We start from the raw sequence: 138,729 nt of genomic DNA on the forward strand, positions 1-138,729 counted from the left end.
ATCGGACACACAAATGCTGGGCCCTATAAATTTGTCCCATTTACCCCCCTTTACAGCACCCCAGTGCACAGGTATGTTCGCGAATTCTGAGACTACGATAGTTCGGTTCAGGTGAACGTTAATGTCAGTAATGAAGGATATAGGTGGAAGAAAACTGTCACAACCAGCTGTTATTTACATTGGTTGGTTGTCCCCCAGAGGATGAAAATCACTGAGCAGAAGTAGGGATGTAAAAACAAGAGGGGGGGGGGGGGGGGTGAGCTCCCACCTCCAACAAATTGCACCCTGCCTATAGCAACCATGTTAGCATGAATGTCCTTGGGGGCTAACCCCTTTTTCTGCAGACATTTGATAAGACCACGGATGGTTCACAAAATGTCTCTAGTTGTACTTTTCTAAGTCCTAAGTTATTTATCCAAGGTGGGTTTATCTGGAAAGAAACCATGCAGTTAGTATCAATGAAAGTTGAATTTAACGTATGCTAAGTTTGAGTGCTGTGGAATAACTCCTTAGTCGGCCTATGAACTTTTCACCCCCCCCCCCCCCCCCTCATATTTTTGACAGCCACATTAGTAAAACCTCTGTCTTCGCCATGTTCATTATTGACTTTGTTCTTCTTAAAAAAAATCTTACTCTTCGTGATTTTCAGCCAGTATGTTAATTAAGAGCGGTGCCCTCTGGTGGATTGATTGAGAAATGCTCATTCTAAGGCACTGGATGCATGGAAGTATGAAGACAGTGACACTTGACAACATTAGAAACATACTTAAAGCGAACATCAATGAGCCTTAAAACTCTTATTATGTATCTTCACTTGCTGTGTATTATTTCTTCTGCTTAACATTTCACAGTGATTCAACCAGGTACTATGTTTTTAGTCTTTTTAATGAGTCCATTCATGGCGATGCTTTTAATATCCACAGAATCGACCCCTCGGTGGACTTCCAGCTCATGTTTTACCTCGTGGCTCAATGAGCAGCGAGCGCAGCCCTTGGTGGTAATGTAGAGCTGGTGTAATGCATTGTGCTTGGCTGCCTCTTCTGAAACATTTCACTAATGGCATTAATGTTCTGAGCGCTCGGGTCCTTTCGCCGTGCCCACTGAGAGGAGGGGAGTCGGGGAGGCAGCAAGGGGAGAAGTTGAGCAGGAGTTGAATCTAAGCAGATGGCACTTGTTTTACTTTCTGCCTGGCCATCTGGAGTTTACTTAAACTGATGACTTCATCATCAAACACTGGCCCACCAGCCAACTATGGCACTCAACACACACATGAACACACACACACACACACACACACACACGGAGTGGCTTACACTGAAACACTTGACAAGGCGACATATGTGTGCGGTTGTGTAGCGGTTCTCCATGTTTCTTGTGTGTTTGGCATGAGTCGCCCTGCAAATACACAAATGTGTTTCTAAGTACCAGGCCTGTAAAAATGTCATCCCTCTGTCTCTTCAGCTCTCATTTAGAGTGACATAATACTGGCCCCGAGGATGCCATCATTAATCTAAATGTCCCTTGGCGTTTTCAAACTCTGTCAACTACATAAAAACTTTAATCATGCAGTCACGGAGGACTGATCCCCGTCCCAGCACCGCAGTCTCCAGGAGAAAGTCAAGAGCAATCAGTTGACTTCATTTACTTGGAAAAGCCTGTTTGTGACACCTGCTCTGAGAGACGTAAGCACTTTAAATGTAGGAAAGCAGTGCTAAACCACCCATAAAGATTTTCCCTAACAAGTTAATAAAACCTGAGTGATGTTAAGAATAACTACCTCAAGTAGGTGAAGTATTTTTTTCCACAACATCGACCGTGTTTGACAATGTCTACCAGCAGTAATCCTTTAACTCAACAGCCGTGCATATCTAGACTTTAGACCAGTGGTTCCCAACCTTTTTTGGCTTGTGACCCCACACTTTCAAAGCGCAGACTTTTTTTTTTTTTGCTAAAATGAAATTTTTTTTTGATCATGTAATAGTTTGCTTTACTATGTTGCAAATAATTGTTAATTCTAGACGACATTTAGTCTATCGCATGTATATTATCATGGACGGAGAAGAGTAAAGCCAGGTGTAGATTACTGCACAAAGTGAGAATTTTATGGATATGTACAGTCAGTCCAGCATGGATTTACAAGATGGGTAAATTAATACTCAATAAACAAGAACTTAAACTATGAATTATGAAGCTGCAGCATCTCAAACTGACCACAATGAACATTTGACAGATCAACAGAACCACAGTGCTTCAGTTTCAATTTGTCATGTCTTTTATGGATTGGGATTGTCTCTCCCAACTCTCCATATATTTTTTTGTTAGGTAGTTAGTTAGTATGTATTTTTAAGTCAGTTACTGTAAATTTCAGGTGACCCCATTTGAATTCCAGGCGACCCCACATGGGGTCCCGACCCTGAGGTTGAAAAACACTGGTTTAGACTGTTGTAGCCTCTGACAAACAAATAAACAACGGTTTTGACACATTTAGATTAACCTTCCACTATCGGGGTGAGCATATTATGCACACTTTGCACTTCATGTTATAAAAAGTCATATTTTTTCACAGTTTGTTTTAGGTCAGAATTCAAAAGTTGTACATTTTTGCATGATTTTTTTTAAACTTCTGGCCAAGCCACTAAAAACTGAACATTACTACACTTACACCCTTCTCTGAAACGAGTAAAAATGCACATTGACACATTTTAGCATTTAACCTAGCACAAAAAACCCCCCCAGTATATATTAACCAGTGTTGTTAATCATTAACATGTTAGGATGAAAAAAGTGTTTTTATGTAGTATATTGAGAAAAAAAAAAAAAAGACATGTTTTTTCCTTAAAAAAAAAAAAAAAAAAAAAAGTTTACATTGTAACCATCGCATTTAAAGGACTAAAAAATATGCCAGTTATTGAGGATTTGGCATTTGTTTTTCAACCAAGCTCAAGATGATGAAATACAAAACAAAAAGTAAACAACTACATGAAAACCATATTCATGTTACTACAGCGCTGTGCAGATAACATGCTTTTGGTGGCTGAAGGGCCTCTGTGGGCGGAATACCAAAGGGTTAAACCCTGGCTTTGACCTTTAACGGCACGAAACTCCTACGATGGTAGCATGCAACTCATGGATCTTTTTGATCACTTTGTCCATTAATGTTGGTTTACTCACTCAGAAAACATCTACTCGTATAATTTAGTCAGTGTAAGCAAACATGGAATGAGTTGGACAAAACCGCTGTCTGACAACGGCCACTTCCCATAACGAGGCGGGGAACAAAGAGCATAAAAAAGCAGGACATGTAGATTCCTCTGGTCTTTCTTTACTGGTGTTTTATAGAGAAGCTGCAGGGTTACCTCCAACCCAAGCATAGAGGAATCTGTTTGTTGTGGTCAAGGCCTTTTCACGTTAAAAAGACATGACTTTTTTTTTTTGCATATTTTCCATTACACTCCTGTTTTATATTTGTTTGTTTTTTATCTCTATATTTTGCAGAGCTGTTATTACGAGTCCAGAAATGAAACATAAGTGGAATTTTGATGGACTGAAATTAGAAATGTAGTATGTCTTATGCAGGGTGAGTCTTAGTTTAAGAGGAAAAAGTATATGTATTGTTACGTTTCCGCCAAAATCAAAGTCTAACAACTCATGGACAGGGGTCACAAATGGGAAAGCAACCAGACAAACTGCATAATAACCATGAAAGGGGGTAAAACCATGAAAGGGCTCTTTTAGGAGTTTGAAACGGTAACTAAAAATAAAAATGAGCAGTTTTTTTTCCCCTATCAAAACACTTTGGGGTCATAACTTCTTTGAGTTTTAGTGTCAATACCCCACTCAAAAACTGTAAAGTACACTACTTTTTTTGTTAAATATGGATTCAAGTCTGCTGTTGCAATCTAAATCAAAGTCTCAAATGAATTGTTGGTTTGACTTGATACAAAGTTCCTCCTTCTTCATATGTTCTTAAGAAGGCTAATTGCATCTTCATCTGCTCAAACTTAATTTGCTCTGTCTTCAGTTTCATCTCAAGGCATTTTAACCATTTACATCTGCAGCAAATTCAGTATCATCATCATCATCAGCAAGTATGTTTCTCCAACTACAACGTATTTAACTGTAACTTTTCTACTTCCTGCTGTAAATGTAATACTAAACTGGTCAGCAATTTGTAGTAGGTTTGCTTATCTACATGGGGTCAGGGCCTCCCAGGTGGGAATCTTAATAAATGACTCCAAATTAAATTCCATGAGAAGTGCAGGGATTCACAACTATTCAATAAATTAAAAAAAACAACCGTCAAACACAAAACACCTGCACAATGACAGGTGTATTGCATTCAGATCCCGGACGAGCCCCCAATTCTTATGCTTGCCCCAGATTAAAAACTTTTTAGAGGGATAACAAACTGGGAAAACAAAAACTGCACAGTAACTATGACCAAAGGGGTAAAACCATTATGGGTTTGAAAACGTGACTGAAAATACAAATGTCCCCATTGAGTCAATCGCAAGGACAGATAAATGAAAAATTAGACAAACAGTTTTTAAATGGGGGTCAGGATAGGAATGGGGAAAAGCAGTGAACTGAAAGCTATGCAGGGATGTGGAGACTTGGACAGAACACAGTCTACTGAGCTGGAAGATCAGCCTCCTTTTAAAGACTAGCACTGACCAATCACAGCCAGGGGAGGAGGAACATGGCAGGTGAACCCAATAAACACTAACGACCTGTGGACAAGATCCAAGCAAGACAGAAAACACCTGTGGAGGATCTGGACCCGGAACAATCTGCCAAAATAAGACTTTCTTTAATCAAGTAGAAGTTTAATCATACTGAACTGTTCTTAAAATATAAAACTAACATTTAGACAGTACTTGGAACATGACATTTCCTTCGCTCCATGTTTCAGTTTAGTCTTTTTACAATTTTTTATGTCCTCTTGTTTTATCTCTTACATGTTTTTTTAAATCTCATTATTTATTTTGGGTTGGTTTACTCTTACTTGTTTTCTGTGTCGGTTGTCTAATTTCACAGCTTCGTGTCTTTTACTTCATTTATTCCTGAATTTGTCCTTTTCTATCTTGGTCTTTTTTTTTTCATTGTGTGTAATAGATATTTATCTGTAGTTTGTGAAAGCTGTTTTTTGTGTGTTGATTAGTTGTCACTTAGACTTCCTCTCGGAAAAGGATCATAGTTTACGCCGTTTTCTTCTTCTTATATTTACTTATGTTCTAAGCACCAATGGACACAGTAAAAGATCGTCTTCTTTGTTGGTGGTTCATACATTTACATTTAAATCTAACTTGTTCTCCTTCAGTGCACTGAAACTGAAGTACTGAGCCTGACTTGAAAATGCAAGCAGTAGAACATATAGATAATTGCACTAAAATGTAGAGAAAACGTCCAGATATCTGATGTGTTTGTTTAAATAGGTCAGTACTTTGTTTTGTTCATATCTATTGTGCCTGTTGTCTGGTATTTGATTTTTGGTTTGTATTTTTGGTGTCTTATAAGTCCATGAAAGGACTGGGCGTGTTTTTTATGCAAGACACAATAGTAAAAATATTCCTTCATTCTTTCATTCATATCTGAAAACTACAGTACAAGTACTGTGCATATTTGAGCTCAGTTTCTTGTAACATCTGCCTATTTTGATGTTGTTTAAATAATTGCCTTTGTGTATCTTCACAACACATCATACCTCATTTTTCATCTGAACATGTTAACCTTACAGCTGTATTTGTCAAATTGAAAACATTTAATAACATACATAAAATGTAGTTTAACCCATAAAAACCCAAACAGCCACTGGTGACTAAAACCATCTACTGATCTAAACTGTTTAATACCTGTTGATCCACTAATCCTATCAATACATGGAAATTATTGGTGTAAAATACAGTTATTCATCTTTTCATGGTCATCAGATATGACCCATTTGGACGTTCAGAGGCTCCATAGTTACCGTAGAAACACTGTCATCTTCTGCAACATTGATTCACCAGTAAAACCCCTGGAATTGGATCAATGACAGTAGATGGACACACTTGATTTGTTAAATTAATGATATATTTTGTTGAAAAAGTCACTTTTTTCAGTTTTCTTTTATCTGATATAGTAACAGTTGAATCTGAAGGCTTTGGGGTGCCTCAGGGCTCTATTCTGGATCCTAGGGATGCACCGATTACGATACGAGTATTGGGCATCGGCTCCAATACTTAGTGCGTGTACTCGTATTCGTACTCGTAAAAGTAATCCGATACAAATGCACTGATACCACTTAGGGCCGTGTGACATTAACAGTTCAGTGCAGCAGGTACGTGGCGGTGGAATAATGTGTGGGAAGTGTGAAGAGTGTGGAGATTTAACCAAATAAATGACGGTGATAAAAGTAACGCTGACTGCAAGTAACGTTAAAGACACAGACAGATACGGACGCAGCGTTCTGTCCGTCCTCTGCATACATTCCATCCATTTTCCAGGTGCTGGCGGATGCGTACCCAGATGGAGAACACCAGCGGAACCGTGGAGGTAGAGGATCTGTTCAAAGAGCCACTGTGTGAGTTAAAGAAAAACTACTGACAGATTTATGACAACTACCCAGGGCTGGACCGGTTTACATCCAACTTGTAGTACTATGGGGGTACAGAGCAGTGCAGACTGCTGCCAGTGGAAGTGAAAACGAAACTTATCACTCATTTCTCTTTCCTCTACCTGCTGAAGCTAAGCTTTTAACCCTTACCAGAGAAAACGTTGCAATATTAGTATCACATTAGTGTTACCTCTGTTGTCTCCATGTTTGTTATTGCTGACTTCTTCTTCTTCTTCTTCTTCTTCTTCTTCTTCTTCTCAAAAAACGTTCCTCTTCTTCGTGGTATTTGTCCAGTATGGTTAATTCAGAGCGGCGCCCCCTGGTGGATTAATTGACAAACGCTCATTCCAACACATTAAATGTCAGTAGCAGCACTTTGTTCCAGTCAGACTAATGACAACGACAATAAAGCACATTTACAAAAGGAACTAAGAACTGGAATGGGATTATTAAGTACTCGTATCAGTACTCGGTATCGGCAAGTACTCAAATATAAGTACTTGTACTCAGTCTGGAAAAAAGTGGTATCGGTGCATCCCTACTGGATCCTGTTTTCTTTGTATATGCTGCCCCTGGGTTCCATATTTAGAAATCACAACCTCCAGTTTCATTGTTTTGCAGATGATGTGCAAATCTACTTGCCCCTTAAAGTCAATAATAAAGCCTCTGTGCAGGTCCTATTGGACTATCTGATGGATGTCATCTGTCATCTTCTACAACATTGATTCACCAGTAAAGTTGGATCAATGACAGTGGATGGACACACTGGGTTTAAGGTCAGTTAATGATAGATTTTGGTGAAAAAGTCCCCTTTCTTCACTTTTCACAATTTCTGATACAATAACCCTCAACTTCAGTCTGTGCTTTTATGAACATCTACATCATCAGTGAATTAAATATTGGAAAATACATTATTTACATTGAAAAAAACACAAAACAAAGATGATAATATTACAATAAATAGTGGTAAGTCACTTAAGAAAGGTTAAATATAGAGAAAAATTCATTTGGGAACTGACATAAAAGTAACACTGGGTCTTTATGGGTTAAATATCTAATAAACACTTTTCCAAAGCAGAGTTTAATTTTAAAATATGTTAAAACTGTTGGATGGACCTTGTAGAGCAGCTGTTTAAAGGCCGTAGTGTGCTTTTCCCTCCGTCCTGGGCTGAGGTTGTTGTTTGCCAAAGCCATGTTCACACTTTTCCTGCCACATTAGGATCCGTGGGCTGAGCTCCGGGGTCGGCGGGGACGGGACAGGCGTGGGCTCCTGGTGCTGGATGCCCTCAGAGCAGTCAGACCGTGGAGGAAAAGTACACAGCCAAGTTGATTATGGGCTGGTTGGCAGCTACGTCTGCAGCTGCAGCGTCGAGGAGAGGTGGCTGTGCAGACCTGAGAACCAGAACTGGACAGATACTTGAGCTTAGTCCAGGATGTGGGTATTATTAACGTTATTACCAGAATTTGCAGAATTTAATGGTTCACTTGGAAGATTTGCGCTCGCTTCCATGAAATTTGAAGACTGTGTTTTGATGGGAAACAGTCATTTTCTGAATTTCTAGTATTAACTAATAACAGTAGTTGGTGTTTAACAGTTTTGCAGTCGTACAGAAACAAAACAGTTACTGAAAAAGTCACAAGGAAGCAGAAGGATCATCAAAACTGAGTGTAGCTTGGTAAAGAAGGAAGCTAATGTAAAGTACAGGTACAGGAGAACAGACTTTATACACATATAAGACTAATATTTAGACTTAGGTCCAATCCCTCCCCCTCCATTTTGCACGTTCGCATGAAGTAGTAGGGGTGTCATCAGATATGACCCATTTAGATGTTCAAAGGCTCTGTAGTTACCGTGGAAACACTGTCATCTTCTACAACATTGATTCACCAGTAAAACCCATGGAGTTGGATCAGTGACAGTGGATGGACACACTGGGTTTATGTTCAGTTAATGAGAGAATTTGTTGAAAAAGTCACTTTTTCTTCAGTTTTCTCTGTTTCTGATATAACACCAGTTGAATTCGAAGGCTTTGGGGTGCCTCAGGGTTCTATTCTGGATCCTGTTTTCTTTGTATATGCTGCCCCTGGGTTCCATTTTTAGAAATCAGATAATGTGTTACTCTACTTGCCCCTTAAAGGAAATAATAAAGCCTCTGTGCAGGTCCTATTGGACTATCTGCAGGATGTCATCTGTCATCTTCTACAACATTGATTCACCAGTAAAACCCATGGAGTTGGAGCAATGACAGTGGATGGACACACTGGGTTCATGTTCAGTTATTGATGGATTTATTGAAAAAGTTACTTTTACTTCAGTTTTCTCCATTTTTGATCAAATAACCTTTGAATTTACTCTGAGCTTTAATGAACATCTACATGATCAGTGAATTGAATAAAGGAAAATACACAATTTAAACTGAAAAAACTCAAACTAAAGAGGATAACATTACAATAAATGGTGATAAATCACTTAAGAAAGGATCACTATAGAGTTAAACACAGAGTCTTTATGGGCTAATGTGAAATAAAATGCATATATTTTACTGGAAATATATTTCAACAGGATTAATAATAAACCTGTTGGTGAACACATACTGTACGGCAGGGTTATTATCGTTAACGAAAACTAACGAAATGATATAACTTAGAATTGAAAAAACATTTTCGTTTACTGAAATTAATAAAAAACTATAATTGAAAGAAAAAACAATAACTAACTGAAGCTGTATTGTGTGTTTACAAAACTAACTAAAACGTCTGAAAAATATGGATAAAATTCCCTTTGTTTTCATCTTCGTCAGTGTCGGATTGATATGAAATTTATTTATTTTGCTCTAGCAATTTTAATCTGGCGGCACCATACAACACTTTACAGTCCGTCATTTCTTGTCACTTGTCGTCCTGTCTGGGATTTATGTGAATATGATGGAGAAGAAGAGAAAAGATACGACAAAACTAAAACTAAGCGTTTAGAAAAAAAAATAATTAAAACTAGCAAACCTGCTCTACAAATGAATTAAAACTAACTGAATTAGAGAAAAAAAAAGTCAAAACTAAATAAAACTAAACTATAATGAAAAATCCAAAACTATTAGAACCTTGCTGTACGGGTTATATTTGTTTTGATTTTCTTATCGAACTGCGCTCCATCTATAGGTTTGTTCTTCGATGCATTTTCCTCCGAACCTCATATATTCTCCCCCAGTGTGTTTCTGCAGGGAGGGGTTGAGGTCACTCCAGCAAAGAAAGTGAAAAAGCTTTCAAAAGCATTTCTGTTGGCCCACTCGCCCCTGAACAAAGCCTGCTGTCAACTGGTCAAGGTTTCACTTCCTAATTACCTTCTCCTGGGGCACAATGGCCAGGCCGGTGCCTAACCCGGGCCACTCTAGACCCCTAGCATTCTTTCCCAGACAGCTGGCCCCTCCACCGTGGACCTGAGGAAGTGCCAGACACATACCTAAACATGGACGTCTGGACCTCTGCATGCACTTACACATCTCATATGGTGGTGGTGGGTGGGGGGGGGGTCGGGTACACTTGTCGATGTTTTTTTTTTTTTTTTTTTTTTTTTTAATGCAGTTTGTGTCATTGATCGTTTGTGTGTTTTATTGTAAGAAAATAGCACTTTGTCTGGTGATAATCTGACCCAAATATGATTCTTTTTTATAATTCTTCAAATCGGATTTGTATTAGATCACATTCTTGGTGCCGTTTTCAGGCTCTTTTCAGCGCTAAGCTCATTCCTTGATTCGTGCACAACAAGACTTTTTAAGGCTGTATTACCCGGGTTAGAGGTTGTCAAAAGTTCACCCCAGCTCTGAGCTCATTCAGTCCGCTTCTCTGTTTTGCCTTCTCAGCTCAACGGTGGATATAGGCCATGAGATTTTGTGAAGACGTTGTGTCCACCGCTGTCGTTTTTGTTTTCTTCATCTTGGTCTTCATCAGCAAATTCTTCAAACATTTTCCCCGAAACTACTGGTTGGACTGATTTCAAATTTTAGATGTATCTTCCTTTGGACAATGTCTTCAAAGTTTTAGATTTAAAGAAAATTTAAAGTGTTTTTTACTATTGTTCTTAATTTTTTTTTAAGGTTGTGGATACTGCTGGAACCTGTAAATTTCCCTATGAACAAAGAATATCTATCTATCTATCTATCTATCTATCTATCTATCTATCTATCTATCTATCTATCTATCTATCTATCTATCTATCTATCTATCTATCTATCTATCTATCTATCTATCTATCTATCTATCTATCTATCTATCTATCTATGTCAGATTCATTCTAAATGTTTTATGTATTTTCCTTGGTTCAGTGTCTACAAAGTTTGTTCACAGTTTTCAGAAATTTAGATTTTTTACTAATTTTTGAAATATCAAAAATGTGCTTTTCCTTCTAATGCTCCATATTTTGATGGTTTATAACATGTAAATGGTTACAGATATCAATATAGTTCCTACTGATCACTGATAGAAGTCATATATGGACATTAATTTGGATCCATGACCTTTGACCTTGAGTGACCTTGAAGGGTCAAACCCAAGGTCATCAATGTCTGCATTTCACCAGTGTTCTCCAAAACTACTCGGATGCATTTCAAATCTTATATGTACCTTCCTTGGGACAATGTCTGCAAATTTTGATTTTGATTTTTTTTTTTTTTTTTTTTTTTTACAAATTTTTGAAATATTACAAATGTTCTTTTCCTTCTAATGGTCCATATTTTTTGGGTTTATAACATGTAAATGGTTCCAGATATCAGTCTAGTTCCTATTGATCACTGATAGAAGTCATATATGGACTTTGATTGGATGAGTTCAGTTCTCCTCCAGTGAAAGTCCCGCCCACTTCTATTGTTAGATTGATGTGCATCCAGACCACAGGACTGGAACATAGAACAGAACCTGACGACCTCACACAGTCAACTGGTATTGATTCACATAGAATATGACGCTGACGTACAGGGACACTGAAAACCTTCCAGCAGCAAATGACAAAAATAGTTCCAAGCAAAAAAATAAAAAGGGAAATCAAAAATGAAGAGTGGAAAAAGAAAACATGGAATAAGCAGAATAAGGTCACGTTCAGACTGCACTGGGTCTTTTTGAGTTAATTTCTCTTTTGTGGGATCAATAAAATTGATGTTACATAATTTGTTGCTGTTTTTGACACATAATTATACTTCGCATTATTATCATCTTCATTATCAGTCACTTGTTAGTTTTTAAAAATACTATCAGGCTCCGTTCAGACAGCAGGTAAATTTGGCCCAAATCCGATTTTTTCACCCATATGTGACCTGTATCCGATTGTTAAAGACAGTTTGAACAGCACTAATCTGACCCAGACCACTTTCATGTGTGGTCCTAAATCTGATACGGATCTGATATTTTCCAATGCGACTTCAGTCTGAACAGCCAGGTCGCATTTATCTGACTTTTACATCATTGAAATGCTACAAACGTCACAATTCTGCGTCCCAGGAGGAGGAGCAGAGGGAAAAACTTTTCTTTTTTTTCTATAAACTCAGTGTGCGTTTGCCTGGTCACGTATTCCATCAGGACCTCTTTAGTGCATGTGGGTCACTTCAGGGTCACATTCAGTTCAGACTCAAAACTGATAGAAGTCGCATTTAATGTGGAATATGAACGAGTGTAACAGAGTTAATGCATGTAGTGTGTGATTCCACTCGCCATCTCACACTGTTTTATTGTATTAATTACAATTTTATTTTATCGCCATTGAATGCAACACCCCTGCGGACTAGGGTCGTGCACCCCAGGGACATAGCAACAGTTGAACTGCGCTGTCTACCTGGTAAGTACTGTCATTATTTACATTTTTTATTTTAATTTCATATCTAAGTGATTGTATTACACCATTATATTTGTATAATGCTTAGCTCCCTATCGGTTGAGTATAGTCTTGAATGAAAATGACAGTATTCTTAATTATATGTTCATAGCTTGATTAACATGTGGTGTGTTAGCTAACTTTGATTTTTTTTTTTTTTAGCTTAGCAGCGTGAGAACAAGGCTCAGGTGTTACTAATGAGACTGACTGTATACTTTTCTGCCAGGAATAAACGGCAAGGGTCCAAAGAAGTTCAGTTTTTGTCATATCTAATATAACCGCTACACGAGCACACAAAAAAAATTGGATTTCACTCAAAAATCCAAATTGTGCATTAATGCTGTGTTCCAGTCCACCCGTAACTCGTGTTTTTCCAACCTTCTGCTGGTGAATTTGCACTGGAATGTCAGTCAAACCTGTGACTTCCCACCTGTGAACTTGTACCAGATCAATGTACTCCCAGTTCCGAGTTCTGACGTCACGTAGCAATGGCAGCCCCCATGGATAAGGTGTTTATGCAAATTGTTTATTAAAACAAGGTATTGCTCTGACATTATTTATCTGCAAATATTCTGCATAATCAGCAGCTACTCTAGCGTTAGCTAGTTTTCAGTCCATTGAGTGTAAGAATAAATTAATACCAAATACATATCCAAATGTACAAATAACAGAACATAGAAGGTAGAACAGCTTCTCTTGCCTTATGCACCGTTTTTCCTCCTCTGTTTCCCTCAAATAAGCGAAGAACAAACACCTTTGGCGATATTAAATGATTGTAAATGAGCATAATGTACGGTCCACCATGCTGGTTTGTTTACATCTAGCTCCCACAATTCCTTGCGCTCCGGCAGTTTGGTGTGACTTGCCTGGAACGTTACAAAGTCGTGAGTCGTGGTTTGAAGTCGTGACTTACGGGCTCAAAGAACAGCCTCGAATGCAGCATAAGACCTGCCGTCTGAACGTAGTCTATGAGCGACATGAGACCAGGTTTTTTCTTATTGAGTGGTTTTCAGTGACGCTGCTCTGCCACCCAGGTCACTCACAAGAACACCCAGACGGGAATTCCACCCAGGCTTATCTCACCGGCCCATCGACCGCCATCACCATGAGGAGGAGGGGGAGGAGCCAGGGGGTTTGGACAGAGCCAAGGGTCAAAAGGGTAAGAGGGGAGTCTCTTCTGCGGCCTGGATTAGAGGTTAGAGGAAACCTGTTGTTGGGGGAAGCACTTCACTGGTGTTTACCAACAGTTGCAGTGGGAGATAACGTCAGCGGGGAAACCTGGGCCCAGGGGAAGCCGACGAGCAACAGGTTGGCGGAGATACAAGGGGATTAGACTCAAGTCCGATCCCTCTCCGCGTAGTCGATGGATCTGGGCTGGGGGCTACGGGACGGTGATGGGGTTAGAAGCAGTGTGAACTAATGCTTCATTAGGTCTTTACAACTATAAGCCAATGTTTTTCCAGTTGAGGAGCCACTTACTCAGCGCTAACATCCGCTAAGCCCCGTACGACTTCAGGGCCAAAACGATGAAGTTTTCTCTGTCGCTATTAACCCTGTAAAGCCTGAACCATTAAATCACTGACAGAAAATTCCAGTTCCTTAAAAACTGGAGTTTTTTTTGGTCCCTCTGAACAACCATGTCTTTTAAACATGCAGACCCAATCCTTACGCATCTCAACCTATCTTTCTCAAAACGATCAGCTGTGAAATAATCTGTCACTCTTAATTTTACACCAAAATTTCTCCTCTTTTCATTCTCAAACCTTCCGGGGCCTTTTTATATGTCCAGATATACAGGGTGTTCACTCTGTATCCAAATTAAAATTCCAGACTTTTTCAAAGCTTGTATTTTTTTCCCCAAAACCTTGACTTTATGTACTTTTCTATGTACTTTGTACCTGTTGTGTATAGTAGAAAAGTTCCTTTTAATTCATAACCCTGTAAAGCCTGAACCATTAAATCATTGAAAGAAAATTCTACTTCTTTGAAACTGGAGCCTTTATTGGCCCCTCTGAACAACCAAATAATTTTTTTTTTTAAATAACAATTTCCATATAAGTTTTAATCTATTATTGTATTTAATTCTTTTATTTAGGCTCTATCTATTCTTCTGTATTTTTTATTTATTTATTTGTCTTTAATTTTTACATTTTTTATTTTATCTTTATAGTTGTTCTGTGTCTTTAAATCTAATCTTTTATTTTACTCTGTTATTTTGGTTTTTATTTATTTTTCTGTACAGCACTTTGCTCCACTGTTATTTTAAAGTGCTTTACAAATAAAGTTGGATAGGATTGGAATGGATGTATGAGTTTCAATTTTGTATCATATTTGATACATCGGGTCTCAATACTCAAATATTATTACTGTTGAACTAACAAAAACATAATATAACACAAACATGTCTAACAAATTGTTAATTCCTTTTCTAAATGGTCCCAGTTCTGCCTCCTTCCTCATTAATGACAGTCTTATAGTGTCACTGGAAAGGCCTCTGGTGAATGAATACCTCCCCCTGGTGGATTATCTGTGTATTGCATGTATCTAATTGTATACATCAGGTTTTTTAAGACAAAAAATGTCACACTGATCATGTAGAAGGCTTCAAAACTCATGTATCAAATGTGATATGTTCAGCGTTATAGGGTTAAAAGCTTGACTCGTGCAGATAATTGGACATCAAACATATTCTATAACAAAATACATACAATTTAAGGATGAACATACTGACTTATCTCTCCGGTCATATATTCCCCCCATAGACAGCTGTGTTTTAATGTGTTAGCAGGCGTTTTATATTAGAATTTATTCTGTTTTCACTCCACATTTCCCAGTTCCAGCTTTTCTCTGGCTTTGTTTTGGTCTCCGCCCTCTCCTTAAGGAAATATCAGTGTGTTTAATCTACTGATGCTGCACTATGCACTGCAGATACTGCACACTACACATATATACTAGATACCACTTGTTATTACTGTGCCATCTGTGTCTGAGTCCAGTGATACTAACTGAAATCCATGGTGTCCAACAGAAACTGTGGTTTATCTCAACATTTGTACTGGTTTATAGTTGCTTGTCGATCTAATACGTGCAGAGATATTTCACGAAATGCTGTCGTGTAACCAAAATGTATTTTTACCACCTACATACTCCATCTGAGTCATCTAGTGTTGGGAAAAAAAAAAAAAAAATCACAAAAACTGATGACAACAGCAGTCGCCTTTCCATTGATCCTCACATTGCGCAAATATAACTTGTGCATGAAAATTTACCTAATGGAAAAATGACAATTTTTCAATTAAAAGTTTTTGCACTGGCAAGAGGTGGTTTTTTGGGCGTAGCACAATTGGTATATCACACAAAACTGCAATGAAAAGACCGTTTTCCGCAACTAGAATAATGTAGATTAAAAAAAAACAAAAACAAAAACGGATGCTGACGGACGTTACAACAAGCAAAGAAGAGTTTTAAAAGAAACATGGTGCGGTATTATGTGTGGACACACCAGGAAACTGAGGGATTTTTTTAATTTAGTACGGGATAGAGGGGTAATATATAATAATAATGACTATATCTATAAATCAACACTATATTTACATTTGTCACCATGTTTATGGAATGACTTCTCATGTTATCTTGCGATAATAAATAAACAAATCATCGCATTTTTTATTTAATGGAAGAGCCGACATTACACACTTCTGTTTTTTCAACAATTAGAAAAATCGGTGAAGTTTGCGCATATATCCAATGGAAAAGTGACTAGTAAGACTAAAAACGAATTTTACAGTCATAGGACCTGAACCAGTGACAATGCATCAAATAAAAATTCAGTGTAATAAAGATAGATGTTTACATGTGACATACATTTATTTAAAGCGTAGTTTTAATGTTTGGCCGTTCACAATGTTTGAGAAATCTGTAGCATAAAAAAATCACATTGTAAAATAATGAATCTAATTCTGTTGTATTGGAAAATGTGTCTGGAAACTTGAATATTTCTTCCCTGGTCGTCTGTCTGTCCACCTGCTGTTTTCTTTCTACTGACGGTGTTTTTCCATCCTCTTCCTCCTACAGATATGTCTTCATCCGTCTACATAACCATAAACATGTGTCTCCATTCAGACTCCTGTGCTTGCAATTATCATTTATCTCTTTATTCACCTCTGTCATTCTTTGGACAGATTCTGTTCATATTCTTTTGTTTTTTTAAGGGTGTAATTCTTCTAAAAATCGGACATTTTAAGGTACATCCTACATCAGACTGTGTTATTCTGTTCAAACAAAATGAATATGAAACAACTATTCTGCTTCTGCGCCAAAGGTTTTCACAGGCCCTTAAAAAAAGGAGTGAAATGGAAAATAATCTGTCATTTCAGCTGCTGTGAAAACACAACGAACGCTGGCATCGGTAGAGTTGGACAGTCAGGTGAATGAGTGGAGAATTACAATTCAGACAAAGAATAAAACTAGAAGCACTCGGAGAGCGCAAACCTCTGCCAAGGGTGATCAGTGGCCCCCCCCCCGTGGGCCCCCCCACGCCAAGGAGGTTATGTTTTTGCCAGGGTTTGTTTGTCTGTCTGTCTGTCTGTCTGTCTGTCCGTTAGTGTGCAACATAACTCAAAAAGTTATGGACAGATTTTGATGAAATTTTCTGGTCTGCGCCCCCCCCCCCCCCCCGTGGGCCCCCCCACCCCCGATCACCACCAAAATTTAATCATTTCTTCCTTATCCCATTTCCAACAAACCCTGAAAATTTCATCAAAATCTGTCCATAACTTTTTGAGTTATGTTGCACACTAACGGACAGACAAACAGACAGACAGACAAACAAACCCTGGCAAAAACATAACCTCCTTGGCGGAGGTAATAAGTCCAAAGGGATGTAAATCTGAGGTTTTAAGGCTGAGACTAAGGCCCAATCCCAACTCTCATTTTCACACTCCAAAAAAAGAATATCTAACATAGACAAACTGACTGGAATGTGGAATATTTATCTTAAAAGATCTTTTTTTTTTTTTTACATTTATTTACTGATTGAGACTTAATCTTGTTCAGATTATTCGACTTGTTCAAAGAATTTTCATCTTGTTCTACCCCACTGAGACATTACAACTAATTTAAAGGAATATTTATAATAAAACCAGCTCTACTGTTGGAGGATGATCTATCTATCTGTCTGTCTGTCTGTCTGTCTATACTGTCACAGAAAAAAATATTAGACCATCAAAAACAATGGTTATGCAATCCAGTCCTAACTCCTGTGTATCAAATGACTAAAACAGACAGAAAAGAAAACATGGAATGTCTAAAAACACTATTTTTGTCAGTACAATGCCATAGATACTGATGGAAGAACTGAAGTAATTTTGGTTTTTATCAAGAAAACATGTTAAATGGATAGATATCAGCTGTGAAATGAAAACTATTATGAGCTACTTTTGTTGTTATCATTATATTTGTCCAAACAAATGGACCTTTAGTTGGACCAGGCATTAAAATGAACAAACTATGCTATGAAGACTATGAAGACTTGAAAAAGGTATATTCAGCTTAACATATTAATTTAATCATTCTATAATCCTTAGATTATATTTTCTTATTTCAAGAAAACTTGGTAAGTATAATTTTCTTCCTGCACTGGCAGATAATTTGACTTGAAGTAAGACATTTTAACCCAATATTGACTTTAATTTTCTTATTTTTGAACAGGCCTTCGTTGCAGTGCACCCCTCCCCCTCGCCTTTACCCCTCCCCTTATCCTTACCCCTACCCCTTGGCCCTTACACTTGACGCTAGTTGTAAGGGGTAGTGGTTGAAAAATTCCCCTATGAAATGAGACAACCTTTCCACACCTGTTATGTCATCAGCAGTCATTGATGCTGCTAGTGCTTTTCTAGTTTATATATGTATATATATATATATATATATATATATATATATATATATATATATATAAGTCTTGGTTATTTGTTATTTTTTATTTTTTTGCCACTTACAGGCAAGGAACCAAATATGGTAACATCACTGACCTTGGTTTTCGACATGACAATAAAACATTTTTAAAAATTTCACAAAAATAAAGTCTTATTTTCTCCAATAACACACTAAGGTTGAAATTTTGAATTTTAGAGTATGTCTATGAGTGAACTATAAAGGGTTAAACAGTTGTTTATGAAGAAAATACATACGTTTGTGTGTTTCTTTCGTCACACTGCTGCATTTTTTTTTTTGCTGCGTTTACCTCCATCTTGCTGATGATTGGAACAGAATTATGGGAAATTTCTCCTACCCTTCCATTTGTAGTGTGGTCATGAAAAATCTCTGTTTGGAGGGTCCAAGGTTATTATCATTAACGAAAACTAACGAAATGACAAAAACTAGAATTGAAATAACATTTTCGTTAACTGAAATAAATAAAAACTATGAAAAGAAAAAAACGATAACTAACTTAAACTGTATTGTGTGCTTATAAAACTAACTAAATCATATAAAAATTATGGATAAAATTCCCTTCATTTTTGTCTTTGTCAATGTCGGACTGATATGAAACTGATTTATTTCACTAAAGCAATTTTAGCTAGCAGCATTTCACGGTCCGTCAGATCTCGTCTCTTGTCGTTGTTACCCGGCAACATGGAGACTAAAGTTGGGAGAAAGCAGCAGAGTCCTGTGTTGGATTTATTTGAATACGACGGCGAAGACAATAAAAGATACGACAAAACTAAAACTAAGCATTTAGAAAAAAACAAAAACTAATAAGAACTAGCAAACCTGCTCTAAAAACTAATTAAAACTAACTGAATTAGAGAAAAAAAAAAGTCAAAATTCAATAAAACTAAACTATAATGAAAAATCCAAAACTATTAGAACCTTGGGAGGGTCAAACAGCCCCTCCCCCTTAGCCCCTCCCCTCCGACTCATCAACAATCGGGACACCCCTACCCCTGCACGTGAACGCACAAAATGGAGGGGGAGGGGCCAAGGAGTGAATTGGGATTGGGCCTCCGTGTGTGGTGTCATTTAGCATCTACACTCCCACACTTCTGTTCCTGTTTCTGTCCTTCTTCTCTCATTCGGACTAATTTAGACTTCTACATATTGTCACTCGTCAGTCGCCCATTATGAAGCCACTATGTAAAGCCTCCTACGGTTTCAGAGGGCCTCATTTCCCCAAATTTCACTGTGTTTGGAGCGTTGAAAGACACCGACCCAACCACAACCGAGGGCAGGCCCGATGTTTTTTCTTCCCAGTCTGTTAAATACACAGATTCTGACTGTATATTATGAGATATGTGTAGTTTATTATTGTGTTTTGTGAGAATCTATTGAGGAATACTCAGAGGAATACAGAGCTCTGATGTGTAATGTTGGAATAAAAGACGCCTTAAAAGGAAATGGGAGCAGTTCAACCTTAAAATAACTATTAAGCCTTAATTTAAGCAGCTTTGAGTAGAAAGAAACCATCAGATATCCATTTTATCTGATTTCTCTGGAAAAACATTGATTTAAGCAGATGTTTAAAGCATTCTGGACTAATCAGGCATTAACCTTTATAGACCTGAACATCCGCCAGTGACTAAACCCATCTACTCATCTAAACTGTTAAATACCTGTGGATCCACTAATCCTATCAATACATGTAAATAATTGGTGTAAAATACAGTTCTTCATCTTTTCATGGTCATCAGATATGACCCATTTGGATGTTCAGAGGCTCCGTAGTTACCGCGGAAACGCCGTCATCTTCTACAACATTGATTCACCAGTAAAACCCATGGGGTTGGATCAATGACAGTGGATGGACACACTGGGTTTATGTTCAGTTAATGAGAGATTTGACTGAAAAAGTCACTTTCTTCAGTTTTCTCTGTTCTGATATAAAAACAGTTGAATTTCAAGGTTCAAGGTTACTTTATTTGTACTCATGGGTAGATTTTTTTTGCAGACATTGCTTTTGGCATTACAGCAAGATGTACACATTTAACCTGTTCGGCAGGTACTTGATCGAGCTTCCAGACGGGACAAAAAGACCGGACAAAACGTGCTCAGTGTTCCACCACTCATCAGTATAGCAACATGGATAAGTAAAAGAATAAAATAAATAAATAACATCAAATAAGTAAAAACAAGATGCAATGAAACACAATAAAAATGCAGAGAAAATAAAAACAGTCTGAGATAAAAACCAGGATAAGAGCATAACATTTAAAAATTGGAAGGCTTTGGGGTGCCTCAGGGCTCTATTCTGGATCCTGTTTTCTTTATATATGCTGCTCCTCAGTTTTCTCTGTTTCTGATATAATAACCCTCAAGTTTAATCTAAGATTCTATGAACAGCTACATGATCAGTAAATTAAATACAGAAAAATACATTATTTGCATTGAAAAAACACAAAATACAGAGGATAATATAATAAATGGTGATAAATCATTTAAGAAAGGTGAAATCTAAAGAAACATTTATTTGAGAACTGCCACAAAAGTAACATTGGGTCTTTATCCCTATAACACCGAACGTATCATATTTGATACATGAGTTTTGAAGCCCTCTACATGATCAGTGTGGTATTTAGTTTCTTGAAAAACCTGATGTATACAATTAGATACATGCAATACACAGATAATCCACCAGGGGGAGGAGTTCATTCACCAGAGGCCTTTGCAGTGACACTACAAGACTGGCATTAATGAGGAAGGAGGCAGAACTGGGACCATTTAGAAAAGGAATTAACAATTTGTTAGACATGTTTGTGTTATATTATGTTTTTGTTTGTTCAACAGTAATAATATTTGAACACTGAGACCTAATGTATCAAATATGATCCTGGATCCTGTTTTCTTTGTATATGCTGCCCCTGGGTTTCATTGTTAGAAATCACAACATTTAATTTCATAGTTTTGCAGATGATGTGCTAATCTACTTGCCCCTTAAAGTAAATAATAAAGCCTCTGTGCAGGTTCTATTGGACTATCTGCAGGATGTCATCTTCTACAACGTTGATTCACCAGTAAAATCCATAGAGTTTAATAAATGACACTAGTTTTTATATTCAGTTAATGATATCTTGTTGAAAAATTCACTCTTTCTTCAGTTTCCTCTGTTCTGATATGACAGACTGATTTCATGAAATCATGTTCCAGTTCTTATGGCATTTGGCGTGCTATACGTACGCATTTTCATCCTTTTGCGTGTTATTCAATGCCATTTGATCGCGTCTCAATGTATACCAAAATCTCTGGTTTAGATATATGTAACTGCTAACCCTAAGCATAACCCTAGCCGATAATCGGACTAACAGCTAATCTCGCTAATTGCTAACCCTAACTGCTAATTGTGCTAACAGCTAATTGTGTTATTTTACGCAGTGTGAACATACATGTGGAAAGCTTATAATACGTACAGATAACATGCCAATTAAAAGTTATCTGTACGCAATTCATGATATCCCGTTGGACATAAAAACATTTGAATTTACCCTTAGATTTTAAGAACATCTAAATAATCAGTGAATTAAATAAAAGAAAATATGTGATTTACGCTAATAAAATGGAAAATGCAGAGGAAAATATCATAACAGCTGATAATAAATCACTTAGGAAAAGATAAATGTAGATACTTTTATTTAGAAGTCACCTCAGAAACAGGTCTTTAATGGTTAAAGTCATATTAATGTCTTCTTCTGATTCTATTATCTGAACACCTTCATAAAACACTGGTGTCTTTAGGGGTCCTTCATCCTAACCCTCATTCCTTTCTGGTTCTGGTACACGGGGTCGTGACTTCCACTGAAGGAACCATGAGGGTTTACCGTGTGTTGGCCTGTGCACACATTTCACAGTGGGAAGTTGACGGTGAGTGTTTCTGACTTGATAACTGATTTGCCCCTGCATTCACCTTTAATCTGTGATGGGCCCGGCCAGCGAAGGGGTCACGGAGTGGTACTGCAGGATTTAACCCAAAACGACTCAATGACTCGTCTAAATCCTGTAGGAGATGGTGTCAGTCACTTCCTGCAATTTTTCATTAGTTTTTATATTCTTTTATTGATGATTGATGGGAAAAATGGAAACTAATTGTGTTTTATGTTGATTTTTATGCATGGAAAATCATTATATGGCCTTTTTAAGATTCAAAAATGAGCTCAGAGGGTTGGTTTTGTTTACACATAATGCAGCTTTAGTGTTTTCTCCTACTTTTCCCCACAGTTAACCTTCTGGTATCTGGGTGAGCGTATTATGCACACCTTGTACTTCATGTTATAGAAGGTCATTTCAATTTATCCCCAATTTGTTTTAGGTCAGAATTCAAAAGTTCATTTTTGCATGATTTTTAAAATTCTGACCCATCCACTAAAATTAGCACATTGAAAACAATGTTAAATTACTACCCTAACACCCTTCTACCATGTGAGTACAAAAAGAGGGTTCTTACAGGTTTCTACAGGTTAAATTTAAGACTTTTAAGGCTACTTGGAACAGAATTTAATACCTATTTCATGGCCATACTGGCAAAAATGAGTGGCTCCTAGAATTTAAGAAAATGTATTTATTTACTCCAGCACTACTGAAACCAGCACAGTGTAAACGATGCTAAATTCATACACCAACACACTTTTTCCAAGTGAGTAAAAAATGCACATTGACACTTTTTAGTGTTTAACATTTGATCTAGCACAAAATATAATAATAATAATAATAATAATGCATATTAACCATTCATTCATTTTCTGAACCTGCTTTATCCTCACTAGGGTCACAGGGGTCACTGGAGCCTATCCCAGCTATTTATGGACGAAGGTGGGGTTCACCCTGGACATGTCACCAGTTTATGACAGGGCTGAACATATAGAGACAATCACTCTTACATTCACACCAATGGGCATATTAACCAATGTTGGTATTGAGTGATTGATTGAGACAGTGCATATTAATATACATGTAAATGTAAATATGCCAGAATTAGCTTAATGCCGCGTTTCCACTACGTGGTACAGGCTCGACTCAACTCAACTAAACTCAGCCTTTTTGCATTTCCATTACGAAAAAGGACCTGGAATCTGGTACCCGCTACTAGTTTTTTGGTATCACCTCCGCCGAGGTTCCAAGACTGGGGACCAGATACTAAAACATGACTTATAAACACTGCAGACCACTGATTGGTCAGAGAGTCATCTCTGTGACCCACTATTTTACATAAAACAGATGTGGAAGTTTCCGGTAAAAATAGCAGTAGGTTAATCCACATGATAACAGCCCACAAAACTACACCATGGTTTGTCGAGGAGGTTCAGACGTAAAAATTCAGCATGAGCTTGATGAGACAACACACAACGAGTGAGTTTATCAGCAACTCTGAGTAGACGACACGGAAGTAACGCGCTGCATCGCTATGATGTCCAGGTACTGTAAAGTCAGTAGTATCCTGTAATGAAAACGGTCTCCAGGAATAGGACCTGGTACCAGAATTGAGTTGAGTTGGGCTGAGCTGGTTCCATGCAGTGGAAACGCGGCATTAGTCTACTTTCCATCTGCAGTACCTGGCAGGTCAGAAGAAATAACATTATAATGGCAAAAATTACAAATAACAAATACAAAACATTTAAAAAGTAGAAAAGCACTCGGAGAGAGCAGACCTCCACCAAGGCAGATCTGCCCCCCCCCCAGTCACCACCAAAATTTAATCATTTGTTCCTTGTGCCAGTATCAACATTTCCTGAAAATTTAATAAAAATCTGTCCATAACTTTTTGAGTTATTTTGCTAACAGACAAACAAACAAACCCTGGCAAAAGCATAACCTCCTTGGCGGAGGTAATAAACAATACAATAGAAGAACTGGACAAGTGTCACATACCAATGACGGTAACGAAAAACACTGAGAAGAAACAGAGAAGCATAAAATTAGTGCTGACAGATCTGGTTTCATTCATTTAATTTAATCATTGACATATGCCAGGATAAGTAATCCAATTTTTATGTAGTTTATTAATGTTTTTTGCATCAACAAATATAGTTTGTTTACATTAAAAACTTGGTATTTAAAGGATTTAAAAATTCATTCATTCATTCATTCAGTTTCTGAACCTTTATCCTCACTAGGGTCACGGGGGTCTCTGGAGCCTATCCCAGCTACTTATGGGCGAAGGCGGGGTTCACCCTGGACATGTGACCAGTTCATCACAGGGCTGATGGATTAAAAATATGCAACCTAATTTTTATGTAATATATTGAAGAAAAAAAGTTTTTTGCATCAAAAAATACGATTTGTTTACATTACAAACATGGCATTTAAAGGGTTAAAAAATATGACAATCATTGAGTATTTGTTATTTTTGTTTATGGCTCAAGTTGAAGGAATAAAAAAAAAATTATTAAAGTTCAAAACAAACTGAATAAAAATGTTTTGACATTACTACAGCACTGTGCAGATTCCATGCTTTTATAAGTTATGGTTTACCTCTGTGGGCGGACACCACAGGGTTAATGAAATGATAATATTCCAGTGAGAAAACTTCCTTTGCTTCCTCTCTGTTGGTTTGTGTCATATAATAAGGCCAATGGCATAAAAGCTCTGAGTCACTATCAGCAAAAAGAGAAGTTGGTCAATGTGTTGACAAGATGGATGTGGAGCGAAGATGCCAAAAACAGCAGAGGAACAACCAACTTGGCGTCTCCTCTTTTCCCTGATCAAAACCATACCATTCCAACCCGAGGTGGCTTCACTTCTGGCTGGTGAGAACATTTCAAATCTAATTAATCTTCATCGTCTTTGACTTTAAAAACGCTTTCATTTGTTTGACTTCCTATCGAGAGTGGGCTATTGTAGCCGGAGCCAAAAAAGAAATGTGTTCTTCATCCTCGTCGCCTCCCGTCCATGTTCCTCCCCACGTTTCTTCCGATTGGATCTTCCTCAAAGATTACAAGGATGTTTGGTTCTGCTTCATGTTACAATCTGCTGCCGGTGCGATAGCCACGCTACACCGCTGCTGACAGTGGTCGGGTCTAGTGTGTTCGCCGCACAAGATGTTGGAGTTTAACGGCTTCTCCGTCTTAGATGGTGGGCCGTTTATGTCGGATTCCTAATTTCGTGTGAGTCCGACCCACTGGCCAGCATTATTCTCCAGGTGGTTGTAAGTTACAGGCATTACAAATGAAAAAGAGTCCAATCCTGAGTTTCACAACAGACAGGAGAGTGTATTTGAACAGCTGTTTTATTTGCTTCTCAGCAGAATATTGATTGTTATTATGGGATACGTGGCCAGTTGCGTTATATACAGGGTTCATGAAAGTCTTAAAAAGTATGGAATTTAGAAACACTGTTTTCCAGACCTTGAAAAGTCTGGAATTTAGTATGAAAGTCTTAAAAAAGTATGGAAAAAAAGGGTCTCATAGTCGAGTTTTAGAGTATGTACAAAGGCACATAATCTTGTAAGATAAGAAATACATGAGGAACACATATCATTGCTGTCAAGCAGAAACCTCTTATGTCCAAAATGGTTATTTTTTAGGAAACTGGAAAAACGACGTATGTTCTAAATAAATGAATGGAGTTGAGAGATGTAGTCACAGGCTGTTTTCAACACTTTTCATTGGTTAAATATTTCTGAGACCATCAGGCCAATGTGAAAACTGACCAGAAAAAGACCAAAAATGGACTTATGAGGTTTCTGCTCTACAGTGACGACATAAAAACCTTGATATGATTTCACTAACCGTGGGACCAACCGCTGGAATGATTCAAGTGAAACTTTTTTGTGTGATATCCATACACTTTTGCAATTTTCATATGTTTTGAAAATGTTTCTGTCAGTAAAACATAATTAACTGCAAATTATGCATTCATTCATTCATTCAATCATTTATTCATTAACCCATAAAGACCCAAACAGCCACTGGTGACCAACTGGACCACTAATCCTGTCAATACATGTAAATAATTGGTGTAAAATAGTTATTCATCTTTTCATGGTCATCATTTATGACCCATTTGGACCAGTGGCGGCTGCTCGTCTTTCAGACAGGGGAAGCTCATTGTCGGCTTAAATAAAAACAAATGTCAAGTTATTTAAACATAAATTCGGCCCTCTGTTACTTTTTAAGAAAATGGTCAGTGACCTTATTGTACCAAGTAAACCAGAAAATGTTGAAATTATGTTAAATTGAAACAAGGAAGTACAGTGAGTGTGTTTTATTTACAGTGCAAGAAATGAACAAGTCATTTCGTAGCTGAGCTCCGCCCACAGCTCCATTCACCCCCAGAGATGCCGAGCGTCCGGGGGCGGGACAACATTGTGGCATTTATCCAATTACTGTCCAGTTTTGAGGCAATGAAAAAAACTGTTCCACTCAGTCCCATTGAAGTGCATGGACGCTGAGCGTCTACGGGCAAATGCACTGAGCAGAGATCGAATGAGAAAACAGCGCAACGGGAATGTATGAGAAGTGAACAACATCGAGTCCGTTGATTTGTGATAAAACTGATTCTGAACGAACTTGTCTGTGAAATGAACATGTTCTAACACATTTGTAGTCGATGACATGTCAACACAACCGTACACATTTAACCATTTAATTTTCATAATTTTAGGGGAAGCCGAGCTTCCCTTGCAGTCTGTGAGAAATCGCCTCTGATTTGGACATTCAGAGGCTGGGTAGTTACCGTGGAAACATGGAGTTGGATCAATGACAGCGGATGAAGACATTTGTTTTTATGTTCACTTAATGATATCGTTGCTGAAAGAGTCACTTTTTCTTTAGTTTTGACTGGTTTGATATAATAACGGTTGAATTTGAAGGCTTTGGCATCCCTCAGGGTTCTGTTCTGGATCCTGTTTCCTTTATATATGCTGCTCCTCAGTTTTCTCTCTCTGATATAATAACTCTCAAATTTAATCTAAGATTCTATGAACATCTACATGTTCGGTAAATACAGGAAGATACACTATTTGCATTGAAAAAACAAAATACAGAGAATAATATTATAATAATGGTAAATCATTTAAGAAAGGTAAAATCTAAAGAAAAATTTCTTTGGGAACTGTCACAAAAGTAAAACTGGGTCTTTATCCCTATAATGCTGAATGTGTCATATTTGATACATGAGTTTTGAAGCTCTTTACATGATCAGTATGGTATTTATTTTCTTGAAAAACCTGATGTATACAATTAGATACATGTAATACACAGATGATCCACCAGGGGGAGGAGTTCATTCACCAGAGGCCTTTCCAGTGACGCTACAAGACTGTCATTAATGAGGAAGAAGGAAGAACTGGGACCATTTAGAAAAGAAATTTGTTAGACATGTTTGTGTTGCATTATATTTTAGTTTGTTCAAAAATAATAATATTTGAGCATTGAGACCCAATGTATCAAATATGATACAAAAATGGAAATTGATATTTGAAAAAAAAAAAAAGAACTGGAATTTTCTGTCAGTGATTTAATGGCTCAGGCTTTACAGGTTTATGGGTTAAAATGAACTTTTCTACTCCACTCAACAGTACATACAAAAGTACACAAAGTGAATGTTTTGGGGAAAATAATTGTAGTTTTGAAGTCTGAAGTCTGAAATTTTGATTTGGATACAGAGCAAGCACCCTGTATATAAAAAGGTTTGAGAATGAAGAGATGAGAAATATTGGTGTAAAATTAAGAATGACAGATTATTTTACAGCTGATCGTTTCGGGAAAGATAGGTTGGGATGCGTAAGGATTGGGTGTATACACAGATCTGCATGTTTAAAAGACAAGTACCATTAGGGCGCTGGCGCAGAAGTGGCAGCTCTCGGAGAAGCCCTAATGGCCGACGCCGGCTTTCATGTGAATAATGCTGTTTATATTAGGACTCAGCTCCTACATTAGTGTCCTTCAAACGTCTACACCCTCACAGCCCTTTTGGCGTTTTGACATACTCCACAGGCCTCCTATGTGGAGTCTATTATCAGGTCTGCGCACCAGTGGAAAGTGCTGCTGCATGTGTGTGACTGTGTTTAAGTGCCGGAGCGCAGGAGTCATTGAAGGGCTTCATTAAAGAATGGAAAGTATGTGGCCATCTCTGCAGGCTGCTCTGTACGCTCACCTGCACCGTGTACGCCTGCTTACAGCCAGGGTCAAACAAACACTGCCCCCTACAGGTCTGTTTCTGCAGCACACTCTAAACCAGGGGGGTCAAGCTGTTTTTTTTTTCCTGTATTCAGCCCGATTTGATCTCAAGTAGGTCAGAGCAGTAAAATTATAGCATAATAACCTATAAATAATGACAAATCCACCTGAAAAAACACACATTTCTATGCAGTTTTTACAATATTATGGCTCAAGTTCAGATCTGCAAAGGCACAAAACATTTAATAACAGGCAGAATATTGTTAAAATCGCACTTAACTTTCTTTAGATATTTCATTTTGTTCATATTCGTTCAAGTTATTCAAATTTTGTTGTTAAGAATAGCTTCTTAAAGAGCTCATATTTGTTTAAACCCACTTTTCTTAGTCTGTGGTTCATCTCTTTGTGTATTTGGACCCTAATAGTTCATACCATTTGAATTGGAACCCTCCAGCTGCTGCAAAAATATCTTTAGATTCATTTGGGCAAAAATCCAGTGGATTTCTACAACCTGTTTGAATTCAAAGTGATCATACATCACATTTAAAAAATTTTTTGGAGGGGAGTCCTGCTGAGCTGGAGCGAAGCCAAACGTTGTTTACGAAGGCATTCCCTCATTTGTTGAATAAGTGCAGGCAGAATATTGTTAAAATGGCACTTAACTTTCTTTAGACATTTCAATTTGTTCATATTTGTTCAAGTTATTCAAATTTTGTTGTTAAAGAATAGCTTCTTAATGTAAATATGATAATTTAATGTTGGGTTTTTTGCACTAAAACAGAAATTTGGAGTTGTCATTATTTGCAGACATAATCTAATGATATTTTTTTCACATTAATGAAGAATATTTGGAGTCATATTTGTCTAAACCCACTTTTCTTAGTCTGTGGTTTATTTCTTTGTGTATTTGGACCCTAATAGTTCATACAGTTTGAATTTGAACCCTCCAGCTGCTGCAAAACTATCTTTATATTCATTTGGGCAAAAAACAAGTGGATTTCTACAACCTGTTTGAATTCCTGCATAAATTGTTATGTTTTATAACTAGTTCCATCCCAACATTTGCACATATCAGGTCCAGACTTCAGATGAACATTTCTCCAGTATTTCTCCATAATTGTTTGTCAGCAGCAGCAATTTTTTGTCGATTTCTGTTCAGTTTTGCTCATTTTTTGTCATTATTTTGCTCGATTTTTGTTTGTTTTCTTCCATTTGAATTCCTTCTTAATTAGTTGCATCTATAACTAGTTCCGTCTCCACATTTGCACATATCAGTTCCAGACTTCAGACCAACATTTCTCCAGTATTTCTCCATAACTGTTTGTCAGCAGCAGCAGTTGTAGTCCAGACTGAAAATATGTCCAAACTTGGAGCCCATTACCTCAAATGTTCAGTGGTTGGTTGAACAGGACAGAGCAGCACAGCCAACAACCTGGAGGGGGCGGGGCCTGAAGTGTCTCATGTGCATTTAAAGGGCCAGCGCTCCAAACCACCTTTCTGGTGTCATTACTCAGAAATAGGGTTGAAGATGGACCTGTGGAGTTGAATGAATGAAGAATTCAGAGCCAAGCAGAGCATTTACAGTTTATGGAGACCACAGGGAAATGTTGGAAAATGAAGAATTCCATTTAAAAAAAGTAAAATATCACTCCTTTGATTTAAATATTATAATTTAATGTTGTTTTTTTGCACTAAAACAGAGAAAAATTTGGAGTTATTATTTATTTAGTCATTATTTATAGGCATGATATAATGGTATTCTTTCCACATTAAACCTAGAAGAATATTTGGAGTCATTATTTATTGGTTATTATGCTGTTATTTCACTTGATTTCATTTTAATCAGTGTGTGGAACCTGAACTAAAACCAGTCTGACACCCTTGACTGTTAATATCTTCAGTTTACTTCTTGCACGGGCCGGATTAGAACCTTTGGCGAGCCGGTTTTGGTCCATGGGCCGCATGTTTGGCACCCCTGGTCTAAGGAAAAGCAATAATCATACATCACATTTAAATTTTTTTCCAGAGGGGACTCCTGCTGAACTGGAGCGAAGCCACCGTCGTTTACGAAGACATTCCCTCATTTGTTGAACACGTCCAGAATCAGAGCAAACCGAGGGCACTTGTGCGTTTCCCTACAAACAGATATGAGTCCCTGGTTTGCACTTTGTTAGCCTCCCTCCCACAAATCTGTTTCCTTTTCATTCAGCGTTCCCAGTTTGCTCTAACTGTTTTCAGACAGAACAATCAGTTTTCACAGGGTCGAACACACAGGAGTCAGGCAGCCCTCCATCATGGCCGCCTTCCCAGAGTTTCTGATCACCAGATAGAGTGTGTGTGCGTGTCATCAGTCCCGACTTTATAAATGTTTTACACGCAAGCCAAAGCTGACGGATCTCCACATGCAGATGTATTCATTCACAGTCATGTTCCTAATATCCAATTGCCTCTTCTCGTGTTTTCACATCCGCCAACACGGGTCCTAATCTGTAAACGAAGCGTGGGAGGAAAGGGGAGCTCAGCGGTGAAAGAATCATTTAGGAACAAAGCGTGAAATACATGAGCAGGCGAATCGGATCAGGCTTTGGATTGACAAACTCACATTAGAGCAGGGGTCTCAAACTCATTTTCTTGCAGGTTCCATATTCAACCCGATTTGATCTCCAGTGGGCCGGACCAGTAAAATAATTGTATAATAATCTATAAATAATGACAACTCCAAATTTTTGTCTTTGTCTTAGGGCAAAAAACCCCATTAAATTATGAAAATACTTACTTTTATAAACTATCCAAATAAAAAAGATGTGAATAACCTGAAAAAAAATATAATTTCTTAAGAAAAATAAGTGCAATTTTAACAATATTATGCCTCAACTTATCATTTATACATGTGCGTTATGGATCGGATCTACAAAGACACTAAACACTTAAAATTGTTCCTAACTTTCTTTAGACATTTCAGGTTGTTCATATTTGTTCAGGTTATTCACATTTTATTGTTACGGGATAGTTTGTAAATATAAATATTTTCATAATTTAATGTTATTTTTTACACTAAAACAAAGACAAAAATATGAAGTTGTCATTATTTCTAGACATAATGTAATATTTTTTTCACATCAAACCGAGAAGAACATTTGGAGTCATTATTTCTTGCAGGTTATTCTACTGTTATTATTTGACTGTAGATCATATTGGTCTGTATGTGGAACCGGAACTAAAATGGGTTCCACAGCCTTGACTGTGGAATTTTTGCACTTTGCAAATTCATCCCAGGGGCCAGATTGGAACCTTTGGTGGGCCTCATTTGGTCCCCGGGCCGCATGTTTGAGACCCCTGCATTAGAGGAAAAAGTCTAGATCAGGGGTGTCAAACTCATTTTAGTTCAGAGGCCACATACAGCCTAATAGGATATAAAGTGGGCTGGACCAGTAAAATGATGTAAATAATAGGATAAGAACTTATTAATAATGTCAACTCCAAAGTTTTTTTCTCTGTTTTTGACTGGAAAAAAAATCCAATTCCATAATGAAAATGTTTACATTTACTTGAACATAACATGAACAAATATGAACCTGAAAATTCTTAAGAAAAATAAATGCAATTTAAACAATATTACGCCTTAGTTTATCATTTATACATATGCACCACAACTTACAGATCACAGTGGATCTACAAATACACACAACATTTTGTAAGGGGCAGAATATTGGTACAATTCCACATACTTCTCTTCAGAAATTTCAGGTTATTCACATTTGTTATAAAAGGCTAGTCTGTAAATGTAAAGATTTTTGTCTAATTTTACTTTATTTTACATTTATGCATTTGGCAGATGCTTTTTTCCAAAGTGACTTACAGGGGAAAACCAATCCAATCAATCAATCAATCAATCAATCAATCAATCAATCAATCAATCAATCAATCAATCAATCCATCAAATTTTATTTATATAACGCCAGATCACTACAAAAGTTATCTCATGATACTTTATATATAGAGTTGGTCAAAACCAGACTCTAAGCCAATTTACAGAAACCCAACAGAATTTTACACAACAACAAAGAGAAAAAATTGTAGTTTTCATTATTTATAGGTTATTATAATAGTATTTTACTGGTTCTGACCCACTTGAGATTGAACTGACCTAAAATGATTCTAAAATCCTTGATTGTTAATATCGTCAGTGTAATTTCGCCATATCACAAATTCATCCCAGGGGCCAGATCGGACCCTTTGGTGGGCCGGTTTTGGCCCCCGGGCCGCACGTTTGACACCTGTGGTCCAGAAGCTGCAGAAGCACAGGCCAGAACCACCACCACGCTGAAGACGGATGACGGGGCGAAGACGGTGGCGGGACAACACGTGCACGGCGTAAAAAAAAAAAAAAAAAAAAGCCCATCACAGTCAATCAGGCGTCAGCCGCGAGTCAAGGAGGAAAAGAGAGGAAACTTTACCCCAGCTCTGGCCCTCCTGAGTTGGCCTGGCCGTGTGCAGCGCAGGGGAAATCCACTGGATGTCACATACATCTTGATTTTTATGAATGCTTTGATAGCTCCCCTAAAGGCACTCCCATGACCAGGTGGAGGGTATTTATACAAGCGTGTCAGAAAAGCAAAAACCAAGGGAAAGGATATTTGCTGATCCCTTTTTGCTCACAGAGAAAAAAAAATCTTGCGGTTTTTCTAATTGCAACTGGAAATAATTATCTGGCCATGGACTCTGGGAAGCGGGTCACTTGAACGCACCATGCCCTGTTCACCAGGTGTGAAGGGCGGATGGTTGTGACTGACGCATGGCTGTCCAATGGGAGGAGGAGACCAGCATTCCTGTTGGGAAATGTGTGTTCAAGTGTGTAAGAGGTGTGTGTGTGTGTGTGTGTGTGTGTGTGTGGTATACGTGGGGGCTTCAAAAAGTTCATAGTCAAAGTTGGACAGTTGGAAAAAAAAGGGTTTAAGTTATGATGGTTATTTTTTAACATATCGTCACTGTCGGATGGAAACCTTGTAACTCCATTATTGGTCGTTTTCTTTTTTTTGTCATAAAACGATTCTTTTGGTCAGTCTTCACGTTGGACACATATCTGATGACCATGAAAAGATGAATAACTGTATTTTACACCAATTATTTACATGTATCGATAAGAATAATGGTTCAGTTGGATCAGTCGATGGTTTTGGTCGACAGTTGCTGTTTGGGTCTTTATGGGTGGAAAAAAATGAATGAATGAATGAATGAATGAATGCATAATTTGCAGCTAATTATGTTTTACTGATAGAAACATTTTCAAAACATATGAAGATCACAAAAGTGCATGGATATCACACAAAAAAGTTTCACTAGTATCATTCCAGTACTGACGGTTAATGAAGTCATATCAAGTTTTTTATACCGTCACTGTCAGATGTAAACCTTGTAAGTCCATTTTTGTCTTTTCCGGTCAGTCTTCTGATCCAAGCTGGACTGACTGTACATATCCTGACCAAGGAAAATAGAATTCTCCCTTTGTGCAGTAATCTACACCTGGCTTTACTGCCTCCATAATAATATACATTATATAGACTAAATGTGTCTAAAATTAACATTTATTTGGAACCTAGACTGCAAAACAAATCTACCTACGGGTATAAATAAAGTAACCTTGACCTTGATGGTATAGCAAACTATTACATGATCAAAAACAAATGAATTTTGGCAAAAAAAATGTCTCCGTTATGAATTTCTGGGGTCACCAGAAATTTGTGATGTTGAAATGGGGTCATGAGCCAAAAAAGGTACTGATTTAAAGGGTATCTGTAGTGAATATTCATTGCTCTCAAAAGATCACGTATAATCGTAGCGGTTCCGTCAGGTAACTTCCGTCATAGACCGTTGTCAAGTACTAAGGCTCCGTTCAGACTGCAGGTAAATGTGGTCCAAATGTGATTTTTTGTCGGTGACTCTAGTTGCGCATAAAGGTCTTTCCATTGCAGTTTTGTGTGATAAACCAATCTCGCTACACCTGAAAAACCACCTCTTACAAACACAAACACTTTTCATCAAAAAATGAGAGTTTTGGCAAAATTGTCATTTTTCCATTAGGCAAATTTTTATGCACAAGTTATATTTGTGCAATTTGAGGGTCAATGATAAAGCGACTCGTGTTACTGAAACCAACCAACCAAAGGCAGTAAAATTAGAATAATACTCATCCTCCTGCTGTGAACTGTGACTCCCTGGGTCTGTAACCGGTCTTACATACACACTCTTTATGTAAAATACATAAGTGTACGTGCGGAGTGACGGAAAACAGCTGCCAGTCTAAGAGTTTACAAGAAAAAATTTCAAATACGCCTTGAATCAAATCAAAAACGCACAACTATGCAAGCCAGTTCCCATTAGTGCAGTAAGACCCAAGGCCTTATTGGTTCCAACACTGCAAACGAATTCCACGCATTGTAGTGGTCAGTGATAATTAGGATCTGTCGAACACCTTGGGTTCTCACTCAGCTCTTGCATATTCAGTGTCAGTGCACGATAAATGCCTTCAGTTCTTTAATGGTCTCTAATGGAAACAGGAAGAGAGAAGCTGGAGGAAGTTATAAACTGTACCAACGCTGTCTGATGTGACTCAAACCACTCACCACGTATAATATTCACTGAAATTAACACCACAGTTTAGATCAGAAACTGCAAAACTTATGCATCTGTTAGTGTACGTTAAGCTTCAGAGACTTTCTTTTGAGTTTGTTTTAATGTAAGAACTCTGTTGCATTGACAGCGTGCGGTTTTATCTGCGAGGTGAAGGCGAAGTGGAGGCTGAAAAGCAATAAAAAAGATCTCATGAAATCTGAACTTTTTCTTTCTTCATCCTCAGTGAAATAACATGGGCACAAACTGCACCATTAATACTTTATTTTGTTTCGAACAGCTCACGGGAGAGCAGTAAAAACCCGCCTTTTACATCTCAGCTGTGAATGCGACGTGCACGCTCGCATTTCCATGCACAATGTGTTTGTTTATATAAAATTCCCCGCTCCGTTTTCTTTTTTTTTTTTCCCCTGCTCTTTCCGGGTTCATGTTCATCCACAGGGCAGCTCTATGTTAGTATTTCTCTGCTCCCTGCTTTTGCAACATGGTAATTGTGCAGAGCAAGTACCAATGTGCCAGGTCTCAGTTTAATGAATCCCACCTGTAACACATTTGCACATTCATTCCTCTCCAAGGAGAAATCCTGTTGCCAAAGCAAAGCCTGAGTGGAGTGGAAGTGTGCAGCATCGACCGACGTACAAACCCCGACTGTGTCCCCAAGATGGCTGCCGATTTTTATCAACCCATTTGGATCGTGCCGAAGTGAGAGGGCCCATGTATAAAACCTCTGTTTATGTACTTTCACCGGTTTGTATTCAGCAAACAGGCCAGGGCCAACGACGAGAGGCCGATGGAATGTCAGAGTGGGTTGCGGTCCTAAAACCCTCTGGCATGTGAAAGGGATTTCACAAACAAACGACATCAAATGATTAATTCAACGGCTAATCTCTACACAAACTGTATACATACCAATATCTTAAAAGATTACTACACCATTCATCTGGGGCTTTTATAAGAGCCCAGAATAGCCCCGAATAGTCTGGTAACCGCACGGCAACGGAGAAGGGTTTTTCTTTTGTTTCTCTTTTATCATTGTCAGACGTTTCAGGACAGTTGGTTCATTAAAATGGAACGTAATCTGCAATCCAGTGTCCGGTACCTTCCAGTCCAAGCACCTTTTATATAATAATATTATTACTACACTGCAAAAAATAAACACCTGTTACAAAAATAAGAAAATTAAACTCATTATTGGGTTAAATGTTTTATTTCAAGTAAAATTACCTACCAGTGCAGTAAGAAAATATGCACTTATCAAGTTTTCTTAACCTCCTAAGACCCAGGAAATGTCAGCAAAGTACAAGCTTTTTTGTTTTTTATTAAATAAGTGCCTATATTGGAAACATCATGATTTAACAGTTTTTTCAGATGCAGTTTTAAAAATTTTTATGGAATGTCCTTTGTGGTGGACAGTTTTCTTTCTTTTTTTTTTTGGATAAAGTTGTGAAACTCTTGTCCACAAATGTGGACAGAAAACCCATAGCTGGGTCTGAGGAGGTTGTTGTTGTTGTTGTTGTTGTTACTACACTGCAAAAAAACACCTGTACAAAAACAAGAAAATTGAACTCATTATTGGGTTAAAATATCTTATTTCAAGTAAAATTATCTGCTAGTGCAGTAAGGAAATATGGACTTATCAAGTTTTCTTAAAATAAAAAATAATATACAAGGATTATAGATTACAAAATTCTTATTTTAAGCAGAATATACTTGTTTCAAGTCTTCATAGTAAGACTTTTTAAAATTAACCTATGAGATATATATATATGCATTGTTACGACCAGCTCAGAATCGCAACACAATGAGGAATGCGACACCAGATTGAATGCAAAAAAAAAAAAGAGCTGTTCGTGGAAAAATAAAATGATGAGAAAAAAAAAACTACCACCAAAAGCTGTGATGCTGTGGTCTGGCAAACACAGTGACACATAACTATATATATATAAATAAATATATAAATATATAAATATATAAATAAATAATAAATAAATATATATATATATATATATATATATATATATATATATATATATATATATATATATATGTATATATATATATATATGGGTCAAAACACGGTATTCCAAATCTCTCCTCTGGGACATTTTAGAGACAATTTGACAGATTAGTTGTTGCTAAATGACCCACATTTTTACTTTTGAATTCATTTTTGCTTTAGTTGGACCATAAGGGATTATCCAAAAAAAGGAGCTGCTTTATATTGAAATAAATGTTGGAATGGCAATCAATTAAAGTTCACTCTCTGATGGGACATTACTGTGTTTTGACCCATACATATATGTATATACAACCAATCAGTCTCACATTCACACCTATGGCCAATTTTAGACTAACCAATTAACCTATCAGTGCATGTGTTTAGATGGTGGGGGGACAGAACCCACGTAAACTCCACACATAAAGGTACCTGGTTGGAATCGAACCCAGGACCTTCTTCTTATTGTGTCGCCCCATTTTGACAAAACAGTGGCACAAAATTTACACTGTAATATTTAGAAAATGAAATAAAGTGGAAAAAAAAAAGGCTGCAGTCTGATTTTTACCTGATGTAAAACACATGGATGTCACTCGTATACGTATCCAGATGTGATCTACGTTGAATATTTATAGCATGTATTGGATTTGGACTGAAGCCAGTATTCTACAGCTGAAGGAAACGGATCATCAACTCAGACCTGAGGGATCAGTAAATGAAAATCTAACAGGAAAAACCACAAAGAGCCACGCATCACTGAATATTAACCCACAGACAGACCCAGAGCTACTTTTATGGCAGTTCCCAAATTCATAGTTCTCGCTATTTAACTGATTTATCACCATTTATCATAATATTGTCATCTGTATTTTGCATTTTTTCAGTGTAAATCATGTGTTTTCCTATATTCAATTCATTGATCACGTAGATGCTCATAAAAACTCAGATTAAAGTTCAGGGTTATTATATCGGAAACAGAGAAAACTGAAGAAAAATTGACTATTCTCTGCAAAATCTCTCATTATGTGAACATAAACCCAGTGTGTCCATCCACTGTCATTGATCCAACTCCATGGGTTTGACTGGTGAATCAATGTTTACATGTTTTATTCATTTTGTTCATTTTATTGCTTATTTTCTCCATGTTATTTCTTATTTTGCACATTTTTTAATTCAGTTTTGTTCATTTTGTTTTATTTATTATTTTACTTGTTTTGGTTCATATTTTTTACTTATTTTTTTCTTCAATTTAGTTCAGTTTGTGGCTAATTTTGCTACTGTTATTTATTATTTTGTTGATTTGTTTTAAAATTTTGCTCATTTTATTAATTACTTTGGCGCTTTTAGTTCATTTTGTTCATTTATTTTTCACATTATTTATGATTTTGTAGGATTTTTATTATTCATTTTCATTCATTTTATTCACTGATCCAACACCATGGGTTTTACTGGTGAATCACGGTTGTAGAAGATGACGGTGTTTCCACTGCACAGAGGCTTTATTATTTACTTTAAGGGGAAAGTAGATTTGCACATCATCCGCAAAACAATGAAATTGAATGTTGTTCTTTCTAAAAATAGAACCCAGGGGCAGCATATACAAAAAAAAAAAAAAAAAAAAAAGAAAACAGGATCCAGAATAGAACCCTGAGGCATTCCAAAGCCTTCAAATTCAACTGTTATTATATCAGAACCGAGAAAACTGAAGAGAAAGAGACTTTTTCGGTCAAGTCTATCAATAACTGAACATAAACCCAGTGTGTCCTTCCACTGTCATTGATCCAACTCCATGGGTTTTACTGGTGAATCAATGTTGTAGAAGATGACGGTGTTTCCATGGTAACTACAGAGCCTCTGAACGTCCAAATGGGTCATATCTGATGAGCATGAAAAGACGAATAACTGAATTTTACACCAATTATTTCCATGTATTGATAGGATTAGTGGATCAACAGATATTAAACAGTTCAGATCAGTAGCTGTTTGGGTCTTTGTGGGTTAAAGTGTTTACATTTTAGAATAATAGTGTAAATTGGAGTAAAGTTAAAGCCCACATTCCTTACGATCTACATTTATTACTGGTTCCGTTCCTTTGGTTGCAGTTTCAGTTGAATCGCTGGTTGCCGGTGCAGCTCAGAGCTGTTGTTGCTCATTTTAATAATGTTGCTCCCAGCCGGTGGTCCCACTGATGGTCGGTGGGGGGGGTGGGCGGACCCCATTGAATGGCTGCCAGAGATCTTTAGCTGCGCTCCTCCAGGGCCTTTTTCATTTAGTCACCCTGAGCTCATAATTGTGTGACTAAAGCAATTGTTCTCTTAATTGAAGCCATTCAGGGGGTTTTCCCACTCCCCCAGGTGGAGCTCAGGTGATCAGTCAAAACCTCAGATGGACTCAGGTCATCACTCAGAAGAATTAGATTAACTTTTATAAATGGGAATAGAACATATACAGTAAGACTACAAGGGATTGCATCAGCCTTTAGACCTTCAGACCGGTTCCACATTCAGTCCAATATGATGTGAAATGGACCAGAACAGGAACATAAGAACAGTGGAAAAAGTACAAATATATAAGGAAAATATTTATATCTATATTGTTTCCTTAAAAATCTGAACAACCTGGAAGAAAATAAGTGTAATTTTAACAATCATCTTCCTCCGTTTATCATTTCCACATGTACATTATAACTTACAGATCACAGTGGATCTACAGATACACAAAACATTTAATAACAGGCAGAATATTGGTCCAATGACACTTCATTTTCAGACCGTTCATATTTGTTCAGGTTAGTGTTGTGTTTTTTTTTTTTTTTTTGACACTTATTTTTTATTAGTTGTTTTATGTTTTTTTTTCTCCATATAACAGAGACAGATCAGAAACAAAACAAACAGCAATCGGCAATAAGTATTAGTCACTGTTCAAAAAACAAAATTAACAATTGGCAACGGCATGCAGCATCTTCTAAGCCATACATATCAAATTTGAGCAGTAGTCCTCTCTATATGTCAGATCTCACATTAACTTAAAGTCAGTCCATTTACTCCACCTTCTCCTGTAGAGTTCTGCTTGCAGCCCCAGGTTATTGTTGTTAAAGGATAGTTAGTAAATGTAAACATTTTCATGGAATTTTTCTTTTTTTACACTAAAACAAAGATAAAAAAATTTGCAGCTGTCTTTATTTATAGATCATTATGATATTATTGTTTTGGTCTGACCCACTTGAGATCGAATTGCTTTGTATGTGAACCAAAATGACTTTAATATCATCAGTTACGACTGAAATGTTGGGTCAAATTTCCCCATGATGGGATAAATACAGTCATATCTTATCTTAATGTTTTATTTCCATTTGGTTCATTGAACTGATAAAGTAACATTAGCTATGATACTGATGATTAGAGTCAATGAACTGAATTTTTTGTGCAAAAAAATGTGACATATTGTACCTTTAATGTCTTTGATATTGGCTGTAATTTGTGAAAAAGATCAATCCACCTTCAGTCCACAACACGTGTGATGCACTTGTGTCTGCAGACGCCATTTCAGCTTTAATTCCTCATTCTGAATAATTCACAGGCCCAAAGAGGGTGGGGGGGTGGGGGCCAAAGTGGAGCATATGTGTCAGAACAGTTGACATTGACGCACACAAAGAGAAGTCGCCCCCAAAACTTGCAAATGGAAAAAAAAGAATCTGCTGGGGCCACGGTTTGTTTTCACCTGAAGCAGTCATTTATCTTGGCCGGAGCCCAACACTAAACCACTGTGTATGTTTCTATGGTCTCAGTGGGTTTGTGTGTGCACCACAGCCACTTAAAGTGGTGGGGGGGAACTGCAGATTTCAGTCCTAATCTAGGAATTGTGAAACCGCACCATTTCCTTGCACTTGAGAAGTGCTTGGCATCTCATTCAGCTGCTGAGGACCTGTGTTCATCAGGTTAGGAGGTGTGTTTGTTTTCCTTCACCGTGCAGAAGAACATTATCCATACTTTCATCCAGTTTATTAGCATTAGCACGCGTTAGCATTAGGGGTGTAAGAAAATATCAGTTCTGCAATATATCGCAATATTTCATTTCACAATACTGTATCGATATTAAAAACTACTGTATCAATATTTTTAGGTATTTATTCAAATGCAGATATTGTGGAGGTTCATTTTGTTTTTTTGTTTTTCTTTTTTGTTATATTTTATTTATTATTAAACACTGTTTTATTATATAATGTTAGTTCCTTTGTTGGGATTGCAGAAAAGTAATGTTATGATATTAGTTATGGACTAATAGAATATGAACATTTGAACAGGATCTTAAACTGTAATGTCTGTAAAACAGAATTTAAGTTTTAACCCCTTTAGCCCTATCGGCCCCCCCGCGGGCCTAAAAAAATTATATTAATATTCATCTACTATAAAAATATAATAAATCAGGACAATGGATGTTTTTTTCAACTTTTGCTCAAAGTTTACACCCTAATGTTAATAAAAGTACATCAAAAGTGTATTTTAGTGCAAACTTTAATGTTCAAACATGATTTTTAATCTTTGTTGGGTGAAAAATATGCTATTAAAAATCTCCGACACAAATTTATGCATTAATTTATGCATATCGTCGTCAATCCAGCCGAAAAAAAATAGGCAAGGATAAAAAATTTTAATTTCTCTTTTAGTTTGTTACAGTTTACTCAGGCATAGTAATAGACAATATTTTAGACAATGGGAATAGATTCTGTGAGGTCTCTAAATGTCCATAGACACCAAGAACATCCATATGAACCTTATTATTGTGACGTAATTCTTCATTTACTTTGGGTGTGTCTTTTTAGGCGTTTTTCCCCTGAAAATATGGTCAGGGTTAAACAGGTTAACACAGGAACATTTTGTGATATAGCATTAGATCCTGTTCTAATCCAATAAAAATGTGTTTAGTATTTGTGCATATTTCTGGTGTAATTCAATTCTTCAAGGAAATAATCCTTAAAACAAAAACAAAAAAATCCCTTTTTAACAGTAACATGATATATCGTGATATAGCATATCGTGATCCTAGTATTGTGATTTGTATCGTATCCCCAGGTTCTTGCCGATACACACCCCTAGTTAGCATCAAGCTCATGTTGACCTGCTCACATTATGTCATGGACTTAAAGATGCAGAAGATCTGAGGACGTTGAGGTTTGTTGTAACTTTTTTAACTTTTTCAACATATAATACATTTTTCTACAGTTCTACAAAAGCATCTAAATATTTTTGCACTTTATTCTTTCACCAGTTTTATCATCTTTCATCTTTCCAAATGCAGGTGTCTGATCTTCACCAGATTAAATTATTAACAAACAGAATATTTAGCAGTTTTTGAACCAAATGTTTTTGCTGCACTGCCCCGCAGTGGTGAAAAGGTCAGGTATAGTAGGTTTAACCCTTTATCGGGCAAGTGACTATTTTTGGTAATTTCCTCCAACATCAAATATGGTTTGTTGCTGTTGGTTTTTCTACATTTCGACAGTGATTCAGACAGATTTCATAGAGATTTTGAAGCTGTAAATAGTGAATATGAGTGATTTTTGTCAGTTTATGACCTTATAACAGTTGCATGTGTTTACTTTTTAGCAAGTGCTGTTCGGATGTTTTTACGGTAAGAGGAGGGGGACTGTTGTCACGGCAACTGACGAGGAGATAGATGATGATGTCCAATAACACACTAAGGTTGAGATTTTGAATTTCAGAGTATTTCAGTGAGTGACCTATAAAGGGTTAATGGCCCATTCTGTATCTCATTCAGGGATGAAACTTATGCTGCCTTCATGTGCTGTGGAAATTATAGTAAATACTAGCTACAAACTCAAAAATTGTACATGAACGCCCCCTCGTCTTGTATTTTCCGCTGGGGAACTGGGAAAAAAAAATTGATACACAAGTTGCCGAGATAAAAATAATGTTTCACTTTTTCGATGAGGGATTAACGAGTGAGAAACACTGCTTTTATTAATGTTCTGCTGCTGTTAGATGATGGTTTTGAACATTTTTAGTATACACAATGTGCAAAAAAATTAAAATTGCTATACACTCTGTTTTTTGTTCTTTTTTTTTTTACACACCCTGTTTTTTTGTTTGTTTGTTTTACACACCAGTTTTTTTTTTTTACATACCCTGTTTTGTTTGTTTGTTTGTTTTTACACACCCTGTTTTTTTTTTTTGGGGGGGGGTTGTTTTTTAACACACTGTTTTTTGTGGGTTTTTTTTTTTTTTTTTTTTTCTTAACACACCCTGTTTTTTTGTTTGTTTGTTTTTACACACCAGTTTGTTTTTTTTAACATACCCTGTTTTTTTTTGTTTGTTTTTTTACACACCCTGTTTTTTTTGGGGGGGGGGGGTTGTTTTTTTTTTTTTTTTTTTTTTTTTTTTACACACTGTTTTTTGTGTTGTTTTTTTTTTAAACACCCGTTGTTTTTTTTTTTGTTTTTTTTTTTACACACCCTGTTCCTCCATTTCTGCCTCATACACTAATAAGCATTTCACTGGTGCAGGTGAAAAAGACTTTTGTGGAGATTCGTTTTCACCTGCAGATGATGCATTTGGTGTTTTCTGTCAGTATCTACAGCAGCAGAAGGATCCATGCAAACAAATAAATGTGTGGAATTGAATGTGTGTATGTGCTTCACAGACACTAATTGCAACCATCCATCCTCTCCTCTCAATTTCCAAACCTCTCAACAGACAATGACCCACTGTGTGAAGTTAGATTAGCTGAAATTTCCTAACAAGAAGTTACACAATATCAGCAAAACAAAGTCCTAAACCAGGGGATTTACCGCCTCCTTCCAGTCAACAGGTCCCATGGGGGCTTCCTGAATAAATCCCAGACTGCTCCGTCGCTGGGCTATCTCACTGACCTGCTCCTCCACCACCACCTCCTCCGACCTGTAGCCGACACACTCACTATACAACCACATCCTGGCAGTAAATCTCTGGACAGCGTGAACTTCCCTGGAATGTCTGTTGAGTTGCCAAATGATTGTTTGTAATTCCAAGCAAGGTTCAATTCTTATCAGTGTTCGACACATCTCTGCGTTATCGGAGATGAAGCTCAGATAAAACCGATATTTTTAGCCTCGGTCCGATTCTTCTTCCGTGTACATCGGCTGAAGTGGCCTTGATCAGAGTGGGTGTAATCTGTGATCTGTACCTGCAGGTGAACTGGCTCAGGTGGATAGAAAACCATCTGCTTCCATATAAACACACAGATTTACTGCTCATCTGGTGGCATCAGTATAATCTTTGCTATATTTAACTTATAAAGACCCAAACATCCACCGTTAATGAAAACCATCTACTGATCTAAACTGTTTAATACCTGTTGATCTGCTAATTCTATCAATGCATGTAAATAATTGGTGTAAAATACAGTTCTTCATCTTTTCATGGTCATCAGATATGACCCATTTGGATGCTCAGAGGCTCCGTAGTTACTGTGGAAACACCGTCATCTTCTACAACATTGATTCACCAGTAAAACCCATGGAGTTGGATCAATGACGGTGGATGGACACACTGGGTTTATGTTCAGTTAAGGAGAGATTTTACTGAAAAAGTCACTTTTTCTTCATTTTTCTCTGTTCTGATATAGTAACAGTTGAATTTGAAGGCTTTGGGGTGCCACAGGGTTCTATTCTGGATCCTGTTTTCTTTGTAAATGCTGTCCCTGGGTTCCATTTTTAGAAATCCCAACATCCAATTTCATTGTTTTGTGGATTGATTTGTGGATGATGTGCAAATCTACTTTCCCCTTAAAGTAAATAATGAAACCTCTGTGCAGTGGAAATACAGTCATCTTATACAACATTGATTCACCAGTAAAACCAGTGCAGTTGGATCAATGACAGTGGATAAAAAGGTTGAGAAACCCTGTGATATAATAACAGTTGAATTTGAAGGCTTTGGGGTGCCTCAAGGTTCTATTATGGATCCCGTTTTCTTTGTATATTTTTAGAAATCACAACATCTAATTTCGCAGTTTTGCGGATTTAAACTGTTCAATACCCGTTGATCCACTAATCCTATCAACACATGTAAATAATTGGTGTAAAATACAGTTCTTCATCTTTCCATGGTCATTAGATATGACCCATTTGAACGTTCAGAGGCTCCGTAGTTACCGTGGAAACACCGTCATCTTCTACAACATTGATCAAACACCATGGGTTTTACTGGTAAATCAATGACAGTGGATGGACACACTTGGTTTATGTGTTATATTTATATGTTTATTTGCTGAAAAAGTCTTTACAGCGAAGTTTTTCTTCAGTTTTCTCTGTTTGTGATATAATAACCCTTAACTTTAATCTAAGCTTTAATGAACATCTACACGATCAGTGAATTAAATACAGGAAAACACATGATTTTCACTGAAATAATACAAAATACAGAAGACAATATTAGAATAAATGTAATAAATCCCTTAAGAAAGATTAAATATAGAGAAATATTAATTTGGGAGCTGCCACCAAAGTTGCTCTGGGTCTTTATGGGTTCATGTTTTTTTTTTACCAGGTGTTCAGGGTGGAGGATTTTTAAAAGACAAAATAAAAAAAAAAAACAACCTCCAACACAATTTCTGACTTCACCAAAACAGAATGAACCCAAAGCATCTTTCATGAAGCACTGTTTCAGCTCCAATCAGTGATGAAGTCTGAATCCTGGAGTATATTTTGACATGCAAATGTGGCCTGGAGCAGCTTTAGGTTGACCCCTTCAGAGACTTGGGTGGGCTCCTGGAATCCCTCCCTTAATTTGACCTGATTTGGAGGATTTCAGTGTTATTACTCCTCTTGGACGTGTGGACTCACATGCGAGGCATGAGGTTGAGGGAGGTCTTCCCGGAGCTGTTATGAGAGCTGATGTGAGACAACAGAGGACCGTGCCTGGAGCTGAAGAAAGGGAGGGATCGGACTCATGGAGGATGAGTGACAGGAAGGGGGGGTGTCGGTTGAGAGAGAAGCCCAGCGTTGAACGTGGCTCCGATCTGTGCTCCGGCCTTGTCCAGAGGTGTCGTTCACATAACTAACATCCACTAGGTTTCCTCTCCGTCTTTCTCGGACCCTCCCAAGCCATCTCACTATTGTTGTGTTGGAAGTCGCAGAGTTTTGACAGCTGTGCTCGGAGTGCAGTGACAGCAGTCTGGAGGGAAGGGTGTGTATGTCTGATAGTTTGTAGTGGATGTGGACATTTAGCCGTGCAGTGTGTTGGTATGCAAATACTAGTGTGTGTGTGTGTGTGTGTGTGTGTCTCTGGAGGTCGAGCCTTCAGGGTGAGTACATGTGTGTGTAATGATAGTAAAAATAATAAATTTGATTTATATAGCGCCTTGTGGACCTGCGGTGCAGCTTAGTGTGCTTTATACGCAGCAGTTTGACACGTAATGTTATTATGCATGCAGGAGTGAACAAAAGAGCTGAGCAAAGAAGTAAAAAGGAGCGTCTTTGTGTCAAATATGGAAGCGTTACTTATTTACCCATATAGTAGTGATAGTGTTTATTATGTAGTTCCATAGATGGTAGAGATTTATAGTATTGGGACAGTTACTGTAGTAGTATACAGGGTGGGGAAGCAAAATTTACAATGAACATTTAGTTGTTTTTTCTCAGCAGGCACTACGTCAACTGTTTTGAAACCAAACATATATTGATGTCATAATCATACCTAACACTATTATCCATACCTTTTCAGAAACTTTTGCCCATATGAGTAATCAGGAAAGCAAACGTCAAAGAGTGTGTGATTTGCTGAATGCACTCGTCACACCAAAGGAGATTTCAAAAATAGTTGGAGTGTCCATAAAGACTGTTTATAATGGAAAGAAGAGAATGACTATGAGCAAAACTATTACGAGAAAGTCTGGAAGTGGAGGAAGCAACAAAAAACGTACCAAAGCTTTTATTAAAGCTCTCAAATCCAAAGTCCTAAAGGATCCAACCAAATCCATGAGAAAAATGGCAATTGAACTTGAGGTAGACAACAAGACCATTAGAAATGCAGTAAAATATGATTTGAAGTTAAAATCTTACACAAGAACACCAAAACACTTGTTGACAACAGCAACAAATCCAACTTTAGCAATTTTTGGGAATCATGTTTATGGCCGCCTTCTAGCCCAGATCTAAACCCTCTGGATTCTGCTATTTGGGGCATTTTAGAACATGCTACCAATAGAACATCACACAGCAATGTCGACTTTCTTAAAGATACTATTAAAGAAGAATGGGAGAAGTTGTCACCCGAATATTTGAGGAACACTTGCGCAAGTTTCAGGAAGCGTGTGAAGGCAGTTATTGAGAAAGAAGGAGGACACATAGAATAAAAACATTTTCTATTATGTCAATTTTCTTGTGGCAAATAAATTCTCATGACTTTCAATAAATTAATTGGTCATACACTGTCTTTCAATCCCTGTCTCAAAATATTGTAAATTTTGCTTCCCCACCCTGTATCCACTGGTAGTACTTGTATTTGCAGTAGTAGTATGAACAATTATGGACATTTGTTCAAGTTATTGGTAATTATATTAGTGACAGCTGTTTTAGTTTAAAAAAAGGGGGGGGGGAGATATTATTATTATTATTATTATTATTATTATTATTATTATTATTATTATTATTAATAATAATAATAATAATGATGGTTTTGATTTCTACAGCACTTTTCAAGGCATTTTTCAAGCACTTCACATTATTGATCCATTATTCATTCACTTTCACATTCCAGGGTTTCTGCACTCACAAGCAAATCCAAATGAATGCTTTTTCATGCCTTTTTAAACAAATTTAATGCCCATGTCCAACTGCAGATACAGTTTTATATATAGTTTTACGACAGTTTACAGTCGACAGGCTTTAACGAGGTGCTAAATACTTTCTACTCTAATCACTTCTGCTGAAACTTGCATTTTCCCATTTTTTCCCACATTTGCTAAAATTCCCTCTGCTTTTTCACCACAGTACGTGCACGCTCACAGCATGTTCCATTCCAAGCATCCAGTGTTGTGACTTCGTGCACCGGCCATAAACAATAGACAATCAAAGGGTTCCACCTGTCAATCATCACTATACTTCCAATCAAAATTATTCAATGTTTATATGATGACAAACAATCATGAATAACAACGCTAATTTTCTATCAAATGTATTTAATTGTTTAATGCCTCTGGACATTGAATTTTATGCTTTTTAACGCCATTTAAGGCCTTAATTTTCAAAAAAAATCTATTAAATGGCTTTTAAATGACCCACATAAACCCTGTATTCACACTAATGGAAGCGTGGCTGCCAATTCGCACCAAATGGCCCCTCCCACCTTCACCGAACATTCACACGCATTCATACACCAGTGTGAGTGACAAGGTGGCACAAGTGTCTTGCCCAAGGACACAACGGCACATGACTAGAAGACAGACCAGGATTGGAACCACCAACCCTTTAGTTAATAGAGGACCTGCTCTACCTCCATGCAGTGGAGATGTTTCAAGATGCTGCTGTTCAGTCATTTGTGTTGTGGTTTTTTAACAGTTGTAGTGTAGTTTACTGTGCATTCATGTGCCGTGCCCCCCCACTCCCAGTATCATGGCCTACTCCCAGTTTCTACTTGTTAAAGGTACTTTTTCCTTCCATTGTCACCAAGTGTTTGCTGCTGGAGGACTCTGTTGGGTTTCTGTAAAAATTGGCTTAAAGGGCTCATATTTATCTAAACCCACTTTTATTAGTCTCCCATATTCAGCCCAATTTGATCTCAAGTGGGTCAGAGCAGTAAAATTATAGCATAATAACCTATAAATAATCACAACTCCACCTGAAAAAACAGACAGTTCTGTGCAATTTTTTTTTTACAATGTTATAGCTCAACTTCAGATCTACAAAAGCACAAAACATTTAATAACAGGCAGAATATTGTTAAAATTGCACTCAATTTTCTTTAGACGTTTCATTTTGTTCATATTTGTTCAAGTTATTCAAATTTTGTTGTTAAAGAATAGCTTCTTAAAGGTCTCATATGGGTCTAAACCCACTTTTCTTAGTCTGTGGTTCATTTCTTTGTGTATTTGGACCCTAATAGTTCATACAGTTTGAATCTGAACCCTCCAGCTGCTGCAAAACTATCTTTATATTCATTTGGGCAAAAATCCAGTGGATTCTACAACCTGTTTTAATTCCTTCTTAATTTGTTACATTTTATAACTAGTTTCGTCTCCACATTTGCTCATATCAGGTCCAGACTTCAGACCAACATTTCTCCAGTATTTCTCCATAATTGTTTGTCAGCAGCAGCAGTTGTAGTCCAGACTGAAAATATGTCCAAACTTGGAGCCCATTACCTCAAATGTTCGGTTGTTGGTTGAACAGGACAGAGCAGCACAGCCGACAACCTGGAGGGGGCGGGGCCTGAAGTGTCTCATGTGCATTTAAAGGGCCAGCGCTCCAAACCACCTTTCTGGTGTCATTACTCAGAAATAGGGTTGAAGATGGACCTGTGGAGATGAATGAATGAAGAATTCAGACCCAAACAGCATTTACAGTTTATGGAGACCACAGGGAAATGTTTAAAATGAAGAATTCCATTTAAAAAAGACAAATATCACTGCTTTAATGTAAATATTATAATTTAATGTTGTTTTTTTGCACTAAAACAGAGAAAAATTTGGAGTTGTCATTATTTATAGGCATAATATAACGGTATTTTTTCACCTTAAAACCAAGAAGAATATTTGGAGTCACTATTTATAGGTTATTATGCTGTTATTTTACTGGATTTCATTGGTCAGTGTGTGGAACCTGAACTAAAACCGGTCTGACACCCTTAACTGTTCATATCTTTAGTGTAATTCTTGCTCGGGCTGGATTGGAACATTTGGTGAGCCTGTTTTTGCCCATGGGCCGCATGTTTAACTCTCCTGGTCTAAGGAAAAGTAATGATCATACATCACTATCACTCCTTTAAGAGTCTGGTTTAGACTCTAATTGTAAAGTGTCATGAGATAACTTTTGTTATGATGTGACACTGTATAAATAAAATCTGACAGGTTGATTGATTGATGTGCACATAAAGGTTTGTACCATGGTCTGATGTTTGCGCATGCATGAACGGCACTACACTAAATATCGCTAACCTTTTTGAAACGGTGCTTTAATAAACCCGTCATGGATCCCATTCACCTAATGATGTCACAGCTGGTATAAATTTGGTCCTGACCGGTGTAGTTGAGGGAGGCGAGCATGGGAATAAAGCAGGAATGTGTGGTGGGTGCTCGGCAGCTGGTGGCTGAGCCCCACTAGGTCGCAGGGAGCAAGGCCAGGCCAGCCACATGAGCCTCAGCTGATTCACACATCCAGCGCCACGCCACCACCGCCGCCGCTGTCGACAACACGTATCTACTGTATGAACAGGATGGACGGAAAAGAGTCTGCACAGCGTGATGATGATTATACTGCAAAGAGCCAAATCAAATGGCTGTAATCGTTTGGATGCTAATGCTAATTACGACAGGCATGTTGTTAATCATCTTTAAACCTGTTTGCTTTTTCTCCCACCCAATGAGCTGCACAATCTTCTGCAAATTTAGCAAAGCAATAATCACGAGGGTCAGATGAGTTCCCCTCATTTTCCTAAAGCAAGTGTTGACCATATGTTAATGTGGCTGGCTCCGGCCTTAATACGCCCGTTGTATTATCGCAGTTCCTTCCAGCAAAACGAGGACTGAATTATTTCTTACTGTAACTGACTCAACACCAATTAGCATCAAAATAAGCAGCTGTATTACAGTAATGACATGGCAAGAACTCAGGTATCGGACTTATCAGCTGGAGCGTAGCAGTGTCAAACCATAAAACGCTGACATGTTCAAGGCCTACAGACTTTTCTTCCTGTTTGCTCTCCAAACAAAGCTCCTTATCAGCTGATGAGGAAATGCAGGAATATTTCAAGGAGAATGAACTGAAACCTCTACTTCCTTTATGTCAAAAGCAGGTATTACATAAGCACCACAGTGCAGATGAGTGTAGATCTGTGTTTGCAGGAGCTGAGCAGGTACCGTACAGCCTGGACGGGGGTCCTTGGGAGTGGGATGACCTGCACTGACCCATGGACATGAAAGGGAGGGTAGGGACAGGGTTTTAGAGCCTGCTTTCTGGAGGTTTTGTTTGGGTCTTGCCCTGTTGTTTCTGTGACAAATAGAACATGTGGTGAGTTTCTCTCACATGCTTGAATCAGGAAACATTTTTCTTTTTTTTTTTTTTTTTTCCTCCCTCGAGCTTGTCTTAGAAGCTCATAAAAGCTCAGGACTTCCTGCGGTCATTTAATGACATGGTGCACATTGTCATCAACTGAGCTACATAAACACTCCCTGACATGCCAGCTGAAGCGCTTTAGTGCATTTAATCCTTTTTATGCACCTGAAAACAGTCATGTGTGTGTGAATGGAAAACGGTAAATATCTTTTATATTCTCAATCATTCACCAAACATCAAAAGAAAATATTCCTGTATGTCATTAGCCTCATAGCATAATTACCCAAGTCAGACACAAATGGACAAAAGTATGTAGACATGTTGAATTCAGGTGTTTCTTTTCTAACAGGAGTCTGGGATACAAAACAATAATGACTAATGTCAGAGGATAGTTTTATATTATGGGATGAATGTCATATTGATAATTAATATTAATGTTTTTATTTCAAATCCTCATGAACAGGACATCTATCCAGCTGTAGACATGATGTGTTCCAATATTTATGCCCATATAGTTTAGAAACATCAATGTTTCCTTATATTTTAATGGGAGATTTGAAGAAAGTAGATGGTTAGTTGTGGCAGAAAATTATTATTTACAGTCAGAGCAGGAAAAATATTTTAGAAATTTAAAGGTAAAACATTTAACCGATAAAGACTCAGTGCTACTTTTGTTTCAGTTCCCAAATTGATTTTTCTGTCTATTTAATCTTTCTTAAGTGATTTTTCACCATTTATTCTCATATTGTCCATTTTATTTGCTGTAAATCATATGTTTTCCTATGTTAAATGTAAATATTCATGAAAATTCAAAGTAAATTCAGAGGTTTTTATATCAAAACAGGGAAAACTGAAGAAAAAGTGACTTTTCCAGCAAATCTCTCATTAACTGAACATAAACCCAGTGTGTCCATCCACTGTCATTGATCCAACTCCATGAGTTTTACTGGTGCATCAATGTTGTAGAAGATGACGGTGTTTCCACGGTAACTACGGAGCCTCTGAACGTCCAAATGGGTCATATCTGATGACCATGAAAAGATGAAGAATAGTATTTTACACCAATTACTTCCTTGTATTGATAGGATTAGTGGATCAACAGGTAATAAACAGTTTAGTTCAGTAGATGGTTTTGGTTTTTGAGGGTTTTCAGTCTAAATTCAGGGTTCTGGATGTTACGAAATGATGACTTGATCCTCAGTTTTTGAGTATTTTGTGAATTTTGTACTCACTACAGAAGGATTTGTTCACTTTTTTGCTATATATCATTGTTTTTTTTTTTTTTTTTTTTTTTTTTTTTACCATTTTTGTCCTTTTTTCAAATATTTTGCTCATTTTGCAAGTTTTTGTTCATCTTTATGGGTTTATGGGTTAAAATCATTGTCATGGGTAAAAAGAAAAAAAGAAAAAAAAAATCATTGTTCAGAGAAATGAAGTAAAAACCACCTCTGAGGCATTTTGAAAGCAGATAACAATTTAACCCAAACTTGCCAATGCAATGATATTTATCCCATAATGTAAAACTATATTCTGACATTAGTTGTTACTGTTTTGTATCCCAGACCCCTGTTAGAAAAGAAACACCTGAATCCAACGTGTCCACATACTTTTGTCCATATAGTGTAATAATGCTATGAGGCTAATAATATGTATTTCCACATCTTTCTTTCTTCATATTCATCAGATTTTTTTTTATGAATGACAGTTCCAATGACCTACTGTATCTCCTCACTGAGACCACATTCTCCTTCGTCGTCTGTTGTGCGACGCCCTCCACTGGTTCAAACATGTACTTACTGCTCTGCAAACCACAGCATCCTGAAACTGTTACTGGTATGCACGCTGAAGCAGAAACACAACAAATAAATCACTGGTTGTGTTTCTATTAAATTACACACAGCTAAAATAAACAACGATCTTTGCAAAAAACCCATGAACCCGATGGGTAGAGCAAGAGGCATTTTAACAAGAGCATGAAATTAGAAGAGAACAGATGACTCACAAATTATATAATTACCAGGGATTTAAACAGCTGAAAGATATTTCGCTATAAAACCATAAAGGTCAACATGTTGACATTGTTTTCTGATCGTCTGCTTCTCATTGAGGAATGTTTACAGTAACTGCCTGTCGGTAATTGATGAAAATGTTATGCTATGCTACTTTCTTGACTCTGCCAATAAAATAGTCCAATAAAATGCCACATGAGCCGGTGTTTAATGAGCAAATATCTACATGAGTCTAATTAAAAATGAGGAAATATTAAGCTATAGCATTACAGAGACTTAACGCCGCTCTGGTTGCGCTCTCACCGGTATGTATTGGGTTATTAATAGTTGCTATGCTACCTACATCCTCTCTTTGTCAGAGCCTCCAGTGATTTAGGGCGCTATATAAACCCTACTGGGCCAGCCTTCTGTCCTTTTCTGGTCGCTGTTATTGTTGCGGAGCATAGGCCACGGTGTTTGGGCCGCTCCAGCTGAGAACAGAGCACCTACTGGGCTTTTCCCATGATCAGAACTCCTCGGGTCGGCCTCGTCAGCAGGCGGTGGATAAGGGCCCCGAGCTGCTCCCACCAAGGTTCTAATAGTTTTGGATTTTTCATTATAGTTTAGTTTGATTTAGTTTTGACTTTTTTTCCCCTTCTAATTCAGTTCGTTTTAATTAGTTTTTAGAGCGGGTTTGCTAGTTTTTATTAGTTTTCGTTATTTTCTAAATGCTTAGTTTTAGTTTTTTTTTATATCTTTTCTCTTCTTCGCCGTCGAATTCAAATAAATCCCAGACAGGACTCTGCTGATTTCTCCCAACTTTAGTCTACATGTTTCCAGGTAGAGTGGGGACCAGAAGACAACTATAAACGACAAGTGACAACAAGTGACGGACCGTTAAATGTCATATGGTGCCACCAGCTAAAATTGCTTGAGGGAAATAAATCGATTTTATATCAATCCGACATCGACAAAGACGAAAACTGAGGTAATTTTATCCAGAATTTTTATACGTTTTAGTTAGTTTTGTAAACACACAATACAGTTTCAGTTAGTTATTGTTTTTTTTTCTTTTAATTATAGTTTTTATTTATTTCAGTTAACGAAAATGTTTTTACAATTCTAGTTTTCGTCATTTAGTTAGTTTTCGTTAACGATAATAACCTTGGCTCCCACCTCCATTCTCTCCCCTTCCCTGAGGCCCCCCCAACCCCATACCCCCTCTGAGCCCTCCTCCTTTAAGTTCCCTAAAGTCATGATCTGGCCCGTAAATTAGCAAAAAAGAAGAGAAAAATAGGTTCTGTAAGATGAAACTGGGTTTCTGTGTGTATCAGCACACGACTCAGGGGAGACAAGAGAGAAGAAGCAGGCAGTAAATCTATTGGAGCCCACTGATAGTGCCTGTTTGCACAGCCACTGCCGCTTCCTTTGATCAAATGGCTGGGGGAGCGGGGGGTCGTGTGGCGCTGCCGAAGGTCAGCTATATATTACACTCCTAAAAGTGATTACTGAAATTCTTAAGTGAAACCATTCTGCTGCCAGGGTGTGCTCTAATCCCCTGCAGCGTTGTCTGGGCCGGGGCCGGGTCTGGGGCCTCTCTGTGGATCTGAGCACCCACCGCTCCTTTCCCCTTCCCCACTTGTGTTTTCTATCATCAGAGCAGGCCTACAAAAAAAAAAGAGCCCCTACATGGAAACATGGCCTATCCAGTTGCAATATCAACTGCTGGGGCTCGGAGCAGAGAGAGAGAGAAAGAGGAAAGGTAGTGTCAGGAAACAGAAATATGCACACACTTCAAAGGGCCGCGCAGCAAATTAAGGGTTAGGCATTGGACACGACAGTAAGTGGCCTTTACATCAGAAACAGGGTAAACAATGTCTGGATTGTGTTTCGCTTCTTTCCTCTGTGTCGTTGCGTAAAGACCCCCCCGGTTCTGCGTGTGCACGCCGGCTGTGCTGTAGGTACGCTGGAACACATTTCCTGTAGAATTGACAGTAAATACCAGGCGTAAAAGTTGCCAATAAAGTGCTGTAAAATTGTTTGCTAATTACTGTAAAAATAATTACAGTATATTCCTGGGTGCTTTTTACAGGTTTTTCCTGTGTATAAATGACAGTAATGTATTGTTGTTTTATATTACAAACAACCTTTAATTGAATTTTAGTTTTGACTGCATCTGTGCTGACGGCGCTTGTTATTCCAGTCCCATTAAAGACGCTGGAGACGTAGAGGATAGGTTCTGTATGTTTGTATGACACGCTGCAGCACTTTCTGAGAAGTTGATCCAGGTGAGTTTCATGTCATTTAATAAGAAACAAAACAGCTACTACAGTGGCTTTCTGGTTACACACACACACACACACACACACACACACACACACACACACACACACTGTTGTTTTTTGAAGGCCCCATGAAAGCTAAAGGATGTGGGCCCTTTATAAAATTCAATATTGGTTGAATTAGTTGGTTGGAGCGGGATGGTAGGTGGGGCAGGGGCAGCAGTTATATACGTGGGGGTGCGGTCCATAACTAACGTAACTAATGCTGGCGTGAAGCTAAAGTGAAACTTAACATCCTTTCGGCATCCGCCTCCCGGCTTCCTCTATTATACAGCGGATGTATTCCAAACTTTTCACAACTTCTAACCTGTGTCCACTTGACTCCCTCCACTGCTCGATGGGCCCCCCAGAAATGCTGGGCCCCATGAATTTGTCATGTTTACCCCCTCTTTACAGCGCCCCAGCAAACACATATGATGGAAAAGTCATCTACCAGTGAATCAATATACGACTCCTACAGCGCTAACGCTGTTAACAGAGCCTGGACTATCAGAGGCATCTCTGAACAGGGCTAATGCAGGCAGCTAGCGTTAGCTTAACTTCATCATTTTTTTGCCAGCTATTATTTGCAAAAATGGTGCATTCCGAGTCCCACACGCTGTATATTCTGTATGAAATACGACTAAGAAAAATAAAACAAGTGGTTCCAGGCACAACAAACCCCGCCCCTCGCACGTATTGTATCTTATTTTGGCACGGATCTAGCTGATGTCATCATGTCTATGCATGTGCTGATGTCAGCATATCAACTGCCTCTGTATATGTGACAAGTTTGAAGTAAAAAAAACGGATGTTTTTATAGACATTTGAAATTTCACCCATTATAAGCAAATGGGGAAAAAAAAAGATTTTAAAAATTCAGAAAAAATATTTGAACTTTGATCTGCTTTTCCCAAAATACAATGACATCTATTCTGAGTCACTTGCAATCTAAAACCCAATGTGGTATGAATTCAACCAATAGTGTTGCTGTTAAAGTGTTAAACAAAGAAACAAACTGAACCAAAAACAATGTCCCTTGCCTTCCCTTTGGGTAATAATGTGTAACACAGTCACTCACACAAATAAAGAAACATTATTTGGATTAAAATGCTGGTTTTGTCATGTCTACATTACACACCGTCTGCATGGCCTAATTATATTGCATGAAGTTACTACTTGGATCACGTTTTAATTTTGTGGGCTACTAATGTCTTACTTCAGACTGAGCTCATGAAATTGTGTTGTACGTCACGTCAGTTCTTACGGCATTTGGCGTGATATACTTACACATTTTCACTCTTTCACGTGTTATTCAACGCCATTTGATCGCGTGTCAATGTACAGCAAGATCTCCAGTTGACGTATCCGTAACCAGGGTGCGATTTGTTAGGGGGGAACGGGAAGGATTGACCCCCCCCATCTGGTTTTTACATTCCTACTTCTGCTCAATGAATTTCATCCTGGGGGGGGGCAACCAACCAGTGTAAATAACAGCAGGTTGTGTCAGTTTTTTTCCACCTATCTCCTACATTACTGACACTAACGTTCACCTGAACCAAACTGACGCAGTCTCAGAGTTCACAAACGTCCTCATGCACTGGGGCACCGTAAGGGGGTGGGGGGCAGCATTTGTGGGGGGGCATAGAGCAGTGGAGGGGGTCCAGTGGATACAGGTTAGAAGTTGTGAAAATTTCATGTAAGATTCGTTGTATAATAAAGGAATAGAACCGGGAGTTGGACGTTGAAAGTATGTGAAGTTTCACTTTCCTTTCACGCCAGTGTTAGTTGTGTTAATTAAGGACCGCACCCCCACATATATAACTGCCGCCCCTGCCCCACGTACATGTACGTACAAAAAAAAATAAAAAATACCCCCCTCTGTTTTTTTTGACAAATCTCACCCTGTCCGTAACCACTAACCCTAAATGCTAATCGCATGGTGAACATAAATGCAAAAAGCTTATAATGCAGTGGTTTCCAACCTTTTTTGGCTCGTGACCCCATTTTAACATAAATTTCTGGGGAACCCAGACATTCAAAACTGAGACTTTTTTTTTTTTGGCTAAAATTAATTTGTTTTTGATCATGTAGTAGTTTGTTATACTATGTTGCAAATAAAGGTCAATTTTAGACACATTTACTTTATGTAATGCATATTATTGTGGACAGAGGCAGTAAAGCCAGGTGTAGATTACTGCACAAAGGGAGAATTGGATTTTCCTTGGTCAGGATATGTACAGTCAGTCCAGCTTGGATTTACAAGGCTGACAATTAATACTGAACAAACAAGAACTCAAACTATGAATTATGAAAGAGCTGCAGCATCTGAAACTGACCACAATGAACATTTGACAGATAAACAGAACCACAGTGCTGCAGTTTCACACTCACAGTTTGTCTTTTATGCGTTGGGATTGTCTCTGTCAACCCAACATATAGTTTTTATTTTTGTCAATTACTAGGTATTTCAGGTGACCCCATTTGAATTCCAGGCGACCCCACATGGGGCCCTGACCCCAAGATTGAAAAACACTGGTTTAGAAGTTGTGAAAATTTCCTGTAAGATCTGCTGTTTGCTAGAGGAATAGAACCAGGAGCTGGATGATGAAAGTATGTAAAGTTTCACGCCAGTGTTAGTTACGTTAGTTATGAACCGTGCCCCCACGTGTAGAACTGCTGCCCTACCCAACGTACATGTACATACAACCCCCCCCCACCCCCAAAAAAAACAACCTTTTTTTGACAAATCGGACCCTGTCTGTAACCGCTAACCCTCACTGCTAATCACATGGTATTTGACGCGGCGTGAACACACATGCGGAAAGCATATAATGCAGATAACACGCCACTTTTAATCTCTACGCAATTCATGATGTCACGTTGCTTCCTTAGACTTTCAGTGCATGGATGTGGGTTCGACTTCATGTCGTCTTTGGCTTTTCCTTCTAATACAAACAGAGTGTAATTGTCATTTGTATCGTTTACAGTCAGAACCAAGTAAAAACACAACCATCCTGTCATTTTACAACATGACACTGTCAACAAATGCTTGAAGTTACCGTCAATATATATTTATTTTTTTACCCATAATGCATTGCCATATACAGTTACACCTTGTAAATTGTTAGAACAAGAAGCTACTGTAATTCTTTCCTGTAAAAATTACAGAAATTTGTTACAGTGTAGAACCAAAAAAACAGCTCAGTCATTTCTTTTTGCCTTTTTTTTTTATTTATTTTTTTTTACATTGAGCAAATAATTCTCAATCGAGCCCATGATGAAATGTTTTGTATGAGCGCCATCAGTGCGCACTGCTGTAAATGAATGGAAAATCTGACACGCTTTTTGCAGAATGAACGGGTATTACAGGAGTATGCGATGTAATAAAGCCTGTGTTAAAATTCCGCAATTTATGACTGGTAGCTAATCCATGCCACAATGTTGCTCTGTATCAAATCAATTACAAGCACTTAGAAAAGAGCAGACCTGCGATACAAAACAAGCCTCACATGATAATCAACCCAGCGTGCATATGTCGACGTAAACGCGTTTCTCCGGTCCAACGCGATCTAAACAAGAATTATGTGAAGTCATGCTCTGTGAAACTTTATACACATTTGCTGATCATTACCTCAGATTGCTTTGTGTTAACTTTGGCAGACCTGCTCCTGGCTCTGGGATTGAAAAAAGGGATGATGTATTTCCTCTTATTTATTATTTGCACTGGGCTACCGAGAGGGAAAAGGAGTGGTTTTGCCTACGACCGGTGCACCGATGCCAGGAATAACAGAATGGAAGCGGCTCCTCGGCCTCATTAGTGCCTAGAAAACAGATCCTCAGAGACACAACGGAGCGTAAATACATTTAAAAGTCTTTACGCTGCAGGATGCTACGTGCCAGCATCTCCACGTTTCTCCTTTTTTTTCTCCTTCCTCGAAATGAGAATGTAAACGGCGTCAAGTGCTGCAAGTGTGGAGGCTTCAAAAGAGTTGCAACCCCATGTTGCACGTCTCATAAATTCTACTGAGGGAATTCAAAGAGAAATTTATCGAGCATGGCATTCACACATGTTGACAGTAAAGTGGGCCAACTGCACACACTGGGTCTTGGGAATTTGTAGGAGCACATGGCCCCCTGTTTTTTTTGTTTTTTTTTTTTTTGCTTTGAAACACCCTCTTTGACCCTTTGTCTGCTTATGCAATGCCTTTGCCCTTCGCATTATAAGAAAGATAGGAAGAGATATATGAGACACAAAAGCGTAAGCAGTGTCCTATAAATTCCGAATGTCAGAAATACTGTTGTAAACATTCAGAGATTTATACACGAGTGCATACGACCGGGGCTCTGGACGCAGTATTTCACATCTCAGACTATTATCTCATGGAGCAGGTGCACTCGGAGCCTAAATAAGGCGTTCTGCTGCAACATTTGTTGGGAATATGAATATGTTCCTGCCACATGTTTCCAGCCTCTGTTTCCTCATGTTTGCACAGTGAGAGAGGTGTTTATGATCTTTGTTTTTTTGTTTTGTTTTTTTTTTCAACCTGCCATCACCCCTCTTCAGAGGACAACTTTATTTTTTTTTAAAAATTTTTACGAATTTTTTTTTACTTTTTTTTGTTACATTTCAGTGATGTAAATGGCGGATAAATGTGACCTGGCCGTTCACACTGAAGTCGCATTGTAAACTAGAAGCACTCGGAGAGCGCAGACCTCCGCCAAGGCTGATCACCAAAATTTAATCATTTGTTCTTTATCCCATTTCCAACAAACCCTGAAAATTTCATCAAAATCTGTCCATAACTTTTTGAGTTATGTTGCACACTAACAGACAGACAAACAAACAAACAAACAAACAAACAAACAAACAAACAAACAAACAAACAGACAGACAAACAAACCCTGGCAAAAACATAACCTCCTTGGCGGAGGTAAATATGAGATACATATCAGATTCAGGGCCACATATGAAAGGGGTCTGGGTCAGATTAGTGCTGTTCAAACTGTCTGTAACAGCTCAGATACAGGTCACATATGGGCGAAAAAATCAGATTTGGGCCAAATTTACCTGCAGTCTGAACATGACCTAATAGTATTTTTCAAAAAGTAACTAGTGACTGATAATGAAGATGATAATGAATAAGTACATTAATGTGTCAAAAATAGCAATAAATTATGTAACATCAACTTTACTGATTCAACCAAAGAGAAATTAACCCAGAAAGACCCAGTGCTACTTTTTTGGCAGTTCCCAAATGAATTTTTCTTTGATTATTTCTTAAGTCTTTTTTTTTTTTTAAATCACCATTTAATCACCAAGGTCGGATAAATGCGACCTGGCCGTTCACACTGAAGTCACATTGTAAAATATGCGATACATATCAGATTTAGGACCACATATGAAAGTGGTCTGGGTCAGATTAGTGCTGTTCAAACTGTCTTTAGCAGATCACATACAGGTCACATATGGGTGAAAAAATCCGATTTGGGCCAAATTTACCTGCAGTCTGAACGGAGCCTGACAGTATTTTTAAAAAAGTAAGAAGTAAATGATAGTGAAGATGATAATGAATAAGTATTTTAATGTGTCAAAAATACCAATAAATTATGTAACATCAACTTTATTGATCCCACAAAAGAGAAATTAACCCATAAAGACCCAGTGCTACTTGTTTGGCAGTTCCCAAATGAATTTTTCTTTGTTTATTTCTTAAATCTTTCTTATTTATCACCATTTATTACAATATTATCCTCTGTTTTTTGTGTTTTTTCAGTGAAAATCAGCTATTTTCCATTATTTATTTCACTGATCATACAGATGTTCATAAAAGCTCAATGACGTAAAGGTCGGATAAATGCGACCTGGACATTCAGACTGAAGTCGCATTGGAAAATATCAGATCCGTATCAGATTTAGGACCGCATATGAAAGTGGTCTGGGTCAGATTTAGGACCGCATATGAAAGTGGTCTGGGTCAGATTTAGGACCACATATGAAAGTGGTCTGGGTCAGATTAGTGCTTCAAACTGTCTTTAACAGATCGGATACAGGTCACATATGGACAAAAAAAAAAAAAAATCAGATTTGGGCCACATTTACCTGCAGTCTGAATGACGCCTTAGCGACCGACTGACACAAGACAGTGGGACAGAGCAGTTAACCCTTTATAGTTCACTCATAGAAATACTCTGAAATTCAAAATTACAACCTTAGTGTGTTATTGGATAGATCAAGACTTTATTACTTTTGTGAAATTTTTCAAAATGTTTTAATGTTACGTACAAAATCATGGTTAATGAAGTTACCATATTTGGTTCCTTACCCATAAGTGGCAAAAAAATAAAAATAAAATTAAAAAAAATCCAAGAAGTAAATATAAAACATACAACAAAAATGTATGTAAGGTGAAAGGAACATGTATATTACAACTATAGAACATGTATTTGGTCCCATTAGACCCCCATGTGTGCTGGTCCAGACCCCTGTCCACATCCACATGACCCCTTTGAACATCATTCCTTACATTAGTTCCATTACTGCATGGAACCAAACAAAGCACAGGTGGACCTGACAGACCCTGGAGACCACATTGGACCTGACAGACCCCGGAGACCACATTGGACCTGACAGACCCCGGAGACCACATTGGACCTGACAGACCCCGGAGACCACATTGGACCTGACAGACCCTGGAGACCACATTGGACCTGACAGACCCTGGAGACCACATTGGACCTAGAGGTGGACCTTACAGACCCTGGAGACCACATTGGACCTCGGAGGTGGACCTTACAGACCCTGGAGACCACATTAGACCTTACAGACCCTGGAGACCACATTGGACCTCAGAGGGGGACCTTACAGACCCTGGAGACCACATGTGACCTCAGAGGGGGACCTTACAGACCCTGGAGACCACATTGGACCTTACAGACCCTGGAGACCACATTGGACCTTACAGACCCTGGAGACCACATTGGACCTCACAGACCCTGGAGACCACATTAGACCTGAGACTGGGGACTCTCTGGAACTCTTACTGTCACTATCTTGTAATGTGTGCGGAAATGACCAAAAATAGTCACTTGCCCGATAAAGGGTTAAGAAGTTGCTGCTGGAAATACTGATGCTGGTCAGATGTACTGTGTTGGCATGAGTGTGGTGTGTGTATATTTTGTGTGTGTGTGTGTGTGTGTAGGTGTGTGTGTGTGTGTGTGTATAAAATTATTATGTTAATGATGAGTGGGGGTGCAGAGTGGAAGTTGAGCCGTCAAATAGGAAAGTTGGTGTTCAGGGGGTGTTTATGATCTTTGGATGTTGCCCGTTTGACTGGACAGAGGAGCGCAGAGCACCTATGGGACCGGGCGTCCAGGTCCTGGTCCTGGTCCTGGTCCAGGTCCAGGCTTTGGCTCCGTGGCCTGTTGACACAGCTGCTATCAGGCTGAAGCGGTCCAACTCCAGGGCAGGGAACACATCTACACACACTCACCTACATGCACACACTGAAGGTGTTTATGTTTTCCTTTTAAATGTCATTCAGTGCTTCTCGGACGCAGCTTGATGTTGACTTTTCTACGGTCCGGACACTCCTGCCCTTTGTTGTTGCCTGACTTATGGCGGTTCATTGGGAGGCTGCCTCACAGGACGCCACCAAATGAAAAAGTCCCAGGCTACCTCGAATGCCTCCTCACTCTCAGATACTTCTGCACTGTCAAATACAACTGGCCCCATTTATTCTGTTCACATACTGTATTATTCTGTGTTAGAACAACATCTGATTACTGGACTTGTGATAAAACAAAAACATAAATTAACCTATAGAGACCCAGCGCTACTGTTGTGTCTGTTCCCAATAAATTTTTCTTTATATTTAACTTTTCTCAAGTGATTTGTCACCATTTATTATAATATTATTCTCTGTATTTTGCATTTTGAAGTGAAAAATCAGGTATGTTCCAATATTTAATTTACTGATCATGTAGATTTTCATAAAAACTCAGATTAAACTTGAAGGTTATTATATCAAAAACAGAGAAAACTGAAAAAAAGGGACTTTTTTTTTTTTTTTTTAGCAAAATCTCTCATTAGCTGAACATAAACCCAGTGTGTCCATCCACTGTCGTTGATCCAACTCCATGGGTTTTACTGGTGAATCAATGTTGTAGAAGATGACGGTGTTTCCACGGTAACTACAGAGCCTCTGAACGTCCAAATGGGTCATATCTGATCACCATGAAAAGATGAAGAACTGTATTTTACACCAATTATTTACATGTATTGTTAAGATTAATGGATCAACAGGTATTAAAGGTGCGGGAGACTTTCGTGAGCAATTTTTCATCAAATCTGTCAAACCTCAGTCATATCCTCATGAATCTGTAAGTCTGTCTGTCATGACTCACCTGAATCTCTTGCATCACGCTGTGCATTTATATGACAACTTTTATTCCTGGTTTAATCTGAATAAACGTTAGATCCTATTTCAGATGCCCATGTAAACACCTTATTCCAGTTGAAAAAGAATAGTTCGGATTAAATTTAAACCCGAATAAAGTCACTGGTTTAATCACCTTTTTATTCTGAACTAAATTATTCCTTGGACATGTAAACCCTTTATTCCGTTTGGACTTTATTCCTTCCATTCTGCACATGCTCGTTGTCTTATCCTGTCGTGATGACGCACACATTCTGCGCTGGCGTAAGAATATGCAATGCAGTCTAGTCTTACCAAACCGTTCCAGTGGGCTATTCTGATGGGATCTACCAGCCTGGAAAACCCTGAAGGAAGAGTTCATCACCTGTTTTTTTTTTTATTAATTCATTTGTCATGCACTAATGAGTTCGATAAGTGGGCTAATCAGTTTGCACTGCAGTGCACCGATTGCCTTGTTCTCGCAGCCCTTCTGTTAGCTTAGCTTAGCCTAGCTTAGCATAATCACTTCATTCCTATGGTCAGACGTAGCCAGGCTTTTATGGGTGATCCGTTGTATTTTATGAGTGATTTTGTGAAATTCAGTCCTCCCTAATCATTCCTTTAGTCCGCTGGGGTCAATATGATCACAGATTGAGGCTCAAATCATGGTGATGTGACTTACTGCAGGAATAAAATCTTGGGAAATAAAAACTAATGCAAAGCTAAAACGGTGAAGGAAGGGCTGCGAGAACAAGGTAACGTGAGCACTGCAGCGCAAACCCTTTTGCTCACTTATCTACCTCATTAATACCTCATGTAAGCCTTTATTCGGGTTTAATATTTCCATGTAAACAGAAGAGAAATACTTTAGTTCTGAATTAATTTCTTCTGGAAAAATAAATCGGATTTAAAAAACATCATGTAACCGTACCCACAGTGAACAATTTCTCTGTGCCATCCACCATAAACAAACCATGTGTTTACAAACAGAGCCGGGAGGTAACTCGGGCATCTTTGGAATTTTGTCGAGACGTGCATTGTGGGAAACAGAGGCTCGCACAGCCGCCTGACAGCAGCATCTGCTACAGACACGACGCAGAAACGGCAGGAGCTCCCTTCCCTCTATGCATTATCCTCCAGCCGTTTCCGTGTTTCAGCCGTTTCCGCGTTGTGTTTGTTTCATCCATATAATATCATGTGGTCACGCTGCCGCTACCGCTGTCAGAGGTGGCTTCACGAACCTCCCTTTCCCACAGTGCATGTCGCAACAAAATTCCTCAGATGCCCGAGTTACCTCCCGGCTCTGTTTGTAAACACATGGTTTGTTTATGGTGGACGGCACTAAGAAACTGTTCACCGTAATGCAAGAGATTCAGGTGAGTAATCACAGACAGACAGACAGATTCATGAGGATATGACTGAGGTTTGACAGATTTGATGAAAAATTAGTAACGAAAGTCTCCCTCACCTTTGAACAGTTTAGATCAGTAGATGGTTTTGGATTTTGAGGGTTTTCAGACTAAATACAGGGTTCTGGATGTTATGAAATGATGAATTCATCCTCATTTTTTAAAAGCATTTTGTTCATTTTTTCCTAACTTAAGAGGGATTTGCTCACTTTCATGCCATATTTCATAGGGTTTTTTTTTTTTTTTTTTAGCCCCCCCCTTATTTTTCAAGTATTTTGCTCATTTTGCAAGTTTTTGTACATTTTATTCATGTATAATTGAGGTAAAACTGCATTTTACTCCAATTCTTTACATTTTGGGGCATCAGTGGTTGTTTGTGTCTTTATGGGTTAAAAATGTCTCAATTCTTAACTTGTAAACCGTTGTCTGAAAAACTCAGTAAATTCTGTCGACTTAAGTTCAGTGATAGTTCAGGAGAGTGGGCGGAGTTAAGCCCTGCATTATCACATTTTGGTGATGTTTCGTCCAAATACATCATGGACGATTATATTTCCAGCCGTGAACTTATCGTCGCAGTTGTTTTGAAGCTGGGAATACATTTTATCAAAGCACCTTAAGCATTAATTTTGTTAAGAAGTTGCCTCAACTGTATGAACTTTAATTGTTTCAAATTATGGAAGAAAAAGAGTTTGAACTTTGTATTTTTGAACTGACACTAATGCAGCTGATCTGTCGTAATAATAATAATAATAATAATAATAATAATAATAATAATAATAATAATAATAATAATCGTTGTTACATTTTTATTTATGTCTTGGTCAGCTTTTAAATGATTCTGTGAGATAAGAATTTGTAAAAAAAAAAAAAGAAAAAAAAAAACAGCAAGAAACAATTAATATATACAATTAATACATTTTCAAGTTCAAACAACTACCACAATAATTCAACTAACAACTCTGGGTCCAAAAAACAAAGACACAGGTTCACACAAAAGGGGTATTCCATTGAGAAAACGTCATGAATTTGAACAGAACCAGTTGTGTTTGTTCATTTGATGTAAATATTGAAGTCAGCCCTTTTTGCTCATATTTTTAAATTGAAACAACAACTTATTTTTTACAGTGTGTGTGTGTTTTAGGGTCGTTTTAAGCCCCTCCTGCCACATCTAACCAGTCCAACCCTGAGTAAAATGAAGAGGAGAATGGGATTTCGAAAATCGGGTTTTCCTTTTATTTGCACAAGTTGACTTTTTCAGCGTTTTTAATTATGTGCAGAGTCGTCTGGTTACTGTTCAGCTCCTCGGCAACGCTGCGCGGGTCCTGAGTGATGGAGAAAAGCTGAGAAAGCAGAGTGAGAAAGTAAATAAAAATCTGTATGATAATAAATTGCATCAGAGGTAATTCTATCCAGCGCTGGTCTGTGGTGCAGTGTGCAGACCTTTATATGTGGGGGCCCGGGGAGATCTGCTGATAACATGGGGATTGATGTAGGCCATTAAAAGAGCGTGTGTGCGGGGGGGGGTATGTGGGAGGGTGCGTTACATTTGGCCTTCCCAACAGCACTGTATATCAGCATGTTGTCACCTGGGCTGATGTCACAGCGGGTCCTTCGGCTAAGAAAACACACCGGGCTCCGGGTGGGTGGGTGACCAGACCCACTCACTACCCACTCATGTGCTGCTCGTGCCGAGGGCTGCGTTGTTTTGGGTTCACGGCCTCTCCCTCCAAATGTAATCCATTACCAATTAGACATAGTGCATGTGTAACTATAGAGACGCTTCAACAAAACAAACCCACGTAGTTCAACATGTGGACGGAGAAAAGAAACAAAGAGGTTTTACTGAAGGGTTTTATTGACCCCATCAGAGGCAACAACACAACCTTACCACTCCATGAGCTTACTGGTTGTTTAAACCGTTATGCTGGCTCCGCTACGCTAGCCCAGTTCCATCATTAAAATTCTCTTTTGTCCTGTTTGTCAGGTTGACTGGAGGATCTAGAAATGAAGAGAACTGTTGTCCCACCTGTCATTGTTCATTTTTAAGCTGGTATGCGATAAATTAAGAAAATAATGTTATATTTTGTGACGCCTTTAAAGTTTCACCTGTGGTTCTTTGGCAGTTAAAGGGCCGTGCTAAGGATTATGGGTAATTTGGGTCTCTAATGGATAGTAACCATGGTTACCGTGTAATCCTCCGTAGCTGAATTTTACTCTTTTATCGTAAAAATTATGGAAATGGGTGAAACTACCCAATCACAAGTCTCCAGTTAGTTAATTAAAAACTTCTAAGAGTAAAATTTGTCGGAGTTGAGTTATTTTAATGTGTCTTTTTTGTAGATTTAATGATCTAGAATTTTGGCGGTTATTTTCCATTATGACCCCAGAGGATTCTGGGATATTGAGGCTATTGTAGAAATCGATGCTAAAGCTAATCACTAAATCATACTTCGATCCATTAAAAACGGAGAACCTTCGAATGTAAAGAACTGGCATTTATGTTTTTTTTTTTTACTGCAATTCACGTTTTCATTCCACTGTAAAAGAATCAATATGGGGTAAGGTTGGTGTCAAAATATTCATGTGCATAAGACAGAAATGTGTGCATATTAGTCTATAGTTGGGTAAAAATAAATATTTGTAAACTCTTGAATGAGTTCAATTGTACATAAAATGGATTCAATTAAATGTTTTTTGTTCAGCCCTATATCACAACAAGGTTTCCTCATAGGGCTTTACAGAATTAGTTGGATATGAAAAACAAACAACAGTCAAATAAACAGTAGATGAAGGAAATGGATTAATGTCCTGGTCATCCCCCGTCCTCAGACCCTCCATCTCAGCAAAGAAAAACTCCAAAAACCCAGAGGGAAAAGAGAAACCTGAGGGAGAACCACAGTGAGGGAGACAGACGGACAGGATCTAGATACACCAGGGATGATGGACGTCTGTTTGCAGATGTAGTTCGTCTGTAAAGATGCAGTAAGGTGGGGTGGGGGGTATTTTATCAGAATACGAATGAAAACGTTTTGACATCGAGAATTACAAACACGAAATGCAACTTTACGATTGCACTTTCTCCATCATGAATACAAATTCGCCAGCGTGACTCTACTGTCAAAAATCCATCCCCACTTCACAGGTATTACTTATGGAGAAGAGGATCCATGGATTCACAGACTGACCATGAGTTCAGGTTCCAGATCAGGTCCAGATCAGGTCCAGATCAGGCAGGATCACTGTCCAAGATGGACGACCAAGTCAGAGAATGAAACCAGGTCCAATCCAACCATTTGTACATTGTTGTGATGATGTCAGAACAGGATGTTTGGGTTTTTATGGGTTAAAAAGGTCTTAAATGTAACTTGTAGAAACCTGTAGGAACCCTGATTATTAGTCTTTGTTTGAAGGAGCAGGTGTGACGTTAATACTGGCAGCAGCATAAAGTACATGTACAAGTATTTCAAGTGAAGGAATGTTGTACTGTGACTTATTTTTATTAGAATTCTTCGAATAAACATCTTCATTTGTATCAAACTGAACATTTTACAGTGTTAGAAAGTATAAAAGTTGTCACAGCCCATTTCTTATTCCTTGCTTTATTTTATTGATTTCATATTCATTATCTTCACATCAACTACATTGTCTTTGCAACTGTTATGTTTCCCCCAAAAAACTAAATCCAACAGAGCATGGACAGGGGTTGCAAGTTTGGAAACTAACAAACTGCAGAAAAAAAGGGTAAAACCAAGAAACAGGGGTCCTAGGGGTTTGTACAGGTTAAATGTAAGACTTTTTAAGAATAATTATTTCACAGCCAAACTGGCACAAAGTCATGACTCCTAGAGTTGAGGAAAATGGCAGGAGTTTGTCGTTTGGTTTTTTCTTGTGTTTCAGTGACTGCTCGTGTGACTCCAACACCTTGATTGTGATTGTTTCTGAACTGATTTATTGCAGGTGCAGCGGGGGGAGGGGGGGCACAAAAGGGATGGAAAGTTGCCAAATGAAAACCCAGAGGAGATGTTGAGGTTTGGATAGAACAGAACCCACTGAGGTGGAAACTCCAGCTCCTTTTAAAGACTAACACTGACAGGGGAGGAGAACTGACCAATCACAGCCAGGGGAGGAGAACTGACCAATCACAGCCAGGGGAGGAGAACTGACCAATCACAGCCAGGGGAGGAGAACTGACCAATCACAGCCAGGGGAGGACAAACACGGCAGGTGAACCCGATTAACACCAACGACCTGTGGACAAGATCCTAAACCACAAAGAAAGTCCATCGTAGGGTAATCTGAGCCAGAATTAGAATTTAAAAAACAATTTAACAGTTTAAAAAAAACTTAAATCAAAGTGTTGTTGAAGTTCAGTAGAAACCATTAGGTCTGTGAAAAGTCATTTAGTTAAATTTGATTCTTCCTACATTAACTTCACATTGAATCTGCACCACAGGCTTACAATGATAACCAAACTACATGTAGTGTTAAACCTAATTAATGTAAAACCACAGTGATGAGCACTAAAAGTAATTAAAATGACTTCCAAACTATAATAGTTGAACTTAGACCCCATGGACTAAAGCAACTATAGTTTCTAAAATTTTAAAGATGTTTTTCATTTATTTATTTATTTATTTATATAATGCATTAAAAAACATCACTACTACAGACTGTTGTAATGACTGAACGACAAATTATAAGGAACTGGAAGAAATATGGAGAACCTCTGTTCCAGGAGTGGACGACAGAAGTTGGAAAAGTAGCGGCATATGAAAGACTGTCATATAAGATGAATGGGTGGGTAATTTATCGACGCTCTAATGCAGGGGTGTCAAACTCATGTTCTTCCGTGGGCCACATTCAGCCCGATTTAATCTGAAGTGGGCCGGACCAGAAAAATAACAGCATGATAGCCAATAAATAATGACAACTCCAAATAGTTTTAGTGCAAAAAATAACATTCAATTATGCCAATATTTACATTTACAAACTATCCAAACAAAAGGATGTGAATAACCTGAAAAAAACACAATTTGCTAAGAAATATAAGTACAATTTTATCAATATTATGCCTCGATTTATCATTTATACATATGCATTACAGGTCAGATCTACAAAGGCACAAAACATTCAGTAACAGGCAGAAAATTGTTAAAATCGCACTTAAGTTTCTTTGGACATTTCAGGTTGTTCATATTTGTTCAGGTTATTCACACTTTATTGTTAAAGGATAGTTTGTTAATGTAAACATTTTCATAATTTAATGTTTTTTGCACTAAATCAAAGAGAAAAAATTGGTGTTGTCATTATTTATAGGCTATTATGATATTATTTTTGAGTTTGATGCCCTAACTTGCACTTTGCAAATTCATCCCGCGGGCTGGATTGGAACCTTTGGTGGGCCGGTTTTGGCCCCCGGGCCGCATGTTTAATACCTGTGCTCTAATGCTAGTATTTGATGTGTGATGATGTGATATGTTTGGAAAAAAAGAAATAAAAAATTCAAGTCATAAAAAAACAACACATCACTACTCACTTATAACAATAATACAACTTTATTTAAAGCAGAAAAATGTGGAGCATTTACAAAACATGTAAATGAAAGAACGGCCACAGATTTAGTAAAAACATCCAGAACTGAACACTTCGGTGAAATCAGTCAAAATCCAACATTTTACACAAAAAAACAAAAAAAAAAACAAAACTTGAGTAAATCCATTGATAGAATCTTTGTGATAAATCCTTTATGGTAGCTGAGGCAGGTCTAAGCAGATGAACTAAACTGTGGCATGTTGAGCTAAAAAGGCTCTTATTCTGTGTAGAAGCTCTTTTTTGACGCTGTCCGGAACCAAAGCTGAAAAACAGTAACAGAACCACGGTTAGAACTGGGTCTCATACAAACACAGATCAATGAAACCTTGTCCTGATTCCCCTCTAAGGCCGTTTGTGGAGTAAATAACATCCCACTCAGATCATGTTTCATCCCTTTTCCATGTGTGTGTGAAGATGCAGATGTTCTACCTCTGCCTTTAGGTGTGATCTCCACCACCAGGTCTTCCACCGTCACATGTTCCAGACCCTTTTCTTTGATGACCTCTGAAAATACACACACATATAGTTATTATTACAGACACTGACCCATCCAGGTATTAGTCAGTATCCAGCAGGTGCATTTAAAGTCACTACAAAAGTTTAAGAAGCGCTCCTATAACTGATTTAAAGGGTTTGTGTCCTTTCTGTCCCTACCTATCCCACTTTCGTAGACTTACTCAGAAATAGTTGAATTTTTGATTCCAGAAGAACTTCTATATCATTCATGCATATAATACTGAAATAGTGCCTTTAATACATATACAGTTCCATAGAATAACCAAACATGACCTCTGACCTGAACTCATTTGAATATCACGTTGGAAAATACAGAAGAATCATTAGGTTTGACTTTTAACCCATAAAGACACAAACAGCAAGCGACGACCAAAACCATCCACTGATCTAAACTGTTTAATACCTGTTGATGAACTAATTCTATCAATACATGGAAATAATTGGTGTAAAGTACAGTTCTTCATCTTTTCATGGTCATCAGATATGACCCATTTGGATGTTCAGAGGCTCCGTAGTTACCATGGAAACACTGTCATCTTCTACAACATTGATTCACCAGTAAAACCCATGGAGTTGGATCAATGACAGTGGATGGACACACTGGGTTTACGTTCAATTAAATGAGATTTTACTGAAAAAGTCACTTTTTCTTCAGTTTTCTGCGTTTCTGATATTATAACCCTCAACTTTAATGAACATCTACATGAACCTTTTACTGAAGTCATCTAGTGACTACAGTTTGATAGTTTCTTTGTCCTGGTATTGTAATTTATTTGCTATTTTATTTTTTATCTGAGTCCAGATCAGTGAACCTCTGAGCACTTGCCCTTGTGTATTTTTTATTGTCCTCTGTGTCTGCGTTTTGTTTTAATGTTATATAATGCAGATAGATGTCCTCTCCTGTTACTGCAGAACAAATCTACCTATGAGTAGAAATAAAGTTACCTTAACCTTGATGATCAGTGAATTAAATACAGGAAAATACCTGATTTTCACTGAAAAATGCAACACACAGAGGATAATATTCTAATTAATTAATATAATTATAATTAATTAATTCACGTAAGAAAATGGAAATATAGAGGGAAAAAAAATATTTTGGAACTGCCACAAAAGTAGCACTGGGTCTTTATGGGTTAAATGTGAGAATATAATTGACAAACATGAAGAATATGAGCTGTATATAATAATAATAATAATAATAATAATAATAATAATAATAATATTAATGATGATGATGATGATGATGATGATAATAATAAAAAACAGGACAATCCTACAGAGCCTGTTATTACTCATGTTATGCATCAGGTCTGTAGTTTGACTTGTGAAACTGTGTGATTTTGTTCAGTTTTGGCACATCATTACCTTTGCAGTGAGCCTTCATTTGGTCCTTCCATCCACACTCTGTCAGTTTAGCCCTCAGCAGCTCCTTTAGTCTGTCAGTCAAAGGCAAATATATCAGACTTCCACTGACATGGTCAGTTTAGTTTAGTTTAATTGACAGGGACAACACACAATTTTCCAAATGCACCAGAGTTAGCTTACAGCTAATTTGCATCTGTAGTCTCTGGACAGGCAACCAACAGTTAATACAGAGATAGAACCATAACAATAAATCCACAGTCTATTAAACAGGCAGACAAACCTTTAAGACAATGTAAAAATAACACATTACAGTTATAAATACAATCATAGGTATATGAAACAGTTGGCATGGGGGTCTGTTTCTGTTTCAAGGTCTGTATCAGTGTTTTTTTTTGTGTATAATCTTGTCCTGTTCTCTCATCAGGTAACATCCAAAAAGTAAGAAAATAATGAACCCATAAAGTAAGCTGTAGTTTCATAAACTACATTTCTCCAGGGGTAGAAATGTAGTTTGTTTGAATTACTGCCATGCACTGACACTGACTGTGATACTGGAACTAAGCAGGATGGAACAGTATTTTCAGTGTTTTATGTTCATTCTTTGGGCTTCCCTTTAACAACAAAATTTGTAACAAGTAAAGATATTATCAGAAAGTACTTATCTTTGCTAATTTTACACAGTTGTGGTTAATATTACATTGAAAAACAGCTGTTACATGGGTCAACTACACCTGAAAGTGTCTGACAGTTGGGATAAAGTTTCCTCATGATTACCATATGTTTTGAGTTGATATCCTCCTGAGACCCAGGAGAGTGAAAATTGTAGCTTTTTTTTGTAAAAAAAAAAAAAAAAAAAAAAGTGAAAGTGAAAATTTGAGGTTTCTTAGTAAAAAAGCTAAAATTTTCACTTTCCTGGGTCTCAGGAGGATATCAACTCAAAATATAATCATGAGGAAACTTTATCCCAACTGTCAGACACTTTCAGGTGTAGTTGACCCATGTAACTGCTGTTTTTCAATGTAATATTAACCACAACTGTGTAAAATTAACAAAGATAAGTACTTTCTGATAATATCTTTACTTCTTACAAATCTTGTTGTTAAAGGGAAGCCCAAAGAATGAACATAAAACACTGAGAATACTATTCCATCCTGTTTAGTTACAGTATCACAGTCAGTAAAGTATCCCAGTCATTAAACAATTGTCTTGATTGGAAACAGCATAATGCAACAGTTTTTTCAGGTACATTTATTTATTTATTTAAAACCTCCTCAGACCCAGCTATGGGTTTTCTGTCCACATTTGTAGACAAGAGTTTCACAATTTCATACATAAAAAAAAGAAAACTGTCCACCACAAAGGACATTCTATAAAAAATTTAAAAACTGCATCTGAAAAAAATTGTTGCATCATGATGTTTCCAATATAGGCACTTATTTTATTTAATAAAAAACAAAAAACAAAAAAAAACCTTGTACTTTGTCTTTGGAGGATAATGGAATGTCCTTTGCAGTGGACAACATTTTTAAATAAAACTGTCAAACTTCTGTCCCCTACAGAATACACACATGCATTGCTGGGTCTCAGGAGGATTTGAGTCTAATGTGTATGTGTGATGTATTATTTCTCACCTTTCTCGTTCTCCCATCTCAGTCAGTTTCTGATTAATTGTCGCCCTCATTCTGGCCTCTTTACTCATATTATTTGACCTAAACAACAACAAAAACAGCTGTTTGTATCATGTGATCTGGCTGACACGAGCTTTAACTTGATGTAAAACCAGTATTTTATTAAAATACGGAGGAAAAGTCTTAAATGTTCACTCACAAGGACGAAGAAAAGACTCACAAACCAATCTTCTATGTGGCGCACATGAAAAAAAGTTACGGAAAAAAAAAACCCTGCGCTTCAACAAAACACGCATGCGTCCATTAAACTTAACTGAAACCAAACGCGTTTCACTCTAAACTATACGTTTACTTTACTTTTAAAGAATATACACTTTAGATTAATGCTCTGTAGTACGGACTATTTATGGTTGTGACTTCCGGGTTTGTACCGTCCGGTTAAACGTTCCGGGCGGAAACACCACACAACAAACAAAGGTTCCGACAAAGTCACGAACTGCAGTAAAATAAAACACCACACAGCGGCGGTGTCCGTTAATAAATGTAACCCTGATTTGTGACAAAGCAGGTTGAGCGTATTTTTTCCTCATTTCATGTTTAATATCGGTGTAGATTCTGGTTTGCATCTATTGATATGATTTGACATTTAATCTGTAACAACACGATGCAGCTGTGTTTGGAACAGATGAACCTCCACATTCATCTGAAAACTCATTTGAACCATTTTGAGTCATTTTAGTTGGAGATATGATTGACACACAAGGCTGAGCTGTGGACAAACACCGCCGTAGTCCACTAAATCAGTCTTTCTCAGATGGCCGTACGTGTACTTCAGGGGTACTTGCAAGACGTCCAAGGGGTATTTGAAATTTGTTTGGAAAATACTTTAACCCATAAAGACCCAAACATCTACCACTGACCAAAATAATCTACTGATCTAAACTGTTTAATACCTGTTGATCCACAAATCCGATCATTACATGTAAACAACTGGTGTAAAATACAATTATTCATCTTTTCATGGCCATGTTTTGTTCACGAAATTATACAGAAAATATGTTTAAACTGAGAAAGTGGACCATTTTAGGGAAAAATAAGCATCGAAAAGGACAAACTGTTGGGAAAAAGGGGGAAAAAAATGAACAAAAAAAACTTGAAATGTGGCATAAAACTGAACAAATCTTTATAAAATGAGGAGAAAATGAACAATATACTTGAAAAATGAGCAGTTCATCATTTCATAACGTTCAGAACCTGCATTTAGTCTTTAACGTTCAAAGACTAAGACCATCAACACCTGTTGATCCACAAATCCGATCATTACATGTAAATAATTGGTGTAAAATACAATTATTCATCTTTTCATGGTCATGTTTTGTTCACAAAATTATACAGAAAATATGTTTAAACTGAGAAAGTGGACCATTTTAAGGAAAAATAAGCATAGAAAAGGACAGACTGTTGGTAAAATGAGGGAAAAAAAATGAACAAAAAAAACTTGAAATGTGGCATAAAACTGAACAAATCTTTATAAAATGAGGAGAAAATTAACAAACTTGAAAAATGAGCAGAGTTCATCATTTCATAACATTCAGAACCTGCATTTAGTCTTTAATGTTCAAAGACCAAGACCATCAATACCTGTTGATCCACTAATCCTATTAATACATGTCAATAACTGGTGTAAAATATAGTTTGTCATCTTTTCATGGTTCAAGGACGAATGTAGAATATATGTTTAAATTGAGAAAATGGACCATTTTAAGGAAAAGTAAGCATTGAAAAGGACGAATGCTGGTAAAATGAGGAAAAAATGACCAAAAAAACCCCCCTTGAAATGTGGTATAAAAGTGAACAAATACTTATAAAATGAGGAGGAAATGAACAAACTTGAAGAATGTGCAGTTCATCATTTCATAACATTCAGAACCTGCATTTAGTCTTTAACCATCAAAGACCAAAACCATCAATACCTGTTGATCCACTAAACCTGTCATTACATGGAAATAATTGGTGTAAAATGCAGTTTTACATCCTTTCATGATCATGTTTTATTCATGGAAAAATGTAGAAAATATGTTTAAATTGAGAAAATAGACCAGTTTAAGGAAAAATAAGCATTGAAAAGGACAAAATGCTGGTAAAATGAGGAAAAAATGACCAAAAAAACTTGAAAGCTGTCATTACATGTAAATAATTGGTGTAAAATGAAAAAAAAAAAAAAATCCTGGTAGAAATTGAACTAGACTGTACAATTTCTGAATAATTAGGAAATTATTTCATTAGAAGGCTGGACATTTTTTTAAATCAGTTCCATATCTTAAATAAATAAATAAATAAATAAATAAATAAAACAAGTGTCTATTTACATATTTTTGTTGTCATTTGTCTTGATGTCTGTCGGGGTTTTTTTTTTTTGTTTTTTTTTAATATGAACATTTATTTATCATTGTCAACTTACAAAACCTAAACATTCACTGTAGACCAAAACCATCTACTGATCTAATCTGTTTAACAACTGTTGATACACTAATCCTATCAATCCATGGAAATAATTGGTGTAAAATACAGTTCTTCATCTTTTCATGGTCATCAGGTATATGTACGTTCCATATGTACGTTCAGAGGCTCCGTAGTTACCGTGGAAACACGGTCATCTTCTACAACATTGATTCACCAGTAAAACCCATGGAGTTGGATCAGTGACAGTGGATGGACACACTGGGTTTATGTTCAGTTAATGAGAGATTTGACTGAAAAAGTCCTTTTTTCTTCAGTTTTCTCTGTTTTTTATTTAATAACCCTCAACTTTAATCTGAGGTTTTATGAACATCAACACGATCAGTGAATTAAATACAGGAAAATACACGATTTATACTGACAAAATGCAAAAATACAAAAGGTAATATTATAATAAATGGTAATAAATCACTTCAGAAAGGTTAGATATGGAGAAAATTTCACATAGGAACAGACACAAAAGTAGCACTGGGTCTTTATGGGTTAAATAATTCATCATGTACTGAATAGGAAATAAATAGTAACAACTACTACTGAAATCTAAAACGCAATAAATACATTCAGATAGTATACTAAAACTGACACTGCTAATTTTATCATCTTGTTTAAGCTTTGGTAACATTTGAAGAACATTTCTATTTTAAATTATTCAAGATGAGTTTATTTAAGTAGTTAAGTAAATATTTGTGGTCGATGAAAGGTTCATTTATTAATTAATAACCAGTTAATTGATTGTTCTTATCAGTTTATATTTTGCACTAAATTTACTTCATATATTACTGTTAAATATACGTTGTTTGTTTACAAGGTTTTGAAAATATAAACAGACACCTTTGGCACAGGAACAAATTTTGACTCATTTTTTCAATCAATAATGTTGAAGTGAGAGTTGGGGGTACTTGGATAAAAAAGTACGTTTCGTGGGTACTCCACTGTAAAAAGTTTGAGAACCACTGCACTAGAGGAATTACGCTATTATGGGCCGTTATTCTATTATTACACAGGTCCGACCCACTTGAGCGCAGGTTGGACTCTCATTGGCTCCTGAAAGAAAGTGAGTTTGACGTCCCTGGTCTAGATGTTTATCTCTTAGTCTGTTTTGGTCTTTGTTTGACCCCTGACCTTTTCTTTCGTACCATTGACGTTGACAGGTCCTGCTTTTTTTAACTCGTGCAAAAATGGTAATGTGTTCTCAAACGTGTGCCGTCTTCTGGTCTCTACTCTGACGTTCAACATGGATTCAATGGGAATCTTCACTGCTTTAGGAGGAAAACATGCACAGAAGGTCTGTTTGTGACCCCAGGGCCAAGGTGAGTGGACTAATCTGCATGTCTGTGGGGTTGGATAGGAAGCAGAGCATGTGAACGGCAGCTTTTTTACCCTTAGAGACACAGAAATAGATCACACAAGTGTCTGAGTCCAGCCTTTTTAAAGTAATCTTAGTTTCACAAGACACTGAACACCACTGGATATAAACAGTCCAAATAAATGACATTTATTTGTTGATTTATTGAAGTAAGGAAACCTACTTTAGCTTCAGGATTTAAACAATGAAATGGCATAAAAAAAATTACAGAAAAAGTAGGTGTTTATGTCAACATTCAATACTTCACTTATTTTATTCTATTTTTTACGTAGTACGAAAAGGAGGCAAGGGGTATTGTTTTGGGTTTGGTTTGTTTGTTTGTTTGTTTAACACTTAAGCAGCAAAACTATTGGTTGAATTCATACCAAATTGGGTTTTTAGATTGCCAGGGACCCAGAATAGATGTCATTACATTTTGGGAAAAGTAGGTCAAAGTTTAAATTTTTTAGGAATTTTTCAAATCTTTTTTTTTTCTCCCATTTACTTATAATGGGAGAAATTTCAAGTCTGTAAAAACATCAATTTTGTTCTAATTTACTTAAAACTTGGCACATATAAAAAAAGCAATTGATATGATGACATCAGCTGAATCGATGCCAAAATAAGATACAATATGTGTGAGGGGCGGGGCTTGTTGTGCCTGGAACCACTTGTTTTATTTTATTGTTCTTTTTCCCAGTCAGACCCAGTTCAGCTGTAATTTTATCATTTTGTGGCGAAATATGGTTACAATGGACAAGAAAGAGGAGAATTGTCAAGGTTCTAGAGCAGCATTTGATTTCAATGGACCATCTGAAGGACGTCTTTGACATAAGATGTGATGTCATATTTGTATGAATATTCTGTTTAACCTTTTATGGACGACTGTGTCTCCGGTTTTGCATTCATTCAAATGACTGTAACTACTGAACTGTTTATGCTATTGATAAAATCCAAATGTCATCTGAAAGCTGAGATTGGGTTCTTTCTATTGGTCTGTAACACATTAAGGTAGAGGTCTACATTGGCTGTGGGGGAGGGGTGGAAGTGGGCGGAGCAGAGAGCGGCAGAGTGCAGTCGGCGAGAGAGAGATGGAAGATTTTTTATTACTTTTAACAGCATTTTAACAAGGTTTTAGAGGTGAATTCTTCTAAATAATTGTACAGGGTGGGGAAGCAAAATTTACAATGAACATTTAGTTGTTTTTTCTCAGCAGGCACTATGTCATTTGTTTTGAAACCAAACATATATTGATGTCATAATCATACCTAACACTATTATCCATACCTTTTCAGAAACTTTTGCCCGTATGAGTAATCAGGAAAGCAAACGTCAAAGAGTGTGTGATTTGCTGAATGTACTCGTCACACCAAAGGAGATTTCAAAAATAGTTGGAGTGTCCATAAAGACTGTTTATAATGTAAAGAAGAGAATGACTATGAGCAAAACTATTACGAGAAAGTCTGGAAGATACTATTAAAGAAGAATGGGAGAAGTTGTCACCCGAATATTTGAGGAACACTTGCACAAGTTTCAGGAAGCGTGTGAAGGCAGTTATTGAGAAAGAAGGAGGACACATAGAATAAAAACATTTTCTATTATGTCAATTTTCTTGTGGCAAATAAATTCTCATGACTTTCAATAAACTAATTGGTCATACACTGTCTTTCAATCCCTGCCTCAAAATATTGTAAATTTTGCTTCCCCACCATGTATAAAACTGTCATTGTGCTGTTTTGGAGTGTTCTACTAGTGTGTGTTGTCATGAGTTTTGCTGGATTTTTTTTTGCCTTTTTTCACTGTTTTTGTCTGTATTGTTCCAGTTAGTATAGGTCATTGATAGTTGATTGATCACAGGTTAAAAATGACAAGAAATAACTGAAAATAAGAAGCTAGAACATAGACACAGAATGATCTAGACAAACTAAAATGTTTGAGCATATGTAAGAGTTGAAAGTATATTTCCATAATCTCATAACATAGATAGACAGATTTACTTTATTAATCCCCAAGGGGAAATTCAAAACATGGTCACCGCTCCACAGAAAAAGTTATAACCACATCAACAATGAATAAATAAATAAATACAGAGTATAAAGAGCTAAAAATAAGTTAGATTAAAAAGAAAGTAAATTTAAAAGACAAAGTGTGTATTCTACCCAACACATTAACATAAAAACATAAACATAACGTTTCATTATGAACACTGACAGTTAATTTTAATAATAAATATCATAAAAACATTCAGGTCCATCTATTAATTTTTTTACTATAAAACACTGTTTTAAGCATTTATTACATATAATAATGATAACTAATGGACAGATATTGAAAGTTAAGTTCTTCATGAAAAAAGGTGCAAAAGAATTGACAAAAAAAGACATTTTCTGATGATTTTTGAAAACAAAAACCATAAAGAAATCTAAGTGGTCTGTTGTAATGGGAGCCTATAAAGGCTTAAAGAGGATTAAAGATGGATATACCCTTAATACACCCTTGAAATACTTAACGTAGTACAGATTTACATCAGCTTTAGCCGTCCCTTTGACCATCCTTTATCCCTGTTGTGATGTCGTCTATTGTTGGAGGAAGGACAGCTGCACAATCAGAGCTCGGCTGATTTGTGTTTCAATCGGAACAGTGACTAAAGTGACATCGATCAATGGGGAAGAAACTCAGGAAACAGGGTTCGAAGACATTTGGAGACTGTGATGCTCATGCATTAGGGTGATACGTAAGGAGGGAGAGGAGAGCAGGTGAGAGAGGACGTGGACGCAGGACGCGCTCGTCCAGAATCCTCCGCTGACAGTGAAACAGAGAGGGATATTAAGGCATTCTGCAGCGCATAAACCCCTCATTACAAAGACGAATGCACATGTGAGAGCCCAGCAGAGCAAAAACCATCAGCGACAGAAAAACAGAAGTGATATGATTAGTGAGATGAGTCATCCCTCAACATATTCTCAACAAGTGGGCGAGTGCATGAGTGGTAGATACACCAGGAGGATGGTTCAGATGGTTTGGGGGGGGGTCAAAACTAAATAAAGGAAAATCACCACAACACTGCAAAAAACAGCAAACTACAAGGAAAATGTTATATAAAAAAAAAAAAAAAAGCCCAAACTGTCTCATTTTTAGCTTACCAGCCGACAGGCCATAACTACAATTCCGATTGACTTCAAACTTGGTATACAGCTTCTTTATGATGATGTCAGCAAAAGTTAGTGAAATTATTTGGATCCGGATCTGATTCTGGATTTGGTGCAACTTTGAAAAATTTCCCCATTATAAGAGATAGGAAGTGGATGGATGCAATAACTCAGTAAATATAAATGATATCCAGTGTAAATTTCTACAGTCCAGCCCTGATGGGGAGATGACCAAAACATCATGTCCACATGCGGATCAGGATCTTCTTCTGGATCTGGGAACTTACAGAAAATTTAACATGGGCTCTTATGGGGAAAACATTTCAATCGTCTTCTTCTCCAAAACTCCAGTTCTGATTGACTTCAAACTTGGTATACAGCTTCTGTATGATGATGTCAACACAAGGTATAGAAATTATTTGGATCCGGATCTGATTCTGGATTTTTTGCAACTTTGAAAAGTGTTCCCATTATAAGAGATAGGAAGTGGATTGATCCAATAAATCAGTATCAATGATATCAAGTTGGAATTTGAATTTTGTACAGATCTGATTGGAATATGACCAAAACATGGGCTATATCTGTAAGAGAATAAATACACAGAACTGGGTGATAATAAATGGCATCTGGATACATTTCCCAAAGCTTTTCACTTGGCCGGTAAGCTACAGGGCCATTGGTCCTATTTTTGTAGTCAGTCTTGCTCACCGTTCTGTGTTCTAACCCCCATTACACAGGCGGCAGGGGGCGAACTGAGCATGCTCAGATGTCTATGGAAAGAACAAGGTCTACTCCATCAGCACATATTTAAATTTTTCCAATTAACCCTTTCATGCATGAATGATGAAAAAAAGTATCTAGATTTTTTTGTAGATTGATTTTATTTCTCAAAATTAATAAAAGTTGAAATGCATTTTGAATTTAAAAAAAAAAAAAAAATGGTTTTATTGAGAAGATATTGAACCTCCTGAGACCCAGGAAAGTACAAGTTTGAACTTTTTAAAATTAAATAATTGCCTATTTTTGGAAACATCATGATGCAACAGTTTTTTCAGATGTTTTTTTTTTTTTTTTTGGAATGTCCTTTGTGGTGAAAAGTTTGTTTGGGTTTTTTGTCTAAAGCTGTGAAACTCTTGTCCACAAACATGGACAGGAAACCCCCAGCTGGGTCTTAGTTGTAGAATTTGGACTGCTCTGTGATCTCATAAAGTTAACCTCCTCAGATGATCCTTTTTTTTATTGTAATGCTCATAGAGACTGCCCCCATGTGGTTTGGAGAATATTGCCTTTATAATCCTTTGGAAATTGAGCTCAAACTATGTGTCCACAAATATGCATGAAAGGGTTAAATATTGAATTTTTATGAATATTTAAAATAAGTAATACATTCAGAATGTTCACCACAGACACGTCAGGGGTTAAAGGGTTACACGTGTTTGAATGACAATAAAAGAATCTGAATCTTTGGGAATTCATCCCACAGGCTGGATTGGAACCTTTGGCGGGCCGGTTTTGGTATGTTGGACACCTCTGATCTATAGGGCCTCTATGAAGGGTCACCAAACCTGGACCTGGTTCGACACCGAACGCCAGTTCTGGACTGAGTTCATGGGGTTCAGGTCCACTGAAGGCGTCCTGGAGGCTCAGGGTGGGTCAACACCGCCCCAGGACTCTTCACACTGGTTTATGGTTCCTGCTTTAATTTGTCACCGTCCTGTTGGTGAGGATTTGTGTCCGTCCCCCGTTGTATATTGACCTGGTCTCCTGCTGTTTCTTGCTGTATATCTGTATTTTTATTGGCCTCTGTCGGCTGTCATTTTCATTTATAGCCTTGCAATATGTCGAGGGTGGAGACCAGTATTTTATTCCTCTGCCCTGTGGTTTCTCAGTCATCTGTCCAACAGTCCATCTGTCCCATTGTCATGAACAGTTTAGAGGTACAGCACATTAACCCTTAAAGACCCAAACATCCACTGGCAACTAAAACCATCTACTGCTGTAAACTGTTCAATACCTGTTGATCCACTGATCCTATCAATACTTATCTTATCTTATCTTATCTTATCTTATCTTATCTTATCTTATCTTATCTTATCTTATCTTATCTTTTTAAAACCTGTCTTGTCATTACTAGTCTCTTTTCCATTGGACATCTACGCAAAACTTTACCAATATTTACTAAATGTCGAAAAAACAGAAGTGCATAATGTCAGTTTTTCCATTAAATCCCAAATGCAACGATTTCTTTATTTATTATCGCGAGATGACACGAGAAGTCATTCCATAAACATGGCGATGAATGTAAATATGGTGTTGATTTACAGATATATTCATTATTATTATTATTATTATTATATTTTACCCCTCTATCTCGTACTAAATTAAAAAATGACTGGGTTTCCTGGTGTGTCCACACATACAGCGACATGTTTCTTCTTCTTCCTCACTCTTTCCAAAAAAGCTCTTTCCATTGCAGTTTTGTGTAATATACCAATTGTGCTATGCCCGAAAAACCACCTCTTGCCAGTGCAAAAACATTTAATTGAAAAATGAGACTTTTGGCGAAATTGTTGTTTTTCTATTAGGTAAATTTTTATGCGCAAGTTATATTTGCACAATTGGAGGGTCAATGGAAGAGCGACTAGTGACACACCCTGCACATATGCAGTTTGGATGGCTGGAACTCTTTCACTGTTTGTGCAACTAGAAAAATTCCATCGGTTTCTGAAACCTGAGACGTTGCACTTTATAGGCTTTATAGGGTCACTACGGTAATTTCACTCACCCCCGTAGTAGAATCTGGAGAAGAAGCCATATTATTAGTACACTTTAAAAAAAAAAAAAAATCCTGTTGTTTTTACGGAAAAAAACTGGCAGGTATGGTTACCAGAACAATACTGTTAAAAACACATCCAACTGTAAACATATTTACAGAGTAACATGTAGATTTAACATTTTAAATGTATATTTGACAGTGGATTTAACTGGTAAATGGACTGCACTTATGTAGTGCATTTTCTACACCTTCATGGTGTCCAAAGCACTCTCCAAAGCCACCAGGTCTGACTGGGAGCAATTTAGGGTTCAGTGTCTTCCATGGACACTTGGACATATGGACAGTCGGAGCCAGGATGCGAACCACCAACCCTTTGGTTATTGGATGAGTCGCTCTACCAACTCTACCAACCCATTAATGTACAAGTTTAAAATGTTAAATTGTTAAATGTTTACTTTTTTCTAACTTTTTTATAAAAAATACACTAATTTAAAAAAGCAAATACACCGTAATTTCTTATGGTCTTTGCAATTTAAACGGTAGCACATTGTTTTCCAATTTGTAGTTTTATTTTGTAAAAACATTAGAAATACATAATTTCTATCTACAAATCTGGTTTTGTTCACATACTCCTTCTGTAAGAACTACAGCTATATTTGATTTAATCATTAAAACAACATTTTTTTCAGATAAACAACTTTGCATTGTATTGTCACTTACAGTTTTTTTATGTTGCAATTTTACAACTTTTTGGTGTTAATTCTACAGTCATTTTTTACAGTGTATGATTGCTAGATTTTGAAGGATCTGAGGAAAAAAGTGCTCTGGAAAAATGGGCAAATGGGCTCACAGCATATTTTCTAAACTTTTTATCGTTAAAATAAGAAAAAAAAAAAAAAATTGTGGTGGACCATTTTAGGTTTAGGGTTTAAAGGCTTCTCTTCTCTTCTCTTCTCTTCTCTTCTCTTCTCTTCTCTTCTCTTCTCTTCTCTTCTCTTCTCTTCTCTTCTCTTCTCTTCTCTTCTCTTCTCTTCTCTTGTTAATAAGATAAGACAGACTATTGTTGAAACTGCACTCTCAGGCTGTATGTGGTTGTTTAGGTTATTCATATTTCCATAATGTATGGAATGTCCATAATAATTTTACTTTTTCACACTAAAACAAAGAGAAATGTGTGTTTTAATTCATCTGTTTCTTTGCCTGTTATTTGACTGCTTGATCCAGTGGAATTCACAGTATTCTGAATGTGGAACCTGAACTCAAATGAGTCTGGCCCCTCTGCTTTCAATGAATTTCAACAAATGTGGCAAAAGAAACATAGACTCAAGAAATAGACTCAGATTAGTTCATCAGAGGTGATGTTTTTACCTTTAACTTTTTGTTACTGTGACAAAAATTCACACAAATGTGTAAGTGGATAATGTTTGACATGTCTAAAGGTCACACGGCGTCAATGTGGCATCGTACTGTTATGCAAACACACTGGTTGGTCGTTTTCATTAGTTTACTGCTGTAAAAACAGACTCTAAGTGAAGACAACAATACAGTTAAACCTGTTAAAAACTGAAGTCTTCACCACATATATGACCGAGGGATCAATAGAGTTCTGTCTGATCTACGTATAGAACAGGGCAGCTGTCTCAGGTCACCTTTAGTCTGAGTTTTAATGAAGTTACATATCCTCCTGGGACCCAGGAAAAGGAAAGTTGAACTTTTTTTTTTTACAATAAACAATGTAAAAAAAACAACAAAAAAACAAAAAAACATAGTTTACATTAAACAATCCTGTGGCCCTAGTGAAGATAAAGCACGTTCAGAAAATGAATGAATGAGTGAATACATTAAACAGTTATCTTGATGGGAAACTGCATAATGCAACAGTTTTTTCAGATGCATTTTTGAAATTATTTTTATTCATTAATGGAATGTCCTTTGCAATGGACAGCTATTTTTAAGTAAAACGGTGAACATGTTGTCCCCTACAGAGGACAAAATGCATTACTGGGTTTCAGGAGGATATTTGTTTCTCAGTCTCTTTAAGAAAAAAAAAAAAGAGAACGTGGAGGAAATATGTCCACAGTATTAACCCTCCAGTACCTGGGTGAGTATATTATGCACAAAAATGTACCTTTCCTTATAATGGTGCATATTTTGATGGTTTATAAAGGTGAAGACACACCAACCCGACTGCTGATCATCGCCAGAAAAGGTAGCCCGAATGATCAGTCAGCTCCATTCTCCCTGACAAGGTCAAAAAAGTGTGAAGAAAACACCAAATCAAATACTGACATGAGCATACGTTCAGCACTTGTGTGAGATGGAAAACCAGAAAATGACGGAACATCTCTGTAAACACAGAGCTCGCTGTCGTCAGTCATTGTTGTCAGCAGAGTGTTGAGTAGTCAAGAAGGGTCGTTGTACTCATTGAACGGATGGTTAGAAATAAGAAGATACTGGTGTTGTCAGCTCTAGGGTTTCTTCTTGTGGAAGAAGAACATTGTCGCAGGTGAAAATTAACCCTATAACACCGAACGTATCATGAGTTTTGAAGCCCTCTACATGATCAGTGTGATATTTTTTTTTCCTTGTAAAACCTGATGTATACAATTAGATACATGTAAGACACAGATAATCCACCAGGGGGAGGAATTCATTCACCAGAGGCCTTTCCAGTGACACTACAAGACTGTCATGAATGAGGAAGGAGGAAGAACTGTGACAATTTAGAAAAGAAATTTATTCAACATGTTTGTGTTATATTGTGTTTTTGTTAAAAAAAAATAATAATATTTGAGCATTGAGAACCGATGTATCAAATATGATACAAAATTGAAACTCATATACAAGGAAACTGATACTTGAAAAAAAAAAATTTGGGGTTGTTCAGAAAGACCAATAAAGGCTCCAGTTTCAAAGAACTGAAATTTTCTGTCAGTGATTTAATGGTTCAGGCTTTACAGGGTTATGGAGAAATCACACTATGCTAACAATGCTAACAGTGTTGACTTCATGAAATGAATGAAGTCCATGGTCAACACTGACTGTCACTCATTCAGAGCTGATCTGTGCAGTGAATGGACTATTATAGAAGACAGTAATAGTGTGAAGTACCTTGGCAGAGCTGGATTCACATGGAAACTACTGCTTCACTGCTTCACTAGTCCAGGTCTATCCCTCCACCAATCAGATTGGTCCGACTGAACGACTGGTTGTGGCCGATTACACATGTTGAATCAGCTGAAAAGACTGGAGACGGCATTAACGAAGGCCCATCGCTCAGAACACACCAAACAGACTCATGTCACCGACCTGACCGACTGACCGACGACGTCTGACCGCTGAAAATCGGGTTGGTGTGTCTTCGCCTTAACATGTAAATTGTTAGAGATATCAATATAGTTACTATCAATTGCTGATAGAAGTCATATATGGACTTGGATTTGGGTCCATGACCTTTGACCTTGGTCACCAATGTCTAGATACCAACAATCCTCTTCTCCAAAACTACTGGTCAGAATCATGTCAAATTTTTTATGTAACTTCCTTGGGACAATGTCTACAAAGATTGTTTACAGTTTTGAGAAATTTACATTTTTGCCAGATTTTGGAAATATTATAAATGTTTCTTTCCTTCTAATGGTCCATATTTTGATGGTTTATAACATGTAAATGGTTCCAGATATCAGTCTAGTTCCTATTGATCACTGATAGAAGTCATATATGGACTGTGATTGGATTTGTTGAGTTCTCCTCCAGTGAAAGTCCCGCCCACTTCTATTGTTAGATTGATCTGCATGCAGACCACAGGACTGGAACATAGAGCTCAGATAGAACATGACGCTGACATACAGGTACACTGGAATTCTTTTTCTTTTCCTTTTCATCTGTTTCACATGAACATTGTTGCTAGGGATGGGAATCGTTAAGAATTTAACGATTCCGATTCCATTATTGATATTGCGTATCGATCTGATTCTCTTATCGATTCTCTTATTGATTCTCTTATCGATTCTCCTTGGGTGAGGGAATAAAAGAGTACAAACGGGTGTGTTTGCATTAACTGTCTTTTATATTTCCATCTCTGCACAGAAAATATAACATATACAGTATGTACAAATAATAATAACAGATGACGCCGGACCAGTTCGGGGGGGGCAGTGAAAGTGAAACTAAAGACGCTTTACTAATTCCTCTATTGCCGCATTTCTACTACGTGGAACCAGTTCTACTCAGCTCATCTCCCGTTGTTGTGCCCTCATTTCCTTTCCCTTCTTACCTTTGGAAACTTGTATTTGAGGAGTTACGACGTTTGTTGCCCACACTGGAACCAGAACTGGCCCGGCGTTCACTCTGCCGCTACATTCAAAAGCACGGCTAAGTATCAAATACGTAACATTCCTGCAAATGAATCACATGCTGTGGACAAATGTTTGAGGATATTGGAGGGATTCCACCCTTTTGAAGACATGGAAGCTTTGCAAGTGTTCCAAGTAAGTGGACCTGGTGTCATCTGTTTGGACCATTTCTGCCTCAACGCCATGTTGGCTACGTTCTGACCAAAACAATGCAGCGTACGTGTGACGTCATCGCGGATGCACAACGAAGGCAGAATCGATAAGCAGAATCCTTAAGCAGGCAGGCAAACGATTCCAAGGAGTCGAGCTACTGGGAACCAGTTCTCAAAAAAGAACCGTTTCTCGATTCCCATCCCTAATTGTTGCCGATAAAAGTCCTCCATGTTTGTCCACAGCTCCTCCTACATCAGCCTGTGGTGTTCACTCACTTACACATAATGTGAACATGGCAGCTCCTGTGTCGTCCTGAATAAAACCGTGACCTCGACATTCAAGGCCGAGCCAGGGACTGAAGCTGTAACATCACAGCCTTATGAGCGCCGTCCTGCTGGGACCTGATTTGTGTGTGTGGTTTTTTTTTTTCTTTCTAGCTCGACTAGAGGAAACACATGTGATGTCCTGAGGCTGACATTTGAATGTCAGCTCTGTCGGCCACCGGAGAGGGGAGCTCTGTTGCTATAGGTACTGATTCACTCAATTATGGTGGAGACTCAGTATAAGCAGGTGGTTCTGAAAAAGGTTAAAGACAGTTTAGACGCATTATGTGAGCGTTGTCACACAGTTAATATACCCATTAGTGACAGGTATATAATAATACACCTGAGCTTTCCTGCATGTGTTCCATTTCATAAATGTGTGTTTAACCCATAATGACCCAAACATCCATCATCCACCTACATCATTTACTGATGTCACATGTTCCACCACTGACCCCTTCAACATGGATGTACACTTGATTTCACTTGATTTCAAGACTGAGACAAATTCTCTCCTGAAAAACTGAATTACAGTCGCGGAAAAAGCTATTAGACCATCAAAAGTCACCAAAAACAATGGTTATGCAATCCAGTCCTAACTCCTGTGTGTGTCATGTGACTAAAACAGACAGAAAAGAAAACGTGGAATGTCTAAAAGCACTGTTTTTGTCAGTACTATGCCATAGATACTGATGGAAGAACTGAAGTGATTTTGGTTATTATTAAAAAAACATGTTAAATGGATAGATATCAGCTCTGAAATTACACTACTATGAGCTATTTTTGTTGGTATCATTATATTTGTCCAAACAAATTGACTTTTAGTTGTACCAGGCATTAAAATGAACAAGAAATTGAAGAAAACAATAGGTGGTCTAATATTTTTTTCCATGACTGTATTGTTAATATCTGCTGCTGTTTTTGATCCATTGTTTACTTCCTCAACTCATAACCATTGTAAATTGATTAGTATATACACTATTGATTCTGTTATGGTTTATTCTTACACCATTTATTTATTCTTGTGCTATTTTTACCTATTTTTTAAAAAAAGTGCAATGCATTTAACCCATAAAGATGAAAACAGCCACTGACGACCAAAACCATCTAAACTGTTTAATACCTGTTGATCCACTAATCCTATCAATACATGTAAATAATTGGTGTAAAATACAGTTCTTCATCTTTTCATGGTCATCAGATATGACCCATTTGGACGTTCAGAGGCTCTGTAGTTACCGTGGAAACACCGCCATCTTCTACAAAATTGATTCACCCGTAAAACCCATGCAGTTGGATGAGTGACAGTGGATGGACACACTGGGTTTATATGAAACAATAAATAAAATGAACAAAAATAAAATTTAAAAAAATTTACAACATAATAATGTGGAGAAAAGCAAGCCAAAAATGTACTAAAATGAAGTAAAACAAGACTAAAATAAGCAACAAAATTAACAAAAACAGCCCAAGTGATCAATAAAATAAACAAAAATGAATAATAAATTAATATAACATGAAATAATTGAACAAAATAAGCCACAGACTAAATAAGATTGAGGAAGAAAATATAAAATAACAATTAAAATGAATGAAAATGACCAAAATTAATCAAAAATTCTTTCCATGTTCATCATATATGAGCCATTTGGACATTCAGAGGCTTTGTAGTTACCGTGGAAACACTGTCATCAGCAACATTATTAAAATAAAATGAGCAACAACAGCTCTGAGCTGCACCGGCAACCAGCAGTTCAACTGAAACTGCAACCAAAGGAACGGAACCAGTAATAAATGTAGATTGTAAGGAATGTCAGCTTTAACTTTACCCCAATTTACACTTTTATTCTAAAACAAACACTTTAACCCACAAAGACCAAAACAGCTACTGATCTAAACTGTTTAATACCTGTTGATCCACTAATCCTATCAATACATGGAAATAATTGGTGTAAAATTCAGTTATTCGTCTTTTCATGCTCATCATATATGACCCATTTGGACGTTCAGAGGCTCCGTAGTTACCATGGAAACACCGTCATCTTCTACAACATTGATTCACCAGTAAAACCCATGGAGTTGGATCAATGACAGTGGATGGACACACTGGGTTTATGTTCGGTTAATGAGAGATTTTACTGACAAAACTCACTTTTTCTTCAGTGTTTTCTATTCTGTTATAATACCAGTTGAATTTGAAGGCTTTGGGGTGCCTCAGGGTTCTATTCTGGATCCTGTTTTCTTTGTATATGCTGCCCCTGGGTTCCATTTTTAGAAATTACAACATCCAGTTTCACTGTTTTGCAGATGATGTGCAAATCTACTTGTCCCTTAAAGTAAATAATAAACATGACAATGGTTGTAGACACTTGTTTTTACATTCAGTTACTGTTTTGTTTGGTGAAAGTTGTTTTTTTCAGTTTTCTCTGTTTTTGATATAATGACCCTAAAAAACCCTAAAATAAGTAATAAAATAAACACAAACAGCCAAAGTAATCAACAAAAACGAACAACAGAATAATAGTAACATGAACAAAATAAGATACAAACTAAGCAAAATTGAAGAGAATATAATAAAATAAGCAACAACATGAAAAAAAAAAAGGAAATGAAACAATAAATAAGACGAATTAAAATGCACAAAATAAGGTTGTAGACTCTTGGTTTATGTTCAATTATTGATATTTTTGCTGAAAAAGATGCATTTTCTGCAGTTTTCTCTGTTTCTGATATAATAACCTTCAACTTTAATCTGAAGTTTAATGAAAATCTACATGATCAGTGAATTGAATATAGGAAAATACCTGATTTACACTGAAAAAAATGGAACACAAGATAATATTATAATAAATGATAATAAATCACTTGAAGGGTAAATAGAGAAAAATTAAAGTGGGAACTGACACAAAAGGATCTCCAGGTCTTTAAGGGTTAAAGTGAATCGGATTCACACTCTGATGTAGTTGAACCCCTTATTTCTGTTAAATACCACCCTAACAGGAAAAATAAAAGAAAGAAATAACTGAATTTATTGACGTTAAAATATGGAAGAGTAAGATATTATATTTAGCTCATTTTAAAGTCTATCCAGTCTTATATCATTGTTTTTTTCCCTGTAAAATTGATTGAAATTCCATCAATAAATACTTGAAATATTTTCAGTTTAACTCTATATTCACCCTGTTGTATTAAAAAATAATGTTGTATTGACTGATTCAGTTCTAATCCACATTTTGCAGTTGACTCTTCCATTCCAGGTGAATTGAAAAACTATTCTTGGGTCAAACATGTTAACTTTTTTTTTTTTCCCAGGATAAAACTTTGCGGTTTCTCCTCAGCTCTGGCCTTTTTCAGAGACGGTGAGTCACATCCAATGAGGGTTTTCTGTGTCTCGGTTCAGTGCATTTCACATTTCAGAAGATGCACTGAAATCTTATCATGCACAATTAGTCTAAACTTTACCGAGTTTGAACAAGTCTTGGAAAAACTCTGATTTACAGCCGAGCCTTTCTGCCTTATTATCAAAGAGCCGGTGACACCGCTACCACTCCTGTTCTGCATTGTTGCTCAGTTTAATGAATCACTTTCCAGACCTCCGGAAGCTCACGTTAGTTTAATTGCATACTTTTTCATTTACTTAAAATTGAGAAGGTTCACATTTATGCGACAGATTCATTAACCCTTTGAAGACCATTGTGTCTCCAGTGCCACATGTTTGCATCCACTGTCATTCATATTAATGGAACTCCTGAACCGTTTGTGCTGATGATAAAATCCAAATGTCATCTGAAAGCAGAGATTGGGTTCTTTCTATTGGTCTATAACACATTAGGGTAGAGGCCTGCATTGGCTGAGGGGGAGGGGTGGAAGTGGGCGGAGCAGAGAGCAGCAGAGTGCAGTCGGTGAGAGAGAGATGGAAGACTTTTATGACTTTTAGCAGCCTTTTAGTGAGGTTTTAGCGGCGAATTATTATAGATCAGCAGTGTTGGGTGAATTACTTTTAAAAATAATTAGTTGTAGTTACTAGTTACTTTTACAGAAAAGTAATTGAATTAGTAACAGAATTACTCCTTCATAAATGTAATTAGTTACCAGGGAAAGTAATTATTGGGTTACTTTTTTGAAAAACCTTCAAATATGTAAAAGGAAACTGATTTTTGAGCGTGTTTCATGGCCAGTTGCAAAGAGTAGAACAGCAGACAGGTACTGAATACCATGACTGTGGTGAGGCTGGGGGTCCACCAGGGCCCAGCTGGGGTCCACCAGGGCCCGGCTTTTCCACCACATGAATGCATATCTGCATTTATAAGAAGAAGATGCTCCTCCACTTAATTCCACATCTCCACTTTTTTCAGTCGCTCCTCCCTGATACAGCAGTAAATGTCTTCAGTCCAGTCAGTCATGCTCAGTGATAACTCCTTAATTAGCTGATAACTCCTCCCCTAAATTAGCTGCGCACGTAGCTGCGTTCAAGTGGATGGGGTGTGCTGCGGACAACTCAAACTCGGACATGTCATTAGTTGTTCAGGTGAAGGCAGTGTGGACAGCTCAGACTCATGGACACACAGGTGAAGCATGAAGGCAGTGTGGGCAATTTGAATATAAGAACAGCACATAAACGAACGGCTCACAACGAATTGGTTCTTATCATTCACTGAAAAGAGCCGTTCAAAAGACTCGACTCGTCCACGAACGTCACATCTCTCGTGCCTGGCTGAACGAGCCAGGACGGAAAACAGCTGTTAGATATCAGTGCATAGTAACGCAACACATTTTGCTGCTGGTAACGGTAAGGGCGTTGTAACGTTTCAAATAGTAATTCATTAGATTACCCGTTACTGGAAAACAATAACGGCGTTACTAATGGCACTATTTTTAATGCGTTATTCCCAACACTGTAGATCAGGGATTCTCAAACTTTTTTGAACTAAGCCCCACTAACAGCATCATGAGCCTCATGAGTCCCAATGACCAAAAAAATTGTGGGACCGGTGGTTGTGGTGGTGTGTGTGTGTGTGTGTGTGTGTGTGTGTGTGTGTGTGGGGGGGGGGGGGGGGGGGGGGGCACATAAGTCAAAAAAATAACGCGACAGACCTGTATATGGAGGTTGTGGTGGGTAATATAACTCTGTAAATAAAGCTGTGAGAAAGTGAAAGTGAGCGGGGACTATGTGCCGAGTGATTTATAATGTTGTGATGTCGCTCACGACCCCCCCCTTTTACTTGCACCCACCCAGGAGAGTGTTGAGATGGTTGAGCACCACTGTTGTAAATATTTGTATATAATAGTGATAGTGCTGTTTGGAGCGTCGTCGTCGTTGTGTTTTAATCTGTATTTTTGCAGTTTGTTTTGTTCATTGATAGTTGTATTGTACATGGAGAGAAATCTGTTTCTTTATTCATCAATCAAAAAGAATGGATTTGCAGTTAAAAAGAATTGATTTGATTGATTTCTCTCCATAATTGTAGCATTAAATTTGATGTAAATGTCCAATTCTTTATATATGCAGATGTAAGTCTATATGCAGGTCTCTCCAGGGCATACACAGATGCAGTGTGTGTATTTGAATCAGATGGTGGATGTTTTTGTCAGTGAAATGAGGGGCTCTGTCTACAACTAGACACAAAGTGAACACAGACTATCAACAGGATCCAAAAGAAGCAAAATAAAGAAGAACATGGACACACAATGATCTAGATTCTAGACAAACTCAAATGTTTGAACACATGGAAAATAGTTGACAGTTCATTTCAATTATCTCATAAGATTTCCTTATGCACATTTACAGTTGTTTTCCATAATAAATATGATACAAAAAATATATAAGTCCAGTTAAGTTAAGTTTTTTAAATTTTTTAATGTAACATACTATTTTAAGCATTTATTACATTAATAATGATAACTAATGGCCAGATACAGAAAATTAAATGGAAAAAAAGGTGCCAAAGAATTGGGGAATAAAGACATTTTCTGACACTTTTATTGCAAAAACAACCTAAAGAAATCGAGGCTGCCAGTTAAAAGGGGCGTCCATAAAGGGTTAATGCAGGGCACTTAAACTTAAAAGCCAGAAATTGCGACGCTGTGCACTTTTGAGAACCATTTTACGCATTTAAAGAAACGAGACAAGATGGGAAGCTTTTATATGTACCATCCAAATGGAGAATCTGCCTTTTGATGTCTTGTCAGGAATTTATTAGGGCTCGGTCTAATGTTGGTGCTTGTGCTGCATCACTTTCTGACAGATTTGATTGATGCCGTACCTGCTCTGGGAAGCGTAATGGCCTCGGGTGTGAGTGCAGGTTTACACGGCACAGAGAAAACCTGTCTATGGGTGTGAGGCTGCAGTTCATTATTGGCCTTATCTGACAGTTTCCTGGCAAATGGGAGAGTGAGTGAGAAGTGTTTTATTGCTGTTGGTAATCATGTCAGCATCACTGTCCAACAACAGCTGAGTGTTTATCCTGTGTTTGGAACTGGAGCACATGTCCAGGTGCAGGGGGAGGAGCCTGCTGCAGTCAGGTGGGTTCAGCAGGTCCGTCTAGACCCAGGCCTTTTGGACAGTACTTATCTGTACTCCCACACATATCCATAGTCAGAGCCTATTACCAGTTATCTGGACTGAAACAGCTGAGGGAAGGTGGACAGATGGACAACTGGACAGATGGACAACTGCAGAAGAGTGACCCACAGGGAGGGTCAACTATAGAGCAAATGTCTAAAGCTCCATCAGTGGGACTGAGCAGTTATTATTATTATTATTATTATTATTATTATTATTATTATTATTATTAGGTTGTGCATGCACATCCATTGTGATTTTTTGTGTCATATTTTGGTCCTGACACAAAACATGATGCAAAAATAATTAAGAGCTTATTATAATTATATATTTGTCTGTTAAATTAAATTAGACTCTTATTAACATTACCCCAGAATATGTGGTTATTTTTTTATTTATAGGGCTTTACATTACTTACATACTTATATACTGTATGTATATGTCATTATTATGACTACTATTACCATTATCACTTTATAATGACTTTTATATTGAGATTATATATATATATATATATATATATATATATATATATATATATATATATATACATACACACACACACACACACACACACACACACATACATATAATATTGTAACATAATTACTCATTTATTATTACTACTTTAGACTTTGTTTTACTAGTACTTATGTACACTTTACTTTTTCACTGTTTTTATTTATTGGTATTAATATTTTCTTGTGATATTTCTAATGTGTACATTCTGTGTTCAGACTCAGTTTTACTGTCATTTAATCATTAGACATGAAAAAACGAATTATAGTTCCCCAGGTCTCAGTGTCTGAAGCATAAATAAGATAAACATGAAAAGCAATCGGAGAGTGCAGACCTCCGCCAAGGCAGAACAGTGGGCTCCAGTGGCCCCCCCACCCCCGACCACCACCAAAATTTAATCATTTCTTCCTTGTGCCAGTATCAACATTTCCTGAAAATTTCCTGAAAATCCATCCATAACTTTTGAGTTATCTAGCTAACAAATAAACAAACATGCACACACACTAATACACAAAGCAAAGCGATCACAATACCTCCTGGCGGAGGTAAATATCAAATAAAATATATAAACGTTAAATAATGTAGAATAAAAATTACCATTTGTGTTGTGCTGCAATTGGAACCTCAGCTTTCGGAGGGATCTGCCCAAGGGATCAATACAGGTCTATCTAATCTAATCTAATCTAATCTAATCTAATCTAATCTAATCTAATCTAAAGGCCTTTATACAACCAAGAAACCAGAAAAAAAGCAGAAGACGAGGGTTTGATGCAAAGCAGTGATTATTTTCTGCACGATGCCATAAGAATGTGTTTCATAACGAAGACAGAACACAAAAAGCATTTATAATTGTCACTAAATGAAGTATCTGTGAGCTCCGCCTGCAGACATAAGACCCACAGACCTTGTCCTGAAGTTGGATATTCAGACTAAATTAGCTGCTTTTCTGGCTTTACCTTGTAGCCGACAGACCTGTCCGCCCTAAAGTCAGGTCAGCGTCTGATGGGATAATAACACCACACTTTACTCCAACATTAAGCAGGGAAAATACTTATGATTCTGAAGATTTAACAAGAAATACACGAGTGTAAAATACCTGCAGTTACCAAATAATACATGAACATTTGGGTTTTAACCCTTGCATGAATTATGAGACCCTCAGTCAACTGTGATTTTATTCCTTTTTAGACAAAGAAAAAAAAAAGATTGACATTTTTTAAGAACCTATTTTTCATGGAGATCTTTTATTAAACCAATATCAGAAAATGATGAAAACTATCAAATAAAAAAAATTCTAATACTGATAATGTGATATTTTCTCACATTTTAACATATTTTAATACTAGTTGTTACTTTATGGAAATAATATGCAAAACACCCAAAAGTTTAAGAAACCATTAATTACACTCTAACATATTTCAATACTTTGTCATTGTATAAACACAATATACAGTCTACTCTCGTTAAACCGCCCGCCGTTATACCGCCATTTTCGCTGACCGCCGACCAAAACCATTGCACAAAAATCCCCAATGCATTATTCCATTAGCTACCGCCATTTCCGCCTATCGCCATCCGCCAGCCCAGTTCCATGCACAAACAACACTTATACCATTGATTTCCCGACCGTTATACCGCCAGCGTGATTGCCATCGAGTACACATAAATTTTAACAACGCACTGAAACAAACGCGCCAGACGCTGATCGCAACAAGCTACGAGTAGGTCTACGGAACGGCCACTGTTCATTTATCGCAGAACACTCAGTAGGTCAGGATGTCGGGAAGAGGACGTGGGATTAAGCCAAAGCCTCAAGATGATGGGGTGTCATTTCCCGACACGGTATAATAATGCTTAAAATGTTTCCCCACTTTAAATGATCCCTTACAACATAACAGAATCAAGATTTATTTAGAAACACAATTAGAACGGGTTAACGGAGGCAGCATAGACATCATATAGTAAAGACATGCACATTATGGACGCAACCCGTTGTAACGCCATTTTCGCTATACCGCCAATTTGGCCGTGAACAGAAGTTGGCGGTATAACGAGAGTAGACTGTAGTAATTGAAGCATCCCTCAAGCTGGCAAAGCAAATCAAGTTTAAAAGCAGGTGCAATTCCGAAATGCAATGAAGTAGCATTGATGCTAATGCAGGATATTAACCCATAAAGACCCAGTGCTACATTTCTGTCAGTTCCCGAATGATTTTTTCTTTCTATTTAACCATTCTTAAATGATTTATCTCCATCTATTGTAATATAATCCTCTGCATGTTGCGTTTTTTTTGTTTTTTTTCTCGGTATAATCATGTATTTTCCTTTATCTGATTTTCTGATCTTGTAGATGTTCATAAAAGCTCAAATCAAAGTATGAGGGTTGTTTTTATCAGAAACAGAAAACACATACCATCCAATCACATCATCTGAAAAAATAATAAATTTGGATGTTGTGCTTTCTAGAAATGGAACCCATGGGCAGTATTTACAAAGAAAACAGGATCCAGAATAGAGCCCTGAGGCACCCCAAAGCCTTCAAATTCAACTGTTACTACATCAGAACAGAGGAAACTGAAGAAAAAGTGACTTTTTCAGCAAAGTTTATCATTACTTGAACATAAACCCAGTGTGTCCTTTCACTGTCATTGATCCAACTCCATGGGTTTTATTGGTGAATCAATGTTGTAGAAGATGACAGTGTTTCCATGGTAACTACAAAGCCTCTGAATGACCTTTGAATTCAACCCATAAAGAACTAGTGCTACTTTTGTGTCAGCAAGTTAAGTTTTTTCTTTATTTATAGGTGACTCATCATCATTTATTCCAACATTATCCTCTGCCTTTTGCATTTTTTCAGTGAAAAGCTGGTATTTTCCTATGTTTCATTCACTGATCATGTAGATGTTCATAAAAGCCCAGATTAAAGATGATTGTGATAATATCAGAAAAAGAAAACTGAAGAAAAAGTGACTTTTTCAGCAAATATATTAATCAATAACTGAATATAAAAAAGTGAGGTGTGTCCATCCACTGTCATTGATCCAACTTCATGGGTTTTACTGGTGAATCAATGTTGTAGAAAATGACTGTTTCCACAGTAAGTACGGATCCTCTGAATGTCCAAATGGGTCATCTCTGATGACCATGAAAAGATGAAGAACTGTATTTTACACCAATTATTTTCATGTATTGATAGGATTAGTGGATCCACAAGTATTAAACAGTTTTATAAACAGCAGATGGTTTCGGTCGGTGGTGGATGTTTGGGTCTTTAAGGGTTAAAGTGAACACAGTAAATGTCGTTTGATATATGTTTGATGCTGGGGTTTAATCTGCAGCTATAACACAACGGTTAAAATCTCATAAATCCATTCACAGAGAAACTCACGGTGAAGCAACGGAGCTTAAAATTAATTTTAAAAGTTGTCGAGATGCCAGACGTACTTTCCATTTCCTGACGGCGTAACCTCTGGTGTCATCCAACTTAAATCTCTGAGTAATCATTTTCAGTTGCCATCTGTTGTTCTAACTTTGCCAAAAGTTGACAAACCATCACTGTTTCAGGAGGACGCAGAGGTTCTGATTAAACACCATTGTCTGCAACTTATTCCCATTAACCCTTTAACACATTAACCCATGATTCCAGGTAAAGGTTAACATATTAACCCTGTAACCCCTGAGACATTATTTCAATGATGCTGTGAATCTGCGACAATTCAGGTTCATTAAAGCTACTGTGAGTATGTGTTTGTGTTCCTTTTCTTCAGTGGTTTTGTTTTACTGTGTGTTTTAGGTTCAAAACAAGGTGGAATAACAATAAAAGACATAGAGGAACTTTGACAGGTTTGGACTAAATAAGGCAGAATTTACATCAATAAGAGATTTAGGATGTTGAACATCAACTGTGAACTGGAACACTGAACAACAACAAGGATTGGAATTTGGGCCCAACAGTTTATTTTTTGGGTCCTTTTTTTCTAAATCAGTCCAGCTGGCTTTTGACACCTGGTTGAACTCTATAAAGCAGATACACAGTCCCCCCCCCAAAAAAGAAGAAGAAAATAGGCAACAAAATGAACAAAACAGTCAATGTGATCAATAAAATGAAAAAAAGTGAATAATAAACCAACAAAGTAATAAGTAACATGAACAAAATAAGACAAACTGAACAAAATTGAAGAAAAAATTAGGAAAATACAAAACAAATAATCAACTAAATGATAGAAATGAATACAATATTTACTAAACAATAAATAACAAATTTAACTAAAACAAACAAACAAACAAACAAACAAACAAACAAACAAACAAATAAATAAATAAGTATTTGAATTTGGGCCCAGTAGTTTGGTTATGAGCTCTTTTTTCTACAATCAGTCCAGCTGTTTTTCTTTCACCTGGTTGAACTCCATAAAGCAGTTACCCAGCCAAAAAAAGAAGAAAATAAGCAACAAAATGAACAAAAACAGTCAGAGTGATCAGTAAAATCAATAAAAGTGAATAATAAACCAACAAAATGTAGAAAAATAAACAAAATAAGCAATTAAATGAACAAAAATAATAAAATATTTACTAAACAATAAATAACATGAAAAAAGACAAAAAATTAACTAAAATGAAGTAAAAAATAAATAAGCAATAAGTATTTCAATTTGGGCCCAGTAGTTTTAGTTTTGGGCTCTTTTTTTTTTTTTTAACTCGGTCCAGCTGTTTTTTAAAACCTGGTTGAATCCATAAAGCAGTTCCACGGTCAAAACTCTTATTTGCACCAAAACAAAAAAAAAAAAGAGGCCCCTAAAGTAAAATGAGTTTGACACTCCTCATTTATCATGACGTAATCCAATAATTAAAAACAAAACAAAACAAAACACAACATAGTCTTTCTATTTTGGATTAGCAATGTTGAACTGTTTTTACAGATATTTATGGTAAATTGGAAGTTTTTATGTTTGAGCTGGGAAAAAAATACATATTTGTGAGTTATCCATGAATTTTGTTTTCATGTATATGTATGAGTATTCATGTTTTCTTGAAATCTGTTTTATTTCTAGTCACTCAAGTAGGATTATTTTGTTTATTTGGCTTTTTGGCACCTGGTTGAACTTGAAAATACAGTTACACGGTCAAAAAGGAAAAGGAAAAAAATATATACAACAACACTTCAAACAGGAAAAGCAAAAAACCACGAGGAAAATGGTGTAAAAAAAAAAAAAAAAAGTCTATTTTTATAATGAGTCAGTCTCACTCACTGCTCTGTGTTTTACCCCCCATTACACAGGTGGCAGGGGGTGAACTGAGCATGCTCAGATGTCTATGGAAAGTGCAAGGTTTATTCTATCAGCACATTTTGACATTTTTCTTATTGAGGAAGCGGTTGGATTTTTATGAATATTTAACATAAATCATACATTCAGAACGCTCACCACAGACACGTCAGGGGTTGAAGGGTTAACACCGTCTGTCACGGACTAACGTCAGTGGATGTTACTATTAGTGCATTTTAACTAGCAATAAAAGCCCAAGAGAGAAGAAGAAAAAAATAAAAAAATAAATGTAAGGACTGTAAAATACTAACACATAAAAGCCAACCCTTAATTAGAAGAGTTCTCACATTTATTATCCTATCTGCGCTGAGTGCACACCTGTCTTCTCCAGCCGACCGTAGTCAGACGCTCTCAGCATTAAATGGCATCATCGCTCATGCTTTGGCGCTCTGATAAGCCAGGGATCATCATGGAGGGGGTGGGGGTGGGGGGCTGGATAGGGTGTGGGTGTTCGACATGGACAGGTCTGCAGCTGATGAAACCAGCCTGATGTACAAGACAGTGTCCACGCTGCTGCTGCTGCTGTTTAACCCTGTGAAGTCTGAACCATTAAAGCACTGAGAACATTCCAGTTCGTTGAAACTGGAGCCTTCAGTAGTCCTTCTGAAGAACCAACAACATTTTTTTTTCTCAAATATCAGTTTCTTTGTGTGAGTTTCAATTTTTTTATCTTATTTGATCCATCAGGTGTCAATGCTCAAATATTATTTTTTGAACAAACAAAAACATAATATGACACAAACATGACTAACAAACTGGTAATTCATCAAGTCATTTTAAATCAAAGGGAAAAGGACAAATGTGGGTGTAGATATTTTTCTAACTGATTGAATCGGGTTCGGCTGTGAGATGCTTTTAAGGAACATTTGATTTGACAGTAACAGAGATGACAAGTAATTAATCTACTATTGGTGTATCCTAAACATTTTGTACAAAATAATGGGAGAAGAAAAATGACATACCTTAGTGCCTTCAACATGTTTTGTGCCAGAGGAAGTGACATCACAGGATGCAGGTCTCATGTTTTTATATGAATGCTTTGGAGATTTTTATGGAGTTTAATAACAGAGAGAACAGAGTTGACCAGATCGTATAGACCAGGGGTCTGCAACCTGTGGCTCCGGGGCCACATATGGCTCTTCAGCATCTCTCTATGGCTCCTCTGGTCAAAAAACATAAGGAATATTTGGAAATGAACTGAATGAGTCATTACTTTTAAACGCCGCTATAGGCCTAAATCTATTCTAACTTTGTCTATCTGCAAAAATGTGCAGGCTTTACACAGAATGAAATAATTTTTTGACAGCATTAAAACCAAAATGGATTATGTTCTTGCCAAATTCAATACAAGTTTATCAATTTGCATTTGTTCAGAATTAGTAAGTAAGCCACTATACATGAAAGTTGCACATTTTCTCCATTACACAACGTAATTATGTTTTGGAAATAGTGTCCATCATAAAAAAAAAAAAAATTGTACAAATCTTGAATGTTTTCTTTGTTGTAGTTTTATAATTTCATAAATGCACCAGACATTGCATTATTGTAATGGAAATACAAAGTTAAATAGCAAACTAATCACAAATAGGCTACAACAGAGCAGCCACCTCATGGTAAAATGTAGATGGGTTTAAAAAAATTGTTATGGCTCCAGCCAGATTTCTTTCTTTTTTTCCAGACAAAAATGGCTCTTTAGGTTGTAAAGGTTGCCGACCCCTGGTATAGACAGACAAAAAACATTTATTTAATACTGAATTTCATATAATACAGAAAATACCTATTCTGTGCAATTGATTTTATTGATGTTGTTAGAGTGAGCACAAAAACAAGAAAATTATATTAAATTGTTTCATTTTAATTCAAGTTCAATGTATGAATCCTGAGCCGAAGACAGTCCATTTTGGATGGGGTGGGACTTCTTAGGCTAATATTTTCTGTATACATTTTATCAAAAATATACAAAAAGCATTATTATTTGTTAAAGTTCAATTCAATTAGTAGTATTATTAAAAACTGATTCAATTAAGATTTGTCTGGGGAGAAAAAACAAAGGGTGTATCTGGGAGACGCCAAATGTACCCCCAATTCTGAAATGACCCATATACTTTTAGTACCTTTTAAAATAATGGTGATGTTTAACATGTATGTTCTTATCAGTTTTAAGTTTGTTTTTAGTGCCGACTTCCATTGTGTTTATGTATATTTCTAGTGTGATTTCCATTTTGTGTAACTTCTTCCGCTGCTCCTACCATCTTGGCCAGAACACTCGAAAAAGAGATTTTTAATCTCAATGAACTTTTTTCCTGGTTAAATCAAGGTTATTGTAAAAAACTATGAAGGTTGATGAAAAGGGCTGATTTGTGTTGTAATAATTAGAACTTCTTCACTGGCATACAGTTAGATATGATAAGTGGTCAGAGATTGCGTTGAAATGCTTTATTCTCTCTTCAGGTTGATTATATACAGGTGAACAGTTCTGGTGTTGACATGGGTAGGATGATTTTAAGTCAATTATGCATCCATCCAGTCTGTGCATTTAAGTCTGTCTTCTCTTCAGGCCACATGCTCCCAGTCAAACAAAGGAAGGAGGGTGGTCTGGGCCTGACTCTTCCTCTTAAAGGGTTGGGTGTGGCCTGATAGGAGAGGGTTAGGTCCTGACCCTCCCCAACCAGGAAGTGGAGTTTTTAACAGTTATAATAATAAATTCCTTTTCTAAATGGTCACAGTTCTTCCTCCTTCCTCATTAACGACAGTCTTGTAGTGTCACTGGAAAGGCCTCTGGTGAATGAACTCCTCCCCCTGGTGGATTACCTGTGTATTGCATGTATCTAATTGTATATATCAGGTTTTTCAAGACAAAAAAAATCTCACACTGATCATGTAGAGGGCTTCAAAACTCATGCATCAAATATGATACGTCTGGTGTTATAGGGTTAAACTAAGGCTACATTCACACAGCAGGTCTAAATGCACAATTCAGATTTTTTGGGTGAAATCCGATTTTTTTGTTTGTTCGTTCATATTCCACATTAAATGCGACTTCTGTCAGTTTTGAGTCTGAACTGAATGTGACCCTGAAGTGACCCACATGCACTAAAGAGGTCCTGATGGAATAAGAGACCACGTTTTTACAGAAGTAACACTTCTGGGACGCGGAATTGTGACGTTTGTCGCATTTCAGTGACGTAAAGATTGGATAAATGCAACCTGGCCATTCAGACTGAAGTCACATGGTAAAATATCTGATCTGTATCAGATTTAGGACCACATATGAAAGTGGTCTGGGTCAGATTAGTGCTGTTCAAACTGTCTGTAACAGATCGGATACAGGTCACATATGGGGGAAAAAAATCCGATTTCGGCCAAATTTACCTGCATCTGAATGTAGCCTGATTGACATTGAAAATTCACACAATAGCGCCCCCTAGAAATTTACCTTTACGAAAATTGCATCAGTTCAGACATACAAACACCGATTTGGCTCAAATTTGACTCAGTGGTACATCTCACAGGCCTACACCCATTCAGTGGAACAAATTGAATTTTGGCTGCATAGCGCCCCCTACAGATTTACTCATACAAAAATTTCTTTAGTTCGTACATACAAACACTGATTTACCTCAAAATTTGAGTCAATTGTCAGTCTCCCAGGCCTACACCCATTCATCAGAAGACATTAAAATTTGGTGCTAGAGCGCACCTGCTGAGCAATGGACATGCTTGTACTGGACGTGCCAGTGGTGAGGGCCTTTAGATGCCGCTTGTGGCTTTAATTTTTTGTCTGCTTCTTGTTCATTGTGCTACTTATGTTTATTTTTGTCCAGTTTCTTGCCCATTTTGTTCAGTTTTATTCATTTTCTCTCATTTTGTCTATTTTTCACGAATTTTGCAGCATATTTTGTCTATTCATTTTAATACTTGTATTTTTTTTCCTTATTTATTCACTTTTTAAATCAACCTGACTTTTTCCTCATTTTTTCCCCATAAATTAGTCTCATTTTGATGCCTATGTTTGTTTATTCTGTCCATGTGTTTTCATGCTTTCTAGTTCTTTTGTGTGTTTCATATAATGCATAGGTGTCAAACATACAGCAAGAACATTTTTTAGTGATTATTTATAGGTTATTATGCTGTAATTTTACTGTTCTGACACACTTTAAATCAAATTGGGCTGAACGTGGAACCTGAACTAAAATCAGTTTAACATTTTTGATGTATAGCAGTAGTTTAGATAATGACAGTTGTGATAGATTAGTGTAGAACTGCTGTTGAGCCACTTCAGAATGCATAATGATGCATTTTTGTATCTGTAACAATATAGTTTGAGGATCACAGATGTCCCACATTTCCTTTTCCCTTAAACTTCTAGAACACAGTAGAACTCCGACTGAAGTTTAGATGATCTTCTCTATGTAAACTCTAATCACTCATTACAATCGTTTGTGTATTTTCCCTAAATAAAGGATTACCCATAAAGCAGTCTGTCCACTTCATCTGCCGCGTGCAGATATAATCCTGTTCAGAAACATTAGGCCAACACAGCGCAGGTTGGCGCCAACATCAACTTCTCACTCCACAAACATTATCAAACCACAAACAAACCACACATGGGGACCCTTTCCTCCTTTTCTTTGCGTCGACAGTCGGCGCCACTGCTTCGATTCATTGTTTGTTGTGAATTTAACCCATAAAGACCCAGCAATACTTTTGTGTCAGTTCCCAAATAAGGTTTCATCTATATTTAACCTTTCTTAAGTGATTTATCACCATTTATGGCTGCCTGTCTGTCAGAGGACAGACTTGACAGTTCTGTTGCTGCTCTATAAAGCTCTGAATGGTTTCAGACTAAAATACATCAGTGACCTCCTGACCCAGTATGAACCCACCAGACCCCCTCAGGTCATCTGGATCCGGTCTGTTGTCAGTTCCCAGAGTCAGAACCAGACAGAGAAGCTGTGTTCGGCTTCTATATTCTACATCAGGGTCTGCAACCTTATTATCAGTCAGAGCCATTTTGCCGGCTCTTCTGCCAAAAAAAATAGTCTGGAGTCGCAAAAAATAACAGAGCTTTAGACACTTTTAAAAGTTTTAATCTTTTTTTTACATTTTATCTGTTTCAAACCACTGACATACACACAAACAGAAGTGCAGTGTGGAATGGATTCGAGAGTATGATTACTCTAAAAGTACACAATAAAAGTATTCATTGATATTTTTGCTAATAGTATATGAAGTACTAATACCAAATATACCAATTCACAAGGTATTACTGGAAAAAATAATTTTGTTCATCATTGAATTTAGTCTTAAAGCCTTTAGACAAAAAAACAAACACTTTTGGAGCTTGGAAGGGATTTTTGAGTTTGATTACTCCAAAAGTACACAGTAAAAGTAGTTCATAGTATTTGTGCCAATAGTATATAAAGTACTAATACCAAATATACCAAATTCACGAGGTACTTATTGGAAGAAAATAGTTTTATTCATCATTGAATTTATGGGCGATATGGTGGTGCAGTTGTTAGCACTCGTGCCTCACAGACAGAAGGTCCTGGGTTCAATTCCAACACCAGTCGACGGGGGGGTGGGTCCTTTCTGTGTGGAGTTTGCATGTTCTCCCCGTGTCTGTGTGGGTTCTCTCCGGGTACTCCAGCTTCCTCCCACCATCCAAACACATGCACTGATAGGTTAACTGGTTAATGTAAATTGCACATAGGTGTGAATGTGAGAGTGATTGTTTGTCTCTATATGTCAGCCGTGCGATGAACTGTCGACTTGTCCAGGGTGTACCCCGCCTTCGCCCCTATGTAGCTGGGATAGGCTCCAAGCGACCCCCGTGACCCTGGTGAGGATTAAGCAGGTTCAGATAATGAAGAATGAATGAATGAATGAATGAATGAATGAATGAATGAATCATTGAATTTAGTCTTAAAGCCTATTTCAGATGAAAAAACAAACACTTATGTAGTTTGGAAGGGAATCTGTTGTAGGATTACCCCAAAAGTACGCAGTACTCATACTCATCCAGTCGCTCTATGAAAAAGTATTGCTCTTTATGGAAATGATTCTCTTCAAAACTCAACTCAACGGACAGAATTACATGAGTAATAGACAAAGGACAGACAGAACCTTCCGTCCGTGTGCGTCTGCATCTTTAACGTAGAGCAGAAATGAGCCCTTACTTTTGTCGTCCTGAAGGCACATTCGCTCCATGCAGCTCATCTACTGTAATTGTCAAATGAGTAGCGCAAAGAAAAATGCTAGCGGCTGGCTTGACCATGCAGAGGAGAATGGCGACTGGTTTGACCGCAGTAAAGGGAGGAGCCACAACAAGGAGGATGAAGACACACATGTGGCTCCGGAGCCGCAGGTTGACCACCCCTGTTCTACATGTCTGGAACAAACTTCCAGAAAGCCTCAGATCAGCTGAAACAGTCAGTTTATTTAAATCCAGGTTAAAGACCCACCTGTTCTCAGCTGCAGTTGAATAGAGTTTTTACTCATCAGTTCAGATCTGCACTGTTTCTTTTAAGCTTAAAGTTTTTATGTTGTTTTTTTGTTAGTTTTTTTAATGCCTATACTTTTTATTGCTTCTCTGCTGTAATGCTTTCAATGTTTTATGTAAAGCACTTTTACATGAAATGTGCTACAGAAATAAACCTGCCTTGTAATTTGCATTTATCAGTATAAATCAGGTATTTTCCTGTATTTAATTCACTGATCATGTAGGTATTCTTTAAAGCTCAGATTAAAGTTGAGGGATAATATATCAAAGACACACAAAACTACAGAAAAAGGGACTTTTTCAGTCAAATCTCTCATTAACTGAACATAAATCAAGTGGTCTACAACCACTGTCATTGATCCAACTCCATGGGTTTTACTGGTGAATCAATGTTGTAGAAGATGGCGGTGTTTCCATGGTAACTATGGAGCCTCTGAATGTCCAGATGGGTCATATCTGATGACCATGAAAAGATGAATAACTGTATTTTACACCAATTATTTACACGAATTGATAGGATTAGTAGATCAACAGGTATTAAACAGTTTTGGTTTTTGAGGGTTATCAGACTGAATACAGGGTTCTGCCTGGTATGAAATGATGAACTCATCTTCAGTTTAAGTATTTTGTTCATTTTTTTCCTCACTTTAGAAGGATTTGTTCACTTTTATGCCATATTTCATAGTTTTTCAGCTTTTTTTTCCTCCTTATTTTTCCAGTATTTTGCAAGTTTTTCTACATTTTATTCTATGAATAGTTGAGGTAAAACTGTATTTTACACCAATTATTTACATGTATTGATAGGATTAGTGGATCAGCAGGTATTAAACAGTTTAGATCAGAAGATGGTTTTGGTTGGTGGTGGATGTTTGAGTCTTAATGGGTTAAGGGCTTTATTTTTATGAGACAAACATGAAACCACATTCATAAAAGCTAAGTTTCCACAAAATATTCATCAAAGTTTAGGTGAACTCTTGAAAAGTCACAAAAATTATATGAGTTTCCAAACATAGGGTCTGTGGACCAAAACCTGCCCTCCAAAGAGTTCAATCCGGTCCACAGGATTTATGCAAATGGATCACCAGAGGTTCCTGATAAATACTTTTAGACCATCTGTTCAGTTAGTTTCTGAAGAATGATTCAGGCTCAGTTCTACTCACAGAGGGAGAGGTTGTAGCTACAGAAGCTCAGACCTCGCATTCCAATAGATACACGTCTAAAACAACAGTCATGACACTTTGCGTAGCACATCCCAGCAACAAGACGTGGACTGACGGTTGGCAAGTCACGTCAATAGGTGAGGTCCAATTAGAAGATGGAGTCAGATGATGTTGCAAAAAGTCCAACCTGTTTGGAGTGGAGTCATTGAAGATGCTAACTGTCAATCGGACCCAGTATTCAGGGCTCTTTGATTCGAGTTCCTGAGGGAGCTCTTGTCCAGAGAGACCAGCGCTGGCTTTTATATTCCACATGTGATCAGAATAAATCTTTAAACTGAGACCCAGTGCATCCTGAACTTGTTTTTGGAGCTTCCAATCAATGGACGCATAAAATCTTGACAGTTTCATTGTTACATTTCCCACAAAATCTGAACCCAACAACTCATGGACAGGGGTGGCAACAAAACAAACTGCACAAAAATCATGAACAAAGGGGTAAAACCATGAAAGGGACCTGTTAGGGGTTTAAAAAGGGGACTGAAAATAATATTAGTAATCACACACTGAGTCTAACACAGAGATAGATTAGTGGAAAAGGTGGGCCATAAACAATATTTAAATGGGAGCCAGTGGTCAGGATGGGGGACAAAAGGGGAAAAGAGACCAAATGAAGGGGATTTGAACAGAACACAGTCCGCTGAGCTGGGAGATCAACCTCCTTTTAAAGACTAACGCTGACCAATCACAGCCAGGTGTGGATAACCGACCAATCACAACCAAAGGGAGGTGGAACATGGGCAGGTGAACCAGATGAACACTAATGACCTGTGGACAAGCTCTGAACCCTGAAAGAAAACACCTGTGGAGGATTCTGATCATATCCTGAACAAACTAACTCATGCTGCCTTCATGTTCTGTGGGAATTATGGCAAATATTAGGTGTGAACTCATAAACGGCACATGAAGGCTCCCTCATGTCACATTTTCCACTGGAGAACTGGGAAAAAAGTTCGATCCATGAAATGAAAATCACCTTTGACCTTTTCAGCATGGTGGAGAACAACAAGGGATTAATAATGAATGATAATCAAAAATTTTGTTGACATTCTGCTGCTGTTAGGTGATGATTGTGAACATTTATAGCGTGGGTCTACACAATGTGCAAAAAAATAAAATGAATTAACATGTTTAAAACTCTAGTCGGTCACCATAAGTTGTGTGTTTTCATTTTACTACGATACCAAAACCACTTGAACGCAACACACTCAAAATCTTGAATCCACATTTGGAAAGAATCATCTTCCTGACAGCACCTGAAGGCAGCATTAGTGTTCTCAGTGCACAACAGGAACAAGAACAGAAAACAAACTACAGCAAAAAACGCCGGAAGAGAAAAATAAAAATATTCCACAACAAATAAAAGATGTTTTCTGTCATGAAAATAAATAGTAATAATGAGAAGTAGTGGAATAGACGAATAAAACACTTTTAAAGTTTAATTGCTTTGACACTTCTCTGGAATCTGTGCATTTAGGTCCTTAACATTTATTTTTACCTCCGCCAAAGAGGTTCTGTTTTTGCTGGCGTTGGTCTGTCTGTCTGTCTGTGTGTGTGCAAGATAACTCAAAAAGTTATGGACAGTTTTGGATGAAAATTTCAGGAAATGTTGACATTGGCACAAGGAACAAATGATAAAATTGGTGGTGATCGGGGGGGGGCCCACTGATCTGCCTTAGCAGAGGTCTGCGCTCTCCGAGTGCTTCTAGTCTTAAAATTGTTGTAAAAATAAACCACACTTCTATTGGGGCATAAATGATGACTGACTGAGATCATCAATATGTGACTATTATGTTTTTTTTTTTTTTCTTTTGTGATAATCTTACACATTTAGAGTCAGTGAAGAAGTGGCATTTCCATATTATTTCATGGATCTGCTCCATAGTTTATGTCCTCCCCTCCAAATAGTTTTCACAAATATCAGATTATATAATCCTTTTTACAGACCTTATACGTAATGAAGCAATATAAGGAAAATTAAACTCAACACTTTTTTTAATTTTTCTATTAATAACTTCATTTGTGTGACAGTCACAACATGTATCCAGATGGATGATGGACACACATCGACTCTAATTAAAGATTCAGATTAAATCAGCTTTTTTAAAACGATGAAAGATTAACGCAGTAGAAATGTCCATGAATAAATAATAAGAGTAAATGAGAGGTCGAGCCCCAGGCTGTTTCAGGCCCTAATGAGTCTGATGAGCGGTAGAACATTAACAGCTACTGAGCTTTTCGTCATATTTCAAACATTGTTTATGGTTTAAAAAAATAAATAAATAAAATAAAATAAAATATATATATATATATATATATATATATATATATATATATATATATATATATATATATATATATATATATATATGTTAGTCAGAATACTTTATTCATCCAAGAGGAAACTGTTGTGTGTTACAGCTGATCCATGTAAGTATAATTAAAATAGAAGGAAAGAAATGATCAATATTACAAAAAATAACACAATTAGTGGAGCAATTTGTATAATATGTACAAGATAAGTACTATCAGTATGACACATAAAACAAGCTCCTCGGTGGCAGAGCACCGGGGGTGGATGAGATTCACCCTGAGTACCTTAAGTCCCTGGATGTGCAGGGACTGTCTTGGTTGACACATCTCTGTAACATAACATGGCAGTCGGGGACAGTACCTCTGGATTGGCAGACCTGGGTGGTGGTCCCCCTTTTTAAGAAGGGGGACCGGAGGGTGTGTTCCAACTACAGGGGGATCACAGTCCTCAGCCTCCTGGGGAAAGTCTGTTCCAGGGTACTGGAGAACAGGATCTGACCGATAGTTGAACCTCAGATCCAGGAGGAACAATGTGGTTTTTGTCCCGTTCGTGGAACACTGGACCAACTCTGCTCTCTCCATCAGGTGCCCGAGGGTTCATGGGAGTTCACCCAACCGGTCCACATGTGTTTTGTGGAGTTGGAGAAGGTGTCTGACTGCTTCCCTCATGGAATCTTGTGGGGGGTGTTTCGGTAATATGGGGTCCGGGGCCCTCTGCTAAGGGCAGTCCGGTCCTTGTACGACCGAAGCAGGAGCCTGGTTCGTATTGCCGGCAGTAAGTCAGACCTGTTCCAGGTGCATGTTGGACTCCGGCAGGGCTGCCCTTTGTCACCGGTTCTGTTCATAATTTTGATGGACAGAATTTCTAGATGCAGCCAAGGGCAAGAGGGGGTCCGGTTTGGGGACTACAGGATTTCATCTCTGCTGTTTACAGATGATGTTGTCCTGTCGGCCTCATCGAACCTGGACCTTCAGCGTGCCCTGAGGCGGTTTGCAGCCAAGTGTGAAGTGAGTGGGATGAGGATCAGCACCTCCAAATCCGAGGCCATGGTTCTAGACCGGAAAAAGGTGGTCTGCCCTCGGTGGGGAGTCTTTGCCCCAAGTGGAGGAGTTTAAGTATCTTGGGGTGTTCTCCAGGAGTCAGGGAAGGATGGAGTGGGAAGTTGACAGACGGATCGGTGCAGCGTCTGCAGTGATGCAGTCACTGTATCAGTTGGTTGTGGTGAAGAAGGAGCTGAGCCGGGAGGCGAAGCTCTCGATTTACCGGTCAATCTACGTTCCTACTCTCACCTATGGTCATGAGCTCTGGGTCATGACTGAAAGGACAAGATCCCGGATACAAGCGGTCGAAATGAGCTTCCTCTGTAGGGTGTCTGGGCGCACCCTTAGGGATAGGGGGAGGAGCTCAGTCACCAGGGAGGAGCTCCAAGTAGAGCCGCTGCTCCTCCATATCCCGAGGGGTCAGCTGAGGTAGATCAGACATCTGTTTCGGATGCCTCCTGGACGCCTCCCTGGGGAGGTGTTCCAGGGGTGTCCCACTGGGAGGAGACCTCAACAAACAATATGACCATAAACATACAATATTATAATAACTGTTATTTTTTGGATACATAATATATGACTATATTGTTGTGTGTAATTCTAATTATGTGATTATTAGGGATGGGAATTGATAAGAATTTAACGATTCCGATTCCATTATTGATTTTGCTTATCGATCCCATTCCTTATTGATTTTCATTGGGTGAGGGAATAAAAGTGTACAAACGGGTGTGTTTGCATTAACATTCTTTTATATTTCCATCTCTGCACAGAAAATATAACATATACAATATGTACAAATGATAATAACAGATGATGCCGGGACCAGTTTTTTGTTTTTTTTTCGGGGGGGGGGGCACAGTGAAAGTGAAACTAAAGACGCTTTACTAATTCCTCTATTGCTTCTATTCCTCTATTGTGGAACCGGTTCAACTCTGCCCGTCTCCCGTTGTTGTGCACCTCATTTCCTTTCCTCTACCTTCGGAAACTTGTATTTGAGGGGGTACGATGTTGGTTGCCCGCATCGGAACCGGAACTAGGCCTTGATGATGTCCTGCTGCTAGATTCACAAGTGCCGCTAAAATGTGGATTAAATTAATCCCATGCTGTGGACAAATGTTTGAACATATTGGAGGGATTCCCCCCTTTTGAAGAAATGGAAGCTTTGACAGTGTTCAACTGGACCTGGTGTCGTCTTCTTAGACCGTTTCTGCCTCAACACCATGTTGGCTACGTTGTGACCAAAACAATGCAGCGTACGGGTGACGTCATTGCACATGCGCAACGAAGGCTGAATTGATAAGCAGAATCGTTAAGCAGGCAGGCAAACGATTCCAAGGAATCGAGCTACTGGGATCCGGTTCTCAAAAACAAACGGTTCTCGATTCCCATCCCTAGTGATTATTATGTGGAATTAAACAGCTGTTGTAATTATTACACTCAGCTCTACTTTATTCTAAATGTAACTTCAGAAATCTGGCTCCAAAATAAGTTATGGGTTTTATTTCCTGTTTAATTATTCAGAATGAGTCTCAAATCCCCCTCAGCGTATGCCTCTCCACTGTTTGACACATCTTCTGGATGCTGTGGCACTGAGGACTTTCTTTTGTAGCCAGTGAACAGGGATGGGGTGGGGGGGTGTGGTGGGTGGTGGGTGGTGGGGGTTCTACAGTTGGTTTCCAGTGGGTCCATGTTGGTGGCAGAGTACAGCTCTGAGCCTCCCCGGCTTCATTAACCGAAGGGGCAGCTGCTGCTGATAAATGGTCCACTCACTCAGAAACATTTGTCACGTCGCATCGCAGTGTAAGACACACACAGTCCTGGAAACACGCCTCAAACGGCCGACAAACACATGGCTTCACACTAAAACGTCGTCCAAAATGAAAGTGCAGCGGGTGATTTGTCAGCACCGTTTTGTGTGGATGGCTTCAGGGAGACAGACTCAGTTTTCATAGTGTCAGTTATGAAGGGCTGAGCTGAAGGGTCTGATACTGAGTGGATTCGCTGTCACAACTCTGCATTCATCACCACGTTGATGAGCCCCACAATCTAATGACGCAGCTCTATTAGTGTGTGTGGGAGTGAAAAACAGGCATCACTTACATCGCTTTCCCACTTTATAGTGAGTTTGCACATCGGCAGAGGAAGCAGACTTCTATCTGATATGATGGGATGGATCGGCCTCTGATGGATGGCTGCAAAAGGAGATGAAAGACGAGGAGAGAATAACCCTGGATATGGGCTGAACGTCTGGGGAGTCTCATCCCCAGCTGCGTTTTTCTGCTTCAGTAGTTTTGACCGTGTACGACAGCGTATTAAGGCCACAGAGGAAAAATAAAAACACTTACTACTACGAGAATAAAGTCATGATATTTAAAGAATGACGCCATAATATTATGAGAATAAAGTCGTAGTTAAAAAAAAGAACAATTTAACGGAAATAATATATACATGACATGGCATTACATGATATGACATGACGATATGATACGATATGATATGACATGATATATGATATGATATGATATGATATGATATGATATGATATGACGTGACATGACATGATATGATACGACACAATATGATATGACATGACATGATATGATATGACATGATATGATATGATACTAATGGGCCTCAGAGTCTGATTCAGCTCTATTAGTGCATGTGGGATTGAAAACCGGATCAATACGGTCACTTTTGTACTTTTAGTTTGCATCTCAGCAGGAGGAGATGCAGACTCATATCTGATATGATGGGATGGATCGGCCTCTGATCAGTGGCTACAAAAGGAGACAAAAGCAGAGGACAGCTCCTGGCTTTGTGCTGAGTATCTGTGTGTAATCTTCTCATCTTTGTTTGCATTTTTCTCCTCGTGACAGCCCAGGTTTCTACTTTTCCCCAGAAACTGTATTTCTTATCGTAGCTGTCATCGCCGCCTGTTGCATAAGCTTTTCAAATTGGTTCTTCTTGCTAATTACATAAGAGCTCATTAGATGTATCTTGGTTTTTATGAAGGCTGCAGGGAAATTTGAGACTTAATTGTCTTTTTAATTCAGCTGGTGTATTTTGCTCAAACTGGCGGCATCATAAACTCATCAGTTGGACGGCGCTCGTTCATCTCAGCTCTTTTGTGAGTGGATCAGTGGAAAAAAGACTTGTCTAGTTTCTTCATTCTTCTTGGTATAGGTCATTCTTTCTCCATGAATGAGTCGCTGGATTGGACTCAGAATCACTTGTCCATGAAATATTAGGTTCAGGCTGTTCTTTGACTGACTGGGTTACAGGTCCACTGGTTGTGTTGCCTTCGCTGACATAGAAAAGGTTAGGATTTTCTACATGAGGCAGCAGCTTTGACATGACCGCTGACATTATGAGTCTGCACCTTAAATGCTTGAAAGTCTGCAATTTTCCTGATCTTTTACCTCACATGTCTTCCACAAATCAAGCACACCTTCCTAAAGTCAGGTTCTGATTCAAATGCTAAAATTTCTTGCACTGCAAAAAAAAGAATATCTGACGTAGATAAACTGACTTGAATTTGGAATATTTACTTTGAAAGATCAATTTTTAGATTTATTTACTTATTGAGGCTTAATCTAGTTCAGATTATTTGACCTTTCATCTTGATCTGAACCACACTGAGATATTACACTAATTTTAAGCAATATTTATGATAAAACCAGCTCCATTGTTGGAGGATGAATATGGAGGACACACTGTAAGACCAAATAAGTTGAGTTTACTTAAAAAATTTGAGTAAACTGGTTGCCTTAAAAAATTTAAGTAATGAGTACTGAAAACTTGAGTGTATTAAACTTAAATGCTTGATTTGAATGGAATTGCTGTTTAAGTACAACACACTAAATGCCAAGTTAATTTAACTTAAAATTTGCTGCAGTGTCAATTGCTTTGTATATCATTAGACTAATATCATTAGTTCATTGGACTCAAATCCAAGTTGATTTAAGTTAAAACATTTTGCAATATTAATAGCTTTGTAAAGCTATTAATTTAGTACATTGTATTGTGTAGTGTGGATGGAAGTTAAATAGTGATTTAGCTCAGAGTACTTTGCCAATACAGGAAGTGCTTTTAATTTGTCGAAGTTATAAGATTTACATTGATTGAGGTCAGTTTTAGATGAACAGTAACAGCTGTTGGGCCTATGGCTCTGACTCATGGTGCAGCTCTACAAAAACACAAAAAGGCCAATAAACACTGACATACACACATTCAGTCCAAATGAACACTAACACCACAACCCCACTGAACCCCTGCACAGAAAAAGAACACATTTACAACAACATGCCCAGTACCCACAATGCAATGCACAGATAAAAAGGTGTGGTCATGACTAAAACTGAGTGATTTAAAGGTGGGGTCTGAGATGTTTTCCTGGAGCATTTTTTACTTTATTCCTTAAAATCCCCTTCACACCCCAATTACAACTAATTAATTCAATGCTCTAACACAAAAAAAAACAGTCACCTGTGAAACGGACAGGACTGAAAAAACACTTCATTTGAGCCCCTACTCAAAATGATTGAACGGTGATATGTCTATCAAACTCAACTGCCATTCGCCCCTCCCCCCTTCCCCCTCTGCGTGTACCCCTCTTCGAGCATGAATCGCGCGTTCCCAGAGGCTGGAGCGCTTGTGCAGGAAGCGTAGCCAGAACCTGGCTATGTTAGTTCTATTAAGATGGAAAGTTCACCAGCAAACTGTTTTGTCACTAACATAAACCACTAGGAAACATGATGTTAGTCAGATAGGTCTGAACTGGGGCTGTTCTGGAAGAGTGGGGGGGGGGGGGGGGGGGGGGGGTTGGAGGAAACTGAATGAGCTATGCATGGATACGCCAGCCGGAGCCTCAGCCGGGGCCGTAGTCGGTGTCGGAGCCAGAGCTGGGGCCAGAGCTGGGGACGGAGCTGGCCTCAGCCGGTGAATTATTGCTGTGCAGCGTTCATGAACCCTCCAGAACAAGCACTGTGTGTGCCACTACTCTGGAGGTGTGGCTTTGGAGGGACGTCTGAAGAAAGAGGTCTGGACTTCTGAATTGAATATTTTCAAAATGTAGCTTGCTCAAAACCGTTTGTCTTAGATCTCATACCCCACCTTTAAATCCATTCAACTTCAACTTTTCATACTTTCGACAATGTCTACAAATTAGTAGAATATACTGAACATTTTATTGTAATGTCAGAAAACTGAAATCATTTAAGTACATTGTAATTTAAGCATTTAGTAAATACAAAGTCTGGGCTTACAGTGCAGGAACTGTTTACCTTTAACACATTTGGACTTGTTTTATGCAGTTCTGCCTGTAAATACCAACTGAGTCATTACTTCATAACACTATACAGTCACGGAAAAAAATATTAGACCATTAATAGTCATCAAAAACAATGGTTATGCAATCCAGTCCTAACTCCTGTGTATCATGTGACTAAAACAGACAGAAAAGAAAACATGGAATGTCTAAAAGCACTGTTTTTGTCAGTACAATGCCATAGATACTGATGGAAGAACTGAAGGGATTTTGGTTATTATTAAATAAACATGTTAAATGGATAGATATCAGCCCTGAAATTAAACTACTATGAGCTATTTTTGTTGTTATCATTATATTTGTCCAAACAAATGTACCTGTAGTTGGCCCAGGCATTAAAATGAACAAGAAAATGCAATGTTGTTATGCAGACTTGAGTTTATAGATATACACGCTGTTAATACTGTTTATTCATATTTTATGTTTATTTATTTATTTATTTTATTATTTTGATTCTATTTTTATTTTACTTTTGTAAAATTTTCTATTCTGTTTTCTCATCTTATTTTAGTTTCTGTAATTTTATATTCACACTATTCTTTTTTTTTTTTAATTAAATTTTGTTTTGTTTGTTTTTTTTTATCCTTGAAACAGTTTTTGTATCTGATCTATGTCCTCCTGAGACCCAGCAATGCATTTTTGTCCTCTGTAGGAGACACGTTTCACAGCTTTACTTAGAAAAAAAATCCTGTCCACTGAGAAGTACAGTCCATAAAATAATAAAATAAAAATAGAAATTGTATCTGAAAAACTGTTGTATTATGCTTTTTTTTTTAACCCCCTGAGACCCAGGAAATGTCAGCAAAGTACCAGCTTTTTTTTTGTTTCTTATTAAATAAGTGCCTATATGGAAACATCATGATGCAACAGTTTTTTCAGATGTAATTTTTAACATTTTTATGGAATGTCCTTTGTGGTGGACAGTTTTCTTTCTTTTTTTGTATAAAGTTGTGAAACTCTTGTCTACAAATGTGGACAGAAAACCCATAGCTGGGTCTTAGGAGGCTAATCAAGACAATTTTTTAATGTATAAATAAAAGCCAAAACATTTACTTTCCTGGGAGTGTTTGGAAACGTATACACAGAACCATGGTGTATTTTTTGTTTTAGTTTCAGCTCAGATACAGATTCAGATGGAACTGAAGCTGCTTGTGTTTACAGACTGAATTATGAGAAAAGAAAGATGTTCGTTAAAAGAAAACATGCTCCATTTCATGTCAGGAACAAGACGTTCAGAGCCGTGGTCAAACTCAACAGCTCTCATGTTTGGTTGACATTAAAACCCCCCCCTCTTTAAAGTTTATGGCCAAATAGGTCACAAAATGAAGATAAAAAGCTTGTTGTGGTTAAAAAAAAAAAGTGTGAGGCGAGGGAATTAGAAAGGGAGTGCATTAACCTTTTCAGAGGGAGTGAATGATGGATACACACTGACCCCTTTTCAGTGAGTCCACAATGTGTTTTAGCGTACGACATCGAGGAGGACTTCATTCACAGTAACGATGCCCACTCAGTCGTTACCGTGGCAACAGATGAAGAGAGCAGCGTTTTCATATAGTCCAAGTGACGTCTTCCTGTCAAATACGATCATATCGAGACGCAAAAGCGCTTTACCCAGAGTGTCTGTGGGCGGATTATTATGAAAGGACCAAGACGATGAGGAGGAAATCTGAAAAGAAGAAGAAGATGATGAAAGTTCTTGGACTTCCTCCGAACCTTATGAAAGTAAATGTTCCCCTTTGTCAGACGGACCCTCAGGAAGTGATTACAGGCACATTTCATCCTGTAATGAAAGAAAAAAATAGTTCCAGTGTCCCTGCATGTCAGCGTCATGTTCTGTGTGGATCAGTCCCAGCTGAATTTGTGAGGTTGTCAGGTTCTGTCTGTACACTGCAAAATATTAATCTGACCGGAGTGTATTTTTCTCATTTCTAGTCCAAATATCTCATCGCACTTAAAATTAGACATAAACACCTAAAGAGGAACTTTTCAGTGTGATATAAGAACTAATTTTTACACAACAGATCTGGAAAATCTGATTTCAAGAAATCTGACCAAGATAATTTTCACTTGTTCCACTGGCAGATATTTTTTTGCTTATTTCAGGATTTTTAATTTTTTTTGCTTAATTCAAGATTTTTTTTTTTTCCTTAATTCAAGCAAAAAAAAAAAAAAAAAGTGCCAATGGAACAAGTGAAAATTATCTGGATAAGATTTCTTGAAATCAGATTTTCCAGATCTATTGTCTATAAATCAGTTCTTATATCTCACTGAAAAGTTCCTCTTTAGGTGATTCTGTCTTATTTTAAGTGTGATGAGATATTTTGATTATCAATCAATCAATCAATCTTTTTTTTTTATATAGCACCAATCATAACAAAAGTTAGAAATGAGAAAAATACACTTGGTAAGATTTAGATTTTTGCAGTGTATGTTCCAGTCCTGTGGTCTGGATGCACATCAGTCGAACAGTAGAAGTGGGCGGGACTTTCACTGGAGGGGAACTCAACTAATTCAATTGAAGTCCATATATGACTTCTATCAGTGATCAGTAATGAACTATATGATATCTGGAACCATTTACATGTTGTAAACCATCAAAATATGAACCATTATAAGGAAAGATACATTTTTAATATTTCAAAAAATTCTAAAATCTAAATTTCTCAAAACTATGAACAAACTTTGTCAAGGTCCAGTGTATTTCTACAGCACATGTACAACAGCATAACATGCCCAAAGTGCTGTACAAGCATTTACAGTCGCAGAAAAAATTCTTAGCCCACCCCTTGTTTTCTTCAATTTCTTGTTCATTTTAATACCTGGTTCAACTAAAGGTCCATTTGTTTGGACAAATATAATGATAACAACAAAAATAGCTCATAGTAGTTTGATTTCAGAGCTGATATCTATCCATTTAACATGTCTTCTTAATAAAAACCAAAATCACTTCAGTTCTTCCATCAGTATCTATGGCATTGTACTGACAAAAACGATGCTTTTAGATATTCCATGTTTTCTTTTCTGTCTGTTTTAGTCACATGACACACACAGGAGTTAGGACTGGATTGCATAACCATTGTTTTTGAGGACTTCTGATGGTCTAATAATTTTTTCTGCGACTGTAGGTAAAAATACACAGTATGATTAAAACTAGTAAAAAATTATAGATATACAAGCTCAAATATACTAAAACTGATCGAAACAGATACACAATAATATAATAAATAGTATCTAAAACAAAAACAGAAGATGTGTGGACAAGTTACATAAAAAAATGAAATCCAACCAATACTTTAGTCAGAGAAGATGTTTGAAGAAATTATTAACGAAGACAAAGATGAAGATGAGGCTGATGAGCTAAAAATAAGGAAATCCACTTCCAAACACACTGATGTTATGAGACAAGTCCCAGAGTGTGTAAAGCAGCTGGTCTTAATCCACTAATGCTGCTGTGGACACAGTGGGACGGCCTGTGTTTACCTAAAGGGCCCAGTGGGTCCGGCCCTCTGTGTCCTCTAATAGTGTTTAGTTTAAAGGGTGTGAGCTGAACCAAACCCAGACAGCACCGGCCTCGTCTGAGTCCAAAAGATACTGAACAACAACTAAACACTGGGTTCATGGGTCAGTGTGTATGGGTTAGAGTTTAGGTTTGATGTTCAGTGTCAGTGTAGGGAGAACAGAATAAATGTTGGAAGTCGAAGAAATGGATAACAAGTGGTTCTAGGCACAACAACCCCCCCCCCCCCCCCCCCCCCCCCCCCCGCATGTATAGTAGCTTATTTTGGCATTGATCCAGCTGATGTCATGTCTATAAGTGTGCTGATGTCAACATAGATGTACACAGCATAGACAAATGTTGCCCATTCTAAGTAAATGGAAAAAAAAAAAAAGATTTTCAAAATTAATAAAAAATGTGAACTTTGATCTACTTTTCCCAAAATGTAATCAGATCTATTCTGGGTCACTGGTAATCTATAAACCCAATTTGGTCTCAATTTAACCAACAGTTTTGCTGCTAAAGTGTTAACAAACAAACAAACAAAGACACAAAGAAACAAACCGAACCAAAAACAATAGCCCTTGCCTCCCCTTCAGGGGGGCGCGGTCAAAAATGTAAGTATTCTACCAACTTTAACTAGTACTAGTACTGTCAACCAGGACTGAAACAGAACCAGGACTGAAACAGAAGAGGAGGTCAGGTCAAGTCAAAACCAAAACCAGATTAGATGTCAAACTATGGGCACTTTTTGAAAAGAACAATAAAGAATTAGCAAAAATTTGTTCACCTGAAAGAAAAATGTGAAAAAATGTTTCCCTAAACCACATTACCACTGTTACGACATCACACTTAGATCATTTGGGAGCTGAAAACGCAGAGTTTTGCAAAAATGTTTAAGTCAGAAACTCATTCTTGCAGATTTTAATATTTATTGCATTATATCAGAATCCAAACACTTTATTAATAACAGAGGGACATTATTTTATTACAGTTGCTCCACGGAACTATAATGAAAGGTAGCAGGAAAGAAATTATTAATACAAGAAGACAAAAATATTTATGTACATATACAGTATATAAAACTCTATATATACAAACATTTACAAAGCTCTGAAGCTAGTGAGTGTGTGTGTGTGTGTGTGTGTACATATATATATACATACATACATACATATATATATATATACATACATACATATATATATACACACACACACACACACACACACACACACACACACACACACACACACACACACATACTACCATGCTGTCCCATGTGGATCCACAGGTTGTAGATGTGATAGTTTTTCTGCTGTTGTGTATTCATGCATGCTGTACCACATTCGTCCAGCAGTCACTGCCAAAGTATTTTGGCCACAGTAACGTGACTGTAAGGATACTGTATTCAGAATAACTAATATCTAACAAAATATTAATCCTATCAACGTGCCATTTTCACTAGTCTGTTCGCTGACCAAAAATACATGAGTATGACAAACTGCAGCAGTCAGCTGTGTACACATTTAGTGTCAATCCCCGGACACACACATACACGCACACACAGAGGCCACTTGGCTTTTATAATATATATATATATATATATATATATATATATATATATATATATATATACATAGATAGATAGATAGATAGATAGATAGATAGATAGATAGATAGATAGATAGATAGATAGATATTAAAACAGTCTATTAAGACACAATTAGAAAAGTAATTTGTACAATATGTACTGGTCAATATATAATTAACATGATAATTAAAGAAATATAAATAATCAAGTGTGGAAAAAATTGTTGTGTTATTAAAGTAAATTTTTAAAAATGTGTATTATAGAAAATGTCCCAACTTTTCTGATAGTTTTGGCTCTTCGTCGGAGGATCATTTAAGATAAACTTAATGAGTAAAAAACAAAACCAAATCCATGGTAAAGGTTCCACTTCATATAAAACACAAAGTACAAACCGTCTGCTTTCTCATTCCCACATCAGTGTCAGAACCCAGAGCAGGCCCGTTAATAATAACATCAATAAAATAAAGAACCGTCCAGACTGGACCCCGTTCCAGATCAGTCAAACCACTGAAGGAATCCTCAGCGGTAACAGAACCGGGTCTATGATGAATATTCTCATTTTTCTGTCAGGGGTCTTCCTACTGGAGGGGCTCTCAGAGGAGTCGACCGGGCCGGTCCAGGAGGCAGTAATGACGCCAATGAATTTTCTGTTCCACTGAATTTATAGACGGAGGAAATAACAGCGTTACTGGTTCCCCTCAGGGAAGTTTTTTTTTGTTTTGTTTTGTTTAACTCCAGAAGGCACCCACTGCTTTGCTGCACTGAGGTGTTTTTTTTTAAAGCATCAGCAGCTGTGAACCTATAGAAATGTACTGACCATGCTCTGACAAAAGGACTGTACTGGGTTCAAGGCTCAGTTTGAAAATTCAACAGCTTTTCAATGTATACATTCAACTGTGAAAACAGTGTTTGAGCTGCAGTGGCAGTGGTTATGAGTGAAGTTCATTTAACATCTATATGAAAAATAATAGTCTGTAGTAGTTAGAATATATATTAGAATAGAATAGAATAGTCTTTACTGTCATTGTACTACTCCAGTAGTACTCCAACAATATTAATAAAAAATCAATACTTCAGAAAATAAGAATAGAGTGAATATAAAATTAAAAAAAATAAGATAAGAAAATAAAATATGATATTTTACAAAAGTAAAGAATAGAGCTAAACTAGAATAAATTAAAAAAAAGACATAAAATATGAAAAGACACAATATTAACAGTATGTATATTTATGAATCAAATCTATATAAAATAGTGAATTTATATGTAGATAAATACTGAATAAATTTTGCACTGTTGTTGCAAGAACAGAGGCTTATTGTATGACTTATTGCACATAATTCACATTGTAAGTGTTATTGCACATTACTGAAGTAACTGCATGGGGATATATTGAGGGAAGTGATTGTAGAGGAATTCCAGATTTGCTGGTGTCCCTGTATCATGTGTCTGATGTCATGACAGGAATGTGTCTTAAACCAATTTCAACCGGCAAAAATACAGCAACATTTCACAAGATTAATGGAACAGTGAGTGAAGATGAGATCATATTTTGTGTTGATATATTCTGTTTAAAGCTGCGGTGTTTGACACATTATTAGCGTCACCGGACATACATCGCATCAGTGCCACTTCTACACATATTCTAGGATTTCCTTCGTATATTTATACAATAAAACCAATATTTACACATTCTGAATGTCTAATACTATTTTATATTTTATACCTTTTACTACAGTCTACCCCTAACCCTTTTGTACATACTTAAATGTATTTATTTTCTATGGTTCGAGTTCAGTTTGGTTGTTTATTTCAGTTTAGTTGATATTTCTGTCATGAAGTCAGATTTCATTGCTCAGTGGAACTGCTGTGTTTCTGCTGTGGATATGACGATAAACATCTCGAAGATTGTTTTTTTTGAAGAGAAATCCCATGATTCCCTGATGTAATTCAAGTGTGTGAGAGGACAGGAGCGTTCTGCATCTACCTATTTTTAACAAAACCAAAAACCATATCTCAATATCTCCAAGGGAAATGATAACTACATTTGGACGCTCTAATAAACCTTTAATTTTCTTCATTAATCTAATCATACTGATAAGCAAATATCATATTCATAAGGCTCAGTTCTCCATCATTACCTCTGCCAGGAGGTAGTGTGATCACTTTGTTTTGTGTGTTAGCGTGTGTGTGTGTGTGTGTGTGTGTGTTTGAGTGTTTGCTAGCAAGACAACTCAAAAAGTTATGGATGGATTTTCAGGAAATTTTCAGGAAATGTTGATACTGGCACAAGGAAGAAATGATTCAATTTTAGTGGTGATGGGGGGGCAGATCTGTCTTGGCAGAGGTCTGTGCTCTCCGAGTGCTTTTCTTGTTATCATATGTATTCGCACTAATGCTGAATCCATTCCAGGGCACCAACAGGCACCACTGTAAGATGTGTTCCATTGATTGGTCGGCTGCACCACAGGGGCGGGGCATTCAGGGCTGGTGGTGAATTCCCATTGGTGACAGTTGTCATTAGTTTGAACAACCTTTACTGTCGCCCTATTCAGTACAACCCAATCCTGAAGAGGAATGTTCCACTGGGTAAGCTTTGATGGATGCTTGGTAGAAGAGAAGAGAAGAGAAGAGAAGAGAAGAGAAGAGAAGAGAAGAGAAGAGAAGAGAAGAGAAGAGAAGAGAAGAGAAGAGAAGAGAAGAGAAGAGAAGAGAAGAGAGAGAAGAGAAGAGAAGAGAAGAGAAGAGAACAGAACAGAAGAGAACAGAACAGAACAGAACAGAACAGAACAGGTTTATTGTCAGTGTACAATATCTATACAACGACACTGGGTAGAGCTTATCCTCTCCAGTGCCACAAAATAAACTGATGAATAATAATTACTAAGACATCTAATAAAATCCAAATATCCTTTACAGTTGCTGTGGCTGCTCTGGATTCTATTTTTACAAACTAAAACCCTTCACTCCACACACGACCTTTTATCGTTCTGTTTGTCCAACATCCATCCAACACTGATGCCGCTAGTGTTGCTTTCGTCAACGAAAATCGTGACGAAATATCTTCGTCAATGAACCTTTATCACATGATGAAAACGGCAGAGTACTGCAACCTGAACCAGGCCTGATGAGACCAGAACAACAGAGAACTGGAGCATTCTCCAGGACCAAGAGGACACGAGGAGAGAAATATGAGTAAATCAGCATGATCTTTATGTTCGTCACCAGGTTTATGGAACGACGTCTCCTGTCTTCTTGTGATAATAAATAAACAAACCATTGCATTTGTGATTTAATGGAAAAACAGACATTATGCACTTCTGTTTATTCAACATTTAGTAAATATCAGTAAAGTTTTGTACAAATGTCCAATGGAAAAGTCTTTCTTTCTTTCTTTCTTTCTTTCTTTCTTTCTTTCTTTCACTCATCCATTCATCAGTTCATTCATTCTCTTCCCTTCACTCATTCATCAATTCTTTCTTTCCTTCACGCATTCATTCATCAATTCTTTCTTTCTTTCTTTCTTTCTTTCTTTCTTTCTTTCTTTCTTTCTTTCTTTCTTTCTTTCTTTCTTTCTTTCTTTCACTCATTCATTCATCAGTTCATTCATTTTCTCTTTCCTTCACTCATTCATCAATTCATTCTTGCTCTCTTTCTTTCTTTCCTTCACTCATTCATCAATTTTTTCTTTCTTTCTTTCACTCATTAATCAATTCTTTCTTTCTTTCTTTCTCTCATTCATTCATTCGTCAGTTCTGTCTTTCACTCATTCATTCATCAATTCCTTTCTCCCTTCCTTTCTTTCTTTCTTCCTTCCTTCCTTTCTTCCTGCCTGCCTTTCTGTCTCTCATTCATCAGTTCATTCTTCCTTTCTTTCTTTCCTTCACTCATTCATCAGTTCTTTCTTCCTTTCTTTCTTTCCTTCACTCATTCATCAGTTCTTTCTTTCTGTCTTTCTTTCTTTCTTTCTTTCTTTCTTTCTTTCTTTCTGTCCATTACCTTCAGTTCACATTTGTTCTATTTGTACTAAATTAATATTAATGGACATTCAGGACAGAAACATTTCATATTGATAAGGTTGGCTTCTTGTGATTCATACTTCAGACAGTTAATTGGGTAACCCTTTTTTTCATGGACACATAATTAACCGGCGCCGCCCCCCACCCATCCACCCCCCCACCTCCTGCGGCTCATTCCCCCTGTGTGTCTGCCTGCAGATTGGAGACTTTGCACTTGACAGACATGGCGAGAAAACAGGACAATAAACAAAACGTCTCTTTTTTTCACTGTGACAATGAGCAGCTTTTTGGTCTTACCTTTCCTTTTATTCCAGGGGTCGACACTTGGGTTCAAAGCGTCCTCTTTAACAAATTATGCAGTGGCTTCCAAGCAAATGCTGTTCTCATTCTATGTTTTTCTGCATATTCAGTCTTGTTTACTGAGCAGAAACAATGAAGTTGACCTCTTTCCATTGCGTAACCTCTAAAGAGTCCCAGTAGGACTTTAACAGCTCAGGCTATTTTCAAATCAATTCCAAACAGCCGCTACAATTATTCAAAGAAAACAAGTATTGAAGTGAAGGTGTTGCACTCATTAGCTGAACAGTATTTACTCCCTTTATCAAATGCACATGATGACAAAAAAGGTCAGTTTGTACCAAAAACAGAGACACAAATAAGAACAAACAGATTTAACTCTTTAAAACCTGACGTGTCATGACTGATACACTCTGTGCATATGCAGTTTGGATGGATGGAACTCTGTCACGATTTGTGCATTTGGAAAAACTCCAACAGTTTCTGAAACCTGAGACGTTGCATATTACAGTCTTTATTGGGTCATTATGGTAATTTCACTCACACCTGTACGAGAAGATGGAGAAGAAGCCGTTTTAACAGAATTATAACATGCAGTAAAATGTAAACGATTGCTAGATTTTGAAAGTTCTAAGTGCTCTAGAAAAATGGGCAAAATGACTCATTTGCAACATATTTTCTAACCTTTTTATAGTCATAATAAGAAAAAAAGTCCAAACAGACCATCTTAGGCTTAAGGTTTAAAGGGTTAACCCTTTAACCCCTGACGTGTCTGTGGTGAGCGTTCTGAATGTATGATTTATTTTAAATATTCATAAAAATTCAACCATTGGCTCAATAGGAAATATTTCACATGCTGATAGAATAGACCACTTCTTTCCATGGACATCTGAGCGTGCTTAGTACACCCCATGTCACCTGTGGAATGGGGGCTAAAACACAGAGCGGTGAGTGAGACCGACTCACTATAAAAATAGATGGTTTGGGCTCTTTTTTTAAAACACCGTTTTCCTTGTATTTTTTGTTTTTACTGTTGTTTGCAGTGTTGTAGTGATTTTCCTTTATTTATTTATTTTTCTGTGTTTTTACTGAGTTTTGACCATGGAACTGCTTTCTGGAGTTCAACCAGGTGTCAAAAAGCAGCTGGACCGATTTAGAAAAAAAGAGCCCAAAACAAAAACTACTGGGCCAAAATTCAAGTCCTTGTTGCTAATTTTATTTATTTTTTTTTTAACTTCATTTTAGTTCCTTTTCTTGCATATTTTTTCATGTTATTTATTGTTTTGTAAATATGTTATTAATTTTTGTTCATTTAATTGATCAATTTGGCAGTTTTTGTTAATTTTGTTGCTTGTGTTATTTATTTATTTATTTATTTTGACCATGTAACTGCTTTTTGGAGGTCAACCAAGTGTAAAAAAAAAATCAGCTGGACTGATTTATATTAAAAAAAAAAAAAAAAAAAAAAAAAAAGAGCTCAAAACATAAACTACTGGGCCTAAATTCAAATCCTTGTTGTTGTTCAGTGTGTTCCAGTTCACAGTTGACGTTCAACATCCTAAATCTGTTATTGATGTCCATTCTAGTGTCTTATTTAGTCCAAACCTGTCAAACTTCAGTTCCTCTCTTTGTCTTTTTCTGTTATTCCACCCATTTTGACCATAAAACACAGTAAAACAAAACCACTGACGAAAAGGAACGCAAATACACGCTCACAGCAGCTTTAATGAACCTGAAACAGATGCAGATTCACAACAGAAATGATGTCTCAGGGGTTAAAGGGTTAAAGGTGAATTAGGCTTGTTCTAAACTGAAAGGTCTCTGTAAAATAGATTTTAAAGTTGTATAACTACATATTTCATCTGTGGTGCAGTTGCAAAGATAAGAATCCCATCTGATCTGTTCACTTTGTGGTCCAGAAACTCGGACACAGACCCACTTCAGAGGAGAAAACCCTCAGCAAAACACTCCTCGAGAGCGAATTATTTGGCAGGAGGAAATTCTATCAACAAGTGCCCCTTCAGGAAAGGTTTTCAGCACAAATGGGAACATTGGAGGAGAACTGGACAGAAGCCGGAAGGCAGTAAGTAGATGCACCTCCCTGGTGAGAAGTACGCCACTCACATAACACAGTGTGAATTAAAAAAGGAAGCGAAAAGGGGGAGAGAAGTTAACATTGTTTCACAGCAGGATTCTGGTTTTGTATTTTTAAAACAACTTTAACCATTAAAACCCAGTGCAACTCTTATGGCAGTTACCCAGTTGATTTTTTCCCTCTATTTAGCCTTTCTTAAGTGATTTAATCAACGTTTTCTATATTCTAAGGCGCCGAAAAGGGGGGGGGGGGGGGGGGGGGGTAAAAGTGACAAATTCATGGGGCCCAGCTGGGGGGCCCATAGAGCAGTGGAGGGGGTCCAGTGGATACAGGCTAGAAGTTGTGATCCACTGTATAAGAGAGGAATAGAAGCGAGGAGTCAGACGTTGAAAGTACGTTAAGTTTCACTTTCGCTTCACGCCAGTGTTAGTTACATTAGTTAAGGACCGTGCACCCCCACATATATAACTGCTGCCTCTACCCCACATACATATCCCCCCACTTATATTTCATTTACTCCACATGTAGATGTTCATAAAAGCTCTGACTGAAGTTAAATAAAGTTGATTAGAACTTTATTATATACTTTAACCTCCTCAGACCCAGCTATGGGTTTTCTGTCCACATCTGTGAACAAGAGTTTCACAACTTCATACAAAAAAAAGAAAAAGAAAACTGTCCACCACAAAGGACATCCCATAAAAATTTTAAAAACTGCATATGAAAAAACTGTTGCATCATGGTGTTTCCAATATAGGCACTTATTTAACATAAAAACAATAACAAAAGCTTGTACTTTGCTGACATTTCTTGGGTCTCAGGAGGTTAAGGGGTAAGTAGACTTGCACATCATCCACAAAAAACAATGAAATTGGATGTTGTGATTTCTAAAAATGGAACCCGGGGCAGCATATACAAAGAAAACAGGATCAAGGATAGAACCCTGAGGCACCCCAAAGCCTTCAAATTACACTGAACAGTGAAAACTGAAGAATAAGTGATGTTTTTTAGTGAAATCTGTCATTATCTAAACATAAACCCAGTGTGTCCATCCACCGTCATTGATCCAACTCCATGGGTTCTACTGGTGAATCCATGTTGCAGAAGATGACTGTGTTTCCAAGGTGACTACACAGCCTCTGAACATCCAAATGGGTCATATCTGATGACCAAGAAAAGATGAATAACTGTATTTTACACTAATTATTGAGTGGTTCCAGTCACTTTAGGTCTTTGAGGGTTAAATAATGATGAATATTTTGTGAGTCGTTCATTAAAATCACAGTTTTACTGATGACTTCTGGATAAAACCAAGCCCTGATAATGTGTTGAACTGTATTTTACCTCCATTATTTATATGTACAGGGTGGGGAAGCAAAATTTACAATGAACATTTAGTTGTTTTTTCTCAGCAGGCACTACATCAATTGTTTTGAAACCAAACATGTATTGATGTCATAATCATACCTAACACTATTATCCATACCTTTTCAGAAACTTTTGCCCATATGAGTAATCAGGAAAGCAAACGTCAAAGAGTGTGTGATTTGCTGAATGCACTCGTCACACCAAAGGAGATTTCAAAAATAGTTGGAGTGTCCATAAAGACTGTTTATAATGGAAAGAAGAGAATGACTATGAGCAAAACTATTACGAGAAAGTCTAGAAGATACTATTAAAGGAGAATGGGAGAAGTTGTCACCTGAATATTTGAGGAACACTTGCGCAAGTTTCAGGAAGCGTGTGAAGGCAGTTATTGAGAAAGAAGGAGGACACATAGAATAAAAACATTTTCTATTATGTAAATTTTCTTGTGGCAAATAAATTCTCATGACTTTCAATAAACTAATTGGTCATACACTGTCTTTCAATCCCTGCCTCAAAATATTGTAAATTTTGCTTCCCCACCCTGTATTGATACGATTAGTGATTCAGAAATGATTAAACATCTTAGATCAGTTAATGGGTTTTGTTGCCAGTGGCTGTTCGGGTCTTTGAGGGTTAAATAAAACTGTATTTTCTGCTCCTTTTCTGCTCCACACCAATGACCATCCGGTATCTGTCCTCTGTCTTGTATGTAGATGTCTGGAGAACAACTGAAATGTATGCCGGCACATATATGCACACAAACTCTCAGTGTCCTGGGGCTTTCATTTATCCCCTGTCGCCTCCATCCCATCTGATTGACACTTGTGCCTCCAAGTGGCCATCTGCTTCTTGTTTATTCAGGCTGGATCGCAGCTGGTACAAGCGGCTGTAAATCAGGTAAATTGTTAAAGAGAGCAGTCTGTATTAAGGCCTGAGGCGCGTCTGTGTTGCGCGGAGATGGATGCTGCTTCACAAAGCCACCATCTCAAACTACTGCAGATCCAGTTAATTTGAAGCCCTCAGAGGGACGTTGATATTAGATTTTGCATATGTGTGTTTGTGTGCATGCATGGAATAATCCCAGTCGCCGCTGTAATTTCCCCATCTCGATTATCGCATAATGAATCTCCGTTCGTCTGCTTCGAGGGCTCTTGATTAGCTGCACACTCCTTAAGATCTCACCTCGTATCGAATCTGCTTCTCCCAAATGAATGTGAAAAACTGTCAACATGCATGCATCAGATGTGCTTATGATGCTAACTGAATGTGAGCCCTCTGCTACCTGCACATGAAACACACCGTTCTGTACCCCGATAGGACCGTCTACTGCTGGGTTCTAAAGGTATCAGCGGTGACATTTCATACGTGGAATCGTCACAGCACATCATGGGGTATTATAGAATTGATTTACTGATGAATAATGCATGAAACATTAATGTTGCATTCGGTTTACAAAGTCGTATCCTATGGCTGTCATGAAGATAAACCACTAAAATACTCTCTTGTTTCTAAACTTAACCCATAAAAACCCAAACAGCCACTGGAACGCATATTCATCTACTGATGTAAAATACCTGTTCAACCACTAAACCAGGGCTGTCAAACTCATTTTCTTTCAGGTTCCACATTCAGCCCGATTTAATCTCCAGTGGGCCAGACCAGTGAATAGTATAATAACCTATAAATAATGACAACTCCAAATTTTTGTCTTTATTTTAGTGCAAAAAACCCCCATTAAATTATGAAAATACTTACTTTTATAAACTAGCCAAAGAAAAAAAGATGTGAATAAACTGAAAAAACTGAAATTTCTTAAGAAAAATAAGTGCAATTTTAACAATATTATTCCTCAACTTATCATTTCTACATGTGCATTATGGACCAGATCTACAAAGACACTAAACACTGAGGAACAGGCAGAAAATAGTTAAAATTATACTTAATTTTCTTTAGACATTTCAGGTTGTTCATATTTGTTCAGGTTATTCACATTTTATTGTTACAGGATAGTTTGTAAATGTAAATATTTTCATAATTTAAAGTTATTTTTTGCACTAAAACAAAGACAAAAAATTGAAGTTATCATTATTTATAGGCATAATGTAATTTTTTTTTTTTTCTTCACATCAAACCAAGAAGAAAATATGGAGTCATTATTTTTTGACAGTTATTCTGCTGTTATTATTTGACTGTAGATCATATTGGTCTGTATGTGGAACCTGAACTAAAATGAGTTCCGCAGCCTTGACTGCGGAATTTTTGCACTTTGAAAATTCATCCCATGGGCCGGATTGGAACCTTTGGTGGGACGCATTTGGCCCCTGTGCTGCATGTTTGAGACCCCTGCACTAAACCTATCAATACATGTAAATAATTGGTGTAAAATACAGTTTTTCATCTTTTCATGGTCATCAGATATGACCCATTTGGGCATTCAGAGGCTCCATAGTTACCGTGGAAACACTGTCCATCTTCTATAGCATTGATTCACCAGTAAAACCCATGGAGTTGGATCAATGACAGTGGATGGACACACTGGGTTTATGCTCAGTTACTGAGAGATTTGACTGAAAAAGTCACTTTTTCTTCAGTTTCCTCTGTTCTGATATCATAACAGTTGAATTGGAAGGCTTTGGGGTACCTCAGGGTTCTATCCTGGATCCTGTTTTCTTTGTATATGCTGAACCTGGGTTCCATTTTTAGAAATCATAACATCCAATTTCATTGTTGTGCAGATGATGCACAAATCTACGTACCCCACTAATCTAATAATGCGCTAATCTATTTATCCCTTAGAGTCAATATTAAAACCTCTGTGCAGGTCCCATTGGACCATGTGCAGGTCCCATTGGACCATCTGCAGGATGTCATCTTCTACAACACTGATCCACCAGTAAAACCCATGGAGTTGAATCAATAACAGTGGATGGACACACTGGGTTTATGTTCTGTTAATGAGAGATTTGACTGAAAAAGGCACTTTTCTTAAGTTTCCTCTATTTTTGATATAATAATCCTCATTAACCAGTAAATTAAATATATGAAAATACATGATGTTCACTGAAAAAACACAAAATACAGAGGATAATGTTGGAATAAATGGTGAATCACACATGAAAGGTTAAATAGAGAGAAAAATTCATTTGGAAACTGCCATAAAAGTAGTGGGTACTGGGTTTATGTTCAGTTATTGATATATTTTGCACATTTTCCTCAGTTTTCTCTGTTCTGATATGGTAACAATTGAATTTGAAGGCTTTGGGGTGCCTCAGGGTTCTATTCTAGATCCTGTTTTCTTTGTATATGCTGCCCCTGGGTTCCATTTTTGAATATCACAACATCTAATTTCACTATTTTGCAGATGATGTGTGAATCTTCTTGCCCCTTAAAGTAGATTATAAAATCTCTGCGCAGGTCCTATTGGACCATCTGCAGGATGGCATGTGTCATCTACTACAACACTGTAAAACCCATGGGGTTGGATCAGTGACAGTGGATGGACACACATGGTTTATGTTCAGTTAATGATATATTTTGTTGAGGAAAGTCACAATTTTCTCCATTTTCTCTTTTTTTCATGTAATAATCTTCAACTTTTATTTTTTATTTTTTTGTTTTTATGAACATCTGCATGGTCAGTCAATTATATTTCGAAGAATAACTGATTTTCACTGGAAAAAACACAAAATACACAGGATATTATAATAAATGGTGATAAACAATTGAAGAAATGTTAAATAAAAAGGAAAAAAAAACAATTAGGAACTGCCACAAAAGTAACACTGGGTCTTTCTGGGTTAAACTATTCTTCTTGTGTGTTACTCTGAGCTCTATAATAACAACAGCAGATGGAAAAGGTGTATTTCCCATAATAATCCTGTTCCATATTTATCACTGTCACTGTTTAAATCCAAAAGTGGAATGAGATTAAAACCAATAGTTTCAGACTGCAGAGGATTAGAAGCCCAGGGTTAAAAACCACACCACCAGAGCCACTTTCCACATTTTCAATCCTCAGTCTAATCACCGCTAAAGGTTTTCCACAGCACATGGGAAAGTACTGAATATCTCTGCAACACGATGACCTTTATTCTCAAAAATTAGATCAGCTATTGCATTATTGTTCAGTGTAATGGCGGAATGTGCAGCCAGTGAGGATGTATAGAGATGTAGCTCAGAAACTTTTTTCTTTTATTTTATTGGTTTATTTAACAGGAATATTACACATAAATTCACATTGCTGTAAATTAGTGTTTATCAAACTGTGGAGCGGGCCCCCTAGGGGAGGCATGAAGGCTCACCAGGGGGGTCATGGATCACCCCTGGGTGTTTTTTTTGTTCTTCAGGTTAGAACATGTAGCAGGTGTAGGGATGGGAATCGAGAACTGGTTCTTTTTGATCCCAGTAGCTGGATTCCTTGGAATCGTTTGCCTGCCTGCTTAACGATTCTGCTTATCGATTCCACCTTCGTTGCGCATGCACAATGACATCACACATATGCTCATTGTTTTGGTCAGAATGTAGCCAATACGGCGCTGAGGCAGAAACGGTCTAAAACGACGACACCAGGTCCAGTTGGAACACAGTCAAAGCTTCCATGTCTTCAGAAGGGTGGAATCCCTCCAATACGCTCAAACATTTGTCCACAGCATGTGATTCATTTACAGGAATGTCACATATTTGATTCGCTACTTGTCGGCGCTTGTGAATGTAGCGGCAGAGTGAACCCCGGCCCCAGTTCCAGTTCCGGTGTGGGCAACAAATGTCGTACCCCCTGAAATACAAGTTTCCGAAGGTAGGGGAAAGGAAATGAGGTGCACAACAACGGGAGACAAGCCGAGGAGAGTCCAACCGGTTCCATGGAGTAGAAATGCGGCAATAGAGGAATTAGTAAAGCGTCTTTAGTTTCACTTTCACTGCATGCCGCTGCCCCGCCCCCCCCCGAACTGGGCCCGGCGTCATCTGTTATTTTATTTGTACATACTGTATATGCTATATTTTCTGTGCAGATGGAAATATAAAAGACAGTTAATTCAAATACACCCGTTTGAACTTTTGTATTCCTTCACCCATTGAGAATCGATAAGAGAATCGATAAGGAATTGGATCGATAAGCAAAATCGATAATGGAATCGGACTCGTTAAATTATTCCTAAGCAGGTGGAACTATTTTTTTCACGTTGGAGCACCCTGGACTCATTTTATGGAGGTACAAAAAACCAATCTACTGCCATGGTGATCTGTCACTAGATTAGACCAGTGTTTCCCAATGTGCTGCGACAACTCATCAGGTGTGCCGTGGAAAATTATCCAATTTCACCGGATTGGTACGGTAAGAGAGTAGCGTGATATAGATACATACAACTGCACGCACCAATGATCCGCTCTACAACAACAGTCTCCTGTGCACCTTTGCAAAATAAAAATTAAAATGAAAGTGAACAGGCCCCAATGCAGTGTTTTGTTTTGTTTTTTTCTCTTTCTCAAAAACTTTATTTACATAATGACATATGCAAAATAGATCAACAGCAGTCAACAGTAATAAACAAAACATGAGAAACATAATGCTTGAGGTGGGGCAGACAGAAATTAAATATAAATACAAAGATAGGTAAGTAAATTAAATAAATAAATAAGTTTTTTTTTTTTTTTAATTACAACTTGTACGACTGAACTCATTGAAGAGTTTGCACATATTTATTTTTCTCCAACTATAGACTTATTAGAATAGAATAGAATAGAATAGAATAGGTCTCTATTGTCACCGTCACAGGAACAGTGAAAATCAGTTTAGCAGCTCAGTTCAATTCAGCAGCAAAACACTTAGTGCAAAAGGGGACTGTATAAGAACGATAAAATAAAATACAAATATCACAGTGTTAAGAAAGTGAACTGTGCAAGGGCTGCATACCCAGGAAATCTGCCTAAAATTTACTCAAATTGAAGAAAATGTTACTCTACTAAGATAATGTTTGGTCCCTCTCTAAAAAGAATAAATGTTACTCTTTGGGTGGAGTTCTCCAAAATCAATTTAGAGCCAAATTTACTCAATATAGAGAAAAAATTATTTTTTTGAGGAAAATACTTTTGCTCTGTAATTTTTCCTGTGTAATAAAATATTAATACGCATGCACTACTAGGTAATGCTAGGACTGAAATGAACAAAATATATAGAAAGAATATATAAAAGCTAACTCTATACTACAGATGAAAGCGCACATTTCTATCTAATGCACATGAATACTTTGACACCAACCTAACCCCATAGACCTGCACTGAAAGCATCAGTCCATCTGTTGGAGCAGGCGTTCGTTCCATGTTTCCTCCTGATCAAGGTTATAATAGTTTTGGATTTTTCATTATAGTTTAATTTTATTATTTTTGACTTTTTTCTCTAATTCAGTTAGTTTTAATTAGTTTTTAGAGCAGGTTTGCTGGTTTTTATTAGTTTTCATTTTTTTCTAAATGCTTAGTTTTAGTTTAGTTTTAGAATTAATTTTAGTTTTGTCGTATCTTTTGTCTTTGTTGCTGTCGTATTCAAATAAATCCCAGACAGGACTCTGCTGCTTTCTCCCAACTTTAGTCTCCTTGTTTCCAGGTAGAGTGGGGACCAGAAGACGACTAAATGACAAGTGACGGACCGTGAAGTGTCGTATGGTGCCGCTAGCTAAAATTGTTAGAGCGAAATAAATTGCTTTCGTATCAATCCGACATTGACAAAGATGAAAACAAAGGGAATTTTATCCATAATTTTTATATGTTTTAATTAGTTTTGTAAGCACACAGTACAGTTACATTTAGTTACCGTTTTTTTTTCCTCTTTTAATTATAGTTTTTATTCATTTCAGTTAACAAAAATGTTTTTTTCCAATTGTAGTTTTCGTCATTTTGTTAGTTTTTGTTAACGATACAAACCTTGTCCCATAGACCCTGCACTGAAAGCATCAGTCCATCTGTTGGGAGCGGGTGTTCGTTCCATGTTTGCTCCTGATCAAGGTTCTAATAGTTTTGGATTTTTCATTATAGTTTAGTTTTATTTAGTTTTGACTTTTTTTCTCTAACTCTGTTACTTTTAATTTGTTTTTAGAGCAGGTTTGCTACTTTTTATTAGTTTTCATTCTTTTCTAAATGCTTAGTTTTAGTTTAGTTTTAGTATCAATTTCAGTTTTGTTGTATCTTTTCTCTTCTTCTCCATCGTATTCAAATAAATCCCAGACAGGACTCTGCTGCTTTCTCCCAACTTTAGTCTCCATGTTTCCAGGTAGAGTGGGGACCAGAAGACGACTGGAAACCACAAGTGACGGACCGTGAAGTACCATATGGTGCCGCTAGCTAAACTTGTTAGAGCGAAATAAATTGCTTTCGTATCAATCCGACATTGACTTAGACGAAAACGAAGGGAATTTTATCCATAATTTTTATACGTTTTAGTTAGTTTTGTAAGCACACAATACAGTTTCATTTAGTTACGTGTTTTTTTTTCTTTTAATTATAGTTTTCATTTATTTCAGTTAACAAAAATTTTTTTTCCAATTGTAGTTTTTGTCATTTTGTTAACGATACAAACCTTGCCCCATAGACCCTGCACTGAAAGCATCAGCCCATCTGTTGGTAGTGTTCGTTCCATGTTTCCTCCTGATTGGGATTCATCCAGCTCCTCCATCCAGATGAGGACTGCTTTCACCAGCTGCTTTCCACCACTTGATCAGATCCACCTCCACCGGCTCTTTGTTGTC

The 138,729-nt window shown here is 37.4% G+C and overlaps 1 protein-coding gene and 3 long non-coding RNA genes across 4 annotated transcripts in view; 3 read left to right on the top strand and 1 right to left on the bottom strand.

Moving 5' to 3' along the window:
- Nucleotides 1-60,009: 60,009 nt before the first annotated feature.
- On the top strand, nucleotides 60,010-68,868 carry LOC115436172 (uncharacterized). The gene is made up of 3 exons (XR_003937784.1): nucleotides 60,010-60,020; nucleotides 68,206-68,209; nucleotides 68,782-68,868. It is a non-coding gene; the product is annotated as an uncharacterized LOC115436172 (long non-coding RNA).
- Nucleotides 68,869-71,117: 2,249 nt separating this feature from the next.
- On the bottom strand, nucleotides 71,118-75,138 carry eny2 (ENY2 transcription and export complex 2 subunit). The gene is made up of 5 exons (XM_030158935.1): nucleotides 74,889-75,138; nucleotides 74,693-74,770; nucleotides 73,062-73,132; nucleotides 71,607-71,681; nucleotides 71,118-71,439 (listed from the first exon to the last, which is right to left on the bottom strand). The coding sequence occupies exons 2-5, from the start codon at nucleotides 74,758-74,760 to the stop codon at nucleotides 71,363-71,365; spliced, it is 291 nt and encodes a 96-aa protein (XP_030014795.1). The 5' UTR covers nucleotides 74,761-74,770; nucleotides 74,889-75,138; the 3' UTR covers nucleotides 71,118-71,362.
- A 2,019-nt stretch (nucleotides 75,139-77,157) lies between these two features.
- On the top strand, nucleotides 77,158-107,032 carry LOC115436173 (uncharacterized). Its single transcript, XR_003937785.1, has 3 exons — nucleotides 77,158-77,168; nucleotides 91,474-91,646; nucleotides 107,022-107,032. It is a non-coding gene; the product is annotated as an uncharacterized LOC115436173 (long non-coding RNA).
- Nucleotides 107,033-131,309: 24,277 nt separating this feature from the next.
- LOC115436170 (uncharacterized) overlaps nucleotides 131,310-138,729 on the top strand; it is an 18,748-nt gene continuing 11,328 nt past the window's right edge. The window contains exons 1-2 of the long non-coding RNA XR_003937782.1: nucleotides 131,310-131,319; nucleotides 131,585-131,591. This is a non-coding gene — a long non-coding RNA (uncharacterized LOC115436170). The remainder of the gene's footprint in view (nucleotides 131,320-131,584; nucleotides 131,592-138,729) is intronic.

Source organism: Sphaeramia orbicularis, chromosome 16, assembly GCF_902148855.1.
Source record: "Sphaeramia orbicularis chromosome 16, fSphaOr1.1, whole genome shotgun sequence".
Classification (NCBI taxonomy): Eukaryota; Metazoa; Chordata; class Actinopteri; order Kurtiformes; family Apogonidae; genus Sphaeramia; species Sphaeramia orbicularis.

Excerpts from the sequence above, each read along its gene's own strand:
- eny2 (XM_030158935.1), bottom strand. The coding sequence starts at position 74,760 with ATGAGTAAAGAGGCCAGAATGAGGGCGACAATTAATCAGAAACTGACT. Across the intron at positions 73,133-74,692 it reads GAGATGGGAGAACGAGAAAG|ACTAAAGGAGCTGCTGAGGG; the intron begins GTGAGAAATAAT and ends TTTGACTGACAG. Across the intron at positions 71,440-71,606 it reads GATCACACCTAAAGGCAGAG|CTTTGGTTCCGGACAGCGTC; the intron begins GTAGAACATCTG and ends ACTGTTTTTCAG.